The sequence below is a fragment of the Salvelinus fontinalis genome, chromosome 3 (assembly GCF_029448725.1).
Source record: "Salvelinus fontinalis isolate EN_2023a chromosome 3, ASM2944872v1, whole genome shotgun sequence".
NCBI classification, from domain to species: domain Eukaryota; kingdom Metazoa; phylum Chordata; class Actinopteri; order Salmoniformes; family Salmonidae; genus Salvelinus; species Salvelinus fontinalis.
The window spans coordinates 11,227,153-11,334,773 of NC_074667.1; the positions used below are offsets into that span (position 1 = coordinate 11,227,153).

General features: G+C 42.9%; 5 protein-coding genes across 11 annotated transcripts; 3 read left to right on the forward strand and 2 right to left on the reverse strand.

Moving 5' to 3' along the window:
• Window positions 1-24,650: 24,650 nt before the first annotated feature.
• LOC129835171 (uncharacterized) lies at window positions 24,651-36,224 on the reverse strand. Its single transcript, XM_055900603.1, has 4 exons — window positions 35,974-36,224; window positions 34,770-35,138; window positions 31,900-32,084; window positions 24,651-30,531 (listed from the first exon to the last, which is right to left on the reverse strand). Exons 1-4 carry the CDS (start codon window positions 36,222-36,224, stop codon window positions 29,999-30,001), a joined length of 1,338 nt encoding a protein of 445 aa, XP_055756578.1. The 3' UTR covers window positions 24,651-29,998.
• A 4,710-nt stretch (window positions 36,225-40,934) lies between these two features.
• Window positions 40,935-58,003, forward strand: aplf (aprataxin and PNKP like factor). The gene is made up of 11 exons (XM_055905895.1): window positions 40,935-41,076; window positions 41,856-41,948; window positions 44,901-44,972; window positions 45,877-46,040; window positions 47,543-47,747; window positions 47,979-48,120; window positions 50,254-50,456; window positions 52,730-53,019; window positions 53,787-53,918; window positions 54,338-54,387; window positions 55,583-58,003. Exons 2-11 carry the CDS (start codon window positions 41,856-41,858, stop codon window positions 55,774-55,776), a joined length of 1,545 nt encoding a protein of 514 aa, XP_055761870.1. The 5' UTR covers window positions 40,935-41,076; the 3' UTR covers window positions 55,777-58,003.
• A 3,369-nt stretch (window positions 58,004-61,372) lies between these two features.
• LOC129838747 (U2 small nuclear ribonucleoprotein B''-like) lies at window positions 61,373-66,988 on the reverse strand. The gene is made up of 6 exons (XM_055905907.1): window positions 66,879-66,988; window positions 66,531-66,703; window positions 66,131-66,265; window positions 63,387-63,425; window positions 62,304-62,392; window positions 61,373-61,762 (listed from the first exon to the last, which is right to left on the reverse strand). The coding sequence occupies exons 1-6, from the start codon at window positions 66,940-66,942 to the stop codon at window positions 61,603-61,605; spliced, it is 660 nt and encodes a 219-aa protein (XP_055761882.1). The 5' UTR covers window positions 66,943-66,988; the 3' UTR covers window positions 61,373-61,602.
• Window positions 66,989-67,229: 241 nt separating this feature from the next.
• Window positions 67,230-98,791, forward strand: LOC129838699 (kinesin-like protein KIF16B). 7 transcript variants are annotated; one of them, XM_055905857.1, is made up of 26 exons: window positions 67,230-67,551; window positions 67,642-67,736; window positions 69,052-69,121; window positions 69,595-69,708; window positions 70,789-70,905; window positions 73,388-73,485; window positions 74,043-74,152; window positions 75,951-76,093; window positions 76,422-76,590; window positions 76,941-77,072; window positions 78,331-78,506; window positions 78,917-78,982; window positions 79,175-79,234; window positions 79,413-79,532; window positions 79,690-79,741; window positions 79,880-80,017; window positions 81,086-81,168; window positions 82,944-83,029; window positions 84,136-84,168; window positions 84,498-84,551; window positions 86,741-88,105; window positions 88,691-88,864; window positions 94,001-94,106; window positions 94,329-94,376; window positions 94,685-94,735; window positions 95,629-98,791. In XM_055905857.1, the coding sequence occupies exons 2-26, from the start codon at window positions 67,690-67,692 to the stop codon at window positions 97,732-97,734; spliced, it is 5,718 nt and encodes a 1,905-aa protein (XP_055761832.1). In that variant the 5' UTR covers window positions 67,230-67,551; window positions 67,642-67,689; the 3' UTR covers window positions 97,735-98,791. The 7 variants fall into 7 exon arrangements, with proteins under 7 accessions (XP_055761832.1, XP_055761822.1, XP_055761815.1 ...); XM_055905847.1 differs by having other exon boundaries at window positions 67,230-67,408; XM_055905840.1 differs by having other exon boundaries at window positions 67,230-67,736.
• A 261-nt stretch (window positions 98,792-99,052) lies between these two features.
• LOC129838753 (kinesin-like protein KIF16B) lies at window positions 99,053-101,341 on the forward strand. The gene is made up of 3 exons (XM_055905916.1): window positions 99,053-99,327; window positions 99,433-99,516; window positions 101,004-101,341. Exons 1-3 carry the CDS (start codon window positions 99,247-99,249, stop codon window positions 101,163-101,165), a joined length of 327 nt encoding a protein of 108 aa, XP_055761891.1. The 5' UTR covers window positions 99,053-99,246; the 3' UTR covers window positions 101,166-101,341.
• Window positions 101,342-107,621: the final 6,280 nt, after the last annotated feature.

Below are 107,621 nucleotides of genomic sequence, written 5' to 3' on the forward strand. Positions count from 1 at the left end.
CGGTGCCACGGCGGTGTGGGTATGGTGTTGTGTGAATGAATATACAATGTATATTCATATTCAATTGGAAAGGCAAACATTTTTATATTCCATTTTGTCTATAACTTTACTAAAACTGTATTGTTATGTAAACTTATGTGAATAAACCTACAAATAAATAACAATTTGGACCTTCACAGCAAAAAAAAATAAAACACTTCAAATGCAAAAGAGGAAAAGAGGAGCATGAGTCACTCGCCAAGTCTACTTTTTCCATGGGTATTTTTTGCTGGTCTTGACTGATTCAAGCAGTCATTTGTCCTTTTGCATAGCCAGAGGGAAGTCCTTATATGACAAGTCACAGTTCACAGATATTTGAAGTTCATTTTTGATCAGCTCTGTGCTGCATCTGTTTCTCGAGTCTGACCATTTAATGGTCATCAGAGAAAACATCCTCTCTACAAAAGGCATTTGAGCCTGGCACACTCAGGACAAATGAGACCAATCATGAGACCAAACGTGTTGCTCAAGTTGGCTTTCCCTAGGTTTTGGAAAACTGCCACCCACTTTTCACTGGTGGATTTTGTGGTATCCTGTCTGGCTTTCTGTACTTCCTCCCGGCTAGCACAAAACTATTCATAGAGTTGGTCCATACTGACTGTCTCTGTCATTTTGAAGGCAACCACCACCTGCTCCAGGTCAGTGAAGGAGAGCTCATAGAGGCCGATCGGTTTCAGTTTCACCATTACATTTTCTGGTGACAAATCAAACCACTTGTCAATGTATGTAATGATACTCTTTAGTGCCACAGGGCAGGTCTCCCCAAGTGACCTGAAGTATGAAGTAAGAGCTGGCCAGCTTTGCAGGAGACAATCTACAGCTGGATGAAGAGAGCGCCATCGTGTGCAAACATGTCGCAGAATTTCACGCCACTCAATGTCAACAAAGGCAAAAAATGCACGCAATTCCTCTCTTCGGGAAGCAGATACTGAGAAGGGCCTGTAGAGCTTTAAAACAATTGTCTCAATATTCACTGACAGCAGGCGTGCTTGCAGGCATTATGAGCTACGTGAGCTTTCAGAATGCGATTGTTGGCACTGCTCAATAACTGGTAAACGGAGTGGTGTTTTCCAAAGTTGACATTGGCATTATCTGCTGCATAGGCTGTGATGTGAATGAGAATTACCGACGGCATAAAGTACAGAACGCTTTCGTCGAGTCACCACTGACAGGCTTAACCCACGTCTTTGTTGCTTCCAATTGTTTGTTGTAGCTGCACAGTATTTTCTTTTTTGGCAGGTTTATCCATATTTCCTTGATCTGCCAAACCGACCGAACAACAGAAATTACTTTGCAGGAATTGGCGCGTTTACGCTATACTGTGATTGGATGAATATACGGGACAAGGGAGGTCCCGTATGGGACAAACCAATTTAGCCCAATATAACGAACATCCGGGCTAATACGTGACAGTTGGCAACCCTACGACATACACACAAATATTTACGCTACTTTGTTCATACGTTTTACCTAAACTCATGACCAAAAACACACTGCCTGCATCCGTAATGGGTCAGTGGTCAAACGACCTCCACTCAGCACTGTCAAACGCTCCCTGGAAGCACTTTAGCGAGCAGGCCTTTCTAATCGACCTGGCCCGGGTATCCTGGAAGGATATTGACCTCCCGTCAGTAGAGGATGCCTGGTTATTTTTTTTAAATGCCTCCCTCACCATCTAAAATAAGCATGCCCCATTCAAGAAATTTAGAACCATGAACAGATATAGCCCTTGGTTCTCTCCAGAACTGACTGTCAACTGCCAACTGACTGCCAACAGAAAAACATCATGTGGCGTTCTGCATTAGCATCGAACAGCCCCCGTGATATGCAACTTTTCAGGGAAGTTAGAAACCAATATACACAGGCAGTTAGAAAAGCCAAGGCTAGCTTTTTCAAGCAGAAATTTGCTTTCTGCAATACAAACTCAAAAAAGTTCTGGGACACTGTAAAGTCCATGGAGAATAAGGGCACCTCGTCCCAGCTGCCCACTGCACTGAGGATAGGAAACTCTTGTCACCACCGATAAACCACTATAGTTGAGAATTTCAATAAGCATTTTTCTACGGCTGGCCATGCTTTCCACCTGGCTACCCCTAACCCGGTCAACAGCACTGCACCCCCCACAGCAACTCGCCCAATCCTCCCCCCATTTCTCCTTCTCCCAAATCCAGTCAGCTGATGTTCTGAAAGAGCTGCAAAATCTGGACCCCTACAAATCAGCCGGGCTAGACAATCTGGACCCTTTCTTTCTAAAATTGTCTGCCGAAATTGTTGCAATTCCTATTACTAGCCTGTTCAACCTCTCTTTCGGGTCATCTGAGATTCCCAAAGATTGGAAAGCAGCTGCGGTCATCCCCCTCTTCAAAGGGGGTGACACTCTTGACCCAAACTGCTACAGACCTATATCTATCCTATCCTGCCTTTCTAAGGTCTTCGAAAGCCAAGTCAACAAACAGATTACCGACCATTTCGAATCCCACCGCACCTTCTCTGCTATGCAATCTGGTTTCAGAGCTGGTCATGGGTGCACCTCAGCCACACTCAAGGTCCTAAACGATATCTTAACCGCCATCAATAAGAAACAATACTGTGCAGCCATATTCATTGACCTGGCCAAGGCTTTCAACTCTGTCAATCACCACATCCTCATCGGCAGACTCAATAGCCTTGGTTTCTCAAATGATTGCCTCGCCTGGTTCACCAACTACTTCTCTGATAGAGTTCAGTGTGTCAAAACTGGAGGGCCTGTTGTCCGGGTCTCTATGGGGGTGCCACAGGGTTCAATTATTGGGCCGACTCTCTTCTCTGTATACATCAATGATGTCGCTCTTGCTGCTGGTGAGTCTCTGATCCACCTCTACGCAGACGACACCATTCTGTATACTTCTGGCCCTTCTTTGGACACTGTGTTAACAACCCTCCAGACAAGCTTCAATGCCATACAACTCTCTTTCCGTGGCCTCCAACTGCTCTTAAATACAAGTAAAACTAAATGCATGCTCTTCAACCGATCGCTGCCTGCACCTGCCTGCCCGTCCAGCATCACTACTCTGGACGGTTCTGACTTAGAATATGTGAACAACTACAAATACCTAGGTGTCTGGTTAGACTGTAAACTCTCCTTCCAGACTCACATCAAACATCTCCAATCCAAAGTTAAATCTAGAATTGGCTTCCTATTTCGCAAACAAAGCATCCTTCACTCATGCTGCCAAACATACCCTCGTAAAACTGACCATCCTACCGATCCTCGACTTCGGCGATGTCATTTACAAAATAGCCTCCAATACCCTACTCAATAAATTGGATGCAGTCTATCACAGTGCCATCCGTTTTGTCCCCAAAGCCCCATATACTACCCACCACTGCGACCTGTACGCTCTCGTTGGCTGGCCCTCGCTTCATACTCGTCGCCAAACCCACTGGTTCCAGGTCATCTACAAGACCCTGCTAGGTAAAGTCCCCCCTTATCTCAGCTCGCTGGTCACCATAGCAGCAACCACCTGTAGCACGCGCTCCAGCAGGTATATCTCTCTGGTCACCCCCAAAGCCAATTCCTCCTTTGGCCGCCTCTCCTTCCAGTTCTCTGCTGCCAATGACTGGAACGAACTACAAAAATCTCTGAATCTTGAAACACTTATCTCCCTCACTAGCTTTAAGCACCAGTTGTCAGAGCAGCTCACAGATTACTGCACCTGTACATAGCCCATCTATAATTTAGCCCAAACAACTACCCCTTCCCCTACTGTATTTATTTATTTTGCTCCTTTGCATTGCATTATTTCTATTTCTACTTTGCACATTCTTCCACTGCAAATCAACCATTTCAGTGTTTTACTTGCTATGTTGTATTTACTTCGCCACCATGCCCTGTTTTTGCCTTCACCTCCCTTATCTCACCTCACTTGCTCACATTGTATATAGACTTATTTTTCTACTGTATTATTGACTGTATGTTTGTTTTACTCCATGTGTAACTCTGTGTTGCTGTATGTGTCGAACTGCTTTGCTTTATCTTGGCCAGGTCGCAGTTGTAAATGAGAACTTGTTCTCAACTTGCCTACCTGGTTAAATAAAGGTGAAATAAATCAAATCAAATAAACATTGCTCTAAATGTCATAACCCTCGGAAGCCTTCGGTGGTGTTATGTGGACTGTGTCAATGGAAGTGCAGGAAGTGCAGCCCTATTGATAACACTAACACACGTATAGTTGTTTTGGACGTGTGAGGCATGCACTTCTATATTTCCATTCCACTCACTGGATGATTCCGACTGTGTATCTCTCTTAGTTGGGCAAGATATCAACCCTGATAACATGTTTTTTTAACCCATTAGATATCAATGAAGCGAATGCTAAATATAATAATTGTGTTGATTCAGATTAAAATTGACTGAAATTTACCTGAAATAAGTCCATCACTTCTGATTAATATAATGTTAATTTAACAACCTGTATAGCAGTCGATCTAATTCCAAGACAAGTTCATTCTCTACCTTTCATTTGAACGTTCGCAGTCTTCCTACAAATCTTGACCACCTTGTTCATTATCTGTCTTCTCTCAGTCATGAATTTTCCGTTGTTGCCCTTTCAGAAACATGGTTGACTGAAGAGACAACCGTGCTTCATGACATGTCTCCTTATAATACTCTTCACCACCGTAGAACATCAAGAGTGGGAGGAGTGTCCATTTTTGTTCATAAACGTTTTCAATTATTTGTAAGAGAGGACCTCGCACTTACATCTGATAACACTGATGTTGAATCTCCTTTCATAGAAATACCCTCCTGTTCATTTTTTTGGTGGTAAAACGTGGTAATTGGATGCATCTATCGGCCACCCGATTCTGACATTGGTAGTTTCATTCATATCCTTGCATCAGCCTCGGATTTGATTAATAATGAAGATTTTTTGAATACTTTAAACTCCAGCTGTCTGTATCCACTGATCTATAAGCACACAAGAGAGACCATTTCATCTGCCACCCGTATAGATCATATTCTTACAAATTCTTTGAATAATGTGGCTAATACAGGTATACTTTATACTGACATATCTGACCACTTTCCAATTTTCCACTTCTCTTTGTCAGCTGGAAATGAACAGATGGGAATGATTAGTAGCATTTAATGTGGAATATTTAACAAAAGTAATTGTGTGTGTGTTTTAAGAGGTTGATTGATGACATTTTATGGGAACATTTTTATAGTCGATGTGGTCTGCTTACAATACTTTTCTCACATCTTTCAATTCTGTATTTCCACCACTGCTTTACCTTAGGTAAACCACATAAGAGAGCAGCAGATGGGTTCCCCTGAATTCTGGAAATTACAAAAAGTATAAGAACAAATTTACTCACCTACTTCGGATATCCAAAATAAGTTATTTTACTAACAAATTCCAAGAATCCTTAAATAATATAAAGTAAACTTGGAAAATCATTAATCAATTGTTGAGTAAGAAAAATGCATTTACAACTATTCCATTTCAATGTATTGTTGGAAATAAGACCTATAGTGATCCTGATGTTATTTCATGTGAATTTAATACCTTTTTTGTGAATGTATGTTCCTCTCTGTCAATGAAAATTGAGAAAACTGATGGAAATCCCTTGGATTACATTAAAGGACATTTCCCTTCTCTGCTTCAGTTTGATTCACCTGATGTTATGGAGGTGATGGAGGTAATTGGTAACTTAAATATATCAGCAGAAGGTCATGATGAGACTGATGCCTCTTTGGTGAAATCAGTGTCTTCCTTGATTACTGAGCCTCTAATGTACTGTATATCTTCGCTAAATCTATGCAATCTGTTATTCTTCCTAAAGATTAGAAAATTGCCAAAGTTACGAATTATCGCCCAATATCTGTACTACCATGTTTTTCTAAAATCATAGAAAAATTGGTGTATCAGAGAATGTTGAAACATTTAAATCAACAATGTATTCTATGAGCACCAATATGGTTTTCGGGAAACTACTCCACAGATATGGCTCTTTTGCATCTTTACAGCCCTTAACAATGAATACACACTTGGTATCTTTTTAGAGTTATCCAAACCGCTTGATACGGTCAAGAAATATTACTTTCCAAATCGCATTATTACGATTTTCATGATTATACATATAACTGGTTATATAGTTCTGTTTATGATAGAGAACAATTTGTTTATGCATACGGCTGTGCATCTACCAGGGCCAAGATATCCTGTGGCGTCCCACAGGGTTCGATGATTGGACCTTTGTTATTCCTAATCTACATCAATGACCTTGCTGCTGTTTCTTCTACCGTACTTCCCCTTCTTTTTGCTGATGATACCAATTTGATTTCATCACACAATCATTTTGATTCACAAATTAATGAAGCAAACTCAGGTAGGGCGACCTTTTCTGAATAGTTCCAGATATACAAATTATCTTTAAATGTAAAAAAAAATATTAGTAAGAATTTTTGCTAAAGAAAGAGCCAGAATCTCAATTGGTGGGAATGAAATGGAACAAGTCACATCCACTAGATTCCTCTGAGTTCTAATTGATGAAAAGTTATCCTGGAAAGATCATATTCAATTTGTCTGTAGCAAAGTGATAAAATCTGTTGGTATCATCAGAAGGATTTATCACGACTCAGGATGTAACCCAGATGCAGACACAGGAGGCGGATAGTACAGTTCTCAGATAATTTATTATAAACACCGGGCAGGCCGAGGACAGACAGCGGTTCGTGATCGGGTCCGAGTCAGGCAGGTACAGGACAGCAGGCAGGCTCAGGGTCAGGGCAGGCAGAATGGTCAGAATCGGGAAAAACTAGAAAACAGAACTTGAGCAACAGGAAGACCGGAAAGCGCGCTAGGAAGACCGGAAAGCGCGCTAGGAAGACCGGAAAGCGCGCTAGGAAGACCGGAAAGCGCGCTAGGAAGACCTACCATGACAAGAGAAACTGGCAACAGACAAATAGAGAACACGGGTATAAATGCTCAGGGGATAATGGGGCAGATGGGCGACACCTGGAGGAGGGTGGAGACAATCACAAGGACAGGTGAAACAGATCAGGGTGTGACAAGATTAGTGGTTTGGATCATCAGGCTTGCTTCCTAACTTGATACTATAGCTTAATTTACCCATATCTCATTTACTGTGATATTGTCTGGGCCAGTACATATGCCTCCTACCTACAAATTGCTCACCATATAAAATAAATTTGCAAGACTAGTCACCTCCTCCAAATAACTGGCTCCATCTGCAACTTTGTTTAAGAAACTCAATATCTTGTCTATTTACGACATTAATGTGCACCAATTATGCACTTTCATCTACAAATACTCCTACCTCCCAGACAGTTTACATAAACCTTTCAATGGATTCTTCCAGGTTAATTCTGAAATCCATCCATATAACACAAGACACTGCGATAACCTTCACCCTCCCCACTGTGGTTTATGTCTAAGCCCTCTTGGGCTTCCAACCTCACCTGTACAGTTTTTTACTCGTTTAAAAAAAATCTGTACTGTTTTGTCTTTCACTTCTTTTCCTTGGTGCGAATAAATGAAACCTAAAACATGTAGGCTAATCATACGTTACGATGGGCAAGTGAAATTCAATTATAGGCCTATCCAACGGCTGCGGGAGGAATGAACAATGAAGCAGGGGTTTTATGCAAGTGTCTGTAGGAGGAGAGGCAACTCAAGGACCACTCCTGCATACGCAAACCAGCTAATCTGAGCCGCTGTTTGAATATATTGATGGATGGATTCTCCTTTCTTTAAATATCGATTGGTCTAAATATAGGACTATTAGATAAATCATGATTGGCTATATAGGCTATAAATAAGTCATCACTGATATGACATAACTTGGTTGGTGGCCTAGTGTAATATCTCCTTTCACTATCCATCTATCGGTCTTCAAGGATGGGAGGAATGAAGGATGCTATAGGTTATCCTAAAACAGGGACATCGTCTCCATCATAGACTATTTGCTTCAGCTTTACCACTAACTTAGGCTACCACCTGTTCATTTTATAGAGGCTTGTGGCTAGACCTGTTGGCTGTTAGTCATTTGACATTCCATTATTATAACCTGTCTTAGATGGGGCTTTACCCAAACCCCTGCCCCGTGGCTATGCAAGGTCCATGACAGGGGTTTGGGGGCAGCCCTTGAGCCGGATAGGAACGCGCAATCCTCCACGCAATCTGTGACCTACATTCACAAGATAATAAGCCTATGTTGGCTACTTCATTGGTAATCTTGATCAAATGACATGGAAAACAACAACTTTTTGTGCAGTATTAATTTACCATCCTTACAAACCACTTAATGTACATTAATGTATTGTACATAGGCTGGCCATCTAGGTTTGTACCTGTTGACTTTCCATCCCCATGAAGAAAAACGATGCACAAAACAGTAAGGGAGAGCGAGGTAAGTTGTCAAACTGTTCATACCTCCAACACTAGAGGTGCTATCTCAAAAATCAAATAGCTACTTTGTGTGACTACATGTTCTATGGTCAACTTTCTGTTCACCTGTAGTCAAGAGTCACTGCCCTCCGCTGAAAGGGGAACCCTCGTCACACTGACCTGTGCTGTCTCAGCCACAGGGAATAGTATACCTCCATATTTTATATTCCCCCGTGTCAACTTCCGCGATCATTTCCTGATCAACGGGCCACCTCGTAAGCAAAGGAGAGGCAAATCCCTCTGGGTGGATGTGCACTTTGTTGACTTCCTGAAACATTTTGTTGAGCATACGAAGTGTTCAAAGGAGAAGCCCTGTTTACTCCTTTTGGACAAAACCACGAGTCTCATCTGTCCATTGATGGACTCAATTATGCCAAAGAAAATGGCATAATTATGCTGTCATTACCACCCAATTGCTCTCATCGGCTTCAACTCTTAGACAGGTCTTTCTATGGGCCGCTAAAGAGGCACATCCACACCGCGTGTGATGCCTGGATGAGGAACAATTCCGGGAAGACAATGTCAATTTATGACATTCCTGGGATTGTGGCATTCGCCTATCCTCTGGCTGCAACCCCCTAGAACATTCAGGTTGGCTTTAGGGTGGATGGGGTACAACCTTATAACAGGGATGTATTTCTGGAAACCGAGAATGCGCCATCCTACGTTACAGATCGCCCCATTCAGAACCCAACCCTACCAGGCCCCAGCACCAACCCTGCCCTGCCAGGCCCCAGCAACCTTCCAGCACTACCAGGCCCCAGCACCAACCCTGCCCTACCAGGCCCCAGCACCAATCCTTCCAGCCCCCAGCAACCTTCCAGCCCTGCCAGGCCCCAGCACCAACCTGCCAGGCTCCAGCACTATTCCAGCCCTGCCAGACCCAGCACCAACCTGCCAGGCTCCAGCACTATTCCAGCCCTGCCAGGCCCCAGCACCAACCTGCCAGGCTCCAGCACTATTCCAGCCCTGCCAGACCCAGCACCAACCTGCCAGGCTCCAGCACTTTTCCAGCCATGCCAGACCCCAGCACCATTCCAGCCATGCCAGACCCAACCTGTCAGGCCCCAGCACAATTCCAGCCCTGCCAGGCCCCAGCACCATTCCAGCCCTGCCTAGCACGAGATCAGACACAGACCTGCCCAGTTCTTATGCTAGGACCAGCTCACCCTTGCCCAATAATGCCATTGCAGACAGTGGACTACCAACTCCAGAGGACATCCGGCCATATCCAAAAGCTGGACCCCGAAAACCAGCTTGCAAAGGAAGAAAACGGCACAAAACTAACGGACACATCAGTGAAGCAGGCACTAGAAATGGAAAAGAATAAGGCACAATCTAGTAAAAAGCTGTTTCCGAAGAAAGGGAAGCAAGGGGGGAGGCAAAATCTGGATCTGCACAGAACAAGAAGGCAGCTGAAAAAAAAAAATCGTAGAAGAGTCATCATCAGATGAAGAGGTGTGCTTCTGCCCCGTCTGTGTGGAGCCATTTTCAAACAGCCTTCCAAAGGAGACTTGGATGAAGTGTGTGAGATGCAACAAATGGGCCCATGATGCTTGCACCTCAGGCCAGACAATTTATGTGTGCCAGAACTGTGACTCTGAAGATGAGTCTGATTAGCCAGAATCGAATGTACCTCGTATAGGCTGTTGCAAAACTGTGCATTAGTGCGTTTAAGCACCACATCCGTTTTGTTAAGACTAAACATTTAAGCAAGTTATCTGCAGCATTGCATTCCATTCCGATTCCAACACCTACCGTGGATCTATGTGCACGCCAGAGAACGTTCGAGTTGAAAGTTCAAAATAAAGTGGTCGTGCCACTTACTCTGCTATGCTCTGCCAGCATGATTGTTTTGTTTGAAAGGCATGATTTGCAACTCCGTACTGAAATAATATATGAAGATGTAATGATACAAAATATGTGCCCAAGACTTCCTTCTTTCATTAAGTATGACATTTATACCATTGTGACGTATTGTGCCCAGTAAATGTTAGACAACGTGAAAAGTGTGACAACATACCTCGCTCTCCCGTAATTGTGCACATTGAGACATCAAGTCGTTTGTGATGGTGTGATGTGATGATGGTGGCTCAGTTGGCAGAGCATGGCGCTTGGGTTTGATTCCTACAGGGAAAAAGTGTGAACATGTATGCACTCACTACTGTAAATTGCTCTGGCTTAGCGTCTACTAAAATGGAAAGGGAATTAATAGACCATTTCAGTTTTCACATATAAGTTGCATTTGCAAAGTATTTCAAGAAACTGAAAAACAAATATCAAGCATTTATTTTATATTCCACCAGAATTATCAGATGAACTGTTTTGTATAGATAATTATCAGACTCAAGTTGCAAATGCTGGTAAACATCCAAATACAGTTAGCACACAAAAAATCAAAAGTAGTGCACTAGGCCTTTACTAGTCCTGTATTAGCGGACCAATATGCTGTCTTTTTGTTGTTGTTGTTGCACCCCCTACTTTAATCTTGAAATATAAGTGCGACTTTATTCTCAAAATGTTGACTTTCTTCTCCAAATTACATTTCGAGTTTATTCTCGAGATATTTTCACTTTTTAAAGTACTACCCAAGTACACCACCTGGTGGTACTCTTCCATAACATTAGTTATCACACTTACGTTAAAAAAGCAGTGTCAAATATTGAATTTTGACTAACGTAGCTCTGCATTCATGGAAAATAACCCTGGCTTTGGCAATACATTTGCCATTCTAAGATTCCTATATTAGCTAATAACATTACTGGGATGGCCCCCTGATTCTCGTGAGGTATGGCTATTAAGATGTTGTGTATGGATTGTAGAAGTGTTATACCCGACTTCTGCATGAACATCCTTATTTATTATACATAAAGTACCATGTAGTGAACATTACAATACAGTCCTAATAACAGTGTGGTGTACATGTTTTTTTCTGTAGGAGTCCAGTTTTGAAGAGCCGCAAACCGCCCAGCGGCACAGGCAGGGCTGCGGAAAGAATGGGACAGGAAGACCTTGAAAGGGCTGCCCGATTGACTGGACAAACCCGCGGGTGCAGCTGCGTGAATTGCAGGGAGACTCCTGCTCCTTACAACACACAACTGCTGCCATTTCACCACTGTAATATTCCATTTATTTATTACCAAGTATGTTTACATAACAGGTTAACACTTTGCATTACTACAATGTACTTTATTCTTCATTTGGATCCCAATTAGGAAAAATACTCCCTTTGGTGAGGGAGGGGGGGGGGGGGGGGGGTGATATCAGTTCAGTACTTTATCAGAATGTTTCCCTTACACTGTGCTTTTGTAATTTTGATGAAGATTACTGTCACGAACCGGCTCAAAGCCCGTAACAACAAAAGGAGACAACGTGGAGATAAGGAATAACAAAAATATAACTCAGATGTTCGATCGGGTTCAAGTCTGGATTCTGGCCGGGCCTCTAATGGACATTCAGAGACTTGTCCCGAAGCCACTCATGCGTTGTCTTGACTGTGTGCTTAGGGTTGATGTCCTGTTGGAAGGTGAACCTTCGCCCCAGTCTGAGGTCCGCAGTGCTCTGGAGCAGGTTTTCATCAAGGATCTCTCTGTACTTTGCTCCGTTCATCTTTGCCTCGATCCTGACTAGTCTCCCAGTCCCTCCCACTGAAAAATACCCCCACAGTATGATGCTGCCACCACCATGCTTCACAGTAGGGATGGTGCTAGGTTTCCTCCAGACGTGGCGCTTGCATTCAGATCTTTGCCTCGACACAATCCTGTCTCCAAGCTCTACAGACAATTCCTTCAACCTCATGGCTTGGTTTTTGCTTTGACATGCACTGTCAACTGTGGGATTTTATATTGACAGGTGTGTGCCTTTCCAAATCACATCCAATCAATTGAATTTACCACAGGTGGACTCCAAGTTGTAGAAACATCTCAAGGATGATCAATGGAAACAGGATGCACCTGAGCTCAATTTCGAGTCTCATAGCAAAGGGTCTGAATACTTATACTCTACCCTGTCCTTCTGAATATAGAATATCCAGGGACATTAAAGGCAGAAATGGAAGATTTCTTCAGCCATGTCCCAGAAAAAACAGAAAAAATCCATGAGGTTGAAGGAATTGTCCATAGAGCTCCGAGACAGGATTGTCTCAGAGGCACAGACATAGGGAAGATCATTCATGTTCCACCATTCAGCAATGGTTTTGGTCTAGATGGCTAATTCGGGGGACTTTTCTCCACTTCTCCCAGAATTACATCCTCCATATCAGCCTTCTTTTCTGCATGTGTCCTAACTCCAGTCTGATGGGTAGCTTGGTACCCTGGGCCGCTTGGGTGCTTGTTGATTCCAGATCCTACCAACGGGACATCAAAAACTGTAATATCTTATGTTTCACCGAGTCGTGACTGAACGACGAAATTAAGAACATACAGCTGGCGGGTTATACACTCTATCAGCAGGATAGAACAGCAGCCTCTGGTAAGACACGGGGCAGGGGCCTATGCATATATGTAAACAACAGCTGGTGCACGATATCTAAGGAAGTCTCGAAGCTTTGCTCACCTGAGGTAGAGTATCTCATGATAAGCTGTAGACCACAGTATCTGCCAAGAGAGTGTTCATCTGTATTTTTCGTAGCTGTCTACATACGACCACAGACCAAAGCCGGCACTAAAACCTCACTCAATAAGCTGTATACCGCCATAAGCAAACAGGAAAACACTCATCCAGAGGCGGTGCTCCTAGTGGCCGGGGACTTTAATGCAGGGAAACTTACATCAGTTTTACCTAATTTCTATCAGCATGTTAAACGTGCAACCAGAGGGGGGGGGAAATCTAGACCACCTTTACTCCACGCACAGAGATGCGTACAAAACTCTCCCTCGCCCTCCATTTAACCTGACCATAATTCTATCCTCCCGATTCCTGCTTACAAGAAAAAATTAAAGCAGGAAGCACCAGTGAGTCGGCCTATAAAAAAGTGGTCAGATGAAGCAGATGCTAAACTACAGGACTGTTTTGCTAGCACAGACTGGAATATGTTCCGCGATTCTTCCGATGGCATTGAGGAGTACACCACATCAATCACTGGCTTTATCAATAAGTGCATCGAGGACGTTATCCCCACAGTGACTGTATGTACATACCCCAACCAGAAGCCTTGGATTACAGGCAACATTCGCACTGACCTAAAGGGTAGAGCTGCCACTTTCAAGGAGCGGGACTCTAACCCGGAAGCTTATAAGAATTCCCACCGAGCATTGGCGGAAATCCCAGGGGGGGACACACGACCGCCCCCATCCTGGGAAAAATATGATTTGTCCCCCCCAATATATATATTAATAGCGCATTTTTAAGTTTCAAAAGATTGCGACCTCCCGCCCTTTGCCTCACAATGCTTTGATCCACTGCCCCCCCCCCCACCTTTGCCATCGTCAGTTTATTCCAAGATCAGCGTGCAGCTGTAGTGCTTCGAAGTCCCTGTGATAAGGTTAGCGATAAACTGAACTCCAAACTGAACAGAACTACACTCTCTTCTACCATTGTCTTAAATATCTTCAATGGTCTCGTTGCAAAAGCTAAATTGTCGCTACGGGACTTTGAAGCACCTGTGTGCCGATCTTGGAGTAAACTGACGATAGCAAAGATTATAGCAAACACCACAGAAACGGAACTGGTGCTTGCTAGCTCAGCAAATTCAGCTATTGTGGAAAGCCAGCCAATATAAAACGAAAACATAAACTATTTTCAAATTACAAAAGGTTGCAGCATACGTTGTGTAAATGGTGAACTCATACAGCTGTCAACCCTTGTCACTGCAATCCGTTTCACATTTGCTAACTGACTAGCTAGCTACCTCGTCGATCGAAGCCCATTATAGAATGATAATAGATGATAGAAGCCCATCTCCTACTGTAAATAACCTGCACACGTGTGTGTGTGTGTAGCCAGCCAGCCAGGTAGAAAAATGGCAGAAAAAAATTAAAAGATGGACATCAGAGCATTTTTCAACCCACCAAAACGCTAAGTAAGAATCCTAGTAGCTGTTACGACCGATGAGGATAAAGGTAAGGAGTCAGGCGCAGAGAGCAAAGGTAACGGGAAAAAACCACTTTTAATGTCCACCCAGAAATACAACTGGTAATGTCAAAAAAACATAGGCGTACAACTCCAACCTGAATAAAGTCCAAAACTGGAAACATAAATTCAGTCTGTGGTAAATCCCAATGAAAAATAGCAACCTCAACATACAAACAGAGAAACAAGCCCGCACAAACATAAACGGGCTAAACGAACTTAAATAACCCCACCCTAACAACCAAACACTAAACAGGTGAAATCAATTAGACAAAAACAAACGAAAAGGAAAAAAGGATCGGTGGCAGCTAGTAGACCGGCGACGACGACCGCCGAGCGCCACTCGAACAGGAAGGAAGGCCACCTTCGGTAATACTCGTTACAGTACCCCCCTCCTGACGCGCAGCTCCCGCAGCGCGCCGACGCCGGCCTCGAGGACGACCCGGGGGCCGAGGCGCAGGGCGATCCGGATGGAGGCGATGGAACTCTCTCAGCATAGATGGATCCAATATATCCCCCACCGGGACCCAGCACCTCTCCTCCGGACCGTACCCCTCCCAGTCCACGAGGTACTGAAGGCCCCCCACCCGACGTCTGGAATCCAGAATAGACCTTATCCTGTACGCCGGGGACCCCTCTATATCCAGAGGGGGTGGAGGGACCTCCGGCACCTCACCTTCCTGCATGGGACCAGCTACCACCGGCCTGAGGAGAGACACATGAAATGAGGGGTTAATACGATAATAAGAAGGAAGTAACAATCGGTAACACACCTCATTTATTCTCCTCAGGACTTTAAATGGCCCTACACACTGCGGACCCAGCTTCCGGCAGGGCAGGCGGAGGGGCAGGTTTCGGGTCGAGAGCCAGACCCTATCCCCCGGTGCAAACACGGGGGCCTCACTGCGGTGACGGTCAGCGCTCTTCTTCTGTCGTCTACTCGCCTGACGCAGAGACTCCTGGACGGCTCTCCAAGTCTCCTTAGAGCGCTGTACCCACTCCTCCACCGCAGGAGCCTCGGTCTGACTCTGATGCCATGGTGCCAGAACCGGCTGATACCCCAACACACACTCAAATGGTGACATGTTGGTAGAGGAGTGGCTTAGTGAGTTCTGAGCGATCTCTGCCCAAGGGATGTATCTTGACCACTCCCCTGGCCGGTCCTGGCAATACGACCGCAGAAACCTACCCACCTCCTGGTTCACTCTCTCCACCCGCCCATTACTCTCCGGGTGATACCCCGATGTAAGGCTGACCGAGACCCCCAAATGCTCCATAAACGCCTTCCATACTCTGGAAGTAAACTGGGGACCCCGATCAGAAACAATATCCTCGGGCACCCCGTAATGCCGGAAGACATGGGTAAATAATGCCTCCGCAGTCTGCAGGGCCGTAGGGAGACCGGGCAACGGGATAAGACGGCAGGACTTAGAGAACCGATCCACAACGACCAGGATCGTAGTGTTCCCCTGAGATGGAGGTAAGTCAGTCAGAAAATCTACCGAAAGATGGGACCACGGCCGTTGTGGAACGGGGAGGGGTTGTAACTTCCCTCGAGGCAGGTGCCTAGGAGCCTTACTCTGAGCGCACACCGAACAGGAAGAGACATAGAATCGCACATCCTTCTCCAAGGTGGGCCACCAGTACTTCCCCCTAAGACCTCGCACTGTCCTCGAAATACCCGGGTGACCCGACGAGAGTATACCATGAGCCCATCGAATCAATTGATCACGAACAGCGAGCGGTACATACCTACGCCCCTCCGGGCACTGTGGAGGTGCAGGTTCCTCCCTTAACTCCCGCTCGATGTCCGCGTCCACCTCCCATACTATCGGTGCCACCAACTTGGCCGCCGGAATGATGGGAGTAGGATCGATGGACCGTTCCTCTGAGTCATAGAGACGAGACAGCGCGTCGGCCTTAGTATTAAGTGAACCTGGTCGATACGAGATAGTAAAACGAAATCTGGTGAAATACATGGCCCACCTTGCCTGACGCGGATTCAGTCTCTTAGCTGATCGAATATACTCCAGGTTACGGTGGTCAGTCCAGATGAGAAAAGGGTGCTTAGCCCCCTCAAGCCAGTGTCTCCACACCTTCAAGGCCTTAACCATAGCCAACAACTCCCTATCCCCCACATCATAATTCCGCTCCGCTGGCCCAAGTTTTTTCGAAAAAAAAGCACAAGGGCGGAGTTTTGGTGGCACACCCGAGCGCTGTGAGAGCACCGCTCCAACCCCAGCCTCGGATGCGTCCACCTCTACTATAAACGCCAAAGAAGGGTCCGGATGCGCCAACACTGGCGCCTCGGTAAACAGCACCTTCAACCTACAGAAGGCCCTGTCTGCCTCTGCCGACCACTGCAAACGCACCGGCCCCCCCTTCAGGAGTGAGGTAATAGGGGCTGCTACCTGACCAAAACCCCGGATAAACCTCCGGTAGTAATTGGCAAACCCTAAGAACCGCTGCACCTCTTTTACCGTGGTCGGAGTCGGCCAATTACGCACGGCTTTTACGCGGTCACCCCCTATATCCACCCCCGAGCTGGAAATGCGGTAACCCAGGAAGGAAACGGCTTGTTTAGAAAACTCACATTTCTCCGCCTTCACGTACAAGTCATGCTCCAGCAGTCGCCCAAGAACCTTGCGCACCAGAGACACATGCGCGGCGCGTGTAGCAGAGTAGATCAAAATATCGTCAATATACACCACCACACCCTGTCCGTGCAGGTCTCTGAGAATCTCGTCAACAAAGGATTGAAAGACAGCTGGAGCATTCTTTAACCCGTACGGCATGACGAGGTACTCATAATGGCCCGATGTAGTACTAAACGCGGTTTTCCACTCATCTCCCTCCCGAATACGCACCAGATTATACGCGCTCCTGAGATCCAGTTTCGTGAAGAACCGTGCTCCGTGGAATGATTCCATCGCCGTAGCGATGAGAGGTAGTGGGTAACTAAAACCCACCGTGATGGAATTGAGACCTCGATAATCAATACACGGACGCAACCCACCATCCTTTTTCTTCACAAAAAAGAAACTCGAAGAGACGGGTGACATGGAGGGCCGAATGAATCCTTGTCCCAGAGCTTCCGTGACATATGTCTCCATAGCCAACGTCTCCTCCTGGGACAAAGGATACACATGACTCCTGGGAAGTGCAGCGTTTACCTGGAGGTTTATCACGCAATCCCCCTGTCGATGGGGAGGTAATTGGGTCGCCTTCTTTTTACTGAAGGCGATAGCCAAATCGGCATACTCAGCGGGAATGCGCACGGTGGAAACCTGGTCTGGACTCTCCACCGTTGTCGCACCGATGGAAACTCCTACACACCTGCCTGAACACTCATCAGACCACCCCTGTAGAGCTCCCTGTTTCCACGAAATAGTCGGATTGTGAATAGCCAGCCAAGGAATTCCCAGCACTACCGGAAACGCAGGTGAATCGATAAGAAACAGACTAATCCGTTCCTTATGATTCCCCTGCGTAATCATCTCCAAAGGAATTGTGGACTCCCTGACCAGGCCTGACCCTAACGGTCGACTATCTAAAGAATGTACAGAAAAAGGGGGGTCAACCTTAACTAACGGAATCCTCAACCTCTGAGCGAGTCCGCGATCTATAAAATTTCCAGCTGCGCCTGAATCGACTAGCGCCTTATGCTGGAGAGAGGGAAAAAATTTAAGGAAGCATATTAACAAAAACATGTGACCAACAGGAAGCTCTGGGAGAGTGTGGTGCTGACTCACCTGAGGTGACCGAGGAGTGTTCTGCCCGCCCTCTCTATTCCCAGATGACCTCCTCCAGCACCGACCGGAAGTGTGCCCTCTTCGGCCACAACTGGTACAGGAGGAGCCTCCTCCGATCTCCCTAGATGCTGCCCCTCCTAGCTCCATCGGGATGGGAGCAGGAGGGTCAGGAGATGGAACGAACAGGACCCTTTCAGAACGTCCGCGAGCAGCTAGCAGATGGTCTAACCGGATAGACATGTCTATTAGTTCATCCAAACTTAGCGAAGTGTCCAGACAAGCCAGCTCTCTGCGGACGTCCTCTCTCAGGCTACACCTGTAATGGTCTATCAGGGCCCTGTCGTTCCATCCTGCTCCAGCAGCCAAGGTCCGGAAATCCAGCGCGAAGTCCTGCGCGCTCCTCGTCCCCTGTCGTAGATGGAACAGTCTCTCACCCGCCGCTCGGCCATCTGGAGGGTGATCAAACACGGCCCGAAAACGGCGGGTGAACTCCGGGTAGTGACCCCTCGCTGAGTCGGCCCCGTTCCAAACTGCATTGGCCCACTCTAGGGCTCTACCCGTCAGGCAGGAGACGAGGACACTCACGCTCTCCTCATCCGAGGGTGCCGGTCGAACGGTGGCCAGGTACAGGTCTAATTGTAGCAGGAATCCCTGGCACCCCGCCGCCGCTCCATCGTACTGGCTAGGAGGCGTAATACGCAACGCGCTGGTACCGGGTCCCGCTGGAGGAGATGGTAATGGTGCTGGAGGGAGGGTAGGTGGGCTTGTAGTGTTTGTAGGGAGACCACTCCTCTCCCAACGATCCATCCTCTCCATCATAAGATCCATTGCTGATCCAATACGATGAAGGATGGACGTGTGATGAAGGACTCTCTCCTCCATCGTGGGGAGAGGGGTGGTCGCTGCTCCTGCTGGCTCCATTCGTGGTGCGGGCTTCTGTTACGACCGATGAGGATAAAGGTAAGGAGTCAGGCGCAGAGAGCAAAGGTAACGGGAAAAAACCACTTTTAATGTCCACCCAGAAATACAACTGGTAATGTCAAAAAAACATAGGCGTACAACTCCAACCTGAATAAAGTCCAAAACTGGAAACATAAATTCAGTCTGTGGTAAATCCCAATGAAAAATAGCAACCTCAACATACAAACAGAGAAACAAGCCCGCACAAACATAAACGGGCTAAACGAACTTAAATAACCCCACCCTAACAACCAAACACTAAACAGGTGAAATCAATTAGACAAAAACAAACGAAAAGGAAAAAAGGATCGGTGGCAGCTAGTAGACCGGCGACGACGACCGCCGAGCGCCACTCGAACAGGAAGGAAGGCCACCTTCGGTAATACTCGTTACAGTAGCCTAATATCTCAAATACTAATTGATAAAAATGTTCATAAGAAAGAAGTGAAATGCTAATGGGAATGTTTCATAATGATGTCATTAGGCAGAGCAGGCAACAGATGGCACACAGACAGCAGAGCTGGGGACAGATAGGCAGGGACAAACTGGCAGAGACAGGGAGTCTCAGGTAAGTTTGTTGAGTCTTTGTTTGGCAACATTATGAAAGGTTCTCTCTTTTTTGGACTTGTAAAATAGGGACATAATTAGACAATGCCATGGATACCCCCACTCTCAACTTAAACTGGTGACTGAACTAAGATTTTTTAAGGCAATGGTATTGCTGTTGTGATTAATTGTGTAGTTTTTGGTACCGGTAGTTAGGAGTATGGCAAACACCTTTTTATTTTCTAGGAGACAGACTGTGAGTCAGTAAGGGCGGTGAAAGGGAAAGAGCCGCGGAGAGAGACTTCAGAGGACAGTGTCACAGCCACGGCAGGACCAGGTGTCAACCTTGTTGCCAGCAGCACCAGTATAAGGAACAGTGGCACAGCATTGTCCAGTTACCACAGTGATGGCACAAAACCATATCAGTCACACCCACAATTTATAGAACCGCAAACTCTTGCCAACAGAGTGTTGACATTTCAAGAGAATGGTTTCGCGATTTTCCCTGGCTACATTATAATCCATCAATAAAAGGAGTGTTGTGTTTTCACTGTAGCCAATGGTTTTCAAGCCAGCCATCTTTTGGCTAAAGAGCGGATGCTGCCTTCATTAGTTCAGGATTAGGGAACTGGAGAAAAGCCATTGAAAAATTCACAGCACATCAAAACTGCCAAACCCATCGCCACTTTGTAACTGTAACAGCACACCAACTAAATCCAATCAGTGCCCAGTTATCCAGCGAGTAAGGTCAACAGCAGGAGGACGCAAGGCATTTCTTGATGAAAATTGTTAGTTCAGTGAGGCATGTAGTAAGACAGGGACAAGCCTTTAGAGGCCACATGGATGACAGTGGGAATTTATACCAGCTTTTGAAACTTAGGGCAAAAGAGGATGATCCCATTTTACTGAAGTGGTTAACAGAGCATACCACAATGTACACAGGCCCCAAAGCAAAGAAAGAAATTCTGAACATCATGGCCAATACAGTCATTCGAGGCATTGCAGCTGAGATTAAGTCTCTTCCGATTGTACAATTTTCAGTAATTGTTGATGGTACTCAAGATGTCTCTGGTGCTGAACAGGAGCGTGTCTGCCTGCCATAGGCGGAAATCCCAGGGGGGACGGGGGGGACACGACCCCCCCATCCTGGGAAAAATATGACTTGTCCCCCCCAATATATCACTGTAAACATAACTATGTAATTTCAACAATATTAATAATACGCAATGAAAGCACTTGTGCTGATTATAGACACTTAATAGCGCGTTTTTAAGTTTCACAAGATTGCGACCCCCCCGCCTTTTGCCTCACAATGGTTTGATCCACTGCCAGTTCTTTAGCTTGCAAGGTAATAGAGGGTTCGTATCTACTGTCCGAAAGGCACTCAATGTACGTAACTGACGTGAGGTAATCCAGTCAATCGCGCCATAGGAATGTATATATTTTTTTAATGTTGCAGGGTTCACACACTAGCTGAATTTGCAGAGCTAACGCGCAAACTAAAGCAAACATTAACGATCAAGCCAGCTAGTACCAATTCCATTTATGTGGCGTCGTCAAAGATGGAATATTTGCTATCGTCAGTTTATTCCAAGATTAGCATGCAGCTGTAGTGCTTCAAAGTCCCTGTGATAAGGTTAGCGATAAACTGAAGTCCAAACTGAACAGAACTACACTCTCTTATACCATTGTCTTAAATATATTTAATGGTCTCGTTGCAAAAGCTAAATTGTCGCTAGTGTATTATCTTTTTTTCCCACCTTTATTTAACCAGGTAGCAAAGATTATAGCAAACACCACAGAAACGGAATTGGTGCTCGCTAGCTTTGCAAATTCAGCAATTGTTGGAAGCCAGCCAATATGAAACAAACTATGTTAAAATTACAAAAGGTTGCAGCATGTGTTGTGTAAATGTGTGTGTGTGCAGCTAGACCGGCCAGCCAGGTAGAAACATTTCAGAAAAAAGTTAAAAGACGGACATCAGAGTATTTTTCAGTACACCAAAACGCAAAGTAAGAACTCTAGTAGCCTAATATCTCAAAGACGAGTTGATAAAATGTTCATAAGAAAGAAGTGAAATGCTAATGGAAATGTTTCACAATGATGTCATTAGGCAGAGCAGGCAACAGATGGCACACAGACAGCAGAGCTGGGGACAGATATGCAGGGACAGACTGGCAGAGACAGGGAGTCTCAGGTAAGTTTGTTGAGTGTTTGTTTGGCAACATTATGAAAGGTTCTCAAAAAATTTTTATTTGTAAAATAGGGACATAATTGGAAAATGCCATGGATACCCCCACTCAACTTAAACTGGTGACTAAACTAAGATTTGTTAAAGGCAATGGTATTGCTGTTGTGATTAATTGTGTAGTTTTGGGTACCGGTAGTTAGGAGTACAGCAGACACCTTATTTCTTTTCTAGGAGACAGACTGTGAGTCAGTGAGGGTGGTGAAAGGGAAAGAGCCAAGGAGAGAGACTTCAGAGGACAGTGTCACAGCCACGGCAGGACCAGGTGTCACCCTTGTTGCCAGCAGCACCAGTATAGGGGACAGTGGCACAGCATCGTCCAGTTACCTCAGTGATGGCACAAAACCATATCAGCCACACCCACAATTTATAGAACCGCAAACTCTTGCCAACAGAGTGTTGACAGTTCAAGAGAGATGGTTTTGCGATTTCCCCTGGCTACATTATAATCCATCAATAAAAGGAGTGTTGTGTTTTCACTGTAGCCAAGGGTTTTCAAGCCAGCCATCTTTTGGCCAAAGAGCAGATGCTGCCTTCATTAGTGCAGGATTTAGGAACTGGAGAAAAGCCATTGAAAAATTCACAGCACATCAAAACTGCCAAACCCACCTCCACTTTGTAACTGTAACAGCACACCAGCTAAATCTAATCAGTGTCCAGTTATCCAGCGCGTGGGGTAAACAGCAGGAGGACGCAAGGCATTGCTTGATGAAAATTGTTAGTTCGGTGCGGCATGTAGTAAGACAGGGACAAGCCTTGAGGCCACACGGATGACAGTGGGAATTTATACCAGCTTTTGAAACTCGGGGCAGAAGAGGATGATCCCATTTTACTGAAGTGGTTAACAGAGCGTACCACAATGTACACAGGCCCCAAAGCACAGAATGAAATTCTGAACATCATGGCCAATACAGTCATTTGAGGCATTGCAGCTGAGATTAGGTCTCTTCCGATTGTACAATTTTCATTAATTGTTGATGGTACTCAAGATGTCTCTGGTGCTGAACAGGAGAGTGTCTGCCTGCGTTATGTTGACCATGACTGCGTCCCTCACGAGGAGTTTATTGGGCTATACAGGGTGTCGGAGACAACAGGTGAAGGCATTGCGAAAGTGGCAACTGATGTGTTGTTGATTTGCCCATGTCTGGCTTACGTAGGCAGAGTTACGATGGTGTCTCGAACATGGCAGGAAAGTACACAGGTGCACAGGCAATTGTGAGGAGGCAGCAGCCATTAGCCTTCTATGTGCATTGTGTAAATCTGATTACACAGGCTGGCTGCTCATCCCCACTGATCCGGGTTTCCCTTTCTTGGGTCCATCAGTTAGGTGTCCTCTATGGCCAGTCAGGAAAGTTTAAGAGCATGTTTGAATCAATTGCCACGCCCAAAGATACACATCTGACCACCCTGAAATCCCTATGTCCAACAAGGTGGACTGTGCGGAAGAGCTGTGCTAGGGCAGTATGAGCGGGTACTAAGCAGCCTAGAGGAGATGGCAAAAACTGCATCCAAGACAGCTTCAACTGCCAGTGGCTTATTTGAGCCCTTCATCAAAGGCAAGATAGTGTTGGACCTCACACTTGCCTCTGCTGTTCTTGGAGAGCTTGAATGCCTAAACATTTCACAGCAGAAGACAACTCAGACTCTCTCTGGTATGCAGGCTGCAGTCGAGTGTGTGCGATCATCTCTTAGGGGCAAGAAATTACGAAAGCTACCTTGCACTGTATGAGAAAGCAACACCATTGATTGACTCCATTGAGACACACTCAAGACGATTTGCAGGCAAAGCAGTGGATCACTATAGGGCAGAATATTTTAAAGTGTTGGATGGTGTGGAGGTTCAGTTTGGCCATCGTTTTGACCAGGACGTTTAGACGTTTAGAAAAAGCGCTTCTCAGTCTCTAAATCAGTACCCTGAGCTGATCATAGATTCTCTTTCAGTGCAGTTGCCTCTCTTTCGCAACAAATACCCCTGTAGTAGCAGTGGAGAGGCAGCAGAGGTCCTCAGGAGGCTTCCAGTGGAGGTGAGGGGGTTGACCAAGTTGAAATGCTGATCAGAATTTTGTTTGTGGTGCCAGTGTCTTCATGTGAGGTTGAGAGGAGTTTCAGTGCACTCCGCAGGTTGAAGACTTGGCTACGGGACAGCATGGGCCAAGAGAGACTGAACGGCGTAGTTGTCTGTAATGTACATAAAGACAGGCTGGACAGTCTCAAGAGGGAAAATATCTGCCAGGAATTTGTTGGATCCATTGAAACCCGCAAACATATGTTTGGTTCTTTTGTTCAGTAGTATGTATAGCAGTGGTTCTCAACCTTTTTCGGGTACTGGAACCCCTGCATATTTTGAGGCAAGGCGGGCAAGGTTTTGAGCGGTCCTCAGGGACCCCCACCCCCTCTATGTTATATGTAAAGTTACTGGAATCCTTGTGATACTGAATACGTTCATTACACTTTTTTATTTCACAGACACCTTGCAATTACACCAGGGACCCCTGGGGGTCCACCCTGTTTGAGAACCCCTGGTGTATAGTATGATATTTGTTCTTTTGTTTAGTAGTTTTCAGTACATGACAGTACACTTACTAATTATTTATTTCATTTTATTTTATTTAAAATGGCATACTTTGTGTGACATACTTGTCCATAGCTGTTGTTTGAAGAGTTGAGACACCGACTGAACAATAAATAAGTATTTTAGAAAGATATTTTGGTTGATTTATTTGGGTTATTCATTGAAGTAGTTATTTCACTTTTAGAACTGTACTTATTTTGAGTTTTTTGTTCTTGTAAATCTATTGTAGTAGACTCAGGCCAGTGGCACATATTTAATGACTATATAAATGTATCAGAAAAAGTAAAAAAGGTCAATTCAATACTGAGACCAACTTTGTGAGCGTTCTCAATGGAGATTCTTTTAGATGAGATTGCACCATGTTCACAATATTTACGAAAACTGCACCGATACACAGTGTACAGTACCATTGCCACCTACTGGCCTTTCTAGGTATTGCTGGTTGTAAATACATACTGGACTGATAAGGAACACTGCTATAACTATTATTAGTAGTAGTATTATAACGATTTAAACATTTGAACAAGTTGGGACAACCCTCCAGTTAACTACCTATCAATTATCCAGTAGTAGTAATTATGGTTCCTCAATATACATTTAACATATTACAATGTAGGCTATGTGTTACAGCCCTACTTTTGGTGTCCCCCTCAGGAATTGCTCTTGAGAAAATGTCATGTACTTGTCCCCTCCAAAGTTGATATCAGATTTTCACCCCTGCTCCGACAAACCATCAAACAGGCAAAGCCTCAATACAGGACTAAGATCGAATCGTACTACACCGGCTCTGACGCTCGTCGGATGTGGTAGGGCTTGCAAACTATTACAGACTACAAAGGGAAGCACAGCCGAGAGCTGCCCAGTGATACAAGCCTACCAGACGAGCTAAATAACTTCTATGCTCGCTTCGAGGCAAGTAACACTGAAACATGCATAAGAGCACCAGCTGTTCACATCAGCCGATGTGAGAAAGACCTTTAAACAGGTCAACATTCACAAGGCCACAGGGCCAGATGGATTACCCGGACGTGTACTCAGATCATGCGCTGACCAACTGGCAAGTGTCTTCACTGACATTTTCAACCTCTCCCTGTCTGAGTCTGTAATACCAACATGTTTCAAGCAGACCACCATAGTCCCTGTGCCAAGAACATTAAGGTAACCTGCCTAAATGACTACCGACCCGTAGCACTCACATCTGTAGCCAAGAAGTTTTGAAAGGCTCGTCATGGCTCACATCAATACCATTATCCCAGAAACCCTAGACCCACTCCACTTTGCATACCGCACCAACAGATCCACAGATGATGCAATCTCTATTGCACTCCACACTGCCCTTTCACACCTGGAAAAAAGGAACACCTATGTGAGAATGCTATTCATTGACTACAGCTCAGCGTTCAACACCATAGTGCCCTCAAAGCTTATCACTAAGCTAAGGACCCTGGGACTAAACACTACCCTCTTCAAATGGATCCTGGACTTCCTGACGGGCCACCCCCGGGTGGTAAGGGTAGGTAACAACACATACGCCATGCTGATCCTCAACACGGAGGCCCCTCAGCGGTGCGTGCTCAGGCCCCTCCTGTACTCCCTGTTCACTCATGACTGCATGGCCAGGCATGACTCCAACACCATCATTAAGTTTGCTGATGACACAACAGTGGTAGGCCTGATCACTGACAACGATGAGACAGCCTATAGGGAGGAGGTCAGAGAGCACGCCAACATTCTCATCGACGGGGCTGTAGTGGAGCAGGTTGAGAGCTTCAAGTCCCTTGGCGTCCACATCACCAACAAACTAACATGGTCCAAGCACACCAAGACAGTTGTGAAGAGGGCACGATGAAACCTATTCCCCCCAAGGAGACTGAAAAGATTTGGCATGGGTCCTCAGATCCTCATCGAGAGCATCCTGACGGGTTGCATCACTGCCTGGTATGGCAACTGCTCGGCCTCCGACCGCAAGGCACTATACAGAGTAGTGTGTACGGCCCAGCACATCACCGGGGCCAAGCTTCCTGCCATCCAGGACTTCTATACCAAGCAGTGTCAGAGGAAGGCCCTAAAAAGTGTCAAAGACTCCAGCCACCCTAGTCATAGACTGTTCTCTTCGCTACTGCACGGCCATCGGTACCGGAGCGCCAAGTCTAGGTCCAAGAGGCTTCTAAACAGCTTCTACCCCCACGCCATAAGACTCCTGAACAGCTAATCAAATGGCTACCCAGAATATTTGCATTCCCGCCTCTATGCTGCTGCTACTCTGCCATTTTAATTGTAGTGTTTAAAGTAATTTGTTTAACATTGAAATGTATCAACAAGACTATTCAGCATTATACAGTGAAGATACTTCTTACTCAAGAACTGATGGATGGTTGATCCTCAAATAGATATTTGCTGGATTCAGTGTTCTCCATCAAACGAAGCTTCTTAGTTGTGCTGAACACTAGACAAAAGTAGATAACATAACAAAACAAAATACGGATAAATCTTACAACTTTACAGGTCGATAAATCCAGACAAGTTACCACATAGATCATACATCCATCCATAGAGATAGCATCAGAGTCTTCTTCAGGGAATATGTTTCAAATAGATACCAGACATGGCTGCAGTAGTATTATTCTATCACGCATCCCAGTAATCAGTTATCTGGATACTGTGTGAGAGAGAGAGATACATTTTAGCCCCTCAGAGGCCGGAAGGGCGTACTGGCCCTTAAATCTTTGTCCTTTGTGTTTTCCTTGTGTTCCTGGGCCATTTGCCATCCAGTCACTGGCATAGCACACCCCCCCGCAGCTCCCGCAAGGCAAGGGGGCCCACAAGTTCTGGGGCCCACAACCGTCCAAAAAGGAAAGGGAAACTTTATTTTTACAAGGGAAAATATTTGTTTTTCGAAATTTCTAAATACTTTCAATATTATTCATTTCCATGTCGGCTATATACCTGGAAATGCCCTTGTCCAGAGCAAAGGATCCAAATTCAAAACTCTCCAAAAAAGTGTTTACAATTCTAAAAACGGTCAATAATGGATATTAACTGAAAAATGATCGTATATAGTTTCATGCAATACCCCTGTGACTTAAAAAAAAAAAATATTTATCTCAAAACTTTGATTCCTAAAAGATATGTACGGATATTTGGTGAACTCCATCAGATTTGTCTAATGAGCAGGGTCAGCTATACCATAAGGACCCCTTGTTCATGTCCTCATTACATGTAGTGCAACAAGACAACTCATCATCTGGAACGTTCTCTACTTTTGGTAGGTTTAAACAAACAATATTGGAGTCACCATGGTCATAACCATAAACGGTCAACTCTATCTGCCTGATAGAATATGCATTTTGGTTCAAATATGTCACATTTAATTAGGTTTTAGAGTCATAAAGCAACTGAGGAAAAACTACATTTCTACTGTATATACCACTCTGTAAAACACAAACTGTCAGATTTCTGTCTAATGTCAACTCCATCAGAGTGCTGAAAGATCTGATAGAATGGCTATGTTTTTAGTGGGATTTTTTAATTAATAATTTTCCATATTTCCATATAATTTTCCATATGTTTGTATTGAACTTTTATTTTTAGAAGCAAAAATATGTTTTGTGTATCTGTTATCAACTCCGTCAGCGGCTTGTCAACTCCATCATCGATGGCTAACCCCCTTAATATCAATTTTTTCAAATATATTGTAATCACTGTTCTGCAACATACGCTTAAACAATTAAAATATTTGCTGTTCTAGATCAAAGGGATAATGTTTGCTTTATAAATGTTGTTTTATGTTTAAATCTAGAAAAACATGCCAAAATGCTAACGACCAGGGCCGACATTATCAGCGGGCCCTAGGGGGCCTGGCCCACCATTACCATACCTCCTTGCCCGTCCAATAAAAGATTGAAATATTGATCATTAAATTTGACTGAGACGCATCAATCTCAGTCATTGTCCCAAAGGCAGGCTACATTGGCAGGAAGGCAGGCTACAAGCTTAGGTCTGCATAATATGCCCATACAAATGCATTGGCCTTATTCTGGACAGAATTTGGCTAGAGTGAGCCTTCTCGCTTTGCTTCTTCCTGTCTGCTGAAACTATCACTGGAGAAAGCATCAGAGCAAGCGAAACAGCACCCCTCTGTCTCAGTATGTGTAGTAGACCATGTATCTGATTCTGCCTGGACAAAAAGATTATGGCATGTCATACTATTTCTGGATAGACAGGATCAGATACAAAATAATTTGTATTACATATTTTCAGCCTCCTGAGGGGGAATAGGTGTTGTCATGCCCTCTTCACAACTGTCTTGGTGTGTTTGGACCACGATAGGTCCTTAGTGATGTGGACACCAAGGAACTTGAAGCTCTCGACCCGATCCACTACAGCCCCGTTGATGTGAATGGGGGCGTGCTCGGCCCTCCTTTTCCTGTAGTCCACGTTCAGCTTCTTTGTCTTGCTCACGTTGAGGTAGAGGTTGTGTCCTGGCACCACACTGCTAGGTCTCTGACCTCCTCCCTATAGGCTGTCTCATTGCCATTGGTGATCAGGCCTACCACCACCATAATGATGGTGTTGGAGTCATGCGTGGCAACACAGTCATGGGTGAACAGGGAGTACAGGAGGGAACTAAGCACGCACACCTGAGTGTCCCCCGTGTTGTTGCCTACCCTCACCACCTGGGGGCGGCCCGTCAAAAAGTACAGGATCCAGTTGCAGAGGGAGGTGTTCAGTCCCAGGATCCTTAGCTAGTGATGAGCTTGGAGGGAACTATGGTGTAGTCAATGAACAGCATTCTCACGCAGGTGTTCCTTTTGTCCAGGTGGGAAAGGGCAGTGTGGAGTGCAATAGAGATTGCGTCATCTGTAGATCTGTATGCGAATTGGAGTGGGTCCAGGGTTTCTGGGATGAAGGTGTTGATGTGAGCCATGACCAGCCTTTCAAAGCATTTCATGGCTCCAGATGTGAGTGCTACAGGGCGATAGTCATTTAGCAGCGGTGGAAAAAGTACTCAATTGTCATAGTTGATCAAAAGTCAAGATACGTTAATAGAACATGACTCAGTTTCTACCTCCAGGCCATAAGACTGTTGAACAGCCAACCCCTGGCTGTCTATCTGCGCATACTGTAATTGTCATCTACCTGCACCTTTAAACTATTTGCACAGACAATCAAGTGGTGGAAAAGGTACCCAATTGTCATACTTGAGTAAAAGTATTTGGTTTTAAATACACGTAAGTATCAAAAGTAAATGTAATTACCTTGGCGTTTTTGGGCACCAGGACTATGCATTGAATAGGAGTTTGAACCCCTTGAGTAGGAGTTTGAACTCCTTGAAGAAGACTCCACTGGACACAGGAAGCTATTTTACCTTACACAGGGACACTGAGGTGTTGCACTCAAGAAGCCAAAACCCTGCATAGAGGGGCTCAGTAAACGTGGTGTGGAATGTGTGGAGGTGGGTCAGTGTGTCAGAGGTGACACTGTAGAAGGACAGAGTGCCGGCCGGCCAGTCCAGATACACTCCTACTTTGTGGGAGCCGGAGGAGGGGAAAGGTATGTCAGTGGCACTCTTATTGTGGGAGGCAGAGTAACTTTTATCAGAGCAGTGCAGACTCCAGGACTTGTCATTGGATCCAAGCACACCGTCATCATCCCCCTTGTTCCTGTCGATTCCTTTATATGTCATTCCCATGTAAGACCTAAAAGACCACTCTGCTTCCCAGTAACAGCGTCCAGACAGAGCCTCTCTACACACCACCATTTCCCTTTGTTCAAATCTCTCTGGGTGATCAGGATACGGCTGCTCCTCCAACCATGTCACCTTTCTGTTCTCCTGGGACAGCGTGAGGAGTCTGTGTGCTGTGTTTGGGTCCAGTGTGAGCTCACAAGCATCTGGTGGGGATCAGGACACAATACGTATTTTACAAATCATCAAGAGGTATATTTTTAACTTCACTGTGCACCCTCTTACCTGCCGAGTGAAACTTCAGGGTGTCTCATTATTAGCATATGAACAAGAAGAAGCATAGGAGAGAATCATACAAAACATTCCCAGTTGTAAACGGCATCAATGTTCATTGAAACTGTCCCTAATTTACATGCAGCACTGTCTAACATGCCACAAACACTGTATTCTGGAATACAGTTGTAATTCACAGTTTAGTGGTGAATTGGGGGAGTTCGCTGCAATGAGCTCACATTTTATTGTTGGGGCTCTTGCAGTGCTCTTGCAGTATGAGAGTACCTTCGATGTAAGATATGACGACAAACCATAAATAACCAATGAAAATAGCCTCATCAATAAATTATGTAATGAAAGGTATGGGCTGCATGTAGTTTGATAGTTATAGTTATATCATGAACAAAACAAGAAAGATAGCCATGGCTCTTCAGCAATGTGTGTTAGGCTACACTACCGGTCAAAATGCCAAGAGTGTTACGATCGTCGATGGAAGGATCGGACCAAGGTGCAGCGTGGTAGGCGTACATTTTAATTTATTAAATGAACACCGAAAAAACAACAAATACGAAACGTAACATCTACTAGGGCTAAACAGCACAGTACCAAAAACAAGATCCCACAAACTACAGGTGGAAAAAGGCTGCCTAAGTATGATCCCCAATCAGAGACAATGATAGACAGCTGCCTCTGATTGGGAACCATACCCGGCCAACAAAGAAATAGAAAACATAGATTGCCCACCCTAGTCACACCCTGACCTAACCAAATAGAGAATAAAAAGGATCTCTAAGGTCAGGGCGTGACAAAGAGTGTGCAAAGCTGTCATCAAGGCAAAGGGTGACTATTTGAAGAATCTCAAATATAAAATATATTTAGATTTGTTTAACACTTTTTTGGTTAACCCATATGTGTTATTTCATAGTTTTGATATCTTCACTATTATTCTACAATGTAGAAAATAGTCAAAACAAAGAAAAACCATTCAAACTTTTGACCGATAGTGTACTTTGTAGTTACTGTGCTTCACTGTAAATATAATGTACTGCTTATAACCCATTGAGCTCTGAATTCTGCTTCCATAGAATGAGAGCTAACATTTGAGTCAACATGAAATACACACTTATTCTTCATTGCAGTCAACACTCACATTTTTAGGCCCAGGTTTGATCCTGCACTCTCCACCATTTTCCATACTGTAGAGATAGAAGAATTGTTTTGAGTGACGCACATATGCACATGCCTACATAACGCATAACTCAGAACAAAGGTATCCTTTCTTAATATGGATTTATACAAACCCTCTACATACTTGATTTTCTCCAGTGTCAAGTGTGGATCCTCCAGTCCAGCAGAAAGCAGTCTCACTCCTGTGTCTCCTAGGTGATTGTAGCTCAGATCCAGCTCTCTCAGGTGTGAGGGGGTTGACCTCAGAGCTGTGTCGAGAGAAACACAGCCCTCATCTGTGATCAGGCAGCCTGACAGCCTGTAGAGAGTTGATCAAGACTTCACACACTGCTACCATTTAGTAATACAGGAAATGGCAGAAGCATATGTTGTTTTTTCACACGATATTCAACAAATACAGGAATACTGACCTTAGTGTTTACAGTGTGGATTCTCCAGTCCAGCAGAGAGTAGCTTTACTCCTGAATCCTGCAGGTCATTGTCACTCAGGTCCAGCTCTCTCAGGTAAGAGGAGTTGAGAGCTGAGGCCAACACTTCACAGTATTCTTCTGAGAGGTTGGTTCAGCCTAAATTATGTGTAAAAAAGAAAATCATAACAGCTTACAACAAAAACACTAACAAGACTGTTTAGTAGTACAGACTGGGAATTGTTCGGGGATTCATCTGACAGCATTGAGGAGTTTATCACATCAGTCACGGGCTTCATCAATAAGTGCATAGACGACGTCGTCCCCAAAGCGACAATACGAACGTATCCAAACCAAAAACCATGTATTACAGGCAATATCTGTTCTGGGCTCAAGGCTAGAGCTACCACTTACAAGGAATCGGACACGGACATGGACGCATACAAGAAAGCTCGCTACGATGAGACATCAAACATGCAAAAGGACAATACAGGCTCCAACACTCTTCAGATGTATCAGGGCTTGCAGACGATAACGGATTATAAACCCAGCCGTGAGATGCCCAGTGACGCAGAACTCTCAAACAAGCTAAATGCGTTTTATTCTCGCTCCAAGGAAAACAACACCCGAGTCTTGCACGAAAGCCTGTTGTTCCGGATGACCGTGTGATCTCTCTCCATGGCCGATGAGAGTAAAACAACAGGTAAACACTCGCAAGGCGGGCCAGACGAAATACCAGGGTGCGTTCTCAGAGAATGCACAGACCAGCTGGTAAGTGACTTCACGGACATTTTCAATCTATCCTTGTCCCAGTCTGTAATTCCAACATCTTTCAAGCTGACAACTATTGTCCCTGTTCCCAATAACTCCAAGGTAATCTCCCTAAATGACTATAAGGCTGGTCATGACACACATCAACACCATCATCCCAGACACCTACTCCAATTCGCATACCACCCCAACAGATCAACAGATGACGCAATCTCAATTGCACTTCACACTACCCTCTCCCACCTGGACAAGAGGGGGAATAACTATGTGAGAATGCTGTTCATAGACTACAGCTCAGCGTTCAACACCATTGTCCCATCCCTGGGACTGAACACCTCCCTTTGCAACAGGATACTGGACTTTCTGACGGGCCGTCCCCAGGTGATGAGGGTAGGCAACAACACCTCCACCTCGCTGACCCTTAACACTGGGGCCCCTCAGGGGTGCGTGCTTGATCAACTCCTGTACTCCCTGTTTAACCATGACTGCGTGGCCATCCACGACACCAACACAATCATCAAGTTTGCTGACGACACAACGGTGGTAAGCCTTATCACTAATGGCAATAAGACAGGCTACAGGGAGGAGGTCAGAGACTTGGCAGTGTGGTGCCAAGACATAAACCTCTCCCTCAACGTCAGTAAGACAAAGAAGCTGATCGTGGCTACAGGAGAAAAAGGAGAGAGCACGCCCCCATCCACATTGACAGGGCTGTAGTGGAGCGGATTGAACGCTTCAAGTTCCTTGCCATCCACACCACTAAGGAATCAACATGGTCCACAAACCCCACACAGTCATGAAGAGGGCACTACAGCACCTCCCCTTTCAGGAGGCTAAAAAGATTTGGCATGGGCCGTCAGATCCTCAAAAAATTCTACAACTGCACCATCGAGAGCATCTTGACTAGCTGCATCACCGCTTGGTATGGAAAATGCACCACCCTTGACCACAAAGCGCTACAGAGGGTGGTGCAGATGGCCCAGTACATCACTGAGGCCAAGCTCCCTGCCATTCAGGACCTCTATATCAAGTGGTATCAGAAGGCCCAAAAAAGACTTCAGCCACCCAAGCTATAGGTACTGGTACTTCTTGTATATAGCTCCACATTGATCTGGTACTGGTACTTCCTGTGTATAGCTCCACATTGATCTGGTACTGGTACTTCCTGTATATAGCTCCACATTGATCTGGTACTGGTACGTCCTGTATATAGCTCCACATTGATCTGGTACTGGTACTTCCTGTGTATAGCTCCACATTGATCTGGTACTGGTACTTCCTGTATATAGCTGCACATTGATCTGGTACTGGTACTCCCTGTATATAGCTCCACATTGATCTGGTACTGGTACTTCCTGTGTATAGCTCCACATTGATCTGGTACTGGTACTTCCTGTATATAGCTGCACATTGATCTGGTACTGGTACTCCCTGTATATAGCTCCACATTGTACTGGTACTTCATGTGTATAGCTCCACATTGATCTGGTACTGGTACTTCCTCTATATAGCTCCACATTGATCTGGTACTGGTACTTCCTGTATATCGCTTAATTCTTGTGTATTTTATTCCTCTAGTTACTATTAAAAAAAATATATACTCTGAATTATTGGGAAGGGCTCATGAGCTATCATTTCACATTTCACAGTCTACACCTGTTGTATTCGGCGAATGTGACAAATAAAATGTTTGTTTGATTTAAATTAATAAAGTCAATTGAGAATAGTAGTGAATAAAACTTTTTTTTTTTGTAAAAAATAATATTTCTGTCGGATGATTAGTATTTAAATATCCAGGTACTTACCTCGCAGTTCTAGAAGCTTTGACCAAAGGCAGCAGCTTTAGCAGACCTTCCTCTGATCTGGAGTATTTCTTGAGTTCAAACACATCCAAGTCCTCTTCTGATGTCAACAACACAAAGACCAGAGCTGACCACTGGGCAGGTGAGAGTTCTTCTCTGGAGAGTTTCCCTGAGCTCAGGTAGCTTTGGATCTCATCCACAAGAGAATAATCATTCAGTTCATTCAGACAATGGAACAGATTGATGCACCTCTCTGGAGAGGGATTCGCCCTGATCTTCTTCTTAATGTACTTGACTGTTTGTTGCTGTTGCTCTGTGAACTGCTTCTTGTCTGTGTCAGTAGACCACGTAAACGATTCTGATTGGACTCCACTGATAGACCCAGAAGGAAACTGAGAAAAGGTCTAGGTGTCCAGTCTCACTCTGTAAGGCCTTATGCACCGCACACTTGTGGAAGGTGATGGCAGGTTTATATCTGAACAAGATTACCAGAAACTAAAATTATTCAATTAATTCACTTTTATTTTGTGTCTCCTCTTATTATTTACCATCTTCTGTAGAGTTTACAGGAGGGTTTGCTGTGGCAATAACAAGGCCTCCAGTCTCATTGCTGTTGGCTGGAGAAGCAGCCTGAGTTGTAGATGTTTTCTCTGGCGCTTCCTCAACACCAACCTCTCCTAAAACAGAAAGAGTAAGGTTTCTATGCAGCACTAACAGCGACATAATCATGATAGATTATCTTCGCTGTCGGATGAAAACATGGTAACTCATTATTTCTTTTAAAGCATGGATGCTGATGTTAACTGGACCATCAATATGGCAGCCAGTGAGTGCAGGGGAAATAACATGGCCTCCTGTCTGAGCACTGATGGTGGGATGGACAGAAGCTACCTGATGTGAAATGGTGGATGTTCTCCCAGCATTTTCTTCCTGACCCCTGGCATCTCATTAGAACAAAGAGGGGAGGGGATTTGACTGGTTAGCACCCTAACACCCTTTTCCTCTAATAAATTAAGTTTGTCAAGAATGTTGTCTGACTATCAGTAAAAGACAGATGAATGTTGGCAAACATTTGTTATGATTAACTTTATGTGCAGAAATAATAGAACAATTCTGAATTACCTTTTTTACAGTCTGTCATTAACTTACATTTACATTTACATTTAAGACATTTAGCAGACGCTCTTATCCAGAGCGACTTAAAAACTTCTCAGCTAGATTGTTGCGTTTCATCTTCAGTGAGATATCCAGAGCGGTCACAAAGCTGTAGGTCTTCACCTTCTTGTCCATAATGTCCTCTCTGTCTTCACCCTCTAACTGGCATTTTGGGATGGGAGAGAAGTCCAACTGGGAGATAAACCCATCAGGTTGCTTAAGGTACCATTTAAATGTCTTCAACACATCCTTATCCAGCTCTGTCAGAGTGGCCAGAAGCAGCTCTGCAGTAGATGTGACCATTGTAGATCATGGAACACTAGGAAGGAGCAGACAAAAAAATAGTGAGGCTTGCCTTAAAAGGGATGTGGCGCAGCAGTCTAAGGCACTTCAGACCCTGGTTCAATTCCAGGCTGTATCACAACTGTCCGTGATTCGGAGTCCCATAGGCCACTCAGGAACATTCAATGTTGTCTTGGTAAGGAACTCTTGGTAAGGAACTCTAGTTTATTAAATGTTTTAGGTTATTGCCTTGCTGAAAGATAGGGTAGCGACTGGATGACTGGATGTCATAAGGTGAATGCACCAATTTGTAAGTCGCTCTGGATAAGAGCGTCTGCTAAATGACTTAAATGTAATGTAAATGTAGCGGCAGGGTAGCCTAGTGGTTAGAGTGTTGGACTAGTAACTGAAAGGTTGCAAGTTCTAATCCCCAAGGTACAAATCTGTCGTTCTGCCCCTGAACAGGTAGTTAACCCACTGTTCCTAAGCCATCATTGAAAATAAGAAATTGTTCTTAACTGACTTGCCATGTTAAATATTTGTCTATTGGAAATCAGACTGAACCAGGTTTTCCTCAAGGACTTAGCTCTATTCCGTTTCCTTTATTGTAAAAAAAAAACTCCCTAGTCCTTGCCGATGATAAGCATACCCATAACATGATTCCACCCTTGACATTACGGGGCATTGTGTGTAGGCCAGTGACACAAAATCTCAATTCAATCAGTTTTAAATTCAGGCTGTAACACAACAAAATGTGGAAAAAGTCAAAGGGTGTGAATACTTTTATATTTAATCATATCATCATATTTGAATATGTTTTATTTACTTTTATTGTGTAGCCTACTACTAGACATACAGTGGGGAGAACAAGTATTTGATACACTGCCGATTTTGCAGATTTTCCTACTTACAAAACATGTTGAGGTCTGTAATTTTTTATCATAGGTACACTTCAACTGTGAGAGATGGAATCTAAAACAAAAATCCAGAAAATCACATTGTATGATTTTTAAGTAATTAATTTGCATTTTATTGCATGACATAAGTATTTGATCACCTACCAACCAGTAAGAATTCCGGCTCTCACAGACCTGTTAGTTTTTATTTAAGAAGCCCTCCTGTTCTCCACTCATTACCTGTATTAACTGCACCCGTTTGAACTCGTTACCTGTATAAAAGACACCTGTCCACACACTCAATCAAACAGACTCCAACCCCTCCACAATGGCCAAGACCAGAGAGCTGTGTAAGGACATCAGGGATAAAATTGTAGACCTGCACAAGGCTGGGATGGGCTACAGGACAATAGGCAAGCAGCTTGGTGAGAAGGCAACAACTGTTGGCGCAATTATTAGAAAATGGAAGAAGTTCAAGATGACAGTCAGTCACCCTCAGTCTGGGGCTCCATGCAAGATCTCACCTCGTGGGGCATCAATGATCATGAGGAAGGTGAGGGATCAGCCCAGAACTACACGGCAGGACCTAGTCAATGACCTGAAGAGAGCTGGGACCACAGTCTCAAAGAAAACCATTAGTAACACACTACGCCGTCATGGATTAAAATCCAGCAGCGCACACGAGCTCCCCCTGCTCAAGCCAGCGCATGTCCATGCCCGTCTGAAGTTTGCCAATGACCATCTGGATGATCCAGAGGAGGAATGGGAGAAGGTCATGTGGTCTGATGAGACAAAAATAGAGCTTTTTGGTCTAAACTCCACTCGCCGTGTTTGGAGGAAGAAGAAGGATGAGTACAACCCCAAGAACACCATCCCAACCGTGAAGCATGGAGGTGGAAACATCATTCTTTGGGGATGCTTTTCTTCAAAGGGGACAGGATGACTGCACCGTATTGAGGGGAGGATGGATGGGGGCATGTATCGCGAGATCTTGGCCAACAACCTCCTTCCCTCAGTAAGAGCATTGAAAATGGGTCTTCCAGCATGACAATGACCCAAAACACACAGCCAGGGCAACTAAGGAGTGGCTCCGTAAGAAGCATCTCAAGGTCCTGGAGTGGCCTAGCCAGTCTCCAGACCTGAACCCAATAGAAAATCTTTGGAGGGAGCTGAAAGTCCGTATTGCCCAGCGACAGCCCCGAAACCTGAAGGATCTGGAGAAGGTCTGTATGGAGGAGTGGGCCAAAATCCCTGCTGCAGTGTGTGCAAACCTGGTCAAGAACTACAGGAAACGTATGATCTCTGTAATTGCAAACAAAGGTTTCTGTACCAAATATTAAGTTCTGCTTTTCTGATGTATCAAATACTTACATCATGCAATAAAATGCAAATTAATTAATAAAAAATCATACAATGTGATTTTCTGGATTTTTGGTTTAGATTCCGACTGGGGATTTTTTTATTTGAACGGTCATCCAACTCAAACTCTGGTCTCTTTCTAGAGATTCGACTTTCCGACCTGAAGCTCACTGACGTCATGATTTGACCTCGTATTTTTCAGAGTTCCCAGTTGTTTTGAACGTGGCATAAGAAATTCAGAAATGTCCAATTTGTTAACTGGTTGTAGTTATACACGCGCCTCATTCAATTAATCAGAAATGTCAGAGTTTACTAGTTCTGACTAGCATGTCAACACAGCAATAGCCACAAGTAGCTAATTTGCATTTCATTTTTGGGGGGGTGAATATGTTGAAAAAGTTACCTTGTCTGAGATTTGCACGGTTATCAAAACGTCACGCCAGGTTAAGCCTACACGAAACACAGACCTTAAATGAAGCAGTTCTAAAATCCTGATGCAAAAACAAATGGTGAAAAAACATATTCTTCTTCAATGAGGTTTAACAGCGGTTGGCATCCAATAAATATTGCATTACCGCCACACACTAGACTGGAGTATAACTCCCTTATACTTTGCTTGAAAAAAATTATATATAATTATTATTTGAAATAAATACAACAAATACTCTACCATCTAACCCTACATCACCATCACTTAACACACCCTCTAACTCTTCTGATGTCAAGTCTCGCACACCCAAATACCGCTCTGCAGCTGCCACCACAAACTTTATTTTCTGCGAGTTACATTCCATCCCTGCAGTACAGTTGATAACCATTGCTATAAATGCCAAACATCCAATCTTACTGAAACATATATCACATTGGTTTATGCCTCTGTACTGGTACAGATCTACTACTGACACCACTCCTCTCAGGATCCTCCCCCTTGACACATCTTCCTCTACTTTCTTCACTGCTTCAGCATATGGCAACTTCTGCACTACTCTAACCCTGGAAACCTCAACCTGCCTCTCTCGCACAGGACATGTATGATCCGCAGCCGCATGGGCACCCCTACAATTAACATTTACCGCTACTTCACCCAATGCTACACATTCCTTGCTCTCATGCCTTTCTGCATACTTCTCACACCTAGGAACCCCCCTCCTACACACCGCTGCCACATGCCCATAAGCTTGACATCTGTAACAACATAATATATTCGGCACAAAAGCTCGTACAGGATAACTTATATATCCTAACATCACTTTGTCAGGCAAAGACTCAACATCAAAACTCAAAAGAACAGACAATGACTTCTGTTTCTCCACTCACGCCACCCTGTCTGCGTCGCACCAAACGACGAGCATCAAACACCGGGAATCTTCCCCTTCAATTGGTCAGCTTTCACATTTAACACTACCCCAGTAATCACTCCTTTCAATGGCTCCCTTCTTGAGAGCAATACAATTCACATCTCTCGCCCCCATGTATTTAACACGGTGTGCCTGCTCCCTCTGACCTGCAGAAACACAAACAATTATCATAAGACCACTTCTGGTTACCCTCACAGCACCCAACTCTGTTTTCACCCACCCTGAAACCACGAATGGATCAGCCAAAAGGCAAGGGTCCAATTTTTCCAAAAACCTCACTCCTACTGTCACAGACTCATCTTTATCCTGGCCCTCGGTGCAAGCCTCGGGCACTTCACCACACCTACCACCTCCGATACTTTGCCCTCATCCGCTTCCATTTCTCCTCCAGTCTTCAACTCACTCTGCTTACACTTTCTACCATTCTTATTTAACAAACCATCTCCCTTTTCCCCGCCCTTTTACCAGACTCAAGCTCACCCTCTTCCTCCCTCGCTCTCTTAGACCTCCTCTGACCCCTCCATATTCCAAGTAGAAGTCTCCTTATGATAATACTGCACTTCTCCTGATATACATCTTGTTCTTGCCTTGTAAAGGGGCGCCATTTAACCAGCTGTCAAATCTCCGTACAATCAGCACGAACCCCTCGAGATGTAGCGGTAAAACAGTGCATCCCACTTGTAAAGCAGGTACTTCGTCTTGATGTTTTTCTTCATCAATAGCTACCACAAAGCTTTTCCATTTCAAACAAGCACACTATCTTTCTCGCGGATTCCTCTATTCCAGAAAAGTGTGAAAAAACGATTGGGTGGTAGAGATACTATGCTACTACCCTCGTGAATATGCATAGACAACTTCAACATATAACACATATGTTTTTTCTAAGTTTGTGGGATGTCAAGTGGCCCTTCTTATATCACTACACTCCTAACAACTTAAGCATTACAAAACCTTTATTAGATCAAATAAACCTCACGTAGTAAATAAGTCGTACTTTTTGTTGTTGTTGTGCAGTCGACATTCATTGACCGCCATACAAAAACTGCTTGCTTGCTGGGCGAAAAAACGCCACCTGCTGGAGGGAGAGTGGTTTCTCTTTTCCTCCCTGGTTACACTGGACTCTGGAGAGATACGATCGTCGCTGAGGAGTGACGCAATCTGACGCGAGACAATGCAAGCTCTCGACATAACAGCCCGGAAGTTTCTGAAGAAATCCATTAAGTTTTCACGTTTTTCTCAGCACCAAGCTGCCTAGAACAGGTAAAATAATGTTTATAAATCATTTTCCACTAGGCATACATATATACTCTAGCTGGTCAGTTAGTTAGCTAATTATCTGAGCTGCTATTCAGTAGAAACAAGCTCCAAGTTGTAAGTCCAGCAGAGAGGAAGAGGCGAATCGAGAGGGTTTACTCCGCTCAAAATCTGTCCACGAAGTAATGCAGTTTTGTATGGCGGTCAATGAGGGTGTCAAATTTGGTTAACCAAACATGTAATTGCTGATTTGCTACGTGAGACTTATTTGATCGAATATAAGTTTTGTAATGTTTAGGTTGTTACGAATGCACTGGTATAAGTGGACGCGCATTTCGGCAAATTTGAAAATAAAATATTTTTTGTCGAATGGCTAAAATGGTCTAACCTGATCTCGCCTCTCGTCTGCCTTCCATCTTCGAGGACATGCGTTTCCATTGTTAGAGCGGTCACTCTACTATCTTGTCAATATAATAGATCATCTTTGAGTCTAGAGTCCGTCAAACGCCTGTCAGTTTAATGAATTGGCTAACTAGCATTATGCTAGAAGAGAACATTTTGGAAAAACAAGTAGTTCAGCCAGCTAACTAAACATACATCCTCATTACAGCTGCCTTGTTTACCATGACAACACTTATTTTCAACTAGCTAACGAAACTAGCCTGTAGTGAACTCCACATTCATTCATAGCTACCAAAGGATGGTTTCCTACCACAGATGAAAGGGGATATTTATCATAGTCTTTGTTTATATCATGTTATTCTGACTGCAACAACCACCCGCAGATGGCGGGGTTCGATCTCGTGCCTGTAGATGGTGGCAGTCCAATACACCTGCCCGAGGGGGAGACACTGCTGGGAAGGGGTCCATTCCTTGGCGTAAGTAGCAGGCTTTAGTTGGAAAGTATAGACTAGTAGTATGGAAAGACGTTTTAACATAAATTAATTGCATTTTTTTATATCAATTATTGTATTTTTTTATATCGATAATTGAATTTATGTAAAATTCGAGTTATCGATATTCATAAAAAAAAATATCAATAATTATTTTTTTTATATCAATAATTCCCCATAGCATTGCATTTTTGATATCAACACATCGTTTGAAATCAACAATTCAAATGTATATCCATAATTAATTTCTTTACATAATTGAAATTGTTGATATAAAAAAGATTTTTTTTATGTCCAAAATTGTTTTCAAATTCAAATAATTGATATCATACATCGATTTAAAATATATATTTTTTTGCCTAATTATCATAACTAACACTGAAAACCAGTCCGCTTCGACTGACCACATTTTCCCTGAAATAATATAACATGCAGGTGGCAGAAGCCATAAATGCGCTGCACTGGTATTCTTTTAGGTGACTGTGAGTTAGATTCCCCCTGCAGACCAACTTGTCACCCACCCCCAAAAAAAACATTGCTGCTCTTCGAGTCAAGTAACACATATGTGACGATCATTATAACAATGCAGCTAAAGTTTTATTCTCTCATGAGAAATCAATAATTACATTTGTTTATCTAATGACATTACTAACCACTTTTTCCCCACTTAACATCGCTTGTAGGTGGCGGAAGAGGCTAATGTGCAAGGCTAATAATCTTTTAGATGCAGTGAGTTTGAGTTCGATTCCCCCCTGCAGACAAACTTTTTTCCTCCACGAAAATATTATCCACTGCTGCTCTTCCAGCAGCAGAAGAGCCATGCTTAGGCCTACATAATGTGCATATTACTGTAGCGTCAGGGTCACAGCGTCCTGCACATCTTTGCTGCAATGCTCCTTCTAACTTGGAGAAATACCCAGTTGCGGTGTCTTCCTGTTGGGAGAAGAGAACCTATGTAGGAGCATGCAAATGTGATCCTGCCCCTATGAAGGTCATTATCATATACTTTTTATGTATTAAAAAAAGTATTTATCAATCCAAAAATTCAAATGTATTGATATAAAAATGTAAATTATTGATATTAAAATTGAACAATTATTGATATAAAAAAATGTATGAACGGAGTATATCAAACAATAGGAACACTTTCCTAATATTGAGTTGCACCACCCCTTTTTGCCCTCAGAACACCCTAAATTTGTCAAGGCATGGACTCTACAAGGTGTCGAAAGCGTTCCACAGGGATGCTGGCCCATGTTGACTCCAATGCTTCCCACAGTTGTCAAGTTGGCTGGATGTCCTTTGGGTGGTGGACCATTCTTGATACACACGAGAAACTGTTGAGTGTGAAAAACCCAGCTGCGTTGCAGTTCTTGACACAAACCAGTGTGCCTGGCACCTACTACCATACCCTGTTCAAATGCACTTAAATATTTTGTTTTGCCCATTCACCCTCTGAATGGCACACATACACAATCCACATGTCAATTGTCTCGAGGTTTAAAAATCATTATTTAACCTATCTCCTCCCCTTCAACACTGATTTGAAGTGGATTTAACAAGTGACATCAATAAGGGATCATAGCTTTCACCTGGATTCATCTGGTCAGTCAGTCATGGAAAGAGCAGGTGTCCTTTATGTTTTGTACAGTCAGTGTATGTTAAAAAGGCATTCCATGCTAGTAGAGTTAGCTACGTCTGTGTTCCCCAACCCTGGACCTGGAGCGCCAAAGATTCTTGATGTATATCACTGGCTGGTACAGGAAAGCCCCACACAAACCGATGCCATTGATTTTTTTTTTCAACTAACCTATTCTTAGCGATATTTTGTTCTCGTTTCGGTGAAAAAAGTAACTTACAAATGACAGTTTCCAGAAAATAACCAGATCATTGGTTATTTAATTGAAACAAATATCCTAACTAGAAACTTGGAGAAAAAAGAATATACTGAACTGTAACTTGTTATATCTCCTCTGTCTCTTATGGAAAGAAATTGATGTCAGTGGACGTTTAAAATCCCTAGCCATACAACATTACGTTCATGCATAATATACCTACAGTACATAGAATTGTCTTTGCCCAGTCTGTACACAATTGACGATGGCAATTCTTGGGAATTTCCTAGTACTGTTTGACTTGGTTTTTATTCCGTTTCTGATTTCCCATTTGATTTCAGACTATAAAAAGCTGTAGAATATATATATAAATATATATTATTTTGTACCTAAATTAAACACAATGGACTTCCATGAAAAAAGAACATCAAAAAGGGGGGGGGGGGTGCAGCTGATTAGGCTACCTGATTATGAATATTGTGAAGTTAAAATAGGCATTTCCTGGCTGGTTTCCTGGACCCAGATGAAGCCTACTCCTGGACTGAAAATCAGGATTTTTAGTCCAGGAGTAGGCTTCATTTGGATCTAATTAAACTATCCCTTGGTGTTTTACTGAAGTGCATTTCAATTTGCAGTGGGAGATTTTTAGACTGCAATCAGATCAGTCTTGCAGTGTAATATATGTATTGAATTTGTAAAGAAAATGCTTTGACGTGAATTTTAATTAAAGATCAGTACTTAGGATAATCATTTGAATGTGAGTCACATTATCAACATGCACTTGTAACCTTATTTCAGCAGGCCAAAACTTTTTTTTATTCTCAGGATTCAGGACCCTTTACTATGGAAGTGCCCTTCTTCATTTTGTATTGATTTGTATTGTCCGGACCTACTGCCTGCTGAGTGCCCGTTGTCTCTCAGGTCTGGGGCCGTATCAAGCATCTCAGAGTACGCTGATGTAGGATCTCCCTGTCCATATAATCTTCTTCATTAGGATCTAAAAGGCTAAACTGGTCCTTTTCAGCTCTCCTACTCTGAGATGCTTTAGATATTTTAAATACAGCGCCCTGATCTGTGAGTTTACGCTCTCTGTGTGTTTCAGGTCAGCGACAAAAGAGTCTCCAGACACCACTGCCTCCTTGAGAACCTGAATGGGCAGCTGCGCATCAAACCTGTAGGCTTAAGTAGAATTTATTCTTTATTCCGAGTAGACTATTCTCTCTCATCTAGGGCTCAAGTGCATGCTGACCCTATTAAGACAGCCAAATGACGAGGCGGTCTATTGTGCCAAAAACAACAATTCTTTGAAATCCGACATCAATAGTATGTTCAAGAAGGCCCCTCGGTAATCATCATGTTTTCTTTTTATGTTTTGGAAGGGTTCTTGAACCATTTGAGAACCTCTAGATTCTTACCCCAGGGTGACTGTCTTGTGTGGTCTAACCACACCTTACCTTTATTAGAAATGATTTTATTTAATAGTTTACTGAGTAAGGGAATAGGGCCCAACACTTATGATTTCAATTGTTTATTTTAGTTGTGCAGCAGATTCATTTTCAGTAAAGTTTTGGTCTAAAACCCCTCCTCAGGCTACCTGTAAAAGGATAGAGATTCTCTCCATTTTGTCAAAGGTCACAGCCTGAGGATGTAGTAAGGCCTTTGGACCGCAACATTGCTGCAGATGAATTAAGGTTAAGAAAAAAACACGAGGAACATTTTGAATTCAAGTAGTTGCAACCTTCTCTTTCATCTAGTCAGCTTACTGAGAGTTTGGCAATTACCACTCAAGGGCAACACTTACACTACATTAAAGGGATAGTGACATTTTGGCAACTAACTAACTTTACTACTTAACCAGAGTCAGATGAACTTACCCTGAGTCAGTTTCTGTAGCAATTGCTGACTAGCGTTAGCATGCTAGCCCTTTAAAGTGAAGAGTGGTGTGAGAAAGACACTTATTTTAAAAGACCACTAATTGTTTACAGCCAGCTGTTGTGCGGATATAGCAAGTATATCCAACTGCACCTCATGGCCACCAATAACTCAAAGAATGCCATTCTTATTCTTTCCAATCCCAGACGCATGTGAACCCCTGCTTTTGTCAGTCCTCACTGGATGACCTCCCACAACCGCTGGACAGGAACCAGTGGCATGAACTTGGACAGGGAGACATCATCTCCCTTCTTCCTGGGAAGTACATCTACAAGGTGGTGGCTGTGGGTGGAGAAGATGGAACACCCAGGTATCTCTACTCCTCATCTCAACCACTGAAGTTTCCTCTCAAGGTCTAAATATCCAATTGGCTAAAAGTTGAAACCAATAAACAATGAAATCTGAAAAATGATGACTGTTTCGCACGTGCACAAAGAAGTAGCTTTTGAATTTGTTTTAAATATTTCTATACATACTTGCTTTTTTTTGTACTACAAGCAGTACAATTTCTACACTGCTAACAACCTCTAATGAATACCTCTGTCTAATAATGATTGTTTGCAGTTTTGTATTTTACCTTTGTTGTATGCTTTAGTTAGCCAGTTCTCTTGGTAACCATGAGCGTTACAGCGCATAAAATGATCCTCAGTCTCCTCCATGCATTTTCACATTTCTGGTTAACCTGCATACAACAAAGTTCTACATATGTACTATCTTAATTTGATCACCCTTTTGCAAGATAACTTTCCTGCAATCCAGGACATTTTTAACTTGTAGTGTAATTGAGGTTTAAAAAGGCTTTAATGCAAAAAAATATTCTCAGAAAACGTATTTTCTCTATGAATTACGTACTCACCTTATACGATGGGAGTCGTGATATCAAATCTATAGTCAACAAATATTGGCATATAAGACCATCTGATTCCTTTTTAAATTCAGCTTTTCAACATCACCCTCTTTTTACCTGTAAAGGTCTCATAATGTAGCTAACATCTTTGAAATCAAATCATGTATTACCTAGACTACTTAATATGTTTTTCAGGTCCATGCTTATGTATTCCTACTTACACCTCAGGTTTAAACCTTCTAGAGGTGTTAGCTTTTCCCATTGGGAAAACATGTCACAATTAGTCGCTATGGTGGCATGACATTACGTCTCCAGTAGCAAAATATTTTGTGCAGAATAATTAGTCGCTTAATATTGCTATAGAAAAGGTCACACTAGTAGAGCGAGTTGTCTCCTGACTCCTTAATGAAGAGTTTTATATCTCCCCGTTTCTATGTTTCCTTTGTATACACGCAAACATCATTATCTATTTGCCGGTCAATATGCACGTTGTGATTTATGAACGGCTTGCATCCCCGTTGGTCATCCTGACCACCCGTAGACAGATTTGGAAAGATAAGGATTGTTCTCTGGCACTGGCATCAGACAATAGCTTAACTAATTGATTTGCAAATGACTACATTAATTGATGCCTTTCATCTCCCAAAGACAGGCTAGACTGAGTGGATTGAATTGGAATAAATACCAGTGTCTTTTATCTCTTTCTATGTAAAACCAACACCCAAGCAACATTCAATTATGTCATATTTTTGAAATGGTCGTCTTCTGTTTCTGAATTTTTACGTTTCAGTTTTTATTTTCATGTTTCATTTTTGTTTGAAGATTAGATCAAAAGGATCCTAACCAGACACTCGAGTCAGTTTAGCTGCTGTCTACTGCCTACACTAAAGAAGGAACATGCATGACTCATGTAACCGGTGCAGAGAAGGTGCTCGTGTTTGCAACAAGTTGTCTCTCCCTTGCAGAAACAGTCAGGCTCTTCAAGATGAAGACGAGGCTGTTATTAAGTCTCCTCCTGCCTCCCCTGAACCAAGCGACGAACCTGCTTACCCCACTCGACAGGACAAGGGGTGGACACCAAGCTCCCATGAACAACAATCTAGACTGGGAGGTAGTGTGGACCAGAAGGAGCCAGATGAACAGCTACCTAACCCACCTACCTCAAACCAGGTCAGAAAATCTGTAGTGTTAACAAAAGTTTTATCTTGAGATGTATCCTACTGTTGGCAATTTTCCTGGGATTCCACTACTGACACCAATTACGCTTCATATTCTGCTTCGGACACCAATTTCCCAGGGAATCCCACTCGTGACTCCAATTAATATGTATATTTATAAATGTTTCCTGTGAATATGGTGGTACCAATAAACCCGGTTTGCGTTGTGGTTGTGTGCTCACAGACAGAAGCTGGGGTAACTGAAGCAGAAAATGACAAGAACGAGCCAAAACTTGAACCAAAGAAAAGAGTGTTACCTGCTTGGATGACTGTACCCATTGTATCTCCCAAGAACCCCACCACCACCACCACCACCACCACCAAAGGTATCGCTCCTATTTAGGGCTGTGACATAATGGAATTTTGGATTACAATTAATTGTCATGCATATGACGGCAATTAATGTTATAATTGTTATTATTACAAATTAAGACAAGATTCCTCATCAAATGAAGGATGCCAGGTTGAAGTGGATTGGCACATTTGACTATTGACACAAGGTTAGTGCATGAGAGAAGGAATTTACCTAGTTGTTAACTGCTCTTGCTATTTCTGAATAGGTCTAACTAGTCAGAGACTTCCACCATTTTTTTATAGAAGATTGATATGTTTATTGCCCCACTCGATTCACACACTGAATGAACTGCGCTGGAAGCAGTAAGCTGTATCCACTGCTTCCGAGGAGCGTTATTGAACTGTAGTTCTATGTCATATGTGAAAAGAAAGCTGCAAAAGCACGAGAAATGGCGGATCTGTGCTCAAATCAATATGTTTGCTTGCAAAAAAAGAAAATCAAATGCATTAAGTTTACGAATAGTTGCTAGCTTTACAAGGCTCCATGATAGGATTCCTCTGAGATCCAGTTCTTAAGAATCGAATCCTACTGAAGGGGCTTACAACCCATTGTCTCAACAGGATGCACTGCATTGGTTTTAAACTTTTACTTATATTCAATAAAACTTGAGGCCAATTGCTTGTTACTTTACATATAGCCACCCTTTAACTACATGGAGTTAGGTAGGTGTGTGTGTGTGTGTGTGTGTGTGTGTGTGTGTGTGTGTGTGTGTGTGTGTGTGTGTGTGCGTGTGAACATGTACTAAAGGATGTATCAACACACAACTCTTACAAGGTCTTGTACAACAACATCAGAGGCCAAGCCATAGCCTATTCTATTGGCAATCACTACTCACTACAGTAGTTGATAAATGGAAAACTTGGGAATTTCTAATCTTGAGTCGGGAAGAGATCTTGAGAACTAGGCCTACATTACCTCAACGGTCGCTGTCATGTGTAATTTTGTACGTCGACGAGTGGAACACTTCGAAACAACCTACCACTCTTGAAGATGTCAATATCCTCTTCGGCGTGCGCCAAACCTTACTCTTTTGGATTAAGCCTTTGTTATTTACTCCTTAAAGTTCCCCTGAAAGTTTCAACTTCCTCATACTGACTCCCTCTGGAGTCTAGTGACCCATTTACCATGGTTGCATCCAAAATGGCACCCTATTCCCCATAGAGTGCACTACTTTTGACCAGGGCCGATAGGGCTCTGGTCAAAAGTAGTGCACTCTGTAGGAAATAGGATGGCATTTGGGACGTTGACATGGTTTCCTAATGCTAATTTAGGCTACATAGTGCTGACGTTATAGTCAACAATGTCAAAAAGGTTATCCATTAGGCTTTAGATTTGTAAATGTTGCAGACAGTGGCTTGCTCTGATTATTGATAGGCAATGCCTCTGAGCAAGCCTTTTAACAGGGACCGTAAATCTATATTTTAGGTTACGTCAATCAGCGGTCGACGGCACATAACCTTTTTCAGATTCCTAATTTCCTATCCTGAACTTGATCTAGGATCAGTTTTCCCTGTTCATTCATAATGAAAAGGATTACATGGACAGGGGGGACCTTATTCTAGATCAGCACTTCTACTCTGTGACGCTTTGAGAATAGGTCTGGGCAATGAATGGTATTAAGTGAATAATTAAACTCCAGGGAGAAACTGAAACCAGGGTGGACACTGCAGCCACTGGGCCCAGCTTTTTATTTTGTATTATCTGAATTTTGCCTATCCGATAGGATTAAATGCATAAAAATAGAAGGAATAGAATGGGAGTCCCCATTCAAGTCAATGATTCGTCCTTTCTATTCATTCTATTTCTACGCATTTAATCCTATCCAATAGGCAAAATCCAGATAGCCAACTTTTGAACAACTGGGCCCTGATGATCAGAGCTTCCCCATCTCTGCTGTTTTCATTATGATTTGCACCTGGCGTCCCTTTATCAAGGATGGGCAACTCCACTCATCGGCAGCCTGAATGGTGTCGCACGTTTTCACCTGCCTTTGAGAACATATATTTGCATTGTTATAGCAGTCACTCAACTATCTTGTCAATATAATAGATCATTTTTTACATGACACAGTCGACCCGTTCACCCAGAATCGTCCTCGTCTTAGGATTTGGAAATCGAGGCAGAGGAATCGCAACCCCAACGACAAGCACCAACCAGGGCGCGGCCAAACGGGCCAGGTACACAGCGCCCTTGTCAGGGGAGGACGAGTCTGAACACAGCGAGGCAGAGCCAACACCCAGGAAGAGGGTGAGGAGGAAGAAGAGTGACGAGGATGAGGACAATGAGGAAGAGGTCCAGTCTACAACAGTTGAGTGTATACTAACTATTGTGTGTGTGTGTGTGTGTGTGTGTGTGTGTGTGTGTGTGTGTGTGTGTGTGTGTGTGTGTGTGTGTGTGTGTGTGTGTGTGTGTGTGTGTGTGTGTGTGTGTGTGTGTGTGCGTGTGAACATGTACTAAAGGATGTATCAACACACAACTCTTACAAGGTCTTGTACAACAACATCAGAGGCCAAGCCATAGCCTATTCTATTGGCAATCACTACTCACTACAGTAGTTGAAAAATGGAAAACTTGGGAATTTCTAATCTTGAGTCGGGAAGGGATCTTGAGAACTAGGCCTACATTACCTCAACGGTCGCTGTCATGTGTAATTTTGTACGTCGACGAGTGGAACACTTCGAAACAACCTACCACTCTTGAAGATGTCCGTATACTCTTCGGGGTGCTGCCAAACCTTACTCTTTTGGATTAACCCTTTGTTATTTACTCAAAGTTCCCCTGAAAGTTTCAACTTCCTCATACTGACTCCCTCTGGAGTCTAGTGACCCATTTACCATGGTTGCATCCAAAATGGCACCCTATTCCCCATAGAGTGCACTACTTTTACCAGAGCCCTATCGGCACTCTGTAGGAAATAGGATGCCATTTGGGACGTTGACATGGTTTCCTAATGCTAATTTAGGCTACATAGTGCTGACGTTATAGTCAACAATGTCAAAAAGGTTATCCATTAGGCTTTAGATTTGTAAATGTTGCAGACATTGGCTTGCTCTGATTATTGATAGCCAATGCTATCTGTGTATACACACACACAGTACAAGTCAAAGGTTTGGACACACCTACTCGTTCAAGGGTTTTTCTTTATTTTGACTATTTTCTACATTGTAGAAGGAAAAGCAGCCAACAAGTGCTCAGCATATGTGGGAACTCCTTCAAGACTGTTGGAAAAACATTCCAGGTGAAGCTGGTTAACACTTTTGGTTAATACATGATTCCATATGTGTTATTTCATAGTTTTGATATCTTCACTATTATTCCTCAATGTAGAAAGTTGTATAAAAATAAAGAAAAACCCTTGAATGAGTAGGTGTGTCCAAACTTTTGACTGGTACTGTAGGTGCACAGGTTGAAAGATATTTGAGTAATCAAGGTGACGGACAATGACACATTCAATACCGCCATGCACAATTTTGCCTGCATCTAGCTGATCTAGGGTGTAATCATTAGTACAACAGTTGCAAATAAGTTTCTTTTGGACAAATTCAGGAATGTTTATCTCCGTTTTGTTCCATTTGCTTCCGTTTAAGAAACGTTTTTCAACAGGATCTGCGCTATGAGTACACCCCTGATCACAATCAAACACAGTTCACTTTCATAGCAGCCACATACAAACAGCATGATCCCTTTGATCGTTGGATAATTCCTTCTCGCATCTCTCCTTTCACCTTTTCCCGTCGCTTGTGGACTTCAGTGCACAACACATCAGCTGTCTGTGACCAGCCGAGATAACTTTTCCTAACCAAACCTTCATGTCATCATAACCGCCAAACGCTACGCACAGCCTACATCGTTGTCACCATATTAGCTAACGTCAAGTCAACATAGCTACTAAACTAACGGGTTAGTTAATCCGCTACAATCATCCAATAAAGTGTACAGTTAGCAAGCAGTTTAGCAGTTATACTGGTGGGCCCCGGTGGCAATAAATTAATAAAACTATAAGCATACCTTGACTTGTAAGAGTTTGTGTTGGATAGCCTCTCTCTTTGAGTCAACTACACACCACATTTTATTCACTGCAGCACTAGCTAGCTGTAGCTTATACTTTCAGTACTAGATTAATTATCTGATCCGTTGATTGGGTGGACAACATGTCAGTTCATGTTGAAAGAGCTTTGATAGGTTAGAGGATGTCATCTGGAAGTTGTCATAATTACTGTATAAGTCTATGGATGGGGGTGAGAACCACGAACCTCCTAGGTTTTGTATTGAAGTCAATGTACCCAGAGGAGGACGCAAACTAACTGTCCTCCGGCTACACGATGGAGCTACCCTACAGAGTGCTGTTGAGGCTACTGTAGACCTTTATTAATTATTTGGTGACGTGAATATATTTAGTATAGTTTTGTCTAAAAATAACTTTTAAAATGTTTAACTATTTACATTTTTCAGAAATACACTGAGGAGGATGGTCCTCCTCTGAGGAGCCTCCACTGTTGTTGTCTGTAATATGCAGTATTGTGTTTGTTGTGTGTTGTTGGTTAATGTACAGTTACAGTATATGGTATATCACTCCGCAGGCATTTAAAGCCAGGCAGCAGGTGAAGCCTAGTAAAGTAGAGGAGAGCGTGGAGTCGGACCACTTTGACGTGGAGGAGGACGATGGAGAGAAGAGAAGAGGAGGAGAAGCTTCCACAGCAAATGTCAGCAGCACTTCTACGAGCAGAGCGGAGGCCAGCGAGTCCGAGGACAGGGGGAGAGAGCCTCAGAAGGTCGGCAAGGGGCCTCAAGGGTCAGGTGACGTTTCAGGCCCCGCCCAGTCCAAAGCTCGGCTCAGGACGACCTGCCCCTATGGAAAGGGCTGTTACAGGTACATCCCCACATAACATTGTCTGAACAATAACTGTTGGAAATGTTTATTTAAGATAGTACTTGAAAAGATCTGCACGTCCGAGAACATGAATTTAGTCCGGCAAATGTTCCAACAAGTAATTGAATTCAAAGACTTGCCATATTTGATGGGTATTTTTATTTTATGTTGCTCCGGGTACTACAGATGAGATAAGTGCACTTGAGCTATTATGCATGTTACAAAACAAATGTATTCTGTTCAAATTGGTTCCACGGCAGCACTTTCTGATACCAAAGAACTGAACATGTGCAGTATGTTTTTCCCCCCAGATAGTTTCTCTTATTTAAGGTTTTGTTTATTTTCAAACCACTGATAGTTAACAAACAACTACGTGAAGCATGGGATAAGCTACTGTATTCTCCAAGACGAGGGTGTGTCCCAAATGGCACCCTATTCCTTTTATAGTGCACTCCTTTTGACCAGGGCCGATTATGGCTCTGGTCAAAAGTAGTGCACTGCATGTGTGTATATATAGGGAATAGGGTGCCATTTGGGACGTACACAAGGATTAGCTTAGATAGGGCCTCAGGGTCCAAAACTAAATGGCAGAGAGCAGGTTCAAATGTAGATTATCTTTATTGAGGCAAAGGAAATGAGCAAAGAGAAAGTGCTAGCTCAAAAGCTAAATGTTCTTCAAAGAATACCAATCAAAATGGGATCGACCATAACTTTTTAACAGCGAGCTTTCAATGATTTTCTAATCAAAATTGTTATTTCTTTCAAAGAAAAAACCCAGTCCACTTCCAAGAATGCAGTCACCCCGGCGACAGCGACTACGAGGACAGTTCCGCGAAAGATGAGGAGGAAGAGGAGGACGCGGACCGACCTGAGTGTCCGTACGGCACAGACTGCTACAGGTAGGATGCACACCTCAATGTAGTCACCATTACAGGATAAAAGAGACTGGTAATCGTGTCTCAAGACCATTATTGGCAGGAAAAAAGTTGCCTAATAGCTCCTACAATTTCAACAGGAAAAGAGAATATAACCTTATTATAGCCAGATCTCCCCTGTAAAAGAGGTATTTTGACCTCAATGGAACTTTCTGGATACAGGAAGGTTAAATAAAAGAATAAGCCAGCAATCATAGGACTCGGATGACAGGAGAGTGTCTGACTGGACTCAATTTGTTGGCCTCCATTTTAACCTTGAGCGGTTGACATCAGCGACCAAAAGGCTTGAACAAAAGGAGAGTCTGACATTTTAGCCTCATTGGCATTTGACAATACTAGTAGTTCTGGTAGTAAATCAACCATTTTCCCTGTTTTCTTTCCAGGAAAAACCCTCTCCACTGGAAGGAATACAAACACACCAAGAAGACTCGAGGTATGTTTATTTATATCTGAGAGAGAAAGACATGCTAACCCCCCCCCCCCCCCCCCCACACATGTTTTATTGGTTCCATTTTTGGTTCCTCTTCAATGCTGAATATAATCCGCCGTACATCAAATGAATCCAACTGGTATGCAGAGCAGAGAGGAAGCAGAGACATAAGAGAAACCTTTGATCTGAAGCAATGCTGTAAATGCCATGGATTGTGCAGATGCCCAACAATCTTATCTGGGCTATTGGATTGTTTGTTTTTATCTTTCCAGATTTAGTCAGACAGCGATGTGTATGCATATCAATACACTGTCGCACTAGTGAATCCATTGAACAAACCTATAATCCACATTCCCCTCCAGAGTTTAAAGAAGCAAAAACGATTAAACCAATTGCCCTCCATGTCTCTGACGTGACGTCAGCAGGATCTATAAACTCATTGGGTAACATTGACTTTTCTGAAAGGGAGGTGTGTTACTCAATTTGTATTGCCTCATCTTACAGACTCATAGTTATGATATTGGACATGACTAGACACTGATCCTGGGTCACTTTTGTGTTTTCCCCACTAATGGTTAAGGTAAGGTTATGGGAAGGGGATGCTAATCCAAGATTGGGTTGGGCAAGCTTTTTGGCTCGAGGGGCACATCGGGATTTCAAAATTCATTGGAGGGCCACGCAGATTTTTTTTTAAACGATTTGTTTGTCAAAATCCATTTCCATTTTTATTTGTAATGCCCGACCACCATCAAACCTCCTGCGGGCCATAGTTCGCCCACCCCTGTTCTAGATCATTACCAAGGGAAACTTCACCCCAGAGCGTAGGTCACAGGGTTGGGTAGGTTACATTCTAAATGCAATACATTCCAGTTACAAGTTACCTGGAAAAATGCTTTCAGTTACTTCTGAATTACTTTCCCCTTATAAGGCATTAGAAGAAGACTTGTGGTCGGATTCGCTCAGGTGGAACAAACTTAAACTTGCGCCTTTTTTTCCATGCTGAATTGAATGATACCTATTTGAATCCTGTTATGAGTGAATGTAATAAAATACCATTAGCCGTGCTGTTTGTGTGCAACGTACCATAAAATATTGATAAAGACACAACCAATGTCTTGTGCTAGCATCAATGGAATTATACAGCACGTTAATAATACTAGAAATGGCTGTTAATATTGTTATACAATCCTTTCTGCAGCACAAAAGCCGGTATCATACAACGACGATGATGATGATGATGATGAGTTTGGGGGCGATGACAGCTTCATCAATGATGAGAGCGAGGACATTGGTGAAGACTCTGACTATGAGCCACCTGACTCAGACGACAGTGGCAAGGAGGACCTCAAAACACTCACGAAAGAAGCCAAGGCCTTCACAAGGCCGAAATGAACTAGTGGCCTAAACTGGACTAATCTCCCCGTACCTTTTTTAAACTAAGCGTGCTATTTAAGCGGAGTATACCTTTTTTCCTCTATTCAAACACCCTTGGAATCCAGCAGGTCTACAATCTCGAATAATATTAGTCTCCCTGTGCTGGTAAAATACAGTCAGCAATTTACCCCATCAGTTGGGAAGAATAACGGGATTCTTGACTGATTTGTGTATGAGGATGTCATATTGCTGACTTTACCTTTTAAAAAGTGATTAAATTTATGTGTGTTACACAATGACACTTTCTTGGTTATTGGTTTGTTTGAATAGTATGGACAAGCAGTTCTAAATAGTTTTTACTTCCTTTTAAAAATAATTTATCAGTGCCTTCAGAAAGTATTCACACCCCTTGACTTTTTTTTCACATTTTGTTGTTACAAAGTGGGATTAAAATGCCATTTTTTTGTCAACAATCTATACAAAATGTTTTGTAATTTCAAAGAAAAATAATCAGTACGTGTTAAACACCTTTGGGTGTGAATTGTTTTGGGTAAGTCTCTAAGAGCTTTGCACACCAGGATTGTGCAATATTTGCCCATTATTCTTTAAAAAATTATTCAAGCTCTGTCGAGTTCATTGTTGATCATTGCTAGATAGCCATTTTCAAGTCTTGTGAGATCTTCAAGCAGATTAAAGTCAAAACTGTAATTAGGCCACTCCGGAACATTCAATCGTCGTCTTTCTGAGCAGCTCCAGTGTAGATTTGGCATTGTGTTTTAGGTTATTGTCCTGCTGAAAGGTGAATTAGTCTCCCGGTGTCTGTTGAAAAGACAACTGAACCAGGTTTTCCTCTAGGATTTTGCTTGTGCTTAGCTCTATTACGTTTATTTTTATCCTGAAAAACTCCCTAGTCCTTGCCGATAATAAGTATATCCATAACATGATGCAGCCACCACCATGCTTGAAAATACGAAGAGTGGTACTCGGTGATGTGTTGAATTTGCCCCAAACATAACACTTTGTATTCAGGACAAAAGTTAGTTTCTTTGCCACATTATTCACAGTTTTACTTTAGTGTCTTTTTGCAAACAAGATGCATGTTTTGGAATAATTGTATTCTGTACAGGCCTTTTCCTTTTCACTCTTGTCATTTAGGTTAGTATTATGGAGTAACTACACTGTTTTAATGACCTCATGGTGAAATCCCTGAGGGGTTTCCTTCCTCTCCAGCAACTGAGTTAGGAAGGATGCCTGTATCTCTGTAATGACTGGGTGTATTGACCTAATGAATAACTTCGCCATGCTCAGAGGGATATTCAGCATCTGCTTTATTTGATTTTTACCCATTTACCAATCGGTGGCCTTCTTTGCGAGGAATTGAGAAACTTCCCTAGTCTTTGTGGTTGAATCTGTGCTTGAAATTCACAGCTCAACTGAGGGATGTTACAGATGATTGTATGTGTGGGGTATGGAGTCATTCAAAAATCATGTTAACCACTATTATGCAACTTATGTGATTTGCTAAGCAAATGTTTACTCCTGAACTTATTTAGGCTTGTTGTCACAAAGAGGTTGAATACTTATTGACTCAAACCATTTCAGCCATTTTTGTTTTCATTTGTAAAACATTCTAAAAAAATAAATAAAAAACGTTGACATTATGGGGTACTATGTATTATTATTATTATGTGTAGATCAGTGACACAATGTAGTTCTTTAATCCATTTTAAATTCAGGCTGTAACACCACATCACTTGGACTTCTTCCACATTTTGTTAATACTTTCTGAAGGCATTATAAATAATGTATAATACCAGAAGTTGTGTTTAAATGACAGTAGTTTGTCATGATTTTTATACTCAATGCCAGTGTCATGTTTTTCTACAGTAAATATGCTTTTATAGAACAATATTCATTGTCTGTCTCAATGTAGAAAGATTTGTAAAAAATACACAAGATGGTAATGCAGTTTGAACATGTTTGTTGTATGCTGAATATTAGTTTCAATTTTCATGATCCTTCACTTGCTCACTGTAAAGCATTCTAAACCTGACACATTCACTTCCTTATTCATGGTTCCAATTACATTATCACCTCTGGGATCATGAGAACTCAGAGTGTAATACAGTGTTTAATTCTGTTTGTTTTTTTTGTGAACAAATGTAGATTTATTTTGTCATCCAGTTTGACCTCCCATTTTGTAATCCAATCAACATGCATTAATTCATAAACAAAAACACTGCCAGACGGCCTCATGTTTTTCACCGGGCAGTGGTTTTTAATAACATCTCCCTCACAATCCATCCTCTTTTGTGGACAGCATAACACAAACAGGTAAACACAACTCCATACATTGTAAAAAATATGTTCATAAGAAACAGGAAAGTAGATAAAAAGTGAAGATACTGAAATTATCCGAATTGGCATGTTCTCTTTTCCCGTTTTCTGGAACCTGCTGGAAAAACACAATGTGGAGGAAGGTTGTTTGATTCCTATGACTTATTCGAGCCTAGAAGTGTTAAGGGTTCTGACTTGAATTCCTGTAAATGTCAAGCGCATGTCTCATAGCAAGTACAAGCAAACTGGAGATGACTCTCCTGTTGGTCTTGTAGCATAACAAGCAAGGCAAAAACATTTCATTTTTTTATACTTTTACAAATGTAAGTGCCCCCATGTATGGCGCTACCATATGAAAACGTTAACAGCAATTTTGTAGAAGAGAAAGAAAAATTGGTAGGGTACAACAGTGACACGCTTTGTATAATTGATTTACTCCTAAAATATGCTTTTGATTCAAGGTAGCAGTCAGAACTCAAAGTAGCCTGAGGATTTTCAACGCCAATATGAACCTGGTGTTTTCATTTTTTATTTCACGCTCTACTTGAACAGATTATAATTAGTGCATTTCTTTCAGCCATTTACTTGACATTACAGATGAAAACTGAGGAACTTTAATTGATAGCGAAAGAAGCAGTGACGATGTCACCAAAAAGATCCTCCCATGTTTTTGAAGCTGATCTGGGACCAGCACCAAATTGCAGCGGTTATTTCCCCCCAATCTCACTCCTTCCGTCACATGCCAGGCTTTACAGTGTGACTCCTCTGATGGCCATTGTCAAATAAAATGTTATTTGTTACATGCAAAGAATACAATGTGAAATGCTTACTTGGGATTGTGCCAATTTGGTAGCTGGCTTGGTAAACTAATACTTTAATTATGGGATTATGTTCTGCGTTAATGGTGCACCACTACACTGTATTCTCCACTTGGTCTCATGATTACCTGCCATAAGAGCATTGTCGTGTAGGTGCTGGTGGGGAATGGCATGCTAGAAAATGCCATTCCCCACCAGAAAAGTAAAGTAATGTATGGATTTGTGAATGGAATGTTATTCAATCATATGTTTTGAGAGGATGTATGGTTGAAAAAAAGTCAAAACAAGAAAGCATGTCTTAATTAATTGATCTAGCTTAACTCTTAATTGCCACACGCCACAATTATATTTTAGATTCTTCGATTCAATAAATCTGCTAATTTCTCTTGGATCATTTTTTTTTTTAAAGAAGAATCGAGAGCACCCTTATTATTTAAAAACTATGTTGAATATTTTTTGGGGGGGCCGCACAGCCCTCCATGGGCTCGCCAGAGGTAGCCTGACTGCCATTAGGTACCGAGATGAGATCCTCAGACCCCTTGTGAGACCATATGCTGGTGCGGTTGGCCCTGGGTTCCTCCTAATGCAAGACAATGCTAATGCAAGACAATGCTAGACCTCATGTGGCTGGAGTGTGTCAGCAGTTCCTGCAAGAGGAAGGCATTGATGTAATGGACTGGCCCGCCCGTTCCCCAGACCTGAATCCAATTGAGCACATCTGGGACATCATGTCTCGCTCCATCCACCAACGCCACGTTGCACCACAGACTGTCCAGGAGTTGGCGGATGCTTTAGTCCAGGTCTGGGAGGAGATCCCTCAGGAGACCATCCACCACCTCATCAGGAGCATGCCCAGGCGTTGTAGGGAGGTCATACAGGCACGTGGAGGCCACACACACTACTGAGCCTCATTTTGACTTGTTTTAAGGACATTACATCAAAGTTGGATCAGCCTGTAGTGTGGTTTTCCACTTTAATTTTGAGTGTGACTCCAAATCCAGACCTCCATGGGTTGATACATTTGATTTTCATTGATCATTTTTGTGTGATTTTGTTGTCAGCACATTCAACTATGTAAAGAAAAAAGTATTTAATAAGAATATTTCATTCATTCAGATCTAGGATGTGTTATTTTAGTGTTCCCTTTATTTTGAGCAGTGTAGTACTACAGCTCAAGCAGACCAGTTAGAAGTGGAGCAGATCAATATCCAGACACACGTCCTAAATGGCACATTATTACCCAAAAGTGCACTACTTTTGACTGGAGCCCTATGGGAATAGAGTGCCATTTGGAACATATAGTATCTTATCTTAAACCAGTTGGACCAATTACCAGAGACCCCCCCCCCCCCCCCCCAATGGAAAATGTGTCCTATCTTCGAGGCACTTTATCACAGCATGCGATTATCAAAAGCAGTGAACATCTGGACTCGTTGTGACGCCATCCCATTTTATAAATCTTTGGCAGATAAATCTGTTTCTCATTTTACCCTTCTCTCTCTCTATTGCTCCAGGGAACATACACAACTTGATGACAAAGGTATAATTGTTCATTTGGAAATTGCAGAACCCATTGACTGCACAAGCTTTCATCAGACCTCTGATCAATACGTTGTGTTCTGACTATATATTCGTAGACACTATTATTGATGTGCTTGTCAGTTGAGATGCTGAAGTATTACAAAGGCAGGCAGACAGTGCTAGATTAGATTGAACAGTCAATGAATGGTAGTGAATTTACTATTGTTGGGAATGCTGATCCAAGAGCTTTGTATTAACCTCCAATTCAAATTTAGGAAGTCAATCCAGACACTTTTAAATATTGTTTTGGGCTAATGACTGCAGGAGAGCCCAGATGCTGAACCCAACAACAGAACTGGCAAGAGGGGTTTCTGAAGTTTATATTGAGCTGTAATAACTGTATTCAGGTCAATCTGACCATAAGTCATATAGCCGATGCTGGCACTAAGACCACACTCAATGAGCTGTATACGGCCATAAGAAAACAGGAAAACACCCATCCAGAGGCAGCGCTCCTAGTGGCCCTGGGACTTTAATGCAGGGAAACTTAAATCCGTTTGACCTCATTTCTACCAGCATGTGAAATGTGCAACCAGAGGGGGGGGGGGGAAATGTGACCACCTTTACTATATACACAGAGACGCATACAAAGCTCTCCCTTGCCCTCCATTTGGCAAATCTGACCATCATTTTTACGTGACTGGGATGGGAACTATAACAATTTGCCCACTTGATCACTGGACCAATGATTAACATCCCCAATGTGAATTTGCAAAGAAAACAATTTCACATTAATGTTTTCAGAGAGTAAGGATGTCACAACACTACATTTTTACATGTTATTGGGCTTGAGTCTACAATCACCAACTGTCCTTTTGGGGCCTTCAGGACCAGGGCTATACATTTGGAACATGTCAGAGGAAGCATCTGAGGCGCGCCACAGTTACACAAAAGTCCTTTATTACTGTGCCATATAAAATAGAGACGATGTTTAGAGGATTCTCTTCACACTCCACCTCACAGTGACTGCACAGAAATCAGTCAAAAAAACTAGGAAATCTCCTGGGAGATTCCACAGTCGATGCATAAAACGAAGGGGGGGAAAAAATCAGGGGGTCCAACCCAGAGTCCAATATGTGTCCCCTGTCCAGTGACGTCATCGTGGGAACTACTTCTTGGCATAAGTGATCTTCATGGCGCATTGGGCCGTAATCCGGAATCCCTGCAGTGCATCTTTGGCCACTCCAGCCTGGCCCTCACTCTCAAACTCTACAAAGGAGATGTCGTGTTTGCCAGGGACGAGTCGCACCTCTTTGAAACCAGGGAATCTATTAGGGAAAAAATGAAATCATGGGTGCATTGAGAGAAAAGAAATGTTCAGAAATCAGAAATGTCATGAATAGAAGCTGACGTGATCTCCCTTTTCTACATGGCAGACAAACAGGTTTGTTCTACACAATGCATTTCTATCTGAACGTTCTATAGTTTTCGGACCCTCTTGAACAGAGCCCCAGTTGCCATGCTGCAAAATATAATATATCAAAAGGCTTCACCACCTGGCAATGGTGAAGTCTGAAATGTGAATGATATAGAGCAGAGGTTCTTAAATGTTTTCAGCTCGAGACCCAAATGAGAAATTGACCGTCCTCCTGTGACTCAAATCGCCCTCCATTATAACTCACAACCCACCTCTCTCACACGCCCAGGGCTCCTACCCATAGTTTAAGAAACACTGATATAAAGCTACCACTGTATATTTCACAAGTTAATGAGCCAGACTCAATAACAATTGCTGCCCAAGTTGAATGAATGCAAATCGGGCATCTAGGCTAGTTTACTCATTTGACAACAAGATCATTCAATACTCACTGATTGAACAGCATGGAGAGCATCATTTCATTAGTTTCCTCTGGCAGGTTATTAAGGAATAAAATGTAGTTGGGTGGATTGTCTGGAACCTAAAAAGACAAAAGAAATCAGTCTAATTGTCACATAAAACCTCCCCATAAAACATTTTATTTTTTACAGCTTAGTCAATAAGCAGACCAGACTATCTGTAGCACTCCAACCGTTAATCCAAACAGGGCACATCAAACAGTAAAATGTTCCTAAAGTAGTGAGAGTAGAGATCTTTGCAAGAATACAAGGCATTGCAACATTGCGCTTATTAAAAGAGAGAGTCCATCAGCACTAGTGATTTAGTCAGTCACTCACAAGGGACATTTGCCGAGTAAACACAACCCCATATACATCTCAATGGAGTTGAGTTGTGATGAGTGTCGGCGGAGTGTACCCCCTATTACAGTCGGTATCAGTCGATACTTTAAATGCGAACCTTGTACCCGTGTTTCTCCTGTGTAACTATGTTCTATTCTTTGGATGCTGCAATCCGCCGTTTTTTTGGAAAACAGCATTATTTTACGCCACCTCCCCCAAGGGGGCTGTTGTTTGTTAACGGAGAAGGAGCAGCCACATCATTGCACGGCTGATAATGTTTTTTTTGGGGGGGGGGGGGGGGCAGGAGATGCAAAGAATGCAATTTCTTATCAGAAACTATGGACTCCAACTCCCACTGACAACTCTATAACAATCAGGACAAGCACATGTACACTGTTAGCATCAAATCATTTCTAGAAGCAACGTGCGGTAGTGCATGTTTGAAGTCACCAACTTCATATTCTATTGGACAACAGTCGATTACACAGAGCAATTTGACAGACGTCACATAAAAAGCATTTTTTTTTTTTTTTATCGTAAACTACAGATGGCAGCACCCAAAGAAAAGAACACAGGTGCAAGGTACAAATATTGACTGATACCGACTTGTAGTCGTGGGTACACTCGCAACGCCACTGAGATGTATATGAAGCGGAGTTTACTCAGCAAAAGGGAAATGAACAAGTTCACTTAACATTCTAGCTTATTATACTTGATAGGGCTAGAAAGGCTTACCTGCATGGTTGTTGGAGCGTTGTTTGTGCTGGCTGATCCCTGTTAAGATAAAAGATAAACAAGTTATGAAAATCGCATTGGACTAAAATGACTGACTACATTCAAAAGCGTACAGGATGGCATATAGGCTCTGGTCAAAAAGACTAACTATAATATATAGTATAGGGAATTGGATGCCATCTAGGAAGTATTCATATAGCCTATGTGCCGATGCTGGCACTAAGACCGCACTCAATGAGCTGTATACGGCTACAAGCAAACAGGAAAACACTCATCCAGAGGCGGCGCTCCTAGTGGCCATGGGACATTAATGCAGGGAAACTTAAATCCATTTGAACTGATTTCTACCAGCATGTTAAATGTGCAACCAGGGGAAGAAACAACAAACTAGACCACCTTTATTCCACACACAGAGATGCGTTCAAAGCTCTCCCTCGCACTCCATCTGGCAAATTTGACCATAATTCTATCCTGATTCCTGCTTACAAGCAAAAAGTCAAGAATACCCAGTGACTCTGTCAATAATAAAGTGGTCAGATGAAGCAGATGCTAAGCTACAGGACTGTTTTGCTAGCACAGACTGGAATATGTTCCGGGATTCTTCCGATGGCATTGAGGAGTACATCACATCAGTCACTGGCTTTATCAATAAGTGCATTGATGACGTCATCCCCACAGTGACTGTAGCGTATACCCCAACAAGAAGCCATGGATTACAGGCAACAGCCGCACTGAGATAAAGAGTAGAGCTGCTGCTTTCAAGGAGCGGGATTCTAACCCGGAAGCATATAAGAAATCCCACTATGCCCTCCGGCGAACCATCAAATAGGCAAAGCGTCAACACAGGACTAAGATTGGATCATACTACACCGGCTCTGACGCTCGTCGGATGTGGCAGGGCTTGCAAACTATTACAGACTACAAAGGGAAGCAAAGCCGAGAGGTGCCCAGTGATACGAGCCTACCAGACGAGCTAAACAACTTCTATGCTCGATTCGAGGCAAGCAACACTGAAACACGCATGAGAGCATCAGCTGTTCCGGACAACTGTGTGATCACGCACTCCGTAGCCGATGTGAGTAAGACCTTAAAACAGGTCAACATTCACAAGGCCGTAGGGCCAGATGGATTACCAGGACGTGTACTCGGAGCATGCGCTGACCAGCTGGTGTCTTCACTGACATTTAACCTGTCCCTGACTGAGTTTGTAATACCAGCATGTTTCAAGCAGACCAACATAGTCCCTGTGCCTAAGAAAACTAAGGTAACCTGCCTAAATGACTATTGACCCGTAGCACTCACCTCTGTAGCCATGAAGTCCTTTGAAAGGCTGGTCATGGCTCACATCAACACCATTATCCCAGAAACCCTATAACCACTCCAATTTGCATACCACCCCAGCAGATCCACATGATGCAATCTCTATTGCACTCCACACTGACATTTCCCACCAGGAAAAAGGGAACACCTATGTGAGAATGCTATTCATTGACTACAGCTCAGCGTTCAACACCACAGTGCCCTCAAAATCTCATCAATAAGCTAAGGACCCTGGGACTAAACACCTCCCTCTGCAACTGGATCCTGGACTTCCTGACGGGCCGCCCCCGGGTGGTAAGGGTCGGTAACAACGCATCTGCCACACTGATCCTCAACACTGGGGTCCCCCCAGGGGTGCGTGCTCAGTCCCCTCCTGTACTCCCTGTTCACCCATGCGTGCATGGCCAGGCTCGACTCCAACAGTGGCAACAGTGGTAGGCCTGATCACCAACAACGATGAGACAGCCTATAGGGAGAAGGTTAGAGACCTGGCTGTGTGGTGCCAGGATAATAACCTCTCCTTCAACGTGATCAAGACAAAGTAGATGATTGTGTACTACAGGAAAAGGAGGACGAGCACACCCCCATTCTCATTGACAGGGCTGTAATGAAGCAGGTCGAGAGCTTCAAGTTCATTGGTGTTCACATCAACAAACTATCATGGTCCAAACACACCAAGACAGTCGTGAAGAGGGCACGACAAAGCCTATTCCCCCTAAGGAGACTAAAAAGACTTGGCATGGGTCCTCAGATCCTCAAAAGGTTCTACAGCTGCACCATCGAGAGCATCCTGACTGGTTGCATCACAGCCTGGTATGGCAACTGCTCGGCCTCCGACCGCAGGGCACTACAGAAGGTAGTGCGTACGGCCCAGTACATCACTGGGGACACGCTTCCTGCCATCCAGGGCCTCTATACCAGACGGTCAGAGGAAGGTCTTTTTAAAATTGTCAAAGACTGCAGCAACCCTAGTCATAGACTGTTCGCTCTGCTACCGCACAGCAAGCGGTACCGGGACGCCAAGTCTAGGTCCAAAAGGCTTCTTAACAGCTTCTACCCCCAAGCCATAAGACTCTTGAACAGCTAATCAAATGGCTACCCAGACTATTTGCATTGCCCCCCTCACCCTTTTACACTGCTGCTACTCTCTGTTAATTACCTCTACGTTACCTCAATTACCTCAACTAACCAGTGCCCTCGCACATTGACTCTGTACCGGTACCCCCTGTATATAGCCTCGCCACTGTTATTTTACTGATGCTCTTTAATTATTTGTTACTTTTATTTTTTACTTAACACTTATTTTTCTTGAAACTCATTGCTGGTTATGGGCTTGTAAGTAAGCATTTCACTGTAAGGTCTACACCTGTTGTATTCAGCGCATGTGACAAATAACATTTGAAAATTTGATATACTAGTCTCACCAGTGCTGGTTTCTTGGCCACATTGGCCACTTGATCTTGAGCCTTCTTCTTCCTTTCCTTCTTCTTGTCCTTGTCCCCAAATGTGCCTCTGATTTTGGAGATCACCTCAGAGTCTGTCTTAGCATACTGAATGCGCTGAAAACAAGAGACAAGTACAATCAGATGTATGCCAAGCACAGACCTGGGTCGTATTCACTAGAAACCAAATGGTAGAAAACAGACCGAAAAGCAGAGGAAGTGTCTGAAACTCACGTTTTCATTGCAAAATGTTTTGCTGCTACGGTGCAAAACGTTTTGCTGCTACGGTGCAAAACGTTTTGCTCGTATACGGTAATGAATACCACCCTGTACTACTGCCATGTGTGAAAATGACATACACAACTACTAAGTAATAACTTACCATGGGCTTATTGTAGAAAGGAAATCCTTGAAGTTGACGCAGTGCGTTCGTAGCTGATGCAAGCTCTTTGAACACCACAAATGCCTGCCCTCTCATCTTCATGGTTTTCATGGCAACAATGTCCATGACTTGCCCAAACTGAGAGAACAGGGCATAGAGTGACCGCTTCAGTTCTAGAAGGCAACAACAACAAATGTTACTTCACTGTTGTTACTTATAGACAAAGACAAATACATCTATGTAAACTTACTACAGCTCCAGTACAAGAGGATAAATTGCTATCTAGCGCTGAAGGAACGCTGTAGCTAGCTACATGATCTTGGAACAAAGATCCACTGTGATTCTTACCATCCTTCTTGATCTTATCATTTACATTATTGATGTAAATGGTGTGGTTTGGTCGAATATCCATGATTAACAACTGTCCAGTTTCACCTGGAACAACAACAAAACAAAAACATCGCAAACATTAACTGGGAACTTTAGCTTGCTAGCTAGCTGTAGCTACTACTGGCTAGCTAGTACAGTAAATGAAACGGTGAGGCACGCTAACCGTGCCTTAGCTAGCTAGTTAACAATTCTAATAAGCTTCATCACCTCGAACTGATAGCTGGTGCTACTGACCAGACACATGTACAGATTAAACAGATCAACATTTATATGTTTGCAAACTGACTGTTTGAGCTCACCTCTGTCTACACACTTTCCAGAAAAAACAGGAAGTAAATGTGCGCGCTGGTTCCTGGTTCTTCTTCGGTTCATCAAGAGTTCTCTACCGCCATCGTCTGTACAGGAGTGTAACTATTTTCCCCACGAATGTATTTTGTCCTCTCGGAGAACTCGTATCAGCTTTGTGATTTACTAGCTGATGACACTTTGTGAGTTGAGTTTGATTATTTTTCTGTGACGGTAATGATAGCAGGCTAATATAAAGTGCACGCTCAAGTCTCAGGAGGGAGCACAAGTAGCTAGCGCTCTTCTTTTGAAAGTAACATTGGCTCTGTGTGCAACCGGTCGGCAGGTACAGAGGGAACTGGACACAGACTCAAGATACTGAAACGCGCTTGCCACATTTATTTGTACTTAACACTATTTGGTTGTGCCTTTCAAGGACATCTGGATCTAGTAGCAGGTGAAGCAGACAGAAAGGGGATGTGCAATGGCATCGTTGCGGGTAGTTGTCCGGCTCAGGCCTATGAACAGACGGTAAGTAAAGCAAAAAAACATGCTAAACAAACAAAAACGGCCAAATTATGCTATTGTTGTTACTAATGGTTATAATGTTTCATTTTAAGAGAGGCGCCCGGCTGGACACTGATTCACTGTGATACATTGTAACCAGTTCGAACTTCTTACAGTTTAATGCACTCTAATTTGTCTGGCATCATATGACTGGCCATGTTGCAGGAACACTGCTTCTTAATATATGTCATAACAAACACTGACGTTGCCATAACTGTCTCTTCCAAAATGTTAAGGGATACAGCATTTGGGATGTAAATGCCGACCACACTCAAAGGAACACGAGCCCACCACACACCCTCTTGTTAATCCACCAATAAGAACGGCTGGATGTTGGCACGCAAACATTATTTTAGGTGGCAGACAGCTGGCGAGGTGACGGGTGAACAAGTTTAACTAACAAAACAATCATGAAGAGTAGGAACTAGAGTTACCATGGCTGTGCTGTGTCCGGTATTGGGAGTTAGTATTGGCAGCCACCCAGGGATTATGGGACGCCTTAATACTTTTCTGACCAACTATTTCCAACGGTAAATAGGATACATACATAGCTGCATGACAGAAGACAACCACCCTGCCACTTACTCTACACACCTATGTTAAATGTGGGTGTGTGAAATATGATGTACAGATGCCAAATAAGTAAGATGCACTATGCACCTGTAGAAAAACAAGGAAGAATTCTGAAGGAAGTAACATTTCACACATTTTTTTTGACCAATCAGCCCAGAGTATAACCTGATCCAGTTGGCATCGTGTTGATGGTAATCTGTTCGGCAGCAGAAAGTGCGGTTTTATTTCATTCCAGTATGTCTTACTGGAAAGGCCACTAATAATTAAAGCTTGAACTGAATACTTCCACAGAGGGACTAGGAAGAGTCGTACCAAGAAACATTTCCTCCAGAGTTCTAGTGATCAATTAAGCAAATAAGAACTGAGAGGATTCAGTTGGGGCATTCTTCCCGACCCCAGACGGCCCCATCTTAGAGAGAATGTAGTCTTCTACAAAGATAACAATGCCCAACATTATGGATGAATTAGTCACAGTAAATTTGTTTACTATGTTGTCTTTTGTTGCTAATGTAACGGTACCTTTTCTTGTTGGTCCAATTTGTGAATCACAAAGTACTGCAATTTGGTACAACCTGAAAGTAATAATTTTCTTACTCTGATGCTCCTTCATTGGTTCACTGTCTCTGTTGCGTCATGGTTTGGCTCAGAAAGGGAAGACTTAATTATTTGGAAGTATTAACCCGTTTTTATGTTTTTATTTTTACAGGGAGAAGGATTTGACTGCCAAAAACATAATTGAAATAAAAGAGGACAAGACCACCATTACAAACCTGAGGGTAATTTTAAGTTTTAAACAGCCTTTCTACAATAATAATCAATTAACCCATAGCTAGGCCTGTATTTCTTTCTGTTTGGCAGATGTTTAGCATAAATGGAATATCATTTTTTAATACTAGTTCTATTTAATTATCAATTATTTAATTATTTGGTCTTAACATATGATCAGTGAACATGCCTCGTGTCCGGGGCTCCTGAGTGTCGCAGCGGTCTAAGGCACTACATCTCAGTGCTAGTAGCGTCACTACAGACCCTGGTTCGATTCCAGACTGTATCACAACCGGCTGTGATTGGGAGTCCCAAAGGGCGGTGCGCAATTGGCCGAGCGTCGTACAGATTAGGGTTCGGACGGGGTAGGCCATCATTGTAAATAAGAATTTGTTCTTAATTGACTTGCCTAGTTAAATAAATACAATTGCACTCCGCTTTGTGTTTACAGTATATTTCAGCCTATATTGTTGTATTTCATTAGATACCAGATGGCATTACTGGCGATTCAATGAGGGAGAGAAAAAAGACCTTCACCTATGACTTCTCCTATGACTCTGCCGACAGTAAAAGCAACACCTTTATCTCTCAAGAAAAGGTAAATGTCATATTTCGGTCTGAAACATGATCTGGACTAACACTTTCTGTTTTTTTTAGTCCAAATCAGATTATAGTCAAAGCAGCTTACATTTGCCTCAGTTCAGGGGTCATTACATGTTTTAAACTTGTAGGACATTTTTTTTTTATGGATGGAATTTTATTGCGTCAAAACAGTTAGCCAATGTTCTGTTAGTCTAGTCCACATGTTGACTCACAAGCTTCAGACATAAGATATGACTTACTGTTGTGCAACTTAAAAAAAATAAAATCATTATATTTCATCATACATCATATCATTCTAAGTAGATTTAATTTCTGGTACAGGACCTTCTCACATGCGCACATTTTTTTTGGAGGCCTAAACAGAATTACTTAGAATAATGGAAAAAGACATCTGTAACAAAACAAAACACCATGAATGACATTCATGACATGTACTGAATGACATTCAGTGATTTGTTTTTTGATCAGGCTTACACTTGTAGCCTGAATTGATGCGTCCACTGTCCACGTGCATCTCGGTCACAGCCACTCTTGTGTTATTGCCCAACCGCATTGCATTTTGGAGCGTATTCCACACGTTTTCAAGTCCGTTTGCTAATTTTTCATGTGGGTGACATGCGGTAACGATAAATAATATTGTAGTGGCCTACAGTTTTCTTGGAATCTTTGTTTTAATTATTGTGACAGGCTCATGTTCAACCGGTACAGCGTACCCCTTGGATCTTACCGGCTTACTTTCACCCCTGGCATCATGTCAGTACAGTAACACAGCCTATGAGTTAACTGTTATAAATGTGTTAAAATTATGCATGCATAAATTCCATACTTTTGAGTTTGTGCTGTATTGGCTAGTTTCTTTCTTTCACTGACTGCCTACAGTGAGATCTGTTTTAGCCAGTTAGATCTGGGGCCTGTTCAGGAGTTCGCAACTTTACGGACCATTCAGATCTAAATGTACTGTTTGGAACAAATGAGTTCCTGTCATTGTGAATCATATCAGCTACATTCCAATTTGCCAAAGCTCTGAACATTTCACCTTTTTGAACAAGCCCATGTTTGCCCTCTTCCTTTGTAGGTGTTCAAAGACCTGGGCTCAGATGTCCTCAAGGCTGCGTTCCAAGGCTATAACGCCTGCATCTTCGCCTACGGCCAGACCTGCTCGGGGAAGTCCTACACCATGATGGGAAATCCAGTGAGACTAACATTCCCTTTCTTGGCCTGTGTTCATAAAACATATCGGAGTAGGAGTGCTGATCTAGGATCAGGTCCTCCTTGTCTATATAATCTTATTCATTATTATCTAAAAAGCACTGCTACTCCCAAGTCAAAGACTGGTCTGTGTTCAGCAGGGCACAATGTTGTGGAATGTTTAAATATACAGTACCAATCAAAAGTTTGGACCACTACTCATTCCAGGGTTTTTCTTTATTTTTACAATTTTCTACATTGTAGAATAATAGTGAAGACTTCAACTATGAAATAACACCTATGGAATCATGTAGTAACCAAAAAAAGTGTTAAACAAATTAAAATATATTTTATATTTGAGGTTCTTCAAAGTAGCCATCCTTTGCCTTGATGACAGCTTTGCACACTCTTGGCATTCTTTCAACCAGCTTCATAAGGAATGCATTTTAATTAACAGGTGTACCTTCTTAAAAGTTAATTTGTGGAATTCCTTTCCTTCTTAATGAATTTGGGCCAATCAGTTGTGTTGTGACAAGGTAAGGGTGGTATGCAGAGGAGCCCTATTTGGTAAAAACCAAGTCCATATTATGGCAAGAACAGCTCAAATGAGCAAAGAGAAACGACAGTCCATCATTACTTTAAGACACGAAGGTCAGTCAAGCTGGAAAATTTCAAGAACTTTGAAGGTTTCTTCAAGTACAGTCGCAAAATCCATCAAGCGCTATGATGAAACTGTCTCTCGTGTGGACCACCACAGGAAGGGACTACCCAGATCTGCTGCAGAGGATAAGTTCATTAGAGTTAACTGCACCTCAGATTGCAGCCAAAATGAATGCTTCAGAGTTCAAGTAAAAGACACATCTCAACATCAACTGTTCCGAGGAGACTGCGTGAATCAGGCCTTCATGGTCGAATTGCTGCGAAGAAACCACTACTAAAGGAAACCAATAAGAAGAGACTTGCTTGGGCCAGGAAACGCGAGCAATGGACATTAGACTGGTGGAAATATGTCCTTTGGTTTGATAAGTCCAAATTTGAGATTGTTGGTTCCAACTGCTGTGTCTTTGTGAGACGCAGAGTAGGTGAACTGATGATCTCCGCATGTGTATTTCCCACCGTGAAGCATGGAGGAGTGGGGGTGCTTTGCTGGTGGAACTCAGTGATTTTATTTAGAATTTAAGGCACACTTAACCAGCATGGCTACCACAGCATTCTGCAGCGATGCGCCATCCCATCTGGTTTGCGCTTAGTCCCACTATCATTTGTTTTTCAACACTATAATGACCCAAAGCACACCTCCAGGCTGTGTAAGGGCTATTTGACCAAGAAGGAGAGTGGTAGGCCTCCCGGGTGGCACAGTGGTCTAGGGCACTGCATCGCAGCGCTAGCTGCGCCACCAGAGTCTCTGGGTTCGCGCCCAGGCTCTGTTGCAGCCGGCCGCGACCGGGAGGTCCGTGGGGCGACGCACAATTGGCCTAGCGTCGTCTGGGTTAGGGAGGGTTTGGCCGGTAGGGATATCCTTGTCTCATCGCGCTCCAGCGACTCCTGTGGAGGGCCGGGCGCAGTGCGCGCTAACCGAGGGGGCCAGGTGCACAGTGTTTCCTCCAACACATTGGTGCGGCTGGCTTCCGGGTTGGAGGCGCGCTGTGTTAAGCAGTGCGGCTTGATTGGGTTGTGCTTCGAAGGACGCATGGCTTTCGACCTTCGTCTCTCCCGAGCCCGTACGGGAGTTGTAGTGATAAGACAAGATAGTAATTACTAGCGATTGGATACCACAAAATTGGGGAGAAAAGGTGGTAATTAAAAAGGGAGAGTGGTGAATCAGATGACCTGGCCTCCACAATCACCCGACTTCAACCCAATTGAGATGGTTTGGGATGAGTTGGACCGCAGAGTGAAGGAAAAGCAGTCAACAAGTGCTCAGCATATGTGGGAACTCCTTCAAGACTATTGGAAAAGCATGTAGAAAAATAAAGAAAATCCCTTGAATGAGTAGGTGTGTCAACTTTTGACTGGTACTGCATAATGTACAACGATCATGCCTCTCTGACATGGAGATAAGGAATCGGGTCTACTTTGTTCATGACATTTCTGTAACTTTCCACATTTGCTTACTCAACGGGGCTGTTTTTGTTATCAGACTATTGGGACTTCAATCAGTCGTGGAGACCCTGAGCAAATATCACAGTAACGAACGAGGGCTCCGACAGTCCAGTTTTGCTTTCACAAGTCTTGGGGAAAGTGATTAGGGGAAAGTACAAAGTTCATAGTGTCAGTTTTCTCTGTGGACTCTTGTTTTGGAGAAAGACTAAAGCCAAAAGTGACATATTTAGAGTCTTTCCTGTAATGGATTATTTTTAAGAACTGTTCTGTAACATATCAACAGGTTTCCTCAGTCCAGACGGCCACTGAACATGGTCAATCGTTGTCAGACTTAACGTCTGCGTTTGATTAAGCGTTTGCTCTATGGATTTATTTTTCATCAGGGAGATGCTGGTCTCATTCCACGGATATGTGAGGGTCTGTTCAGCCGGATTGCTGGGATGACTCGTTGGGATGAGGCCTCCTTCCGCACCGAGGTCAGGTAAGAAAACTGTGTCCATTGTCATACCCTGGAATTTTTTGAAGAATTAATTAAGAAGCTTAAAGGAATAATCAACTCAAACAATATGTTGGTATTTGTTGCATTAGTCCACTGTTGATACTGTCCCAAAATGTTGTGCATGTCAACAATAAAGATTTCAAGATTAAATAACTTTCATAACACGTTGTCACAGCTGGTGTGATGCGTTTTGCATCATATGATGCAAAACTCGTCATACACTGGCTGTATTTCTACCTGTTTGAACGGCAATAGGTCCAATACACATGAAAACATTGAATGACCCCGGGAATCGATAGAACATCGCTCAGAGATGCACAAAAACGATATAACATTCAAAATGGGTGAATCTTTCCTTTTCAATAGTGACACTTTTTAAATATAATAAAAATATCAATAGACGTTCCAGCAATTCGTAACTCATCCAAGAGATGACAAAAAGGGTCCCTTAATAATAATAATTATTATTAATAATTGGTAGATGTCATCAGGCTAAACTTGACCTCTGAATGACCTCTTTATCCTCTCAATGTCATCAGCTACCTGGAGATCTACAATGAACGTGTCAGGGACCTGCTCAGGAGGAAGTCTACCCAAACCTACAACCTGAGGGTGAGGGAGCACCCAAAAGATGGACCCTACGTGGAAGGTAAGACAACATTATTCTTTTTGGATCATAATGAATACGGACATAAGGGACCTAATTTGGTCTTCCATACTGTATTTTCTCTATTCATTCTAAGACTGATCCCACACCTGTCTGTAAGGCAGAATGATGGCTCCCAAGCTCATTATAACAGTGGATATCTCTGTATATGAACTCCCTGTGTTAATCCAATCTGACCCCAGACCTGTCTCAGCCATAACGATGGCTCCCAAACTCATTAAAACTAGAGGTCGACCGATTTATGATTTTTCAACGCCAATACCAATTATTGGAGGACCAAAAAAAGCCGATAGATTAATCGCCCAATTTTATTTATTATTTTAATAATAATAACTTTGTAATAACAATTACAACAATACTTAATTAACACTTTTTCATTTTACCTTAATATAATACATAAATAAAATCTATTTAGTGTCAAATAAATAATGAAACATGCTCAATTTGGTTTAAATAATGCAAACACAGTGTTGGAGAAGAAAGTAAAATTGCAATATGTGCCATGTAAAAAAGCTGATGTTTAAGTTCCTTTCTCAGAACATATGAAAGCTGGTGGTTCAATATTCCCAGTTCTTCAATATTCCCAGTTAAGAAGTTTTAGGTTGTAGTTATTATAGGAATTATGACACGTTGACTATTTCTCTCTATACCATTTGTATTTCATGTACCTTTGACTATTGGATGTTCTAATAGGCACTATAGTATTGCCAGCCTAATCTCAGGAGGTGATAGGCTTGAAGTCATAAACAGCCCTGTGCTTCAAGCATTGCTAAGAGCTGCTGGCAAATGCAGTAAAGTTTGAATTAAAGCTTACGAGCCTGCTGCTATTTCAGGCAAATTAGTTCGCAACGAGCCAGACAGCCCAAACTGCTGCATATACCCTGACACTGCGTGCAATGAACACTGCGCCTCCCGGGTGGCGCAGTGGTCTAGGGCACTGCATCGCAGTGCTAGCTGCGCCACCAGAGTCTCTGGGTTCACGCCCAGGCTGGGCTGGGTTCGCGCCCAGGCTCTGTCGCAGCCGGCCGCAACCGGGAGGTCCGTGGGGCGACGCACAATTGGCATAGCGTCGTCCGGGTTAGGGAGGGTTTGGCCGGTAGGGATATCCTTGTCTCAGTATGTAAAACTGTAATAAAATGTATGCACTCTACTGTAAGTCGCTCTGGATAAGAGCGTCTGCTAAATGACTAAAATGTAAAAAATGTAAGAGAAGTAACACAATTTCCCTAGTTAATGATGCCTGCTAACATCAATTTTTAAAAACTAAATATGCAGGTTTAAAAAAATACTTCTGTGTATTGATTTTAAGAAAGGCATTGATGTTTATGGTTAGGTACATTCGTGCAAAAATTGTGCTTTTTTTTGCAAATGCGTTTTTGTTAAATCATCACAAGTAGGCTGTGATTCGATGATAAATGAACAGGCAACGCATTGAGTATATGCAACGCAGGACAAGCTAGTTAACTACACATGGTTGATGATATTACTAGGTTAACTAGTGAAGATTGATTTTTTTTTATAAGATAAGTTTAATGCTAGCTAGCAACTTACCTTGGCTCCATGCTGTACTTGCGTAACAGGTGGTCAGCCTGCCACGCAGTTTCCTCGTGGAATGCAATGTAATCGGCCACAATCGGTGTGCAAAAATGGAGTTTACCAATTGTTATGAAATCGTCCCTAATTAATCGGCCATGAAGATTTAATCGGTCGACCTCTAATTAAAACAGTGGATGTCTGTCTCCATATTATGAACTAATGTGTTAATCCTATCTGACCCCAGACCTGTCCAAGCACTTGGTGCAGAACTATCACGACGTGGAGGAACTGATGGAGGCGGGCAACATCAACCGCACCACGGCCACCACGGACATGAACGACACCAGCAGCCGCTCGCACGCCATCTTCACCATCAACTTCACCCAGGTGGGCCTCTAGGCGAGCTAATGCTACAGCTAATGCTAGGCTAGCTACCGCTACTCCAGGAATGCTCAACTCCAGTGCACAAGGGTCGCAGTGTAGTTGTCCTTGTTTGTTAGTTAGGGACTGATTCAGTTACCAAGTGAGTGGACTCCTAGCCAATCAATGCCATTAAAGGGGTTGCCACTAATAGCATCTGTGAGGCACTTAACCATTCTAGGAAAAATAGATGCATACACTGTAGAATGCACCCACAGTTTAAGTGCAGCGTTTCGACTCAAAGGTCTTCATCAGACTTCAGTTTTTTTTAACGCGTTTTCTCCTTCCTCCCCAGGCTAAGTTTGACACGGAGATGCCCTGCGAGACGATCAGTAAAATCCACCTGGTGGACTTGGCGGGCAGCGAGAGAGCGGACGCCACCGGTTCCACGGGAGTCCGGCTCAAGGAGGGCGGCAACATCAACAAGTCACTGGTCACCCTGGGCAATGTCATCTCCGCTCTAGGTGGGTAACTGTTATATCACTGTTATACCAACTGTAATATCAATGAGACAGCAGATATGAGGACATATTCATTCAAGTCTCATAATATTTTTTTGTATGGAATAAAAACCCTTATCTGGCTATGTCTTTTAGCTTGAATATGCTTTTGTTGTTTGTTTTTCTCCTTATGTCTTACTGAGTATGCAGAGTTGTGAGTTTTTTTCTCTCTGTTGAGTTACCAATTGATCAGACCTGAATTCAAATACAACTTGAAATCTATCAAATACTTCGAGTGTTTGCTCTAGCCTGCCTGAAGTGCCAATTATTTTTCTTATTGATTGATCTGAAATCTCTTCCCTGTCTTGGTCCAGCGGACCTGAGCCAGGACGGAGTGAACACCAACCTGAAGAAGAAGCAGGTGTTTGTGCCTTACAGAGACTCTGTGCTAACGTGGCTCCTCAAAGACAGCCTGGGAGGCAACTCCAAGACCATCATGATCGCTAGTGAGTCCTTAATAATGCAATATGTCTTGCATTTAATCAAATGTTTCCAATACTCCCCTTGAAAAGCCCCAGATACACCGGACTCTGAACCTTGGTGTTTACCTGTCCACTTCAGCATATAAGGGGAACCCTGGATTCTCATGAATATATCTTTAAGCACAGTCTCTGCTTTACTCATAGAGAACAGGCTATTTATTAAACGAATGGTGCTCGTTTAATTAAGTTGGATCAAAGCTTAATCAATGTCTGCAAGATATCATCTAATAGGATAGTATAACGTTACTTTAAGAAAACCTTATGAGATTTTTGCATGAATGTGCATTTTTCTCTCACGTGGCCAAAACTCAACAGCATGTTCCGCTAGACAAAAATATGTGCTTTGATTTAAACTAAACACAGATAGACTATCCTATAGTTTAACACCATCTGCTCAAAAATGTGCACATTTGCTATTTAACTGCAAGACCGGAGTAAGCACATTTGATATTTAATGCCACAGTTTTTGTGACAGAACTGTCCATCGAGTTGAAAATGCGATGGAAACACATTGAACTTTTAGATTTTTTTTCGGTGCATGAAAACTTCAATGAAAAAGTTAATTTTATCCGCAACAAGTTTGATTGGTGGAAACACGCCCCTGGTGTAAAAATGTGCATATTTTGCTTTAGGATTTTAGAATATTCTCATTCAAATCTGTTGCCAATTGGATGAAAACCTAGCTACAGTCAACATGTTTTTAAATGGCATTGTACATTTTAGCTGTATAGATTATGTATTTTGGATGTTTTCAGTGTATTTTCAACACACTAAAATGACACAAAGTTAATTTGAGTTAACTGATTTAACTCTGGCAGTCCTATTATGTGCAGAATGTGATTAGGCTCTTCAGCTCAGGGGGAAAGGGATCCAGGGGGGGCGGGATGGGGAGGTTACCTAGAGATCTGCAGTCTTTGCCATAAAACAATAGGGACCCCAATTGTTTTACAATTTTACCACAGCAGGAAGCATGAATGTGCTTTGCAGACATTTCTGGGTTCCTAGTCCAGTGTACTTGGTGCTAGAATTTGAGAACATGGCTTTCTAAACACTTGTTAAGGCTGACCTTTATGTATAAGACTCTTAAGTGTGGCGAGTGGCCATAAGCTAAATATCTGTGGTATGTTTGCAGTCAAAGATACAGCATTAGAACACGGCAAATGTAAAAGTGTTTTGTAGTACGACAAAGGTTTCAAAGATGTTTTGCTCTCGTTTGCGGCAGCCATTTCGCCTGCTGACGTCAACTACGGCGAGACGCTGAGCACTCTGCGCTACGCCAACCGCGCCAAGAACATCATCAACAAGCCCACGATCAACGAGGACTGCAACGTCAAGCTCATCCGAGAGCTCAGGGCTGAAATCGCCCGGCTGAAGACCCTATTGGTCCAGGGAAACCAGGTGGAGGATTTGTCACACTGATCTGATTTGTTTTGTGTGTGTGATGGTTTAGGGCATTGGAACTCAACTATCCTGTCCACTACAACATTTTCTCTGTCCCTTCAAGTCTATTTATTTCATAAACAAAACAGCTCTACAATACACTGTTACAAGTTACGTAATAACTGTTATTGTATGCAAATGGGTATAGCAAACATTTATTTTGTTAATTTATGGGCATATTTTTATAATGCATAACTAATACATTATGTTTTATTGAAATTGAACATGTCCACCTTTCCAGCTACTGGCCTATGACTTTGTTGTGTTTTAAATGTCCCATCTAATCTAACTAGATCGCGCTGATTTAGGGAGTATTGAGGTGTGATTCAATAATGTATTGATTGTTGGTTGGTTTTCATCCTTCTCAGATTGCACTACTGGATTCACCCACTGCTCTGAGCATGGAGGAGAAACTACACCAGAATGAAGCCAGAGTAAGGCCATGTGGATTGTTTCTTTTTAGAGTAAAAATAAACACGATTCCCCAAAATAAGCTATCGACACTTTGCAAGTGCGGTGTTCTATTCTTCAAATCCATAAACGAACAGGTCAAGCATTTTCAGCAAGTTAGTGATGTGATCTCATCTTTGATATTCCAACATTTTTTTGTGCTATTTCTGTCATAGGTGTTGGAGTTAACCAAGGAGTGGACTAACAAGTGGAATGAAACTCAGAACATTCTCAAGGTGAGTGGGGATATATTTGTATAAAACGTCTAATTCAATTTAGCTCACAGAAGCACTCTGGTTATATGCCTTTTTAGATTATAGTCAGCTGTGAAATTTAATTGACTTATAAGTCAGAAACCTCAATCAATTCATAATGATTGACAATATCTGTCTTCCATTGATCTCGTCTTTACAGGAAGAAACCCTTGCCCTGAGGAAAGAGGGAATCGGTGTCGTCCTTGATTCGGAGTTGCCTCATCTAATTGGTATTGACGACGACCTCCTAAGTACTGGCATCATCCTCTACCATCTAAAGGTCAGTCACAGTTGATTTGCGAATTTTTTTTGTTATTTTTACAAATAGTTTTTTTTTTTTTTCTCAGATTGCTTCACAAGTTAATTTGTCCTCCTATTAAACTTAAATAGAAGTTACGTGGACTTGACATACTGTATCGCTTTCATTTTTGTTTCAGGAGGGCAGGACATATGTTGGTCGAGACGACGCGTCGACTGTTCAGGACATCGGTGAGTGGCCTCTGTTACATACTCTATCCGCTGTCATACTTTGCTACAAATCAGGACAAAGAAACAATTCATAATGAAACGTGCACGCGCGCTCACACACACACTGTCTTTCCCTCTCATTCGCTTTCTTCTCTGTAGTTCTCCATGGGCTGGACCTGGAGAGTGAACACTGCATGTTTGCGAACCAGACCGGCACCGTCACCCTGGTTCCACTCAATGGGGCCCAGTGCTCCGTGAATGGAGTGCAAGTGACCGAAGCCTCCACACTAAACCAAGGTATACGCTTTTGGTTGCACATTTATTTTGATTGTCTGGATTTTCATACGCTACTATCAACAAACTGTTGCTAAGCAACTGCTTGCTAAGGTTACGGTTAGAGTTAGGGTAAGTGTTAAGGTTAGGGTAAGTGTTAGGGTTAGTAAATACACTGAACAGAAATATGAACGCAACATTTAAAGTGTTGGTTTCATGAGCTAAAATAAGATTCCAGAAATGTTCCATATGCAAAGAAAAGTTTATTTATCTGAAATGTTTTCTACAAATTTGTTTACATCCCTGTTAGTGAGCATTTCTCATTTTCCAAGATAATCCATCCACCTGACAGGTGTGGCATATCAACAAGCTTATTAAATAGCATGATCATTACAAAGGTGCACCTTGTGCTGAGGACAATAAAAGGCCACTCTAAAATGTGCAGTTTTGTCACACAACACAATGCCACCAATGTCTCAAGTTTTGAGGGAGTGTGTAATTGGCATGCTGACTGCAGGAATGTCCACCAGAGACTTGAATGTTAATTTCTCTACCATATGCTGCCTCCAATGTTATTTTAGAGGATTTGGCAGTACGTCTAACCGGCCTCACAACTGTGTATTGTTTCGTGTGGTCGAGCGGTTTGCTGATAACTTTGTGAACAGAGTGCCCCATGGTGGGGATATGGTATGGACAACAAACACAATTGCATTATATTGATGGCAATTTTAATGTATAGCGATACCGTGACGAGATCCTGAGGCCCATTGTCGTGCCATTCATCCGCTGCCATCACATGTTTCAGCATAATGCACGGCCCTGTGTCGCAAGGATCTGTACACAATTCCTGGAAGCTGAAAATGACGCAGTTCTTCCATGGCCCGCATACTCACCAGACATGTCACAGATTGAGCATATTTGGGATGCTCTGGATCGACGTGTACGACAGTGTGTTCCCGGCAGCCAACACAATGATTGTTCTGTGAATGCCCAATCCCACATTTACTAATCTTTAGTCATTTTAGAAGTAGTATATATATTTTTTTCCTTATTACCTTTATTCAATGTTTATTGTTCTATTGTGTTTGATAGGTGCTGTTATCCTACTGGGGAGAACCAACATGTTCCGTTTCAACCACCCTAAAGAGGCAGCTAAACTAAGGGAAAAGAGGAAGGTAAACACCAAAGGCTCTTTCTCTCAAAGGCCTTTTAAAGAAGCTTATTAGTTGCGGTATTTATCAGTTGTTGTTATTATTAGTATATGTGGATGATCTATGCTCCCCAAGGGTTTAAATCAAGTAAGTCATGACTAGAGGTCGACCGACTAATCGGAATGGCCGATTAATTAGGGCCAATTACAAGTTTTCATAACAATCGGTAATCGGCATTTTTGGACACCGATCATGGCCGATTACATTGCACTCCACGAGGCGACTGCGTGACAGGCTGACCACCTGTTATGCGAGAGCAGCAAGGAGCCAAGGTAAGATACTAGCTAGCATTAAACGAATAAAAAAACAATCAATCTTAACATAATCACTAGTTTACTACACATGGTTGACGATATTACTAGTTTATCTAGCCTGTCCTGCGTTGCATATAATCGATGCGGTGCCTGTTAATTTATCATTGAATCATAGCCTACTTCGCCAAATGGGTGATTTTAACAAGCGCATTCGCAAAAAAAGCACTGTCATGGCACCAATGTGTACCTAACCATAAACATCAACGCCTTTCTTAAAATCAATACACAAGTATATATTTTTAAACCTGCATATTTAGTTAAAATAAATTCATGTTAGCAGGCAATATTAAACTAGGGAAATTGTGTCACTTCTCTTGCGTTCATTGAACACAGAGTCAGGGTTTATGCAAAAGTTTGGGCCGCCTGGCTCGTTGCGAACTAATTTTACGTAATTATGACATAACATTGAAGGTTGTGCAATATTTAGACTTATGGGTGGTTCCGTATTTCACTGAAAGAATAAACGTTTTGTTTTTGAAATTATAGTTTCCGGATTTGACCATATTAATGACCTAAGGCTCGTCTTTCTGTGTGTTATTATGTTATAATTAAGTCTATGATTTGATAGAGCATTCTGACTGAGCAGTGGTAGGCAGCAACAGGCTTGTAAGCATTCATTCAAACAGCACTTTACTGTGTTTGCCGGCAGCTCTTCACAATGCTTCAAGTATTGCGCTGTTTATGACTTCAAGCCTATCAACTCCCGAGATTAGGCTGGCAATACTAAAGGACCTATTAGAACATCCAATAGTCTAAGGTATATGAAATACAAATGGTATAGAGAGAAATAGTCCTATAATTACTACAACCTAAAACTTCTTACCTGGGAATATTGAAGACTCATGTTAAAAGGAACCACATGTTCTCATGTTCTGCGCAAGGAACTTAAACGTTAGCTTTTTTACATGGCACATATTGCACTTTTACTTCCTTCTCCAACACTTTGTTTTTGCATTATTTAAACCATATTGAACATGTTTCATTATTTATTTGAGAGTAAACTGATTTTAGTAATGTATTATATTAAGTTAAAATAAAAGTGATCATTGTTCATTCAGTATTGTTGTAATTGTTATTATTACAAATATATATATATAAATAAATAGGCCGATATTTTTTTTTAAAATCGGTATCAGCTTTTTTTTGGTCCTCCAATAATCGGTATCGGCGTTGAAAAATCATAATCGGTCGAACCTCTAGTCATGACTCATATAGCTTATTATTCATGTAGCCAAGCATTTCGCTGCACCTGCGATAACATCTGCAAATCTGTGTACGCGGCCAATAAACTTTGATTTGAAATAACCATCTAGTGGAACGGCACGTTTACTGTAAGCCTTTTAGGATGCCGGCGACTTGACCAATGAGTCATCATGAGGTCAATGGTCACGTTGAACTTTGTTGTGTGTTGTAAATTTTTCCCAGAGTGGACTGCTCTCCTCTAGTCTGTCTATGACCGATCTCAACAAATCATGTGAGAACCTCTCCACAGTAATGCTCTACAACCCAGGGTGAGTATACGTGGGTGTATGTATCACCTAATCCCAACTCGGCCTCTAGCCCCTACTGTCTATGCACTTGTGGAGATCTGAGAGGATTGGATAGCTGTAGGCAATATGGCGAAAACTCAAGAGGGCAAGGTGAAGCTATTCCCATATTGCTTATACTAATTTATTCCTCTCAGATCGCCAGAAGTGCATGGGGAGTATGCAGAAGGGGCTGGTTTGGGATTAGTCAAATGTATGCTCCTGCGCATGAATGATTCACCCCAACTCCCTCTGCGCAGTTCCCCCTGCCTCCTCAGGAGTTCATAAGCGTTCCTTTTCCTACATTCGCTTATGTCCGTTGCTGCTCACCCGCGTAACCACTGACTGAAGCAGTGGATTGATTGTAAAAAAAAAAAAAAAAAAAAAAAAAAAAAAATATAATGTGACACTTTCTATGCTGAAATACAAAGTTACAATGCCCAGTCAAAGACATCAGTGTTGTGGTAGTTTTTATGACGATCTAGGCAGTTGGCACAGGTGTAGCTCAACATGGAAATGGGGAAAATATTTACTTTGGATTGGAGGAGGTCTGTAACATTGCTGTGACTCAAGCCTAAATCATGTGAGCTGGTAACGCTGCTCGTCACAAATGCCACATCACACAAACTGTATGGCCTTCATTGATTCTATTACTAACTCTCCAAAAATCTGTTGTGCCAGAGATTCATTTTTACTTGTACAGAACTGCCAGAGAATGCAATGGTTTTGTTGTTTTACAGCACCCCTTGTTGAGGAAGCACGTAGTCTTCTTTTCAGTTTTGTACAATACAACAAGTAATTCCCATAGCTCTTACTCCTAATTTAGACCTAAACTGGATTTTTTTTTTAAACCTAGAACAACCAACTAGGTACCTGCTAGGTAGGTATGCACACATAGACAAAAAACAACTAAGAAATTAGTAGGTCCAGAGCAACCATTGATATTCTGAGGAATACACAGCCAGTATTTAGTCAACGTTGGTAACGGTTATGGCTGTGTTGTTTTAACTCCTTTGTGTAATTATTGCTCTTCATTGAGTCTAATTTTAAAAGTACAGTAACTAATGTATCTCTGAACCCTCCCTTGGCAGTCTCTTCACTGAAAAGGGGCCCATCTATCTCAGGTAGACCCGACCAGAGTGTTCAATGTTCACTGCTTTGTTGAAGCAATGCTCGTGAGACATGACACATCTTTTTCACTTTGTCCTGACGCCACTTCTGTTTTTTTAACATAAGCCGTCATCGTCTCGTCTTGTTTTTTGTTATGATTTTGCACGTCGCCGCGCTTGCTTCAATAGCTGTTTTGTATGAAGCTCTTCAGTCATGCCAATTGCAGCCTTCATTTCTGTGATCATGCCGTCTCGTTGAGTAATACTCTAGTGTGTGTGTGTTTGAGTCCAGTCTCCTATCATTGTTTTTAAGGCAGCTAAATGCTATTGGTGTACTTGCCTAGGTTGGAAATTGAGAGGCAGCAACGGGAAGAGCTGGAGAAGCTGGAACACAAAAGGTACGAGGAGAGACGCGCGCACACACACACACGCATGCTCACATTTTGACTGTACAAAAATTCCAATGTTGACTCACTAGTCACCTGCAATGCACCACATTGTAGGAACGGTGTGCTTTTTAAAAGCAAATATGCTGACATCACATGATTTTTTATTTATTTTTTTATCCCATTTTCTCCCCAATTTTCGTGGTATCCAATCGCTAGTAATTACTACCTTGTCTCATCGCTACAACTCCCGTACGGGCTCGGGAGAGACGAAGGTCGAAAGCCATGCGTCCTCCGAAGCACAACCCAACCAGCCGTACTGCTTCTTAACACAGCGCGCCTCCAACCCGGAAGCCAGCCGCACCAATGTGTCGGAGGAAACACCGTGTACCTGGCCCCCTTGGCTGGCGCGCACTGCGCCCGGCCCGCCACAGGAGTTGCTGGAGCGCGATGAGACAAGGATATCCCTACCGGCCAAACCCTCCCTACCCCGGACGACGCTAGGCCAATTGTGCGTCTCCCCACGGACCTCCCGGTCGCGGCCGGCTGCGACAGAGCCTGGGCGCGAACCCAGAGACTCTGGTGGCGCAGTTAGCACTGCGATGCAGTGCCCTAGACCACTGCGCCGACATCACATGATTATTGGAGACTCTTATTGTTAGTCGTACAATACTAGTCATACAAAGAATGCCTTGTTTGCTATGTACAGTACCAGTCAAAAGTATGGACGCCTACTCATTCAGAGGTTTTTCTTTATTTTTACTATTGTCTACATTGTAGAATAATAGTGAAGACATCAAAACTAAGTAACACATGGAATCATGTAGTGAACAAACATATTTTAGATTCTTATAAGTAGCCACCCTTTGCCTTGACGACAGCTTTGCACACTTGGCATTCTCTCAACCAGCTTCACCTGGAATGCTTTTATAACAGTCTTGAAGGAGTTCCAACATATGCTGAGCACTTGTTGGCTGCTTTTCCTTCACTCTGCGGTCCAACTCATCCCAAATCATCTCAATTGGGTTGAGGTCAGGTGATTGTGGAGACCAGGTCATCTGATGCAGCACTCCATCACTCTCCTTGGACAAATAGCTCTTACACAGCCTGTAGGTGTGTTGGGTTACTGTCCTGTTGAAAAACAAATGATAGTTCCACTAAGCGCAAAACAGATGGCATGGTGTATCACTGCAGAATGCTGTGGTAGCCATGCTGGTTAAGTGTGCCTTGAATTCTAAATAAATCACTGACAATGTCACCAGCAAAGCACCCACACACCATCACACCTCCTCCATGCTTCACGGTGGGAACCACACATGCAAAGATCATGCCTACCTATTCTGTGTCTCACAAAGACACGGCGGTTGGAGCCAAAAATCTCTAATTTGGACTTCTCAGACCAAAGGACAGATTTCCACCAGTCTAATGTCCATTGATCATGTTTATTGGTCCAAGCAAGTCTCTTCTTGTTATTGGTGTCCTTCATTGTTGAAATGCTCCACTACTAAAGGCCTGATTCACACAGTCTCCTCTGAACAGTTGATGTTGATATCTGTTTCTTGAACTCTGTGAAGCATTTATTTGGGCTGCAATTTCTGAGGCTAGTAACTCTAATGAACTTCTCCTCTGCAGCAGAGGTAACTCTGGGTCTTCCATTCCTATGGCGGTCCTCATGAGTGCCTGATTCATCATAGCGCTTGATGATTTTTGCGACTGCACTTGAAGAAACTTTCAAAGTTCTTGACATTTTCCGGATTGACTGACCTTCATGTCTTAAAGAAATGATGGACTGTCATTTCTCTTTGCTTATTTGAGCTGTTCTTGCCATAATATGGACTTGTTCTTTTACCAAATAGGCCTATATCTTCTGTATACCCCCCTACCTTGTCACAACACAACTGATTGGCTCAAATGCATTAAGAAGGAAAGAAATTCTAAAAATTTATTTTTAACAACACATACCTGTTAATTGAAATGCATTCCAGGTGACTGCCTCATGATGCTGGTTGAGATTATGCCCAGAGTGCAAAGCTGTCATCAAGGCAAAGGGTGGCTACATTTGAAGAATCTCCAATATAAAATATATTTTGATTTATATAAACACTTTTCGGTTACTACATGATTCCATGTGTGTGTTATGTCATAGTTTTAATGTCTTCACTATTATTCTAATGTATTATCTGTATTTGGTTGGGGTGCAGGAGGCTGATTAAGGAGATGGAAGACAGGCAGAAGTGTGAGAAGGTGGAGCTGGAGCGCCTGCAACAGGAGGTGGAGTCCCAGCGCAAGGAGTCTGATCAGGTGCAGCAGCGCATCCGCCGCCAGGAGGAGACCCTCCGCTGCCGCAGCCAGGACATCGAGAGCCGCCTGCGCGACCTCTTGACTGAGAAGCAGCGCTTTGAGGAGGAGCGCCACCGTGAGACCAAGGAGCTGGAGCTACAGAGGCGCCAGCGGCTGAAGCAGCAGGAGGAGCACGAGGATGAGAAGCCACAGGACGAGGAGGCGCGCCGCCATAGCGAGGCGGCAGAGCGTGCCGAGCAGACAGAGATCTTCTGTGAGCTGGAACGGCTGAAGCGGGAGAACGAGGAGCAGGCGGTGCGGCTGGAGGCGGAGAGGCGGAGGTTGGAGGAGGGCGAGCTGGAGCAGCTAGGCCTGGTTGGGCGCCTGGAAGAGCAGCTGAGGGAGCGCCACGAGGCGGCGGCTGCCCTGCTGACCCGCGAGGACACCCGGCGCCTGGACGAGGAGCGCCGTGCCTTGGCCGAGATCCGCGAGGCCCTGCTCTGCGCCAAGGAGGCCAGCGGGCACTCCGACTATGACGGACTGGGTGTGGAGGCCGGGCACGCTGCCCAGGTCCGTTACACGGACTTCAAGGCAGCACAGGTGGAGGAGCTGGGTCAGTTGGAGGAGGGGCTCCTGCAGCAGAAGAAGTGCCTGGAGAAGGAGGTGGCTTCAGAGCGCGCTGCCCTGGCCCTCCTGGTCCACGCCCACAAGGAACGGCAGCGAAAGCTGCGCGAAACCCAGGAGAAGGGAGCGCAGGACGCCTCTGAACTCTCCCAGGAGGAGCAGCGGATGCACCAGGCCGAGCAGTGCCTCCTCTTCAAGGAGCGCCGGCTAGCCAGCCTAACCGACAGCCTCCTGCCGGCGGTGGCCGAGGAGAGGCAGAGGGCGGAGGAGCTGCTGAAACTCGGAACCTCCACTGGTGCTGACAGCATATCCAACATATCCCTGGGACTAGACAACACCCTGTACCAGGTGGAGAAGGAACTTGAAGAGAAGGAGGAGCGCCTTACCTCACACTGCGCCAGCGCCGAGCAGCTTCAGCAGTTGCAGGAGACGTACGAGTTCACGGCCAACGTGGCGCGCCAGGAGGAGAAAGTGCGGCGCAAGGAGAAGGAGATCCTGGAATCGCGGGAGAAGCAGCAGCGTGAGGCCCTGGAGCAGGCGGTGGCGCGCCTGGAGAGAAGGCACTTAGCGCTGAGGCGCAGTGTCTCGCTGGCCCCCGAGAGTGAGGAATCCAGGCCCAAGGCCTCCATTCTGGGGCTCGCGCGGGAACTCGACCAGAAGAGGTGAGCACGCTTGTGATTTACTGTCACTATAAATAAATCTGTAGAATCAATGAATAGTAAAACATTTGTCCTTTTTAGTGGAAAGTGTGTAGTAGACACATTGCTGTCTGTTAAGGTCATGTTTTAAGTATCCCTATATTTCTGTTATTACGGTGCTATCACTCTGTTATTAGTGCGCCTGCTCAGGAGTCTCATTGATGAACCTGGCCTGAGTGTAATGGCAGCCATGTATTGTGGTAATACGGTTGAGTAAACGTTGTTCAACTGGAACCTTGTCGTATTTGAGAACACTGTCCACATAATTATGGAAAATGTAGATAAGCTTATGTCAAAGTTTCAAGAGATGATGCGAGATGGTAAATGACTGTCATTGATGAGCGATGATGGTATTATCACATTGACCAATCTCTCCTGTTTTAAAATGGTGTTCCTCAATTGGTAATATGATTATGGACATGATAAATGAGTAACCCCGCCTTTTTATCATGATATTGTGCTAATAGTTTTGTGGAATGAGCGTATTTATCATGACTCTTTGGGTTGATAGACACATGACAACTTTCCATTTTCTCTCCATGTCCTCAGGGTGGAGCGGGAGATCCATAAGCTGAGGCAGAGGATCAGTAAAACTGAGGGAAGTGGAAGGAGTCACACTGGGAGCGGCGATGAAAAGACCAGTCTCAGCACCCCCCATGTCAGCCCAATCCAGAGCCTACCCCCAGTGCTTCCTATCGCAGATGACGGGTACAGTGCCTTAAAGTATTCACACCCCTTGACTTTTTCCACATTTTGTTGTTACAGCCTGAATTTAAAATAGATTTTTTTTGTCACTGGCCTACACAAAATACTACATGGAAATATGTTGTTTTTTAAAAATTTTAACAAATAAACAAAACAATAAGAAGCTTAAATGTATTTAGTCAAGAAGTATTCAACCCCTTTGTTATGGCAAGTCTAAATTTTTATTTATTTATTTATTTGACTAGACAAGTCAGTTAAGAACAAATTCTTATTTTCAATGACGGCCTAGGAACAGTGGGTTGTTCAGGGGCAGAACGACAGATATTTACCTTGTCAGCTCGGGGATTTGATCTTGCAACCTTTCGGCTACTAGTCCAACGCTCTAACCACTAGGCTACCTGCCAAGATGGCGTAGCAGTGCAGTCGTGTTTTGTTCGTCCTCTCGTGTATTTTTCGTCTTTTGTATACATTTCATTTTTTTATTTTCAATCTCTTTTCCATTTTATTTCAATTACACCTTCAGGTAACCTGCCTCACCCAATGTGATACGGAACCGCTATTATTTAAAAATGTTAGACCTTATAGCAAGAACCACCTAGCCATCAGAAGCTAACCAGCTAATTAGCTACAAGCTATTTAGTCATTGTTAGCCACCTTTACCTTCTACACAGATACCAGCCCTTTTTTTTTGCCTGGATAATACTCGCCAGCCTACCAGTATCGGACTGTCTCTCCACTACAATGCCGGATTCCTGGATTCGTGCCGTAATCCCTGGACCATTATTCCTGATCTTCACAGCTAGCTAGCACCACCGAGTTACCCAGTACCAAAGCTATCCCTGAGGCAATGGAGCCCCTAGTTCCACTCATCATACATCTGATACCTCCTTTGTCCCACCTCCCACACATGCGGTAACCTCACGCATTATAGCCAGCATGTCCAGAGATATAACATCTCTTATCATCACTCAGTGCCTGGGCTTACCTCTGCTGTACCTGTACCCCACCATACCCTTGTCTGCACATTATGCCCTGAATCTATTCTACCACGCCCAGAAATCTGCTCCTTTTATTCTTTGTCCCCAACGCTCTAGGCGACCAGTTTTGATAGCCTTTAGCCGTACCCTCATCCTACTCCTCCTCTGTTCCTCGGATGATGTGGAGGTTAACCCAGGCCCTGCGTGTCCCCAGGCACCCTCATTTGTTGACTAATGTGATCGAAAAAGCCTTGGTTTCATGCATGTTAACTTCAGAAGCCTCCTCCCTAAGTTTGTTTTACTCACTGCTTTAGCACACTCCGCCAACCCTGATGTCTATGCCGTGTCTGAATCTTGGCTTAGGAAGGCCACCAAAAATTCTGAGATTTCCATACCCAACTACAACATTTTCCGTCAAGATAGAACTGCCAAAGGGGGAGGAGGTGCAATCTACTGCAGAGATGGCCTGCAAAGTTCTGTCATACTTTCCAGGTCTATACCCAAACAGTTCGAACTTCTAATTTAAAAAATGAATCTCTCCAGAAATAAGTTTCTCACTGTTGCCGCCTGATATCGACCTAATATCGAAATTTGCATCCTGTAGCTCTAACTCCAAAAAGTTCTGGGACACTGTAAAGTACATGGAGAACAAGAGCACCGTCTCCCAGCTGCCCACTGCACTGAGGCTAGGTAACACGGTCACCACCGATAAATCCATGATAATGGATCCCCGCAGCTACTCGCCCAAGCCTCCCCAGCTTCTCCTTCACCCAAATCCAGATAGCAGATGTTCTGAAAGAGCTGCAAAACCTGGATCCGTACAAATCAGCTGGGCTAGACAATCTGGACCCTCTCTTTCTAAAACTATCCGCTGCCATTGTTGCAACCCCTATTACCAGCCTGTTCAACCTCTCTTTCGTATCGTCCAAGATCCCTAAAGATTGGAAAGCTGCCGCGGTCATCCCTCTCTTCAAAGGGGGAGACACCCTGGATCCAAACTGTTACAGACCTATATCCATCCTGCCCTGCCTAAGGTCTTCGAAAGCCAAGTTAATAAACAGATCACTGACCATCTCGAATCCCACTGGACCATCTCCGCTGTGCAATCCGGTTTCCGAGCCGGTCACGGGTGCACCTCAGCCACGCTCAAGGTACTGAATGATATCATACCCGCCATCGATAAAAGACAGTCCTGTGCAGCCGTCTTCATCGACCTGGCCAAGGCTTTCAACTCTGTCAATCACCATATTCTTATTGGCAGACTCAACAGCCTTGGTTTCTCAAATGACTGCCTCGCCTGGTTCACCAACTACTTCTCAGACAGAGTTCAGTGTGTCAAATCGGAGGGCATGTTGTCCGGACCTCTGGCTGTCTCTATGGGGGTGCCACAGGGTTCAATTCTCGGGCCGACTCTTTTCTCTGTATATATCAATGATGTCGCTCTTGCTGCGGGTGATTCACTGATCCACCTCTATGCAGACGACACCATTCTGTATACTTCTGGCCCTTCCTTGGACACTGCTAACTAACCTCCAAACGAGCTTAAATGCCATACAACACTTCTTCCGTGGCCTCCAACGGCTCTTAAACGTTAGTGAAACCAAATGCATGCTCTTCAACCGTTCGCTGCCTGCACCCGCCTGCCCGACTAGCATCACCACCCTGGACGGTTCCGACCTAGAATATGTGGACATCTATAAATACCTAGGTGTCTGGTTATACTGTAAACTGTCCTTCCAGACTCATATTAAACATCTCCAATCCAAAATCAAATCTAGAATCGGCTTTCTATTTCGCAAACAAAGCCTCCTTCACTCACGCCGCCAAACTTACCCTAGTAAAACTGACTATCCTTCCGATCCTCGACTTCGGCGATGTCATCTACAAAATAGCTTCCAATACTCTACTCAGCAAACTAGATGCAGTTTATCACAGTGCCATCCGTTTTGTTACCAAATCACCTTATACCACCCACCACTGCGACCTGTATGCTCTAGTCGGCTGGCCCTCGCTACATATTCGTCGCCAGACCCACTGGATCCAGGTCATCTATAAGTCTATGCTGGGTAAAGCTTTGCCTTATCTCAGTTCACTGCTCCACGATAACAACACCCACCCGTAGCACACGTTCCAGCAAGTATATCTCACTGATCATCCCCAAAACCAACACCTCATTTGGCCGCCTTTCCTTCCAGTTCTCTGCTGCCAGTGACTGGAACGAATTGCAAAAATCGCTGAAGTTGGAGACTTATTTCCCTCACCAACTTTAAACATCAGCTATCTGAGCAGCTAACCGATCGCTGCAGCTGTACTTAGTCCACCTTTAAATAGCCCACCCAATCTACCTACCTCATCCCCATACTGTTTTTATTTAATTTTCTGCTCTTGCACACCAGTATCTCTACTTACACATCATCATCTGCTCATTTATCACCCCAGTGTTAATCTGCTAAATTGTAATTATTCGCTCCTATGGCCTATTTATTGCCTACCTCCTCATGCCTTTTGCACACACTGTATATAGACTTTCTTTTTTTTCTACTGTGTCATTGACTTGTTTATTGTGTTATTGGCCTGTTTATTGTTTATTCCATGTGTAACTCTGTTGTCTGTGTCACACTGCTTTGCTTTATCTTGGCCAGGTCGCAGTTGTAAATGAGAACTTGTTCTCAACTAGCCTACCCGGTGAATTAAAAATAAATAAATAAAACCAAAAAATGAATTCGGGAGTAAAAAGTTGCTTAACAAGTCACATAATAAGTTGCATGTACTCACTCTGTGAGCAATAATAGTGATTAACAGGATTTTTTAAGGACTACCTTAACTGTACGTATGGGTACAGTTATCTGAATGGTCCCTCAGTCGAGCAGTGAATTTCAAATACAGATCCAACCACAATGACCAGGGAAGTTTTCCAATGCCTCGCAAAGAAGGGCGCCTATTGGTAGATAAAAATGTAATAAAAAGCATTCATTGAATATCCTTTTTGAGCATGGGGAAGTTATTAATTATACTTTGGATGGTGTATCAATACACCCAGACATTACAAATATACAGGCGTCCTTCCTAACTCAGTTGCCGGAACGGAGGAAACCACTCAGGGATTTCACCATGAAGCCAATGGTGACTTTTTAAAACAGGGTTTAATGGCTGAGTGGAAAGAAGTAAGTCTGTACAGAATATAAAATATTCTAAAACATGCATTCTGTTTGCAACAAGGCAGTAAAATAATACTGCAAAAAATGCGGCAAAGCAATTCACTTTTTGTCCTTAATACAAAGTGTTATGTTTTGGGGCAAGTCCAATGCAACACATTACTGAGTATCACTCTCCATATTTTTAAGCATAGTGGTGGCCGCCTCATGTTATGGGTATGCTTGTAATTGTTAAGGACTGGGGAGTTTTTCCAGGATAAAAAAGAAACGGAATCGAGCTAAGCACAGGCAAAATCCTAGAGGAAAGCCTGGTTCAGTCGGCTTTCCACCAAACACTGGGAGATGAATTCACCTTTCACCAGGACAATAACCTTACCTTAGTTGCTTACCAAGAAGACAGTGCATGTTTCTGAGTGGCCGAGTTACAGTTTTGACCTAAATCTGCTTAAATCTATGGCAAGACCTGAAAATGGTTGTCTAGCAATGATCAACAACCAATTTGACAGAGCTTGAAGAATTTTGATAAGAATAATGGGCAAATGTTCCACAATTCAGATGTGGAAAGCTCTTAGAGAATTACCCAGAAAGACTCACAGCTGTAATTGTGACTCTAACATTTATTCACCCTGGGTTGAATAATTATCTAATAAAATTGTTTTTTTAAACTTTTTTTTCTTTTGTGCAAATGTTAGAATTTTTCTTTCACTTTGACATTTTGTGTAGATCGTTGACAAAAAAAAAGACAAATCAGTTTTAATTTCACTTTGTAACAACAAAATGTGGAGAATGTAAATGGGTGTGAATACTTTCTGAAGGAACTGTATGTGTCAAATCCTATGCAATATTCACAATGATTGCCAGAAACAGCACAGGCAAATTTGTTGTAGGTGGGGAATGATGAAATGTAGATGTCAAAGTAACTACCAGATGATCATATTGAAGATGCCTTATTTGTGGGCCCTAGGGTTGACCTGGCCATTGTAGATTTTGAGTGTCTAATAAGTTTCCTTATCAATTGACAGGATAAATGCATACATTGAGGAGGAGGTTAAGAGAAGGTTACAGAAGCTGAACCTCTTCAATGGTGACAAAAACATTGAGCTCTCACTTTCATCTGAATCTCTGCAGGTAAGCATCAGTGATACATTGTTTTGTTTGCATTCTCCGTACAGAGCGTATGCAATATTAAGACGGTGATATTTCTCAATCTCAAGAATATATTATTGATGTTCAAACTCATAGTCTTAGTCACTGTAGCCTCGCATACAATCTGAGCTTAATAAAGAAACCCCCATTTGGAAATTGTGCCTTTGAAAAATAGCAATTATATGAAGTTCTTCAATCCTACAGGAGGACAAAGAAGTTAATGATTCTAGTTCTGTTAGATTAACAGATGAGGTAAGCCCAGGTCCTCGACACGGTATACAGAATGGACTATAATCTGCATGCATTTCTGATAATTCTCAATAGAGGTTACATGGACCAATCACGTGGGATCTTTTTCCATCCTTTCTCTAATTATATGGATGATGTTTTTCCTTGTTTGCTTTTCTTTTCCCCAATAGGAGATGAACTCTGCTGCCTGATGGCAAAGTTGTCCATTTGCCGCAACATATGCAATTTTAGTTTGAGATGAATTTGACATTGCATTGTATCTTTTAGGAATTGTTTGTCGTTGCTTAGAGGTGTGGTCTTATTCATTACAGGATGACAACAAGCGGCAAAACCCTGTCAACCCTAGTAAATTGAAACATGAGGTAAGACTTGAGTATTTTCTTTTTTTTGTGTGTTGGAGATGAAGAAACTAACCAGACATTTTTAAACAATAATTTAACTTGAGTGTCAGTCATGCTGAATCTTCACTAACCACCACACCAGCTACGGGGAAATACATGCCGCTTGTAAAAGGAGCTTTAGGGAACATCCTGTTTTACAGGAATCCCACATTTGTATCTGATCAACTATATAAGATTCCTAAACCAATAACCTTTTTAAAGACCTTTATAAAGAATTGGCAAAAACTGAAGAATATAGCTGTTTATGGGGATATTGACTAGAAACATCCACACAATTACATTTACATTTAAATCATTTAGCAGACGCTCTTATCCAGAGCGACTTACAAGTACATACAATCATACTTTTTTGTACTGGCCCCCCGTGGGAAACGAACCCACAACCCTGGCGTTGCAAGCGCCATGCTCTACCAACTGAGCCACACGGGACACAATCACAAAGAAGCAAATTGTTGGATAAATTGGATAAAATACTGAATTGGCTAAATGAAACCAGTCACTGACCGAGGAGGCTGACCTAAGTGTAGAACAGGATAAGGATACATGTCCAGCCAAACAGGGTTGATATCTGGTTTTGTAAGAAAAGGAGAAGATTGCATGGAAGCCTGGGATGTGTAATTGTGTGTTCATGCTGCATAACAATCATCAATCACTTTTTGATTCTGTTTTGAATTGTAATCTTTTGCTCATCTGCTATTTATTTCAATCACAACTGGATCTTTACACTTGGTGGAGGAAGAACTTAATTTACGGGGGTGAGAATGAATACTTGAAAGACTATATAATTCAGAGCTGTGATCTCTGGTTTGAAGTTATAGTCATCGAATCCCCCCCCCCCCCCTTTGTCCACACAGAAAGACTCCATGCCCTTGCTGTGGCGTAGCTTCCTGTATGTCCCAGGACTTGAGACGAGCACTCACCTCGAAGGGCATACAACAAGTTCAGAAGAAGAAGGTGGCAAAGACCACTCGGAGTTAGATAAAATTGGCAACCCAGAAGGGGAAACCAAAGTCTTGGCACAGAAGGGCATGATGCCTTATAAAGAGGGTGAAAAAGCAAAATGGTGGCAGATGGGAGTGAAGGGGAAGGTTGACCAAGCTGAGAGCGAGAACAATGGCTGTGATTTTAAAACCAAGGACTGGGGATTTAGGTCTACAAACACCATAGTCAGTGAGGATGGAAGTAACAGCCAATGTAGCCCAGATGAGGGAGTAACCAATTTTAGTTGCTACATTGTTGACAAGACCAAAAGTCTATCATATTCTCAGTCCAGAGAAACCAGAACAGAAAACCCAGTGCTGCACGGACTCACACAGTTTGGCTCTGTGGAAGCTAACAAAGACCAAGTTCAGAACACAAGCAAGACAAGTAATGACACTGCAACTGTGATCAACTCTGAAGTCCCCATACTGAGACAAAGTTCAAAGAGACAAATCTCCATCAAGGGCTACTTTGGTCTCAACAAGATCCCTAAAGAGTCTGTAAATGGGCAGGTGCAGAGGAATCTGGTAACTTCAGAACCGGATCGACTAACCAACGAACTGGGAGCCAAACAGAGTTACGTCCTTGGATACTTGGCAGGCAAGCTGTCTGGAGTTTACAACGACGCTGGACGATATCTGCAGAGTACACGGGACATCATTCGGCAGGTTCGAGCAGGAGAGACTTCAGCATTGACTACTACATTCTCTCAGTACATGACCTTAGTTACAAAAGATCTTCCATTTGTTCAGAAAAAGCCGCTTGACCCTTCAATGAAACCCGACTCAAGGCAGAATAAAGTTCATTTTGCCAATTTGACAGGCAATTGCCTTTTCAATGTACCAGAGAATGGTCATGTGTCTGCAATTTCGGACATTTCATTATGGCCTAAAGGCTCTGTGACAACATACAAAGACGGGAAGCCTGTAGTTTATTGTCAGACGCTCGTGCAGTTTCCCATCTGCCTTTCGGAATTACAGTCTCTTCCACTTCAGAAGATTCTCATTCGTTTGTACTGTGTGACGCCCAAAATCGCTGCCTCTTCCCACCACCTTTTGGGTATCTACTGGCTAAGTGTTGCCAATTGCAAACAGCCTACACCACAACCAAGTTGCTTACTGTTATCTGAAACCGACCTCTATGCAGTCTCCGCTGGTACTGGTTTAGGCAACTACCATCCTTTGGTAGTTTTTCAGCACTTCAGTCTCTTGCACATCAAGGAGATCCAAGTGAGCTTTGCTGGGCAGCATGTACGACTCCTGGGCTCCACTGAAGACACCATCTTGGTCATCTTCACCCACAGCAAAGAGCTTACCCAGGAGCTATGCTGTACCCTGCTGAAAATCATTGCCCCGGCAGAGGTTCAGGAAGGCCCAGGAGCCCACCCCTTGCTTCGTGGAGACCTCTCACGCCTCTCTCTGGACTGGAGGTCCCACGTTCCAGACCTCCTGCTGGATTGTGGCCTCTGTGTTACCTCACGCTTTAAGAGGATCATGGCTGACCTGCTCTACATCCTGCACGGCAACATGGAAGGACCCAACAAGCCCTCCTTGGCTAGCATACGCCTTCTTCTCTACACTTCCATCAAGGTGGAAAACTATTCCACCTCGCGCCAAGATGTCCTTTGCCAGTTCTTTCTCACAGACAACCACATAGGCTTGGTGCAAGAGGATGCTGTGTTCCACCCGGTACCTCGAGGCTCAACTTTGGTTCCCACCCAACCCCAGTTTCAGGGAGTGGAGCTGCGCAGACGCTCAGACATCCGATGTGTGCTTGTGAGACACAGCGATCGATGTATGGTGCTTGACATCGCATTCTCCACGACTCACAAAGGGCAGATTGAGACCAAAAGAAAGACCAGGAAAGGCGTAGCCATTGTCCCTCTACCTTCTGATTGCAGGCCCCCAGCTGATTCCTGGAAATTAACTTTCAGCTCTACCTCGGATGCAGCAGTCCTAATCAATCATCTGTCAACCTGATTTTAAGGCTGTGCTTACAGGTCATAAAAGGATGTAATGCTAATAGGTAATAAAAGGAAAGGAGTTTAACTGCCACTGCAGGCCTGAAGTGTAATGACCGTGCCGTCCTGCTGAACTCTTGTTTTCTGTCAGCGTTGCACTTGAGCAAGAAAGCCATGGTGAGTTGGCTAGCTAGCTACATTCAGTATTGTCAGCCAACTGCAGTTATGAGTATAATAATCAGCTAGCTAGACTGATGACATTAGGTTTTGCATACTATAAGAGTTTAGCAACATTATAGTAAATATTTCACTTGTGTATTTCACTTTTGTTTGAGCATGACGGCACCGTCCTACCACTTCCGGTGTGTATTTAAGACTATTTAAATTATTTGTTTGATTAGTTGAAAATTATATTTTAAAAATCAACATAATTATTGTAACCATGCCTTTTGTAATTGTTAATGTACGTCCACAATGTCAATGTAACATTTTATTGAAACGTATCTATAGGATCCTCATGAACATTGTGTTATAAGAAAATACATGTCCATATTATGAATATAGATCAAATACTAAAATGTCAAGGTCTAACTCCAATGGCTGCTATTGATTTTAATGTATTTTATAGTATATTTGAATGGTTCTCTTAACATACTGCCACTGTGGTGGTACACCTTGATGAAATTGTTGTCACTTTAAGAACAGTTTTACTCACAAACCTAATTGTTTTGTATTGGTGTAGTTAATTAATTGGATATTTCATAGATTTTCTTCTCCACTACAGGGAATAGGGTGATCTTTTGTTTAGTCAGCTTAGCTCTCTTTCTCTGTTCTTACATGAATGCTCACATCAATCATTTATGCCTGGTGAAATCGTTTTCTTCAATATGTTTGTGTATACGTTTATGCATATCAATCATATGGTAATGTACAATATGATTTTGAGGAATATGTGTGAAAAGTAACAGGACGAATGTCTGACGTACAATATGACTTGTGACTATGATCACCGCAATAATGTTAATAAAATATGTTTAATTGTTTTAACAAAAAAATAAAGATGGTGTTCTGTATAAGCCTTTGTGTTGCCTGGTGGTATCTAGCTGTTCTGTTTCGTACCTGTTCACTGTTGTCATATAAATAAGACTCCACCTTCCTGTCCATGTTTCGCTCTCTCCCAATTCCCTTTTGTTCCACCCATGTCTTTCCCAGCAGCGATTTGTCTCTGTCCCTCTTGGGACCAACTCCGGCTGCCTAAAGGACCCCGTTAGAATTAGCATTCCTCGCTACGTTCTCAGAGGGCAAGGGAAAGATGAGCACTTTCAGTTTTAAATTAAGGTGAGCTTCTCTTAAGTATCTCTCAAGATCCAGGATCATCACTTTGCTGTCTCTGGTCTTGCGTACATGTCTGATAGGTCCATGTCTTACTACTTACTTAGTGCTCCATTTTAGAATTCTGGCATTTTTCAATGAGTTAGTTGTATCTGTCTTGTACTCAGTATTATTTTCCTCTCTCTTTTAGATCACTGTAATGGATGAAACGTGGACCGTCTTCAGGAGATACAGCCGCTTTCGGGAAATGCACAAAACTCTCAAGATGAAATACCCCGAGGTAAAAGACTGATGAACTAGGAATTACCACATACAACAAGTCCTCCCCTATTGGAGATACTCGTAGTATAATTGATGCGATCTTAATGACCTTCTTCCATACCAGCTTGCAGCTTTAGAATTCCCTCCCAAAAAACTCTTTGGAAACCGAGATGAGCGAATGGTTGCAGAGCGGCAGAGTCACTTGGAGGTGGGTGCTGGCATTGACACATACTATTGCGTTTCTTAACAGTAGTATAATTAAGTTGTAATGACTGACAGGGTTATCGAAATCTGTCAATCAGTGACAAAAGTCTGAAGGTTTGTCTTTCTCATCCATCAGTTCAGAGACCTAATTTTTCCTTGACATACATTTTAAAGTAGTCACCAAACTGTCAATCGCGAGGCATTCCTAGTCGATCAGCAAACATTTCTGTAGAAAAGCCAATGATAAAGCCTTACGCTCCAATTTTTTGTTTTTATTATTCTTGCGCTGTTGGCGGTAGGTGCACTTGATTCAGAAGCCCTGCGCGCTGGGTAGGAAAAGTGTTTCCATTTTTGAACCATTTAGTTTGTATGAAGGGACAAACTCTGCCTACCCTGCAGACCAAGAGAGCTAAATCAAGTGTGCCTACTGCGCTGGCCAAACGGATAGCTCAAATCACCGTGCCTACAGCTTCCACAAACCCACAGCAAAGTTTGATACTAGCCTAGGTGAGAGTTCATAACTTTTAAAACCCTGACCAAAGCGAGACCGTCAAAGATGCAGCAAATAGCTGACGTGTTTGAGTGAGTTCATGTTTAAGGGTTTATTCAGCACTGTTTTTATTTAACACTTTTACTAAACTTAAAAAGCGTTTCTCCCTACTTCTACTCGCGCTACAACCACCACTGCAGCTGCAATGAATGTATCGACAGGCCTGTGTTTTTATTATTAGCAGCTCGTCGTGTTTTGTTGATGTTTTTCGCCCCTTTCTCTAGTCATAAGAACGACGTGAATTTGTGCATGAGGCAGAAATAATGTAGTGCGACTTGAGTTTCGCCATTAGGTGGAAGACTGTCCCCTCTCTCTCTGGTCACTCTCCCCGAGGAAAGGAGAGAGCAGGGAACTTGAGAGGCAGACCCTCTGCTGCTCTCTCCCTCCACTGAAACTGACCATCAGATGCAGGTACCATCAGTACAGTAAAAAATAAAAGCTAATTTGTTGCAAATTATTTCAATTCATGCTCAGCTGTGCCTTGCAAGTGATACAACAACTGATCTATTTTGTTATCAAGGCTTACGTTTTGAAATATAATATAGTCTGAAGGCCAAGCATAGTGAAATATGTTGTAATAATGTATTGGGCCTACTACACAAACCTCATTAATGTTGCATAGGCTTACATTATTTTAAGTCGTGTTTAAAAAAAGAAATAATAATCTGAGCGGTAGATCTCTGTTTGCTTTTTGACTACGAAAAGGTTGGTGACCACTGATTTTTAAAGTGTGTTTGAACTGTAGATTGCACTGTAGGAATGATTATTATATTGATTGATATCCATTGTATGGATAAGAAGAAATATTGTCCTATGGTTGGATGACTAAGCAGGAGATAAATGCTCCATGCTACTGTCATTGCTCATTCACACCCTACTAATCTATAGTATTCTCTCTTACTTGTAGTCATACCTCACTCTTCTCCATTTGCTCCTCCCAGAAATATCTGAAAAACTTATTCAGGGTTATGATGTCGCCGACCTCGGGCTCTCCACTCCGCACTGATTCGGACTCTGAGGGTGGTCTGCAGCTGTCCAAGTACACCATCTGTGACTTCTTCAAGAAGGGCGTCTTTGACTACAGCAGCCATGGAACTGGTTGAAGACATTTTAGATGAGGATGGGTTGGAGCTAGCCTTGCCCCAGATCATTTTGTGCTGTTTCGCCATTTCCTATGGTCATGCATTGACCATTGGAGTTGGCGAGATGGCGCAAACAGATCTGTGACCAGGCTACGATGGAGCAGCTTTAATCCCAAAACCAAAGTGTGCAGTGCCTTCGCAGGCACTAAGGAACAGATATCTAACTTACTACTCACCTTACTACCTTTTTTCTTCTAGATCTCCTTTCCTACTCACTCTCCTCCTTTCCTACTCACTCTCCTTCCTTTCTTGTGGAAATGGTACTTCTTTATGAGGACCAAACACATGAGAAATGGTCTTATCTTTATAAGTCAAGTAAGTAATGTAATGACAACCGGTGTAGAATATTTGCTATTTGTGACACAAAATGGTTCTAAAGCGGGCCTTGCTGAAAGGTAATGCAACCGCTGCCAATCTTGAAGACATTGCAAAGTCATGGCAGCAGTGACTTGCTAAGTCATCTACTCTGCTCTCTTCCTGTTCACCACAGTTTACTCAGAATTAATGTTTTGAAGGGAGGCTTTACAAAAAAACTATTTTTATGCAGCTATAACTTCGATGGCAACTCTAGTTTCTACCATTTCTGATGATATGCAATTGAGACTGACATGTGCTGTAACTATGGGAACTGACCAGGAAGGCATTACTCTTCACTACATGTAGTGTTGATAAGGGTGGCCTGTTTCTGTACTGTATGGGTGGCTTCTCGAACCTGCTTAAAGGGGATGTTCAGTATTTTATAACTTTAATGTTAGATGGTTCCTCATCATAAAAGTAGACTAACCCAACCATGGGTTACATTTCTTCTAGCCCATAGATTACTTTAAAGATTAGAAAGCAAAAAACTGAACTTCCCCTTTTAATGTTGATACCAATTTCTCATTATTACACAATGTATCAATTGTAAATAGTCTGAGGAGAGGAACTTTTGGGTGCGATAACAAGGACTCATGATCACTCCCAGTTTAGGTGAAATGTTAACTAGTCATTTTGGTGAGCTATCGAAGTAATAGTCTTTGACTTCACCTTTTAATGGTAGCTATTACAGTTAAAAAAAATAAATAAGTCAAGCTGATGTCACATATGGCATTGGTGCAGGTTGAATCATAGTATTCAGGATTGTGATAATAATCATTGAACTAATGGTGGCACAGAATAGTCTCTCGAGACTTCACCTTTCAACACTTAATTGTGAATTTTTGGGCCTAGGCAGTTGGTGTGCCTACTGGTCGTGAAAGCTGTTGCTAACAGTGTTGCTCTCCATGTTTCCAGATGGCTAATAGAATTACGCTTTTGTCGACTGTATGTCTTCCGAGTTTCACACTTAATATAGTCACTGCTGTTGATTCAACACTTCAGAAACACTTTAATAACAGTACTATACTGTAGGTGCTAATACTTGAGTTGTGGATGTCATACATAGTTTACTTGTGGTTAGACTTAGTACGTCTTTTGTAAATCTAACAAATTATAATTATTTCTTTAAGTAATAAAGGTGGTACAAATGTACTACAGTTTCACATTAAATGTAGTATAGTGCAAAAAAAACTTGAATCGCTCCCTTTGTGAACCATATTGTATACATATAATGTATATTTGAATGTTTATGTGCATAGTTTTCTAAATGAAGTGCTTGTACACACGCAATGTAAACTCTGTTGGCATTGAATGTCATAAAAGGGATTGTATATTATAACTGCTATTGTTGATTTCAGTTAGAGATGATTTAGCTTTGATATGTTAATGATGTAAGAAGAGTATCACTTTGCTTTACTGGTGTCCATTTTGAGACTCCTCCAAGTTGAAGGATTGAAAGTCGGTCATATGTAAGTACTGTAGTATAAACGTTTTGTTTTATATACATTTTTTTTAACTGGAATATAGTTAGAATTATATTGATTTTCAGAACTGACAGCTCATTTGTGTATTTATGTTCTGTAAAAACACTTGGCTATCTGCAAAATAATGTACAGCAAGAAACTGATTAGCTGTACCATTTAATTGAAGTTGTAACTGACACATTTACAAAATCAATATATTTGATAAAACTTCTGCAATATATTTTGCTGCGGCATTGTGTGTTTATAACATGGATGCAACTTGATTAAAAATGATGGACAGTTTATGACCTCTTGAATATCTTACAGGAGTAATACACTTACTGGTGTAATACACAGCAAGCATATCAAACAATTTCTTGTGTAACCCATGTTCAAATGGGTGTAATATTTTAAATACTTTGAATTGCGGTGCATTTGGAAAGTATTCAGACCCATTGACCTTTATCCCACATTTTATGTTACAGCCGTATTATAAAATGGATTGAATTGTTCCCCCCCCCACAGCTACACAACAAAATACCCCATAATGACAAAGCAAAACCAGGTTTTTAGAAATTTTAGCAAATGTATTAAAAATTCAAAACTGAAATAACATTTAACATTTACATAAGTATTCACTCTGGCTGGACCACTCAAGGACATTCAGAGACTTGTCCCGAAGCCACTCGTGCGTTGTCTTGGCTGTGTGCTTAGGGTCGTTGTCCTGTTGGAAGGTGAACCTTCACCCAAGTCTGAGGTCCTAAGAACTCTGGAGCATGTTTTCAAGGATCTCTGTACTTTGCTTCGTTCATCTTTCCCTCAATCCTGACTAGTATCCCAGTCCCTACCGCTGAAAAACCTCCCCACAGCATGATGCTGCCACCACCATGCTTCACTGTACGAATGGTGCCAGGTTTCCTCCAGAAGTGAAGCTTGGCATTCAGGCCAAAGAGTTCAATCTTGGTTTCATCAGACCAGAGAATCTTGTTTCTCATGTCTTTAGGTACCTTTTGGCAAAGTCCAAGCGGGCTGTCATGTGCCTTTTACTGAGGAGTGGCTTTTGTCTGGCCACTCTACCATAAAGGCCTGGTTGTCCTTCTGGAATTTTCTCCCATCTCCACAGAGGAACTCTAGAGCTCTGACAGAATAACCATCGGGTTCTTGGTCATCTCCCTGACCAAGGCCCTTCTCCCCCGATTGCTCAGTTTGGCCCGGCGGCCAGCTCTAGGAAGAGTCTTGGTGGTTCAAAACTTCTTCATTTAACAATGCTGCAGTAATGTTTTGGTACCCTTCCCCAGATCTGTGCCTCGACACAATCGGGCGGCAGGAAGCCTCGTGGTTAGAGCGTTGGACTAGTAACCGAAAGGTTGCAAGATCGAATCCCTAAGCTGACAAGGTGAAAATCTGTCATTCTGCCCCTGAACAAGGCAGTTAACCCACTGTTCCTAGGCCGTCATTGAAAATAAGAATTGGTTCTTAACTGACTTGCCTAGTTAAATAAAGGTTAAAAAAAATACAACATGTAATCCTATCTCTGTGCTCAACGGACAATTCCTTCGACCTCAGTGCTTGGTTTTTTTTCTCTGACATGCACTGTAAACTGTGGGACCTTTTTATATTTCTAAAAAACTGTTTTCACTTTGGTATTGTGTGTGTGTAAAATGTTATCAATTTTAGAATAAGGGTGTAACGTAACAAAATGTGGAAAAAGTCAAGTGGTCTGAATACTTTGCGAATGCACTGTATTTTGGCAATGTGATTGTGTGTGTATATACAAGAATTGTGTATACTATTCCTACATTAAAAGCTAAGCAATTCACTGACCATCCCACTTAGATCGTGAAAAAGGAACTTCTCATTAAAGGTGACATACATACTCCAGTATTCCGAGGCAAAACAACAAGTTCACACACCCATCAAGGCTACTGGATGGAAAAATACACATATCAAATGAAAAAACAAAGTGATGTCTTAATGATTCAGAGGAACTTGCAAAGACTCGTCATGATCACTTCCTGTAGATTTTATTGCCAAGGACTTTATGCTCTCACTGTTGTGACTTCAGTTTGCGGAATATGGAGCATGACATAAGTGGATTCACTTTGTTTAGGAGTACCTTCACCCTTCGTTCCTGGAACACATGCCAGGTGATATATAGACTCACTTTGAACCCGAGTGCTGTGTTCTGCTCTCGGCCTGGCCCCATGATCCTTTATGACAGCATAGATGTGGTCGTCTGCAATGTTCTTGCCTTCCGCTTCAGCCCTTACTGCTCTTCTTTTTGAGGAATATCTCCAGATGAAGATGCTCATTAACAGAAGCACCCCAAAACCAGAACCTACACCAACCAACACTTGCGTAGTATTATTGTGTCTAGTTTTTGGTCTTTTATCTCCAGAACAGTTGGTTCTTGGGACACTCTTGCCATTGTCTGATGTCACTCTTAGATATACTGTGGGTTGCATATTGCAGAAGTAGGTCCCAGAGTCTGAGGCTTTCAAACTTACTATAACCAATGACTTGTCTATTATTGAGCCATAATGGTTGCCTGGATCGGGAATGTGCTTTCTGTCATCGACTCCATCTTCAATAGTGACAATGTCTACTGTCTTACAATCTATTTCTCTGCTCCATGTTACGTAACTTCCCACAGGGTGATTACAGCTCAAGGTTACTGTTTGTTTCTCAGGCATTGTCTTTTGGGATAACCCTGTCATAAGAAACATCAATAAAGGGTTAGAATCCACACCTCAAGATGCTATATATTTTTTTACCCTGGATCTAACCCTATAGTAGTTCATTCTTTCAGATAATTGAGTAGGAGAATATGAATGTTGCTGCCTATGATGGTCAATGAAATCATAAGCAAGACTGAGCGTCGATCAGACTAGACTGAGGTTAAAATAGACTGAATAGTTGTGTACAGTTTTTCCCATTAGCCAACAAAGCTCATGATACTACCACAGGTGCACACCTTGTCCAGATCTTCAAACAACAAATACAATGATTTGGACACATTTTACAATGTACTTACCAGCGCAGTTATTGCAGATATACCCAAAGATTAGAAAGTTAAGATAAATGAACATCTTTGCTCTGTAAATTGTCTGGCTGACTGGGAAGTAAGGTCTGACCTGAGTCACATTTTCGTTCATATGAGGAACTTCTGATTATTACTAAAGCTTGGGCGTGTGCATGTGTTTGTACGTACACAATTAGTTTTATAAAATTCATAATACTGTATATAATACGGTCCATCATTCAACATACTATATTAGAGATACAATCATTGTATTTTAACGCGTTTTAATGGTAATTTCTCAAGACTGACCACTGCATATTTTTCATAAGTACATACGTTACATTATGAAATGTTTATTTACACAAAACAAAGACAAAATTATGATAATTAAAAGACAAAATAAATGTACATGTGCAGGAGACAAAAAACAAGAGGCTTGTAAAGCACCTCCCCCTTTCAAATCTAAATGTTTAAAGAAAAGACAACATACTTTATTTATCCATTATAAAAATCAAGTTTACATTTAGTACAGGATATGAGAACAATGTAATGATAAAATAAAACGGACATTTTGTCAGTGACCACAAGTTCAGATGAATCCAGCTATGAAAAAAAGAGTCCACTGTCCAAAATAAAATGGAAATGATATACACTGCTCAAAAAAATAAAGGGAACACTTAAACAACACAATGTAACTCCAAGTCAATCACACTTCTGTGAAATCAAACTGTCCACTTAGGAAGCAACACTGATTGACAATAAATTTCACATGCTGTTGTGCAAATGGAATAGACAAAAGGTGGAAATTATAGGCAATTAGTAAGACACCCCCAAAAAAGGAATGGTTCTGCAGGTGGTGACCACACACCGCTTCTCAGTTCCTATGCTTCCTGGCTGATGTTTTGGTCACTTTTGAATGCTGGCGGTGCTTTCACTCTAGTGGTAGCATGAGACGGAGTCTACAACCCACACAAGTGGCTCAGGTAGTGCAGTTCATCCAGGATGGCACATCAATGCGAGCTGTGGCAAAAAGGTTTGTTGTGTCTGTCAGCGTAGTGTCCAGAGCATGGAGGCGCTACCAGGAGATAGGCCAGTACATCAGGAGACGTGGAGGAGGCCGTAGGAGGGCAACAACCCAGCAGCAGGACCGCTACCTCCGCCTTTGTGCAAGGAGGTGCACTGCCAGAGCCCTGCAAAATGACCTCCAGCAGGCCACAAATGTGCATGTGTCAGCATATGGTCTCACAAGGGGTCTGAGGATCTCATCTCGGTACCTAATGGCAGTCAGGCTACCTCTGGCGAGCACATGGAGGGCTGTGCGGCCCCACAAAGAAATGCCACCCCACACCATGACTGACCCACCGCCAAACCGGTTATGCTGGAGGATGTTGCAGGCAGCAGAACGTTCTCCACGGCGTCTCCAGACTCTGTCACGTCTGTCACGTGCTCAGTGTGAACCTGCTTTCATCTGTGAAGAGCACAGGGCGCCAGTGGCGAATTTGCCAATCTTGGTGTTCTCTGGCAAATGCCAAACGTCCTGCACGGTGTTGGGCTGTAAGCACAACCCCCACCTGT

Excerpts from the sequence above, each read along its gene's own strand:
- LOC129835171 (XM_055900603.1), bottom strand. The coding sequence starts at position 36,224 with ATGGTCACATCTACTGCAGAGCTGCTTCTGGCCACTCTGACAGAGCTG. Across the intron at positions 35,139-35,973 it reads CGCAACAATCTAGCTGAGAA|TGGAGTCCAATCAGAATCGT; the intron begins GTTTTTAAGTCG and ends TGGGTCTATCAG. Across the intron at positions 32,085-34,769 it reads AAAGCTTCTAGAACTGCGAG|GCTGTCAGGCTGCCTGATCA; the intron begins GTAAGTACCTGG and ends AACTCTCTACAG.
- aplf (XM_055905895.1), top strand. The coding sequence starts at position 41,856 with ATGGCGGGGTTCGATCTCGTGCCTGTAGATGGTGGCAGTCCAATACAC. Across the intron at positions 50,457-52,729 it reads AAGAGGTCCAGTCTACAACA|GCATTTAAAGCCAGGCAGCA; the intron begins GTTGAGTGTATA and ends ATCACTCCGCAG. Across the intron at positions 53,919-54,337 it reads TACGGCACAGACTGCTACAG|GAAAAACCCTCTCCACTGGA; the intron begins GTAGGATGCACA and ends TTTTCTTTCCAG.
- LOC129838747 (XM_055905907.1), bottom strand. The coding sequence starts at position 66,942 with ATGGATATTCGACCAAACCACACCATTTACATCAATAATGTAAATGAT. Across the intron at positions 66,704-66,878 it reads TGATAAGATCAAGAAGGATG|AACTGAAGCGGTCACTCTAT; the intron begins GTAAGAATCACA and ends GTTGCCTTCTAG. Across the intron at positions 62,393-63,386 it reads ACGCTCCAACAACCATGCAG|GTTCCAGACAATCCACCCAA; the intron begins GTAAGCCTTTCT and ends TTGTCTTTTTAG.
- LOC129838699 (XM_055905840.1), top strand. The coding sequence starts at position 67,690 with ATGGCATCGTTGCGGGTAGTTGTCCGGCTCAGGCCTATGAACAGACG. Across the intron at positions 74,153-75,950 it reads AGATGGACCCTACGTGGAAG|ACCTGTCCAAGCACTTGGTG; the intron begins GTAAGACAACAT and ends ATCTGACCCCAG. Across the intron at positions 94,377-94,684 it reads CTGTTAGATTAACAGATGAG|GATGACAACAAGCGGCAAAA; the intron begins GTAAGCCCAGGT and ends TATTCATTACAG.
- LOC129838753 (XM_055905916.1), top strand. The coding sequence starts at position 99,247 with ATGGATGAAACGTGGACCGTCTTCAGGAGATACAGCCGCTTTCGGGAA. Across the intron at positions 99,328-99,432 it reads TCAAGATGAAATACCCCGAG|CTTGCAGCTTTAGAATTCCC; the intron begins GTAAAAGACTGA and ends CTTCCATACCAG. Across the intron at positions 99,517-101,003 it reads AGCGGCAGAGTCACTTGGAG|AAATATCTGAAAAACTTATT; the intron begins GTGGGTGCTGGC and ends TGCTCCTCCCAG.